At 39.9% G+C, this 144,179-nt stretch overlaps 1 protein-coding gene and 1 long non-coding RNA gene across 7 annotated transcripts; one reads left to right on the forward strand and one right to left on the reverse strand.

Moving 5' to 3' along the window:
* Positions 1–10,898: 10,898 nt before the first annotated feature.
* SMAD2 (SMAD family member 2) lies at positions 10,899–95,428 on the reverse strand. 6 transcript variants are annotated; one of them, XM_069568490.1, is made up of 11 exons: positions 95,033–95,428; positions 63,318–63,606; positions 36,193–36,282; positions 34,954–35,147; positions 33,825–33,959; positions 31,556–31,630; positions 18,762–18,815; positions 17,416–17,628; positions 15,011–15,148; positions 14,549–14,693; positions 10,899–11,470 (listed from the first exon to the last, which is right to left on the reverse strand). In XM_069568490.1, the coding sequence occupies exons 2-11, from the start codon at positions 63,551–63,553 to the stop codon at positions 11,347–11,349; spliced, it is 1,404 nt and encodes a 467-aa protein (XP_069424591.1). In that variant the 5' UTR covers positions 63,554–63,606; positions 95,033–95,428; the 3' UTR covers positions 10,899–11,346. The 6 variants fall into 6 exon arrangements, with proteins under 6 accessions (XP_069424591.1, XP_069424593.1, XP_069424592.1 ...); XM_069568492.1 differs by having other exon boundaries at positions 63,318–63,601; positions 95,033–95,398; XM_069568491.1 differs by lacking the exon at positions 95,033–95,428 and adding an exon at positions 94,597–94,957.
* On the forward strand, positions 22,371–42,840 carry LOC138428158 (uncharacterized). The gene is made up of 2 exons (XR_011252307.1): positions 22,371–22,524; positions 41,696–42,840. It is a non-coding gene; the product is annotated as an uncharacterized lncRNA (long non-coding RNA).
* Positions 95,429–144,179: the final 48,751 nt, after the last annotated feature.

Genomic DNA, 144,179 nt, shown 5'->3' on the forward strand with positions numbered 1-144,179 from the left:
AAAACAGCTGCTTAGTTAAAAAGTAGTTAAACTTTTAGAGGACATTTTGTCAGTGGTTGTTGCTTTAGAATTTAAAAATTGAATTTAACTTTGCATCATGCTTCCTTTATACATATAACTTGGAGCAGAAAATTCCCCCTTTAACAACTTCAGAACAAAGCAAGAAACCACAGTGGTTTGCAGGCCACTAATTCTGTTACAGATGAAAGCATTCAATTATCTCTATAAAATTCAATTCCTTAGAAAATGTGTTTGTGATTGACTAAGTACATTTTTAAAATGTGGTAATACCACATGCTATTATTCACGATCTTGATTTAAAAGTTGGAATGAAGTAGCTTGTGGTTCTTGCGTAAAACAGACTATTTTTTTCAATGTAAAAATATTTTCAATACATTATCTTACAGAAAAACCTGGAAGAACTTTTGGGCCAACCCAATAAAAAGGCAACCTAGAATACTTTTGATTCCAGATGTTAAGCTGGGCGTGTGAAAATTATTTTTTTCCACTGCAGCCCAAACATACTTCAAAAATGAAAAGTTTCAAAGTGAGTCATCGATTATATTAAAGTCTTATTTACATGGCATTTATATTTTAAACACTGTGATCAAATACTGCCAAGAAGAAATTAATATCACTTAAGAGTCAAGATCTCTCATGAAAAAAACCCTTAAACAAGATTTAAAATCAGAGTTAATTCTAAGCTCAAGATGGGTGGTCTCAATGGAATCGCTGTTGGGCAGTAGCTAAGGCCTCTCTGCTGAGTACCACTTCTCACCATGAAAGTCTGCATAAAATACATACACAAAATTCTGCATAAAATCTCAGAGGGCTCTCTATAATCCTCTCCAGCTGTGAGCAAAATGTTAAATTCCACTTAACACACACATGTATATGTACGTGTCTAAGTTCCCCCTGCCCCAAACAAGCACTCCACCCTGGGCTGGGGCTATGGCTGGTGTTCTCACGCCCTCCAGCCAGCCAGCTCAGTAGCACAATCGCTATACAGACTGAGACCCCAAGGTGTAGAGCTAGCTATGGCTTTTACCTCCTGGCTATCTAGGTTCTATTATTAGGTGTGGGCTTCGCAGTAGCACCTACCCAGCTTGTGGTTGTCAGCTTCCTGCTAACCACACACAGGAGCTCAGTAGTTGTCCAGCTTTCATGCACATTCAGATTCACAAGCTTGGTTCCAAGATCTCATTTTGACTGGCCCCAAAAGTCCTCTCCATCTCTTTGTGATACTATCTCTTTCCTAATGGCAACCCATTCCAGTACTCTTGCCTGGAAAATCCCAGGGACAGAGAAGCCTGGTAGACTACAGTCCATGGGATCTCAAAGAGTCGGATATGACTGAGCAACTTCTCTTTCAAACTACTTTTTAAGCAACCTTATTAGGTATTAATAGGTGCAAAGGCAGCCAACAAAACAATTGAAGATTGTAAAAATCTATGGCAGATATGTATCCCAAACTCCATTTATTCTGAAACAATAAGCTTGGACTGGGACACAGTAATTTACTCTGTATTCTCTTGCACCTTCCCAAAGATCCTGTGGTCTTATCACAAAGTTGCTACCCATAAGTCTGATTCAATGTTCTTGCCCTCAGTTAATGTGGTTGACTTTAAGAATGCAAACTAGCATCTCAGTATCTATTCACTGCAGCAGCAAACAGCTTTTGTGTATGCTGTTTTATTTTGGATTCCTACATTGGCAAACTTCTAATTTTTAGGTTGGGCTTATCTTGTATTTGGAGAAGGAAATGGCAGCCCACTCCAGTATTCTTGCCTGGAAAATCCCATGGATCACGGAGCCTGGTAAGCTGCCATCCATGGGGTCGCAAAGAGTCGGACACGACTAAGTGACTTCACTTCACTCACTTTCACTGTCTTGTTATTACTTTGATGAAAAGGATGAGAGTGTGTTAAAAAGAAGCTAGACAACTGCATGGTACAAATATATTCTTGAGCAGATGAATGTGGTCTTCACCCTAGTTCTTGGGCACACCTGATGCCGAACAGGAGTGCACCGAAATACATTTGTTCGATATTAGTAGGCATGCTTCCCACACTGGGACTTTCGATCTATTTTGAAGCAAGTAGGATAAAAGCATTTGCCAAATGCAGAGAAAGTATGCAAACAATACTTCTCTCCTACTCTTCGGCCCGCTGAATACATGCAATTATGGACACAGGGGTTTGTCCTAAAAATCTCATGGTGCAGATAACCAGTATCGCTATCAGTAGGTTAACACGCAGGGATGTTCCCAGGGTGAAGTGACGACGGGAAAAGGATCTGTTCTAGTCATCTGTCAACTGAAGTCATGCTGAAAATCAATGGCTCCTTTTAGATTAATAGAGCTGTATGGTGTAGCAATTTAGGCAGGATTTAAGTAGGTTTCCTACCAATACAGAACTGTTAACAAAATCAAGCTAGTCTCTGGGCTGTTCGGTACCAAGTAGCATAGTGCATTTTAGCTTTTGAAGTCCTTTTTGATGCATCCTTAAGTAAGTGTCTTAAATGGTCTGAAGTAAACAGCCTGCTAACGACGATTCAGAAGTATTGATTCATCCCAGGAAGGCAAGGCACAGAGAGTCTGGTTGATATAAAAAGTTTCTCAATTATTTCATAAGAATGATACAATTCTGAGTATGTATTATGTATTATTTTTCAATGAAGTCTTTTAAAAATACCAATTGCTTTTTTTGCTAAGAGTACATTTTGAGAGTTACTGTGAATTTCACCTTCTATTCTCTTTCTCACTGAACAATCATGTGTATCAGATCGTTAGTTTGCCACAGGAAAGCTCTGAAATAAACTAAAATGCCTAATCAGCTAGCTCTGTTAGGTATGTGCTGTGTGTGTGTATACCAAGCAGTGTGTATCTGTCTGCCAGGGGAGTGGGATAAACTTTTCATATAACACCAAACTTAAAAAGAGGCACTCAATAGCATAATTCCATTATGTGAAATACACACAACAAAACTTTCTGTTTCCATATAATTTAGAGTGTGGTCAGCAAAATATAATCCCCTCTTAAAAAAATGAGTTTAAATTAAGATCAATAAAAACAATAAAAAAAATTAGTCCCATAATAACATGGTTAACAACTCAAATGGCTTTTTTTTTTAATGCTAGGAAAAATGTTCACCTTTCAATGGTGACAGTACTGTTAACACAGGTAGAGAGCCAACAAGGTAAAAAGTGGAAGCACATACAGACACACACAAATATATAAAATTTGACCAGAAATCACAGGACATTTAAGCAATGTTTTCTTAAGTAGAACTATTTTTTTTTGTACTTTAAATAGACTAAAGTATTTGGTGTGGGTGGAGGGAAGGAAATCAGTATTTCACAACTTTAACTTGAAAACCAGCTGAAATAAAGCCTCAGCTCATTGTTTAATTTTTTAAAAACGGCACCACATCATACTTCTGACAATCATAGGATTAAAGCTTACAAAGAACACATCTACTGTCTACATCACAGTGCACAGAGAGGAAGCAGTCTGCGGACTACCACAGGGGAACAAGAACAGAGTCTGCACCCTTCATATTGCATCACAAAATCAACGCCGTCTTAGAGGAACCTTGCCTCCCATGGTCGGTGTCATAGCTGGTAAGCACCTGAGGGCTAGGAGGCTATCAGAACTGAAGGTGCTGCTCAGTGTGGATCAGGACATCGGTTCCTTGATCTGCCATTGGCTGATGCATTTAGTAACCACAATATGACATTCACTGAGAATAAACATAATAATGCCACATTCTGGCTTCTTGAGCAGGACAGTCTGCGGAATGCAGTAGAAGGCTGTATCCTTCCTCGAGAGAAAAAATCCACGCTCCTCAGTTTTATCATGAGAATTTAAATTTCAGATATAATAATTTAACCCCATAAAGACATGATCTGTACTTACATATACACACAGGTTCTGAAGAACTTCACTGTCTAGATGCCTCTTCTGTTTCATTCAACCACCGGGTATCTTCCCTGGATTACTGTTAGTCTCACTACCAAGAGCACATTGGTGCCATTAGCTATTATTTGCCATAAATCTCACATTCCATCTACAATAATAAGTGATCAAAGGACACGTGCCGTATGGCAGTGGAACTTAATTGAAACTAGTATAATGTTTAAGGTGAGGTTAAGTCACAAGAACAGCCAGGGCTATCAGCTCCTCCTTGCTGTGTGGGCCTGGGCTTTCCTGGGTTTAGCTCTCACAAGTTTTGCATCCAAGGGTCCCAGGCATAAACCACGGTCCCAGGCATGCCAGCGCAGGTTGCCACCCTAAAGAGCACTCCTCACTCCTCCCTTAGGATCAATAGAGGAAAGGTAAGAATCTTCAAGAGCATATAGGGCTACTTAAGAGGGAATCAGCTCAAAAATCTTTTTAGGACACCTGTTAATTGCTAGTTCCTAGAAGTCCACAAATATCTTACTTTAAGAACAGGTTGATCAAACTTAAGCAAACTGGTGAGCATGAAACAGTTCATCCTTGAAGCCTGTTTTCACATAAATCCTCTATAGGTTCTTCAGGTTTTGTCCAGTAATATAGTATTTTACTGTATCTTTTTGAGATTTTTCAGAGCTAAATGAATAATCCAGTTTTATATCTTTTCATATTTTTTTTTATGTGAAAATACTCTTTGCCAACTATTTCCCACATTCGGGCTTCATATGTTAACAAGAAGACTGCCAACTGGAGCCATTTCCCTCAGATTATAAAGGCCCAGAATTATGTTACTTTTAACTGTGCTCTACCAGAAGGTCTGGCCTTGGGGAGAGACGGCAAAAAAAATATTCTCAGATATGCACATTTTTATTTTGCCTACAACGCTGTGATCTAGCTCAACAACTGCACAACTACTTTCATCTTAATCTTTATAGTTTTTCTTGTTTTGCTGCCTTGTATTACAGAAATGGTTAGTGTCACAGTTTCACTATCAGTAATAAAAAGATATAAATATTTATGCCTTAAAGGCCCAGGGTCAAAACAGCAAAAATGAAGCCTGAGGTAAAGCTGGTCTAAGAAATGACCATTTTGGGTTCTACATTTTGCCAAAAAAATAGGGTATTTTTTAAAAATGTAAAATCCATGCATGTTACCTACATGCTATGTATGAGATAATTCTTTCTCCTGATTTAATCTGTGTACACACTAGTTACATAAAACCGACAAATGACTACATTCTTAATGCAGGTACATACATTCATCAGAAAAGGACCCTAATCTTTTTCACCAACAATTTTTTTTGTTTGAACAATCCAAGAATGTGAATAAAGAAAGTGACATACAAGTTATCATCTTAGGAATTACTGAGAAAGGAAAATCTCTTTGGAAGAAAAAGACTTTAGGAAGACTTCTATGCTGAGAACCAACTTTATGCCACAGCGCTGTAAACGGCAGGACTTAATACAGAACCAGAAACACAGCAAGTTACCTAGAGACTAACACCGAACGAAAAACAGCCAAAAGCTTTAAAGCCACAGGGAGAAAAAAAACAGTCAAGTGTGAAATGAAAAATATATAATAGTTAAGTATTTTTACAATTCTAAAACTTCACTTCTGTCCTTAAATCAATATATTATGAATTTCACGGTTCAATAAATAAGCATCTTTAATCAGAAGAGGAAGTAACACCTTTCCCAGCAGCCCCCCCCCCCCCCCTCCAACCTTGCAAAAGAGCAGACTGGATATTCTGGAGAGAGTAAGAGGGTTTTTTGTTTTGTTTTTTAAAAAGAGGGTAGAAGAATATAATCAGGGGTGGGGGGAGAAAAATCTAAAAGTCCTTTGTGTGGAGTTAATGAATACTCACTTCCTTCATCAGCGGCATTATTCTTTCAAAGGGCCCTTACATCTCAACCAACTGTGAAAATCTGGGTCTATTGTGGATCTCATGGCAGCAAACCAACAGACACTGAGGTTAACGCAGGCTAATAATACACGCTGGTCAGATCCTCTGCAAATCAGAAATGACCCAGAGAATCTTGGAAAATTCATTTCTGTTGAGCACAGCTAAGAAAGTCATCTTTAGGCTATCCTTAATTACAGGAAAACTTGCCTTGGTAGTGGTATTTCCCAGGTTATGTAAAGCAGCAGTCTTATGCCAGGGGGAAAGGGCAGGGGCAGGGGGCACACAACCTAACATTATTATTTTAAAAAAATTTTATGTTATCTGGTCAGCACCTTTCACAGAGACCACTCAAGAGCTTTTTCGTGATGTCAGTTTCAGTTCTGATTCTTAGTTGTCAAGCTGCCTAAAAAAGGCATACTAACAGAACCACCAAATTAGGACCCTGGCAGAATAAAAAATTTACCCTGATGGTCTATCCATGAAAGGAAGATGTCTGCAAGCCAACTTAGGAATCTTTTACTGAGATCTAACAAATAAAATCATTGAATATTGTTAAAATGTGTGCAAACAACCCCTACTGTTTTTTATATGAGTGTATATGTATATATAAATCCATACATACACATTATATAATTTATTTCCTACTAAAAAGACTTAAGGCAGTTATGCTATATATAAAGTTAGCTATAATATCCAAGAGAAAACAGTTCCTACCGAAAAAATTATGTGAACACATCAGACAACTTATCATAAAAGCAATCATGAGGCTATCTGTATCCAGTATAGCTCACATTTCCTGGTCGAGGCTCCCAACACAGGAATTCCACTCCCAAGATAAAATTTGCCCCTTGATCCCCACACACAAAAGGTAGTCTGAACAGACAAAATATTTATAAAAACCTTGAAATGGAAGATATTAAAAAGAACTCAACAGAATTCTGACAACCTCTGGACACCACACTCTATCGTTATTACTCTTGATTGTACTAAACACAACTCAATATGCTCCAAGATGGAAGCTGGGATGGTATTATGGGGAAATTACTGGCTGCAACTGCTGGAAAAGTTCATAATCCTAAACACGATTTAAACAAAATGCGATGATTCATGCTATCTGATCGTCACACACATACACACACACGTTTAACTGGGCAGAATTTCTGAACCACTTATAAGTGACGTAACTAATCTGAACATTAACCTTCTTGGTGAAAAAAGTTAGGACCCTGGGTATGAACAGCACCATCCTTTTTGGTCTTTAGTAAACTTCAAAGGAGAGAAACACTCTGATGTATGCAGATAAAACATGGTTGGAAAGGAAGGGGGCAACCAGCAAAACCACTAGGGATTCGTGCTGTCAAGAGAAGGAAGAAAGAAAGAAATTCAGCTGATGAATATAAAGGGCTCAGTAAAACAGAGTTCATGAAGGAAAGAAAATAGGCAGTTATTTGTTATGTCTAAACCTCAACGTGTTGCACCAGAGTGAGAGACAAGATCATGGGTTGCTAATGTTCACAGACTACTTAATTATCTAAAGAGATACTGGGGCAATGGTGGAGGGGCAGCAATCTGTGAATCAGAACCATTCAGCTATGAAAGTCAAGACTGTACATAAAGACAGATGTTAGGAACAGTGAGGATTGTCTTACGTTATATTACATCCCACCATCAACCAGATTAGGAAGGTGCTGATTATTGAACAAATGCTCAAAGTATTTAATTATTTTTTTAAAAAAGATGTTAAAGATATATCTGGACAGTGTTTGGAAGAGGTAGAGAAACCAACTGGGTACACATACTCTTTTATTTGATTTGAACTAGAAAGAGACTAGACTGATTGTTTTTCACCTTCAAAATCTTAGTCTTGATGAAACTGACAATAAAGGCACAAATAAAGTGAAATTGAAATAATTTTAACAAAGAAGAAAATCTGGCAATGTCTAAAGAACAGATGAAGTAAGCAAAAACCTTAAATATGATTTAAGGTTTAAAAAAAACCTTAAGATATTAACAACTTGCAAGTATATACTCAGAATACAGAATAAGAATACAGAACAAGAATATTTAGGTTTCAAGAAAAATTAGGCAGGTCTTCTTCTGACAAAGTGACAGGTCCTGTGGGAGAAAGTAATCCCACAAGACTAAGAGTCAGTACCAAATCCCAGTCATCTTACCACTCAACATCTATCACACTGGCTGGGTAAAGAACAGGCATCAGTAAGTGTTCATTGAATGAAGGTATATCATAACGTGCAATTACACTTAGTTAGTATGGTGTAGTTCAAACCCAGTCAGGAAAGTCAACCTTTTTTTAAGCAGTGAAACTTTTAAAAAAAGAAATCTATGTAGAACTCCAATACAGAATAAAAATGAAGCTGCCACTGGCCAGCCAGGCCGAAGCCAGTGGGAATAAACTAGCCTCCAATTCCCTAAACCAGCCCTAAGATGTATGTAATCCAGTGTGAAAACCACCATTTATTTCGAAAATGTGATAGAAGGCATGATCCTTCAGTTCTCATGTTGTTAAACTGAGGACATTACCAGCACTGTGTAGAAGAAATTCTAAATGATGCTAATTTAAATAAAGAAAAAATTCTACAAAGAGGAGATTGTATCAATTAGAAAAATGAAAACAAACCCTGTAAAGGAAAAAAAAAAAAATCAGCAAAAATTAGGCCACAGTGGACAAAACAAAAAGCAAAACCAGCATCTCATTAAAAAGCAAATTAAGACCACTGAACATATTCATACAAATGTAACCATCACTACCACCACCACCACCACCACCACCACCACTGAGTCAACTGCTTGACTGGCCTAACTACTGAATACAATAGGTGCTTCCAAAGAGCTGAGTCCCAGCTTCATACTGTGTGTAAGAATCCCACCATAACTGCAGAGATGTGACCCATTACTGAAACGCTATAGACGGTACTGCTTTGCTTAACCTATCAATGCAAGAGTACCAGCCAGGACTTTCTACCATTTTGAGTTGTTCTTTGACCCCAGATAAGGAGCAGTATTCCCTAACATCACACGACTTCTCAAGTACAAAGGACAGGGCCTCCACACTTTCAACAGGTCTGACGGTGGTGATACCTGGGACTTTTATACCATCCACAAGGAGGGCTGTACAAGTAGTAATCAGTGGGCAGCAGGACGCCTGGAAGCAGGCAGCCAGTTGCTACAGTCGTGAAAATCTGCCCAAGGCAGAATTAAAGAAAGGGTTGCTCCATTAAATGGCAGTGACCTGGCGCAAACTTTTTATAGTAAGGACTTGAGGAAGAGGAAATACTAACAAGAATGACACATGAAGCAGTCCATTATAAAATAAGGCCACCTTCAACTATTATAAATTGTAGAACCAATCTGATCCTCAAGTTTGGATCTGTGAAGAGGTTTTTGTATAAAGCATAAACACCTAATAAATGATGAGTTTCCTTTAAAATATGCCTTTGCATTTGATGCCATTTTCTTTGCCAAGAATGCCTATTTTTCCCGGGCTCTCCACATGGCTTGCTCCTTTCTCATGTGTTAGCTCAATCATCACTACTTTACAGAAGCTTTCCCTCTGCTTTGCTCTATCACAGTACCCTGTTTATCTCCTTCATAGACAAATATGCTAATTAAGTGTTAGAGTAACTGCTATCTCGGCAAAGGCAAGGGCCATAGCTGTCTTGTTCACCTTTACCCAAAGGCCAAGAAAGTTCCTGGCACACGTAACAGGTGAACAATAAATATCTGTAGAACGAAACTCACTCTACCACGATAACATGAACATATACATGCCTACACAGACACAGGAAAACGGGGAACATCCGACAGAAAACAATCGTGTGTGGAAAGTACTGAAAACATCCCCTGTACATACAGGTGAGTATGGTTATAAAACACAAGTACCAACCAAAGATAATCTGTCTTTAAAAATATGAAACCTTACTAGAAAGGGACCAGGAGTGGTTACTGGCTGTTTCTACTGAGATGCAAACAAGAAAAGTTTAAACTGGAATGAGTTAATAAACTAAATAAAATAAGGATTATCTGCTGTAGAATGACTTCCAACAGAGCTTTTGACACCTCTGGTCACGCCTGTCCCTGCAGAGCATGAAGTATGGAGGCTTCTAACCGTCACCACATATTCAGGATTAGTTAAGAACAGCTCAGACCACAGGTATCCATAAGATAAAAAACTTGCTAAACGGCTTCTCCCCCAAATTTTACAATTCAGAATTCACAATTATGTAAAATAACACAGATTCTATAAATTTAATACAACATACCTTAAAAGCAGATGGCCCCTATCTGCTGATCAGACCTCAGCACTGCTTTTCTAGGTATTCTGCAGAAGCAATTACATTTACAAAAGGTCCACTTCATAACACAATCGGGTAATTAAATCCAATGAAATTCAACTCAAAAGAGGTTTGCTACTGAAATATTTGAAAGTATCTTTTAAAAAGGGGGTTTATATTTTTAGACTGAATTTTCAGAAAGGATAAATATATTGAAATAATTGCAGTATATCCCTGAAAATAATTATACTGCCACCTGTGCACTTTTTATGAGGTGTAAAGATAAATCAAAAGACTGCCAGGTTATACAAGCCTCTTATTAACTGTTGAAACTGAAATTTGGTGTAAGACAAAAGGGACTTACTCCATATGAATTATCATTGTACCGAGAATTAACTGGTGCTGGCAGTATCAGTACAACCATTGATGGTGATGGATGTCATGCTACACTGTTTTGATGGAAAAGTAGAAATGGAGGAGAGGTTTAGAAAGATTTCCATAAAGTTTCCTTATAATGAGATTTAGCAGTAAGTAAACAAACACAGAAAGAATGAATATTTAAGACCCACTGAACACATTAAGGTCAAGGATTTCAAAAGTTAATCCACTTTTCTTCCCCCAAGAGTTTATTTTTGGTAAAAGGCAGAAAAATTAGTTTTTCTACAAGGGAAATCTGCTTCTAAATGATAATTTGAAAACCTTGATATATATTATATATTAAAAAAGACACACAAAAATAACAAAAAAGTGGGAATAACAGATTAGGTACTGTAACTTTATAAAGGCTTGCCTAAATCAAGAAGCAGCACACACACACCTAATTTATGCAAACTAAAAATGTATATAAACAGCACAATACTGTGATACTGGATCATGATACATTACCTGTACACATAACTACTACTGTTATTAATAAACCTTTGGGACACTCAGTTTTATGCCCAACAAGACATCAGAAAGTCTTTAAAATCTTCTCTTCCTCCTTTACGGGAGAGTATTTCTAGACATTAATTTTCCCATCTAATATTCGAACATAGGAAACCAATTCCACAAGGTGCTTTAATTGATGAGACCTCAAGTGCTGTTTTCTCTTGAATTTTTGGATAGTAAACAGTCCACGGGGACCACACACAAATACTATGACAGAAGAGTTGGTACATTAAGTCTTTTGATGGGACTTGATTGGTGATGAAGCTTTATGACATGCTTGAGCAACGCACTGAAGGGGATCCCATCTGAGTTAATACTTTGTCCAACCACTGTAGAGGTCCATTCAGATGAAGTTCAATCCAGCAAGGAGTGCTTGTTACCGTCTGCCTTCTGTTTAAAAGAATGAAAGAAAATAATTACGAAACCAAAAGAATAACAGGGATATGGAAGAACTAAGATAAATCAATAGGTTGTATATACGAAAACCTAGATTCCTTTTTGAACGAGTATTAAGTTTGGACATCTATTATTTTGAAAACTGTTTAATCCTTTAAGTCTAACAAAGTACTTATAATGCTATAAATAATCACTGCCAGGGCAAGAGACATAAACCAGCACTGTCCCAAGCAAATCAGAATATATATAGTCACCTTACTTATTAATCATCCAAAGAATAGAAAATACTCAAATAGAAAATGAAGTCCAAATGGAACAGAGTTCAGACTTAAAGTATATCAAAACAAAAATTCTGACCCAAGCTTACCACAGAATGTTCAAAGCTGGGGTTCAATGTCCCCTGACAAAACAACCAACCAACATCCCTTTTAGCAAAATCATGCAGGTTTTTAGTAAGAAATACCTCTAGTACTTCAACTAAACAAGCTATCCTATAAAAATCACAAACTGTTCAAGAACATCCTGTCACTTCCACATATAGATTTTAGTTATTTATTATATACAGTAAGTCAGTAAGTCTGTTTGCTTCAACATGACAACCCTGCAAACGTGAGGAAAGGCCACGATCAACTCTTCGCCTCCAAGCGACACATGCTCAGCATAACCTAGAACTACCACTGTATTTCAGAGGATGTGGTTTTCCGCAGCAGGTGGTAGTGGTGCCCTGCGACTCCCTTCAGATTCTCAGTGTTCTCCAGCCCACTTCCAACTGTAGGTATCTGCATTTCTGTGCCTGCGAACCTCTGCTCTGTCCATATATGGAACAGACCAGAGTGCCAGTGAATTAACATCTCCAGGAACAGACCTCAACTAATGACACAGGAATTGGCATTTAAATGCCCAGTTTCCTTTCCCTCCAAGTGGGGCAATTCTGAGTGTCCTTTACTCTTTCCCCAAAGTTTTCCTAAGAGAACAGCTCTAGGGGCCCACCCACTAGAGGAGGAGGCTTAAGAACGTGTGAGTCGTGTCCCCTCCCCCGCCTCTCTTCCTTACTCCCTCCTTCCTTGGCAGGGCTCCCTCCATTTCCTGGGTAAACTTCCAGCAGGCAGACCCTTGTCTCAGGGTCTGCTCTTATCTGTGCCCCTGCCTGATTATTCACTTCAGTTGTAACTCACTTCACTGAGACATGAATTCTTTACACATCTGTATTCCCCCTTACTATGTCTTCTGATTTTTATGCTGGGAATCAAGCTGGCACTTAAAGAAACTGAAAAATAGTTTAGAAATCCAAACATCAAATCTATCTCCTCAGCACCTCTGTCATTAAGGATGAAAGGTTCCACAGTTCACAGATATATGAGTATCTAAGTTTTTTGATCTGTAAATGTTAAAGGAAACTTTATTATCCAAAGTAGATATACCTGAACTCCACTATCCATGAATACATACTGTATATTACTGCTTCTTGTGTAGATTTTATATTATCTCTGGGTTAAAGAACAGCAGAGACCACAGTGAATGAAAGACAGTATCTCTTTCCACCAATCAACACTCGTCTTAACAGGAGACCCATAGATATACATGGAATTCTCCCTGACCTATGTAACTCATGTTTGATGCCACTCCATTTCTGCCATGCTTCACATTATAATCTTTCGAAGGAGAAAAAAAGAGTCTGACCTAATAAATTGGTATCAGACAGTACTATCTGAATCTAATTTTAATATCAACTCAATCCAAGTTCAAAGGGAAAAAGAAACTCAGCATTGTTTAAAGTTATCCAATCTCAAAGGGGAAATGATTAAAACAAAAGAGAGCTACAGCAAAGTCAAAAAATGAATTCTTGCACTAATATAACTTGGACAAAACAGTGACAAGTCTCACTTTAGATACAAATACATAACACATTGTGTATTTTTATAGAAGTAGTCAAACCAGTACAACTCAAATCTCATCATCACAAAAGTCATACACCTCAAAATTTAAGACAGGGGATCAAGTTCAAATGAAATAAAAATTCTAAGAAGAGCACAAACTGCTTAATGAAACAGGAGTATTATTACTATACCATATGAGTATCTTCTTAAGCAGACATTCAGACTGTAAGTAATGTGAACTGGAAAAAGGCTAAGATTTTGTTTATAGTTTTATTCATGATTATGCTGATGAACTATTCCCTTTCTTTGATGTGGAATCCAATCAACTGTTTAATCTAGCAACAGCCTAATTGATCTTACTCCCTGATGACACATTGGTTCTGGTAAAACTCACTTATGTAACTGCTACTACTATCCGTAGAGAAAAGTCAAGGAGAGCTTTCCTCAGGTCCCGTCTCTACCACTGAGAACGTGTCCTTGGGCAAACTATTAAATCTCACCTAAGCCTATTTCCAAATAAATATTGAGTTTGGACCTTTTTTTTTTTTTTAAACTTTACAAAGACTGCAACCTTATAAAGAAAGAATAAAAACAGCAACAGTAATTCTTAGCCATGCTGAGAGGCATGAGATACTGCATTTAAAACACAGCACAGTGCCTGGTACCTAAATACCCCCTTCTATTACTGAATAACATTCAACCTTTTAACCTTATATTGAAGTCATCTCAACTTCTTTGTCCAGTCCTATCCTTCTTTACTTTCTATACTCTAGTCAAACTGAACTGTATTCTACTGCCAGGATCATCACTTTCCACCCCTGTACACCTATGACTACTGAAATCCTAGACACCTTTTAGAACCCAGACTCTGGGCCATCTCTACCTCTCCCGGCCCCAGGAAAACAGCTCTCCTTCCATGAACTGATAACCCTTCCAATATGCCATTTATGGTATTTAACACTCTGCATTCTGTTACAATGCCTGTCCATAATGTTTTAATTCTATGTTCTATAGTGCCAGCACAGGAATTTGTACTAGTTTTGAATCTAGAGGCCTCCAATTTTCTTTTGTTATTTTACATAAAAATTTGCTCTCTGTAAACTTCAATGAAAATACGGATAAACTTCAGAAGATTCAAGGAGTGGAAGAAAAAGAATTACACTAGAAATTTTAGAGTTGAATGTGTATTTCATACCGGTATTCTGCTCCCCACCCTTTCACAAAACTCATTCTTATGGTGCACATTCTAGTTAGCTGATACACGGCTTCAAAACCCTGATTAACGGACTGAGCCAGCAGAGCAGCAAATTCCTGGTTGTTGAAGATCTTCAGATTACAGCCTATGATCGAAAAAAAAAAAATAAAAACATTATGTACAAAGAAGATAGTATCAGAGAATCATTTTGAAAGAGCTACAGATACTAGAATGGTGGTGGTGGTGCAGCTGCTAAGTCGTGAAACCCCTTGGACCCTAGCCAGCCAGGCTCTTCTGTCCATGGGATTTTGCAGGCCAGAATACTGGAGTGGGTTGCCATTTCCTTCTCCAACAGACATTTGAATATGAGCATGCAAATCATCTCCTGATTCTAAAAATTAATAGCAAAGAAAAACTCAGCAAGTTGACATGATAGGCTCATTCACATTGCTGCATCCATACCTGGTGGAATTTTACACACGGTTGCAGGGTGCCAGCCGTATCTCTGATTACAGTTGGGGCTCTGCACAAAGATTGCACTATCACTTAGGCACTCGGCAAAAACTTCCCCACCTATGTAATATAAGCGCACTCCTCTTCCTGAAACGAAACAGACATGGAATTAGTTTTACAATATTTACTACTTCAACATCATTTCTGAAGGATTCTTGGAGGAAAAAGTAAAATGGTATAAAGTATCTTGATGATCTCTCTCACAGCTATGCTTTTCTGAAATCTAACTTTGAAACATACTATTGTATATTTTTCCAAGTATTTTTTCAACAATGATTTTATTGATTCGTAAAGATAATACATGCTCATTAAAAGTGCTTAATGTAGAAAAGTGGGTAAGCAAAATAGAGAATTCCAAACAAATCATATTTTTGAATAAAGCAATTTAATTCATTTGAAGGAATTAACTAATGTTAGATTAATATGCCTTCATTATGATACACAGTTTTCCTTTTCAAAGAATTCACTATGCTTAAGAAAAAAAAAATAAAAATTATCACCTGCCCCTTTTAAAACTATTTATTATCCTGGTAACCAGATCTCTATTTACAAAAGCAGAATGAGGTAAGAAAAAATTATATCGGGAGATTTTAAAATACCTCTTTCAGAATTTGACAAATCAACATTCTCGTCCCTGGTATGTTTATCTTCTCAATTATTCGGTCAAACACTAAGTAGTGCTTAAAGGAATTTTTCAGATGTACAGTTCTTAAATCAGCTGACCCCAAGAAACAAAGACTGTCTTCGGTGGGCCTGACTTAATCAGGTGACAAACCTTACAAGGGGCTGGGCTGGTCCTGGCGAGAGTGCCTCAAAGTGTGAGGGAGCAGAACTGAACAGAGTCGTCACTGCTGACTGAAGATGGAGCAGGGCATGCAGGTGGCCTCTAGTTGCTGAGAGTAGCCTCTAGGGGACAGTCTGTAGGAAATGAGGATCTCAGTGCTACAACTTCAAGGAAGTGGACCCTGTAGTAATCACCTGTGAGCTTGGAAGGGGACCTCAAGCTTCAGATGAGGTAGGGTGAAAAGGCAGGGTAAACCTACTTATTTAGAAGTAAATATGGTAATGTTAACGTCCTGTTAAATTTCTATGCAGAGCCCTAATGAGAACATAGAAAAATCAGAACTATTTTAGTTAAAGAAGGGTGGATATTCAGAGGCCTTCGTCACCTACAAGACATCTGAGTACCTCAATGAGATTATATAAAATCTATACATCAAGCAATATTTGAGAAATTTCACACAGAGCCAACTAACATCTCCGAAATCACTAGCACTTTGTAATATCACACTGACTCTTTAGTGATCAGCATTACTTCTCATAGGAGATAATGGTTAATTAAATGAAAACAGAAGCACACTATTATTAAAAGAAGTTTCTTTAAGGTGATGAGAATTATGTTCGGTTATTTTAGTAGCACTCAAACTATTTTTTCCCTCATTGTCAAAAACCAAAACCAAACAAACAAAAAACCCCAATGACCCAAAATGTTGCTATTCATGTCTTAAATATATGCAAACTTACCATATTATGTGTTAAAACTAAAGATTCAAAAAAATTAATTCATTTGAAAATCAAAATAGTACACTTACTACATATTAACATAAACAAGTTTATAAAAAGTTATTTCCCAAGTAAGGAAAAAATTAGTGAGAAGAGTTTTATATCTTTGCAAACTTTAATGTCTGGCTTAAGACAGAAGAATTCTCATCAGAGTCTATGTTTAACTTCCTGCAAAATCGCAAGCCTTGTAAGCTCTGGAATACTTCACTGTCGAGTCACAAGAGAGTGAAAATGGCAAACGGCATCTTAGTACCATTACGAAAACAGCTTTCACCTCATAAACTCTCTGAGAGGGTACCTGGGACCACCACATTCTAAGATCCTCTGAATTATTTCTGAACAAGTTAATGGTGGTTTTTGTTTTAGATATCTTGCTTTAGATTAATAGTATGCAGATCTAATATATGAATTCACTGAAGCAGAGAAAAAACTAGGAGATGTAAACAAACTGAAAAAAATTCATGATTTGCTAAAATTACAACCCTAAAATCTGAACATGACAATTTTATGACTGGTAGAGGCTCAGCAAAGGCATTTTAACACATATTTACTGATGGACTTGCCAGTGTCGAGGGTGCCAAATAAAGAGGAACTGAAGATAAAAGTTCGCAGAGAGAGGAGGGATCACCAGGATCGCGACTGAAGGAGGTGAAGCTGTGCAGCGTGACTGCACTTAGGCTGACAGGGAGAAGGCGGCTTTCTTGCACACAATCTCTTGATGTGGTAAACCACACAGTGCTCACGTTATGAGTGAATGGCATTGGTTTTTCACACAAGGAAAATAAACATACCTATATGTCTTCTTGTCATTTCTACCGTAGCATTTCTGTTTACGTTGGAGAGTAAACCTAGGCAGAACCTCTCAGAATTTGATGGATCTGTGAAGCCGTCTACGGTGAGTGAGGGCTGTGAGGCATGGAAGGTCTCTCCAACCCTCTGGTTTAATTCATAATATGCTATTGAACACCAAAATGCAGGCTCTGAGTAAGTAACTGGCTGCAAGTCTGGCAGAGGAGAAAAACAAACCCATAAAAGAAATGTTGTGTGAACAATTCAAGCCATGTCAAGCCAAGAATAGATTGAATATCATTATCTTTACGTGTTCTATGCCAGCCTATACTGGCAATAGCCCAGGAAACAGACTTAACATCTACATCACGAACCCCAGATTCCAAAGATCACAGCAGATTTTCAATTTCTCAAATTTCCCCTATCTCCTTAAGTCATCCAAATCTTCAAACATCTTTTTTAGACTTTATGGTGCATTACTTGTTCTATTAGTAATTCTACCCCAATTGCACCACATGTAAAATAAGTCAATTTGCATTATACAATTAATTTTGGGTAGGATCAAGTAGAACACAGCTAAAGCAAGGATTAATGCATCAACAGCCAGGGATTAAAAAACAAAACCAAACCTGTCATGACAGGATACAAAACATGACATTTGTCAATTTTAACATGAGATTCTCACTGAGTTACCCTAATTACAAAAAGAGAAAGCCTGCATATACACAAGGAACAAAAAGTAATACGACACAAAGGATGCAAGTGGAAACACAGTATAAAGCAAAAGAATCTACATATTTCATGGGAAAACAAGGACCATATATATTTCAGTGCTGTAATTTTGATTAAAATGCATAAGGAATACCACAGAAAAAAACATGACAATTTTGCAGAATAAATTCCAATGTGTAGAAACTAAAGAGAAATTGTGAAACTGTATAAAATGAAGACCAAGGTGCATATACACACACAAACATACAGATGCACATGTATCAACAGGAATACACACACGTTAGCAATCACACGTATGTATCTCCTATATCACTATTACAAAATATAATAGGAACTAAATATACCCATAAAGTCTAGCCATATAGGACATAAAATTCCTCATGAATAATGGATATGATTTCCATGAATAAAAATTAACTTATGTTCATTATGTGCCAGGAGAAAGGTGTTTTCGTAATATTGAGGCACATTATCAATATCATTTTTAAAAAAGCACTAATTTGAACAATCATCTGTTACTCACTGAGCTCTCTTTCTCCTATATACGGAAAATAATTACCAGAAAGGACATTTAAATAAAAAGGTGGAAGAGTATTTGTAAGTATTTGCAACTTACCCAAACTATGATTAACAGGGGAAAGAGTAGTAGGAGATAATTCTGCTGGAGATCCTGAAACAAAAGGATTCAATTTTAAAATAGCTTATGAAAGTAAGTATTTTCAAAACCTGTGACCAGATAATAAAATTTATTGTGTCTAGCTGTATTAATAATCATAAATAATAACACAGATAATTCGCCAAGAATTCAAATGCTTAATGGGATGTTTAATTTCGGGAACTTCAATATATAAAAGAGAGAAAAAAGTCCTGGTTTCAAGTTACCCTCTTGAAAGGCATCCAATGTTGCCAGTTCTTGGTGTACCTTTCCAGAAATATTCTGCAAACCATACAAGCAAATATATTTCTGTGCCTCCTGCTTTTTATGTATAAATGGTAAACACAATTCTGAACCTTGCTTTTGTATTCAGTTCAGTTCAGTTCAGTCGCTCAGTCGTATCCGACTCTTTGCTACCCTATGAATCGCAGCATGCCAGGCCTCCCCTTACATTATGGTATATTATGATCCCGTGTTGACAGGTGTTCAGGTTATTCTCAATCTTTTGCTTTTAAAAACCAAGATTCCAGTGAGTTACTAATCTTGCACATTTTGCATAATCTGAATTGTATCTGAAGGATAGACTCTAAAAGGGAAATTGCCAAATCAAAGGACTCTCCATCTGTAACTTGGATAAATTTTGCCAAAATTGTCATCTTCAAAGGTTGTATCAGTTTACACTCCCAGTCACAAAATAGTGAGGGGAGGCTCATGTGTTATTGCTGATAAATGAGAACAAGGTCTCAACAAGTATAGTTTTAATTTGCACTTCCCTTATAAACGACACCCAGCAGCTTGATATTTGTTTATATTTTATTTCCTTCCTGTAAATAGTCTGTTCTTTTCTTTTGCTCAATTTTCTATGGTGGTGTTGATCACTTTTCTCACTGATTTACAGAAGGCTCTTTATGTTTTAGCAATATTAGTCCCTTCATGGTATGGGATGCAAATAGTTATTCATCTGTCTTATTTTTCAGCCCAATTCTGATTAAACAGAATTTAAAAACTTCTATGTGACATGATTAATCAATCATTTGGGGGTATGTGACAGTTTGATAAAAGTGGTGATAGGGGAAATTCTTTTCTTACTCTTAACTTTAAAGAAATACTTCTAGTATATGCCCATTAAGTATGATGCTGGCTTTGAGGATGAGAGATAAAATTCTTTATTTAGAAATTTTACATAAATAACCATTCTTAAGCAGTAAAGATCTGCAGATTTATGTTATAAGCACGAATGTTATGCTGCCTCATAAAGTCAAGCTAGAAGCTTTACGTCTTTTCTGTGTTCTGTAACAGTTTACGTAGTACTGGAATAACATATGCTTTAATAGTTTGGTAGAACTCCTGTGTGAGATCACTTACAGTTAATAATTTTCTAGGGTTTATTCTAAGACATTACTCTATTTCTTCTACAAAAGAGGACTGTTAAGACAGCTCTACTCTCTGGAGTCAGTTTTGGTAAACTATATTTTCTCACAAGAAGTATTTGTTTCTTCCAGTTTGAGGTAAACTGGTTAAATCTAATCAAGAAAATAAGGAAGGAAGGGGCACAAACACAAAAAGTTAACAAAAAGGAGCACCACAGACAGAAGAAAGAGTGAGACGTCACTTCACTCAATTTCAGGCAAATTTTGAACCATGTCTGCCGTAAACTGTTGTTAAATAATCATAACTGTAGGATACACTTTGTTTTCTCATCATTATCCTCTACATATGTTGAGAATGTTACCCGAAAAAGCAAGACCTGCAGCTCCCCAGTTTTAAAATTATAGCAATGGCATAGATGTAGAGTAAGGCCAGAAGCCCCCTGGTGTGCCCCTCCCACTCCACACCCCGACCATGAACGAAAACACCAGGCAACATGGGAAAAACGGCAGCCCCCACGTAAACAAACGACTCACAAAATAAAGAACAGGTGATAATTTTTGAGAAGCCAGAACAGCCTTCTATAACAAAGTTCTTGTGTTCTTTTTTTGTTCCTCAGTTTGAAAAATCTGTTGGCAAGTCATAACAGGTACAGTTATGAAAGGTCAAAATATATTTAGAACAATGAACTAAAACCCACTGCTGTTTCCTGAAGCTAAGATAAAATAAACAGAGCCACTATTAGAAATGGAGGAAACGGCCCAATTTTTCACATCTTTTAACTGCTTACTCTCTCTATTAAATACTTATTAGAAATGACCAGCAGAGTCATGATTTTTTAATTCTGACTGAGTCTAGTCGTATGTGATCAAAGTTAGAACTGAAGATTACAAAAAGTTGGTTATAATCACATACAAAATTTTTAGAAGTTAAATTAAGATAAAAATGTATTAGGTAGCAGAAGTTTTTAGAAACTAAAAAAAAAAAAAGAGGCAGCCAGGTTAAATTATGATTAATCTGTTAGTTGTTCATATATACATGCTACTACTTAAGTCTGGGACTCGCAGTTATGAGAAGCAATAACTTCACTATTTAAAGCTAGTTTCTATTACTTGAAGCTAAAACATCTAGAGAAATCCCTGTACACACAAGTTTGCATATATTTATAGGATACATTTTTCAACAAGGAAATGCTGAGCAAAAGGAATGTGAGGTTAAATTTTTATAAGTACCAAAGTACCCTCCCAGGATGTTTAGTCCCACCAACAGTTTATGAGCATTTCTTCACTCTATGTCACTACCTTTTGACATATGACAATTTGAAAGATTTAAATGGGGCAACTCCTACATTTAAAATTTTTATTTATTTTTATTTTGCTATAAATAGTGCACTCATGTCCTTTATGTCCATTTATCTATTAAGCACTGTCTTTAACCTCTTGATTTGTGGTTTTAAATCTAGAAATCAATTATGAGACTTCTTATACATATTTCCCCCAAGTTTTTTGGTTTTATCTTTCAAAATCAAAAAAATTTTAATAATATTATTTTTTAGACCAGTTTTAGCTTTACAGTAAAATTGAGCATTAATAATATACAAGGCTTCCCATTTACCCACAAATGTACAACCTCCCCTGTCATCAGTGTCTCGCATCACAATGTACATTTACTACAACTGAGGAACCTACATAGACATTATCACTCAAAGTCCATAATTTATATTAGGGTTCATCTTTGGCTGCTGTACATTCTATAAATTTTGACAAATGTACAATGACATGTATTCACCATTATAGTAGTAGCATACTGAATACTTATACTGCCCTAAAAATCTTTGTGTATTAATCCCTCCCTCCCCTTAAATCCCTAGCAATCACTGATCTTTTTACTGTTTCTATAGCTGTCTGTGTTTTTTCCCAGAAAGTCATACAGTTGGAATCATACAGGTATGTCCTTTAGTTCATTTGCAATATGCATTTAAGGTTCCATGTATTTTCATGCCTTTATTTGGCAGATTTCTTTTTAGCACTGAGTAACATTGTCTGGATGTGCCATAGTTCATTTACTCATTCACTTACTGAAGGACACCTTAGTTGCTTCTAAATTTTGGCAATTAATGAATAAAGCCACTATAAATATCCAAGTGCTAGTTTCTGGGTGTACGAAACAGAAACTTTCAACTTTAGGTGACTCCCGAGGGGCATGACTGCTGACTGCACGCTAAGGATGTGCAGCCCTGTCAGCAGCTGCCAACCTGTCTCCCAGAGTGGCCATGCCATTCACTCTGCGCTCCCATCAGCGACGAATCAGAGTTCCTACTGCTCCACTTCCCTGCCGGATTCTGGCCATTCTAAAGGTATGGAGCGGTAATGTTCTGAATGTCATTTACTTAAGTTTATCAATCCTTTCTTCTGTGGTTTTATATCTTGCATAATTCTTGCTCAGATTATTTTAAAACTTCAAGTTCTCTCCAAATGGGACTCATTTTGATATGACTTACATATTTCGTACCTATTTTGTTACTTTTTGAGAAATATTAAAATTAGTTTGAATTTCTTGAGCAAAATTAATGGCAAAGAAATGTATATTTTACTTTAAGTTTCAGTATACAAACTAACCATAAATTATTATCTTTCCAATAAAAAAATACTTATTCTTCCAAAAGGCATATATGGGAAGACAGAAAAGTTAAAGGCCTTAAAATAATTTCATTTTATCATCTTTAAATTCAAATTACAAAAAACAGTCCCAAAGAACTAAAATTATCTATGATTTTGTTTTTATACCAAAAAAGGCTTAAACATATGCTTTAAAAAAACTCATTTACTGAATACAGAGACCAATCACATTCACAAACCTTTCAAAAAACTGATCATCATGCTGGTTTACTCCTTCCACCATATCCCTACCTGATCACCAACCAAGTCCTACCTCAGCAAATACTGCAAAAGCAGGCATTTTTCTCCATCTCTTCTGAAACAAGCCAGAGGAAGCCTAGTGCAATAGTGTAGTAGTCAGGAACAGAATTTCTAGAATCTGAGATCCTAGGTGCAAATTCCTCTGTCTCTTTCTATCTATCCTTCTATGACATTCATTGTGGTACTGCTTTTTATGAATTAAAATACCTGCTTTTAATTTTTCATAATGAATATCCACTTGTTGAATAATTCAAAATGCTGCATCAGAAGTTTAATCTGTAAAACACTGTTGAACTTTTAACACAGAACGGTAAAAATTTGAGATTAAGCAAAAATAAGATATAGGAACTATGTAAATCCAGTTTAAAAAATACATACTTCCTTTATGTTTCTTTATTATGTTCTATGTATTTCCAAGTTTTCTATAAGCATGAACTGTGTTCAAAATGAGAATACAGTTGCTCTTCTTTTGTTTCTATTAGTAACTTGTACAGGGTTACCCTTATGGAAAAACCCTTACTCCTACAATAAGAATCAGAAACACTTAAAAATTGTATTTTTACTAAAAGTGACCCCAAAACTACAGATTCATTTAAATTGTAAGTCATTTACTGAAAGGGATGAGCTCTTCCTACATTAAGTAGGGAGTGGTAACCATTTTCATTGCTGGGAGTATCTGCCAAGTTAGCACACACAGGACTGTTTTTGCCAAAGGACAAACCAGCTAAAAATTTAATGGCCACACACAGGCAACTGGAATCTGAGAAGCTCAAGCACAGATACAGTCCTCTTCATTTGCCAATTCTAACTCCCATATCTGACTTGTTGAAGGCAGGTGAAAATTCCGAGTAAACCTCACCTTCTATCAGACTAGAAATGAGGGAAAGCGTTCATAGTCTATGAGGTTGGAATGTGGACGTCCCATCTGGGTCCCTGATACATGCAATAAAGATATGAAAACAAGCAAGATCTCTGAACCAATGAAAGCTTGGGTTCATCATTTATACACAACGTTGATGGATGCTTATGTTTATATGAGACACATTCTATAACAAGAGTCACTTCATCAGAAGGATGTAATTCGAAATGTGTACCATTTAATAAGAGACTCAAAATACATGAAGCAAAAACTCACAGGACTAAAACGAGAAAGAGATAAACCCAAAGTCACATTTAGAGACAAGTCAGAGTTAAGATTTAAGCAGTATCAGCAATGACCTCAACCAAAAATGACATCTAGAGTAACACTACAACTGCACAAAATTCTTTTCAGCTGTAAATGGAACTGTAAATCAAAGTATGCCACACTGCGGCATAAAATAATTCTTAGTCAATTTCGGAGGCCTGAGATCATACACAATATATATGAAACATAATGGAATTAAGTTAGAAATCAATAAACTGTCTAGAAAGCCCCTACACTTCTAAAAAATCATGGATCAAAGAAATAAAAAAGGAATTAGAAAATACTTAAATGATAACAACAAATGATAATGAAAAATAACATTAAAATTTGTGGTATGAAGCTAAAATAAGGGTTGGAAGGCAATTTTCAGTTTTAAAAGCTTACATTAGAAAAGAATCAATGGGAAAAAAATAGAAAAGAATCAACGATCTAAATTTAAACCACAATGCTCTAAAAAGACCAAATTTAATGCAAAGTTAAGTAGAAAAAAATAACGAAGAATAGAAACAAATCAAGTAGTAAAAAGAGAAACACAATAGAAAAATTTAAGAAGCCCCAAACTGGATACTTAAAAATATTAACTGATAAAGCCCCTGCAAGATTTATCAAGAAGAAAAAAAATAAATTATCAGTATTATAAGTAAAATATGGTACATCAAGATTTGCATGATCTTACAGACATCAAGGGGATAACAAAACATTAGAAATTACTTTATAGCAATAAAATTTACCACTCAGATGAAATGAACAATTATCTTTTAAGACACAAGCTACCAAACTTACATAAAAAACAGAAAATAGAGAATCTAAACAACTTTCAATGTAAAAAACCCTTCCCTTTAAGAGATGGTTTCTCTAGTAGGAGCTATCAGCAGTTAAGGAAGAAATAATAACAATCCTATGCAAAAATTTTTCAGAAAATAGTAGAAAATCTCATCCAATTTCGAGTCCATTACTGATACTGAAGCTACAGAAAAACATTATATGAAAACTAAAGACCAAAATCTCTTATAAATATAGACTTGAAAATCCTTTAAAAGAATTATCAAATCAAACCCATAAAAATTTTTATTAAAGTACAATTTATTATAACCAAATAAGGTCAAAATTGGTTTGTTATCAGAAAAATCACTTCATGAAACTCACTTCAAAAAGGAATAAAACTGCATGATCCTCTCAGGAGATGCAGAAAAAGTATGGACAAAATTTCACGGCCATTCATTACAAACATTCAAAGCACCAGGAACAGAAAGAAACATCCTCAATCTGATACTCCATTAAAAATCCATAATTAACATCTCACTTATTCGGGAATTATTAAATGTATTTGCCCTATGATCAAGAACAATGTAAAAATATCCATTCTTAGTATTTTTATTCAACAGTTTACTGTAGGTCTTAGCCAGGACAGAAAAAGAAAAAAGCATAAAAATGAGAAAGCAAGAAGTAAAACTGTTTTCAGAAAATCTTAGGAATCTACAGAATACTAGATACGAAAAGTGACTTTAGCAAAGTTCAGGGAAAAAAATCAACAGACAATAATCAAATTTTACTCTATATTCTAGGAATAAACAATTGAAAAATAAAATTGAAAAATAAATTTATAGTAACAGTAAAAGGTTAAAACAGTGAAGCATGCATCTCATAACAGCTATACATCTATGCTAAAAGCTATAAAACACTGCAGACATGGCACACCCAGTAAGACCATTACTCTAAAGTTCACAAACCTGACTCTCTTTTCCTGGCAAATTACTTTCCTATTTTGAGAAGATCCTAATCATGACAATGAACTGTTCCTGCTCTGAGATCTCACTTCCCTCAATTTACTTCTCATCTCCATGCAGTCAACTTTCTTCTCTTTCTTAATTGTTGATTCATCTTATTTATATTTTCTCTAAATACACTCATACAGTATTTACTATGAGTTAGGTACATCAGAATCCCAGGGACGGGGGAGCCTGGTGGGCTGCTGTCTATGGAGTCGCACAGAGTCGGACACGACTGAAGCCATTTAGCAGCAGCAGCAGCTACCGTTACAGCCCTATGTGAAATGAAGTGGCTCAGTTGTGCCCAGCTCTTTGCGACCCCATGGACAGTAGCCTGCACCTAGCTTCTCCATCCATGGGATTTTCTAGGCAAGAGTACTAGAGTGGGTTGCCATTTCCTTCTCCAGGGAAGGGATCGAACCCAGGTCTCCAGCATTGTAGACAGACGCTTTACCGTCTGAACCACCGGGGAAGTCCCACAGCCCTATGAGTTAGGTACTATACTACCCCTAGCTTACAGATAAGGAAACTGCATGCCATTATCAAGCTAGCATAGAGCAGAGGGACAATTCAAGTCCAGGTAGTCTAGCTCAGAGGCCAATCATGCTATCCAGCAGCCATGCATCTGGTTAGAGACCCTGTCTTCTGAGTAGAGCACGTGAACCTTATCTAGGGGTACACCAAATGACCAGGTTCCAAGAAGAGAAGGTTAGAACTAAACCAAACCTGTATTTCTTATGATGTTCATTCAGCCTGAGCCCTAATGTCCACAGGGTTTAAAGAATGAAGGCTTGACTTTGTCCACTGGCTTTTTTTTTTTAAATTTTATTTATTTTGGTCCGGAGGCTTGCAGGATCTTAGTTCTCCCAAGAGAGATTAAACCTGTGCCCTCTGAAGTGCAAGCACAGAGTCCTAACCACTGGACCACCAGGGAATGCCCCCTCTGGTTACCCTTTTAAAAACTATTAACTCCTTCTATCCCAGAAGGGTTTCAAAGATTAATTTAATCATGTCTTCCCTCAGGAAAAGTATGGACCAGAGTTTAAAGAGAGGTCAATTTTGTTCTAAATTGGGATCCTGCAGCAGTCAGAAAATTCTTGTCATTGCGCTAAGAGAATAGACAGCAGGTAGAAGACTAGTATTAAAGCTACTTTTTTTTTTTAGCATCTCAAATATTCACACTGTCACTGTCCTTACAGTAAATACTTTTAAATGTGTCATTTTGAAAAAGACAGTAACATTTCCCTCCACTGAAACAGAATTAGAAATATCAGGTTATGTTCAAAGCTAGCCCCAAAACAATGAATTCATTTTGATTCAGCTTATTCCGCACCCCCCCACCCCCGCTGGATTTTGATCCATTACCATAACTAGTGATTACTGTTGTTCAGTTGCTAAGTCATGTCCGACTCTTTGGGCTCCCATGGACTGCAGCATGCCAGGCTTCCCTGTCCTTCATTATCACCCAGAGTTTGCTCAAAGGCATGTCCATTGAGTCGGTGGTGACATCTAACCATCCCATCTGTCTGCCACCCCATTCTCCTTTTGCAGTCAATTTTTCTCAGCATTAGGGTCTTTTCCAATGAGTTGGCTCTTCCCATCAGGTGGCCAAAGTACTAGAGCTTCAGCAGCAGTCCTTCCAATGAATATTCAAGGTTGATAACATTTAGGACTGACTGGATTGATCTCCTTGCTGTTCAAGATACTCTCAAGCGTCTTCTCCAGCACCACAGTTTGAAAGTGTCAGTTCTTTGGCTCAACCTTCTTTATGGTCCAACTCTCACATCTGTACATGACTACTAGAAAAACCATAGCTTTGACTATACAGACCTTTGTCGTATAGTCACGTCTGTATGACATGACTACAGATGTCTCTGCTATCTCTGTATACTCTGTCTAGGTTTGTCACAGCTTTCCTTCCAAGGCAATCATCTTTTAATCGCATGGCTGCAGTCACTGTCCACAGTGATTTTGGAGCCCAAGAAAATAAAGTCTGTTTCCATTATTTCCCCATCTATATGCCATGAAGTGATGGGACCACATGCCATAATCTGAGTTTTCTGAAAGCTGAGTTTTAACTGAGCTTTTTCACTCCCCCCTTTCACCTTTATCAAGAGGCCCTTTAGTTCTTCCTCACTTTCTGTCATTAGTGGTTTCATCTGCATATCTGAGGCTGTTGATATTCCTCCCAGCAATCTTGATTCCGGCCTCTGATTCATCCAGTCCGGCTTTTCACATGATGTATGTAAGTTAAACAAAGAGTGACAATATACAGCCTTGACACAGTCCTTTCCCAATTTTGAACTGGTCTGTTTCCAACTGTTGCTTCTTGATCTGCATACAGGTTTCTCAGGAGACAGGTAAGGTGGTCTGATAAGAGATCAGTTTGTTGTGATCCACACAGTTCAAGGTTTTCTTACAGTCTTATAGTTAGGGACGTCCTTGGCATAGACCAGCTTGTTGGAGGGCAAGTCCTTGCCCAACTTGTGCTTGGATGTGGAGCAAAAGTTCATGAAGGCCTGGGCCACCACCAATAGGCAGTGGCTACCACCATCACAACGGCTATCCGTGAACCTGGTCTTGGTCAAACACAAAGTGTGTGTTCTTGATCACATTCATTGAGAAGCACAGGACAGCTGCGAGCAGGTGGGCGCATGGTCAGCCGGGCATCAGCAGCCCTTGGGACATGGGGAGAGGAGCTGGCCTGCAGCCTCCCCATCCTCCCAGCTCTGGCCTACACGGTGACCATGGATTTCCATGCAGCTGGGGAGACAGGTCCAGAGAGTCAGGCAGTGAGTGAGGCCTGTTCCTGCTGCACCCTTGCCCCACAGTCCTAAGATGAGGTGTGCATACTCAGAGGTGCTCTCTCGTGGGGTCACCCATGGGCATGGCCATGGTCCTCCAACCCTGAGCACTTGCTCAGGACTAGGTTGGCTCCAGGAGACGCAGCCCTGCAGACAGCTGATCTCTGACCCCAAACACCACCTGCACGATAGCCATCAGATGGGTTACAACCACCTCTAGCCACATGTCACTGTTTAAATCAAATAAAGATAAAAACACAGGTTCTTGGCTGCACCAATTACGTCAAGTACTCCTAGCAGCATGTGGCCACGTGGACAGCACACACCTAGAACCTTCCACCATTCCAGAGAGGTCCCTGGACTGTGGCCCACCAGGCTCCTCTGTCAATGAGATTTTCCAGACAAGAAAACTAGTATGGGGTGCCATTTCCTTCTCTAAGGGATCTTCCAGACCCAGGGATGGAACTCAGGTCTCCCACACTGCAGGTGGATTTATTACTGACTCAGCCACCAGGGATGTGCCTAACCAGTGATTATATTCATCTTATTGCTCCTCTCATGTTTCACCTACAGGATCCAACGGGCACAAACTGGAATCCTTATGGCCTTTTGTGCCTGGCTTCTTTCACCTAATATAATGCTTTCAAAGTTCACCCATGTTGTAGCATGCACCAGTATTTCATTCCTTTATGTGGTTGGATAATATTCCCAAGTATGGATATAACTCATTTAATTTATCCATTAACCATCTGATAGACAATCTGGGTCATTTCTACTTTCAGACTACTATGAATAATGCTTACATTTATGTGCAAGTTTAGTTTGGAAATGCTTTCAATTTTCTCGAGTGAAACTGCTGGGTCTTATTGTTATTCTATATTAAACTCTGAAGAACAGCAAATCTTTCCAAGGTAACTGAACCATTTTACATTCCCACTAGCAATGTATGAAGACTCTTAACCTCTCCAATCTTCATCAAGACTTCTTATTCTTCTGATTATGGCGCTTCCCTGGTGGCTCAGTGGTAAAGAATCTGCCTGCAATGCAGGAGACCTGGGTTTGATCCCTGGGTCAGGAAGATTCCTTGGAGAAGGAAATGGCAACCCACTCCAGGATTCTTGTCTGGGAAATCTCATGGACACAGGAGCCTGGCAGCTACAGTCCATGGGTTCACAAAGAGTTGGACTTTTTTTATTACAGCCATTCTAGAGGGTGTGAAGTGATATGCCATGATTTTATTTGCATTTTCCCTGATGACTAATGATGTCATCAGAGTATATTTTTATGGTATTCATGTCTAAGTGTCACAGAAGCAACTGTCCATCACAGGACAAAAAGGAACATGTCTGATTTAGGAATACAGTTCTGTGAGGTCCAGTGGCTAGGGCTCTGTGCTGAGGGTAGGGAATGAAGAACCCCATAAGTCATTCAGCCAAAATTAAAAAAGAAAAAGATTCACAACATGCTATACCAAATGACCATCATCTACTTTTCTTTGTTATTTACTATTCTGAAAAGCTATAAAGTATGATTAGCTATAGCAGAAGCTTCTTTACTTGGAAATCAAAATAATGAAAGAATTTAAGCAACAGAATTATTATAAAGCCAACCACCCAAGCCCCTGCCATTTAGAAAACCACTTGCTGCTGCTACTGTTGCTGCTAAGTCGCTTCAGTCGTGTCCAACTCTGTGCGACTCCATGGACGGCAGCCCACCAGGCTCCCCCGTCCCTGGGATTCTCCAGGCAAGAACACTGGAGTCGGTTGCCATTTCCTTCTCCAATGCATGAAAGTGAAAAGTGAAAGGGAAGTCGCTCAGTCGTGTCCGACTCTTAGCGACCCCATGGACTGGAGCCCACCAGGCTCCTCCATCCATGGGATTTTCCAGGCAAGAGTACTGGAGTGGGGTGCCATTGCCTTCTCCGAGAAAACCACTTAGATTATCATAAATACAGAATGCCTTAGTATACACTGTGTAGAAAAGCTATGCTGTAACTTGGCAGGTTGTGATATTAAGGTGTCCAATCCTTAAGATACAACCAGGATGGAATAGATCAAGATATACAATTACAGGTACATCACAGCTACTTCACTGGTAACCTACTAGTTATGATGGGTTATACACATTCTGTTATATAACAACTTCTCTATGTGTGTAACATTTATTACATGTCAAAATTTTTTCTTCATTGTGTTTAAAGTTGACAGCGAAGTATTAGAAACTGAAGTAGGTCGAGTACAATATACAAGGTACTTTATGTAAGCAATCTACTATAAATCAACACTATTAAGTTGGAAGAGCGCTAAAAAGCTGATCCCCATATCTTATTTCCAAGTTCCTCTGAAAACCTGTTATTCAGTTAGTTAGTCTTTCATTACAAAGACATTTATTTATAAAGTCCCTAGAACTTTCAACAGAACCACAAAACACTTGAAAAATATCTGAGTGTTCCCTGATTTTTATTTAACTCTAATAAGAGAAAATCTTAACAATTATTCTGCAGAGTAGTACGTGTTAATCTTTCACTGACAAAGAGGGTCACCCTCTCTCTGACTGCTCAAATATGATTAAATCAAAATAAAAGATTCCATTTTTTTTTGATAGGTGTCCCAACTTTTCTAAATATATGGGTTAGTAATAATTTCAGTGAATTTCAAACATGACAAAATTGTGTATTTAATTACTGAGTAACTTTGAAAGTTTTTTTTACCTGTGTCCATGCTTTGGTTCAGCTGCTGATCGCTTGTTTCTCCATCTTCACTGATATATCCAGGAGGTGGCGTTTCTACAAAAGTTTGGAACAAATCAAGTACAGCTTCAATTTAATCTCAATGCCTTTTCTCCCAGCTACCATAGATAACCAACAAATCACTCCAAATAACATATAGTGTTACATAACATCACTATAAAAATAGTATTGGATACTGAGGGCTTATGATTCAGGTTCTGACCCAAACCTTATAGGTGAATCCTTAAAACCCACTTGTAACACAACTGAGCTCTCTGTGCACATTGTCTTAGCTATTATTTACATAGCTGGCTCATTCTCATTTGTATATTTCTGGGGCAAGAGCCAAGAATATAACTTCAAAGATGCCTCAGTTCTTAATCAGTATGTTTAAAAGAAATTAGTAATCAAAGAGAATTTTTTTTAACTAATGGCCATCATAAATGGTACTTAGACACACAACACAGGCACACAGGTTTCAGGATTACAAAGTAATAACAGGCTGACATACTACACTAGGTTCTATAGGGCAAAATATGGTAATATAGTTCAGGAATGGTCTAGCCTGAATTCTACCTAAAAAGTAGATTGCTTGAGTGATTTCTAAACAGTAAATCCTGAATGCTTGAGGCAGAAAATTAAATTCAAATAAGACTGCTGCTACACAAAACTGAGGTCAATTACTTTCTGAAAATACGTAAGACTCTGTCATTTCCAAAATGGTTTATGAACAAAATATTTATATTCAGAAAGTACTTGAATATCTGAATACGCTTCATGTAAAATAAAAAATTTATACAATTTTACCAATCACAATTCCAAGCAGGAAACAGAAGTTTAGGTGATGCAGGGTAAAGGTCTCCTTCATGAACTCTTGACAATCTCTCTTCAATAAGTTAATTTTAAGTTTTAACTTAAGTATCAAACTTTTCATTTTAAATGTCAGTGCCCCCCAATTTTTAATATGAGAATAAAATAAATTCCTTCATAGTAATACTCGAACAACAAAGAATATAAAAATAAGAATATATTCAGTTATGTGCTATTTTAAAAGTTAAATAAAATTAAAAAGAGCTAAGCTTTGCCAGTTTAACCACCAGGTCTCAAAGGTGTAAACAGGGAAAAATACTGAACTGGTAAATATGCTATTCTTTTTCATTTTTCTCCATTATTATTTATATATAAAGTAGTAGACAACAAAGGTATAATACTAGTGTCTTGGAGGAAATGTTACAATTTCTTTCGCAGTGGAATAAAAAGTGAACACCAAGGCACTGTCCGGAAAAGCAGGTTAAGTATAATCTACACGTGATTTTCCACTTTGTAAAAGACCCAAATTTAAACAAAGATGATGGAAAATCAGCCCAAATATCTCCACAGGTAAAAGTCAAACATTTTGATTAACATCTTTCTACATAATCACTGGGTAGGTGTCTTACAAGAGCAAATGCTTACACCTCAGTTTCCTAAGGATTGCTGAATTATACTAACTTCTACATCAGATTTAAGGGCTCCCTCAATCCAACACACTACTCACAAATGTAACTACTTCCAATCAAATTCCTCTCCCTACAAAATGCCTTGTGTTCACCTTGCTTCCACTTGTCCTAGCCCCTATTTTCCACAACAAACTCTCTGCCCTGTACTATCTCCTCAAAATGTTTGTTTCCTAATAAAAGCAGCTTTAAATCTTATTTTGGAATAAATAGTAATAAAATAAAAAAGCATTAAGATAGTCAGAAAACACTTTTTAACCTTAAAATTAGCTGTTTTTAAAAAGTCTTTACCTCCAATGAACAAGCATTATTTCCACGATGAGACACATTAAGACAATTTTTTCACTATAGCTGAAACTTGAAGTTCCTTACACATTTTCAGTGGTATAAATAAAACATAAAAGTGGAATAGATAAATACTACACACGGAGAAAAAAATTAAAACACCAAAAAATCCAATGTACAGCTAAACACTCATGCTTATACCTTTAGTTTGTACTGGACATATAATGTAATAGAGCAGAATTTGAGAATTATGTAATTCATTTTATTTTTCAGCATTACTGAGTCCCAGATGAAACAGAACTAAAATAGAAGTTTCCTCATTTTTCAGTACAACATATATGTTGCTATGTCTGCAGAACTAAAATTTTTAAAAAGCCAAACCATAACTTATTAATTTATTAATAGATGAATGTTTATGAACAAAATTTGTATCTATCTCACAGTTTAGGAGACTCAGAAGGCAAAAATACCTGGGATATAATTACTCTGTGGCTCAATTCCTGCTGGGAAGTTAGTGTTTTCTGGAATGGAGTGGGTATAGTCATCCAGGGGGGGCAGTTCTGTTAGGATCTCAGTGTGCCGGGGCACCAACACCGGGGGCAAAACTGAAAGAGGGAGAAATCCAAGTTAATGGCAGAGCAGATGAGGGCGGACCCTTTTATTAAAAGCTTCCACACACAAAAGGATTAGCCCGATTAATTTCTGAAGTTTAGGATCAACTTATTTGGCTACTGAGAAACTGACAAACCTGATTATGATTTTAATTTACCACGAAGTCCACAATCTAAATCTCCAAGTTCTGACTTATCTCGTACTTCTGGGGAAAGTGTGATCCTGATCGTATTACATGACCACAGAAGTTCATAAATCCTCACTGGAAAGGTTGCAAAAAAATTTGTGAAATCAAGCTTTCCCCCCCCTAAATATAGCTGCATTCTAGTAAATTTCAAGTACTAAGTAAACTAAGTCCTGCTCTGAGTTTTACTAAACTGCTTAGTTACAAATGGTATCATTAAAACACATCAAAAAACCAAAGAGCGAAATGACTTAAAACAGTTAATGCAGCAGACAGGTAATGAGACTTATTCAGTTCTAAGCAGACTGTGTCTATAGGATTAGAATTTCCTAGATATGTACTTTGATGTGAAATGTTATTTCAAGAAACTAACATATCTTTCCCTCTAAGATACATTTTTCCATAATATATAATCAACATTTTTTTAGTATTTTTAATTACTGCCAAAAAATATACTGAATTCAAGGCAACTTTAATGAGAGTTTTATGCTCCCCTGGTAGCTCAGATGGTAAAGAATCCACCTGCAATGCGGGAGACCTGGGTCTGATCCCTGGGTCAGGAAGAAAAGGGAATGACAACCCACTCCAATATTCTTGCCTGGAGAATGCCACCAACAGAGAAGCTTGGTGAGCTACAGTCCATGGGGAAGCAAAGAGTCGGACACAGCTGAGCAACTAACACTTTCACTTTTCACTATTAGAGTTTTATAGTAAAGTTTCCTGGGTCAATTAGGTGTAAGAGTACCTAATATACTTAAATTCAAGCATTTAACTAAAACGAGGGGAAAAACTAATTTTCCTACCTGGTGTCTCAACTCTCTGGTAGTGGTAAGGGTTTACACATACTTCATCCTTTTTAAGATTAAAAGCATATTCGCAGTTTTCAATTGCTTTGAGTTCATGATGACTGTGAAGATCAGGCCAGCGCCATAATCGGCAATATATTACATGAGGCAGTCCTTTTCGATGGGACACCTGAAGACGACCATCTAGAGACCTGTTGGGAAGCAAGGGGAGAAGAAAGATGGGAACTTTAAAAAAAATAAACATACTCAATTGGGCTAAACTAGTACATTAAGAGCATAAAAAAAGGAATGACAGACATTTAGTTAGTTTTAGTGAGTACAAGGAAGGAAAACGTACTATCTAATGGATCTGATATAAAGGTAAGCAGCAGCACTAGGGTATTTTTCTTATAAACATGCTACACAAATGACTCAAACGTCAATCAATGAACAGGTAGCCGCTTGGAGGAAAAATGTTTTGTTTTTTTAAAGTCTCATACAGCTACACTTGAAAAATGTTATCAACTTCTATCTTTAGTGACTCAAACTCTTACTCAGGGAGGCTTAGGGCATTACTTCTATAGGTGACTGAACTATCAAAAAAAGGAACTAGTGTGAAGAATGACAAATACCAACAATGATGTAAAAGTAACTTACTAAAACTAACGTGACTCATTACCCAGTTGTGACTGTTTTGAGTACTGAGGTATATTTTCTATAGCTCACACATAAATACAGATGGTGATGAAAATGATGAGATGAAATGGACAAATACCAATATGCTCAAAAAGAGAATAAGGTGATTAAAAAAAAAATAACCAAAACGAGTCAGCCTACCATTAATTGTGACATAAGGGGTTCAGTAAATAACCATGTACTTATTAGTATAAAGATGAGATTTAGATGACAGCAAGAAATTTAGCAAAAACTGGTTATGTATCTACTGAAAAATTAGGCCAACAACAGATTATAATCTACCCTCACACTAAAATGAGAATATAGTTATTGAAGCTTCTATTCTTTAGGGGATGCAGTAATTTAAAGAAGATTCAAAACTAGAATTTCATTGATCAACACGTCAGCGGAAACATTTAATATATTTTTAGTAGTGGCAAGCAGTTATTTTAAATGCCATGCCTTATTTTACATTAAGGAAACATCCTAGGCAAAATTATACTAAGCAACCCACTTCAGGTCTTCCAAAACACCCTCCCTCCCACAAGATCTCTAGGATTCCATAGAGGGCAGAATATTCACCTGGTTTGTTCAGAGAAGCTGTAAAGGCCTGTTGTATCCCACTGATCTATCGTATTTGGTGTACTCAGTCCCCAAATTTCAGAGCAAGTGCTGTGCATAAATTGAAAAACAAAAAATTGATGTGAACATGGAAGCATGGTTATTCAAATTACCATGATGTAAAACATGGAAAATGTACAGAATACTTCCTTCACCCAGAAAATATACACTGCTTCACTTTTACACGGGCATTTAGTGCTGATTTCTATATTTTCTATATGAAGGAAGCCAATAAAATGGAACATGTGACTCCAGATAAGTCATGATTATGTTTTTAAAATGTGAACACCAATGCTCTCTAGCTTAATGAAATCATACCTGTGCCTTTTCCAATTTCCTCTGCTCACAACAGAGGCTCCTATGCCATTAAGTCTTACTAACAGTGCTTCATTTTATAATCCAGTTTAAAAAAAAATCTAAAAATGGATGTCAACTGGTATTTTTAACATAGATAAAATTTCAATTAAAACCAGTTAAAATTTCAAGCTTATTTAAGATACATATTCAGTTTCACTGAAAATTATTATTGCTCTTATTACTACAAAGGACAAGGAAATGGATTTTGAAGTCATCCTAGCATAGCACACTACCTGAAAATTTTTAAGAAATCGCTACAAGGATTAAAGATATGTGAAAGTACAAAACTTGTAAAAGACACTATGACTATGACAAAGTTGCTGTATCTAGTTTTTAACCTGAAAGACATACACCGGAAAGATTTTTTGAAAAATCTGATTTGAAATTTCAAAAATCAAAATTTTTCTTCCCCATTTCTTTGAAGAACAAGGACAGCCCAGATAAAAGTCTGCCTATTTTCCCTGCCACCACTTCATCTGTGTGAGAAGAGGGGAAAAGAAGAGCTTAATAAACAGTCTGGAATCGAACTACTGACTGCCAAAGGGATCTCAGGTAGCAAGTCGTATTTTTTTAAAAAACGAGAGTCAAAAAACAATTTCTGAAACTCCATTCCAACTTCTTACCTGTTACAAAATCATCAAAACTTAAAAGGAAGAGAAAGAAACAACTCAAAACAACTTTTGAGCATCCTTTGCTAAGAAGCTCACTCACTCAGCATTTCAAAGGTCAATGTGAAAAGCGCTGCCTTCCTGAGGCTGGGCAACTCGTCCAGTCTGGTGGGGCTGCTCAGGGCCTCCTGCAGGGTTACTGAGCTGCACTCGGGGTGGCTTTGCAAAATGCATTTTCAGACACTTTGGAGCAGCTTGTTGAGACATTTTTACAGATTATCTTGGATTTTTCAGGCTTCACAAGTCTAACTTCCACTTCTCAGACTACAAAAGTCAGAAAAGGCCAAACTGGAGGCTAATTCAGACCTTTTCTTTTCTCCCAAAGGTGTGCTGACTAAAAAACCATGACACAAATGGTTCTTTTATATAAGATACTTATCAAATATCTACTGGAAACATATAGCACCAAGTGGTTTAAAACACAATGAAACCAACCCAATTCTGGAGTTTCATGAATCTGAATTTAAACCTCTGAAGGAACAGTATACATCTTCCTCTTCTCTCTTTAAAAACAGTTGAAGGAAAATGACTGAGAAGAGTACATAATGTGGCTATTCTGCTCTTGAGGCTCAAATAAATATTTCATTCAAGAAACTCTGGAGCTGACATGAGAAGCAGAAATGTAACAGGGCATGAAGAGCTTAAGTTGTGCTTTATTCAAGCCCTGAAATTTATCAGAGAACAATGAACAGTAGCTGTTAAAAGCATGCAATCAATCTAGAGGCAGACAGAACTACATCCCAACTCTTAACTCAGCTACTTTTCCACTGCCATCACAGGGTATTTAAGCCTCAATTCTATTGACCATTGTAATCTCTCTCATGCAAATTGGAAGGTTTATTCAAAAATAAGGAATTTGCTTCTATCAAGTAAAATTTTTCCTCATTTATATATGAAAATTTTCTTAAAGAATCAATTTATATCAAAATATACAAAATACCTAGGATAAATATAATTATAAATGTGTCAAAACTATAAAAATAAATGTTTTAATTATTACTAAAGAACACAAAAATCAACCAAAGAGAAAAACATACCTCTTCCTAAATAGGAAGCTAACATGATAGCAATATCATTTCTGCCAAATTTCTATATTTGATGGACTCAACAAAAATTAAAAAAAAAACAATTTTAAGACTCAAAATTGCCCAAAATATAACATATCAAAAAAAATTACAAGAATGACCAAGAAAATGCCCATGAAGAAGCAACTGGCTCTACTAGTTCCTGAAACACATTATAATCTTCAACAGTGGAAACTGTATGAAATTAATAAAGGAATACACAAACACAACAGAACAGAGGTTCTGCCAGTAGAACAGCCTCAATCAGGCAAACCTTCCTGTGGATAAATGATAGCCTTTAAACAAAATATAATAAAACTGACTACTGGAAAACAAAACCAATTATTTGATAACAGTGGAGAGACACAAAAAACAGACACAAACTGAAGGGAAGTCAACCTCTATAGGGGCTACTACACCAGGTGAGAGATGCATCTGAGTGGCTCTGCATCTTAAGGCACCCCACAGTGGAAGTCACCCAGGGGAACTAGACCTGAAGCAAAAAACGGCGCTTTTAACGACCTGCAGGATCAGAGGGTGGATCTGGGGCTACCGGAAAGGCTGGAAAAAGAAGAGGGAAATCCCATAATGAAGGAAAGAAGCCACAAAGGGGGAAGGAAAAAAAAAAACAAAACACATCAAACCAGGAGTGTGAATTCTGGCCAGACCCTAAACTGTCCCTGTGGGAGAGGCTCTGGAGGCCTGTTCAAAACCAGCACTTGAAAGTCTGAAAGAACTAAGCTCAGATTTCAGCTACTCCTTTCCTCAGAAGCAGTTTGCACTTTAAGGTCACCCAAAACTATTTGTAAGAACAAAAATCAACACTTTTCAGAGAAAGATAAGAGAATTTAGTCTCTATGATATTTTGTCCCAAATATCCAATACAAAAATCACAAAATACTAAGCATGTGAAGAAATAAGAAACTGTTACCCTCTGGTTAAAAGAAAAAAGAGCCGTTAGAAACAGACCACTAAGATGAACTAACAGACAAGAATCTTGAAGTAACCGCTATGAGCACGTTCATGGACTTAATGAAACAATAGGGATCTCAGGGAAATTATAAAAACAAACGAAAACTCTAGAACTGAAAACTACAAAATCAGAAATTAAAAATTAACCTGATAGTGGGAGAAGACAGAAGAGTCAGTGAATTTAAAGATGAATCAACAGACGTTATCTAATTAAAATGAAACAAAAGACTGAATAACAAAATAAAAGTCTCAGTAGCATGTGCAGTCCCCAAAAGAGGACAATTAAGAACAGACAAAAATATTTGCAATAATAATAATAGCTGAAACTCTTCAACTTCAGTGAAAAACTAAACTTATACTTCCCAGAAACTCAGTGAATAATAAGCAGTTTAAAAATAACACCCATGAAACAACCAAAAACACACTAGGGCATATCACTGTCAAACTGCTAAAAACAAACGCTGAAAAGAAAATCTTTAAGCTGGTGAGAACTATGAAAACTTTCCACAAAGGACTCCATCCAAACCTCTGCAGCAGAAGACTTGACCAAACTCTAACATGGCTTCTAGAAACCTAAGGCCTCGTCGTGTGACACAGACCCTTTGGAGTTCCGGTCTGGAAATGCTCAAGACTGCCAAAAGAATTTACCATTTGTCCCAGCCAATACTGATAGATAGGTTTCTGACCTCCTTTTCCTGAGGAGCATCTACTTTAAAAAGCCTACAATTGTAAATCCTTCCTGTCTCTTTGAAATGTATATATGACTCCTACAACTCAGGAGGGGAGGACCTGAAAACCATTCCTTTGAAATGTAACTGATCATCAGGAAAAAAGGGCATCTGTCTGCCTCCCAGTCTGCCCTCTAAGGAAAGGCAGAACCCTAACTTCTGATAAATGCTTTTCGCCAAACACAGATGGCCTAAATCAGTGACATGGACCAAACCTCTAGCTCACTTGCTGTATATAATTGTTCACTTCTCTGACTATGTTGCAGACCCCACCCTTGACCCCCATGCTACTCGTTATTCCAGTCACCTCTGTGCAAATTGGAATTGGGCTCACATCTTGCCACTCTGATGGCAATAGTTACTGAATAAAATTTGCTTTTTATCACCTTTAACCAACGACACGTAGCTTTTAACTTTGACAGCTGCCTAACCACAACAATTCAGACGTGGAGAGGCATAATAACAATTTCTCATTAGAAACAATGGAAGCCTGCAGGTTAATGGAATAGCAGCTTTAAAGAGCACCAAGGGAAAAAAAACCCTCAACCTAAAATCCATAATCAACAAAATTCAGGATAAAGAGAAATGACAACAGATGTTAAGTTAAATCACAGGGGAAATTTTCAAAAAACTAGAAAGTATAGGTATGTAAGCAAATATAAAAAACAGTATTCATTTCAGCTCTTCATTTCTACAAAAAGATTATGACCAACAACAGAAAAAAAACCTGTAACTAAAGGTATGTGGGTGTAATTTAAATGACAAGGGCAGCAGAGGAAACAAGAGGCTTTTTAGAATCACTACACTATTGCAAAGCTAAAAATACATACTATCACTGGGAAAGGAACCCCCTCCTCAAACAGCCAAGAGATATAATTAAAGTGCATATAGAAAACTATTAATAAAACAAAATACTAAAAATTATGTCCAAAGGAAAGAAAAAACAAGTAACAGATAATAACTGAAAACAAAGTAAAGTGTAAAGAGTAAAACAAAGAGTAGGCCCAACCCTATCAGTGTTAACATTATACATAAATACACCATATATTCCAATTAAGAAAGACTTGTCAGAATGAATACAGTATGCAAAATGTCTACCAAAAAGGGTATACTTTAAATATAATATATAGATGGGCTGAAAATACACGAGTGGAAATATAGTTCATATAAGCAGTGAGTTTAATAAAGCATAGTACCAGAAATAGAAAGACTCATGTCTAAAAATATTACCAGAGATAAACAGACATATTTCATTGAGAGGGCCAATTCATCAGAAGACCTGTATGCATTTCAAAATACATGAAGTTAAAAACTGACATATCTAAAGAAAGAAATGAACAAATCAGTCATCAGAGTTATCTCACTAACTCTTAGGACAGTCAGACTATAAAAAAAAAAATCTATATACCATAATAAGAGCTGTACAATACTATCAACCACTATCTAACTGACATTTATAGAATCTGCTTCAAGTATACATAGAATATTTAACAAAGAGAGCAAAACAGTGCCTGACAATCAGCGGGTGGGTGGGTAAGTGCCTGGTTGTTTAGACAAGGTTAGAAAATTGCCTAAATTTTTCTAGAAATGCTAATTTCTTCCCAGAAATGGCTTTCAATTTACATCACTATAAAAAACCAGACCAAACTTAGGACAATTTTCTCTTTCCTTCTAGTCTTTATGTATGTGGACATGTAGTTCAAGACCTCCCAAGAGGACTCCCTCAGTTTCCATCATCATGTATTTTGAAAAGAATGGCATGTAATGACAAGTCATCCACAGACCCTATGGTATGTTGTTGTTGAGTCACTAAGTCGTGTCCGACTCTTTTGTGACCCCATGGACTGCAGCCTGCCAGGCTTCTCCGTCCATGGGATTTTCCAGGCAAGAATACTGGGGTGGATTGCCATGCCCTCCTCCAGGAAATCTTCCCAACCCAGGGGAACTCTTGTCTCTGAAGTCTCCTGCATTAGCAAGTGGGTTCTCTACCGCTGAAGCCACATGGGAAGCCCGAGGCAAAAGATCTTCAAAGGCAAAATATCTGGAAAAAGAAGAATTACTGATACAACATGGATCAATCTCAGAAATATCTCGCTCAGAGAAGCTGAACATGAAAGCCTATATTCTGAATGATTCGATAAATTCGACAAAAATCCCAACAGCAGTTGCCTCTGGAGGGAAAGAGAACGAAGAACTTCCTGAGTGACTGAATGAAACCTTCTTTATCTTGATATACTGTAGTGATGGACAGGGAGGCCTGACGTGCTGCAGTCCACGGGGTCGCAAAGAGTTGGACATGACTGAGCAAGCGAACTGACTGACTCTATGTGCATCTGTCAAATCAAAACCTACTGAGCATGGTGATTTGCGCACTTTATGATCTGAAAATTTTATGGAAAAATACAAGCGGGGGGGATTAAAACACTGAAATAATAAAAATGGAAAGTAGCAACAAAAAAATTATATATTAATCTAGTATATAATAAAGTTCCCTATTAATTGACAAAGAAAGAGCTAGCAAATAAAATATTAAGTTGAAAAAATGTACAGTATTTTTAAGCTACTCTGTGTAAAAAAAAAGGACAGTAAAAATATCTTCCAGTATCTGCGCAAGTGTACAGGAAAGACACACACACACACAGTGAACCAGACACACACACACACACACACACACACACACACACACACACAGAGTGAACCAGAGTTACTTGAGGTGGGGAGAGGGAGGGGAAGAGAAAAATTTTCAATGTTTGTTCATTCTGTTTTTACATATGCATACGTATATATGTGTACACATAAAATATATACAGATTTTAAAACTATGCCAATGTATTGCCTTTTACCAAAATTAAATCAAACAAAAGAATACTGCCACAGAATTAAACGTAAGTCAAGCTGTCTTGACATTTCTATTAAAAGATATGCTTCTAACCTTAGATAACTAAGAAGAAGAAGTACAGATTGTTATTTTCTATTCTGTGCCATTTCAGCTCACTTAGGGCATCAGTATAGGAGATAACAAATGCCAGTCTGAGGCCTGTTTATTCTAGCAAAATGTCCTCTCTATCTAACACGAGCCTTTGATACCCATTTTCTTCCACATGCATTTACGTCAATGGCCTGCACCTAGCCCTCTTTTAACTTGACTACTAATTCTTTAGGTATGCCTAGCAAAACAGGTCAATTTTTAAGACCTAGAAGTCTAGGGGATTTAAATCAGGCAGTTTTAATTACTTCCTCTTCTTTAAAGAGTCTTTCAACCCAAAGTTTTTATTTATGAACAAAATTAACCCCATAAGACCTTGAGCTTCCAAAGGTCTTTGTATACCTACCACACAGCAAGCAAGGTAGCTGGTGACTAAATTAGTATTTTTATAGCATAAAGACTGAATCAGAATGTTCCTGGGCACATTAAATCATAATACTTTAAACAACAGTGAGGAAAATGGCTCTCTCAGGTTTTCAGTTTGTTAACAAGGAGTGGCAAGTTATAACTGCAAATATGGACAGTTCCTAAAAGATATTAAAAGAAGTAAATGCAGGAAAAATGTCAGAAAAACAGCACTGATTACAACTACTTTATAAAACTTTTGTACGTTCTCTATTTCAATAAATCCAAAATGCACTATTATCTTATACTAAATAAGAAAACACTTCTAATTTTATTTATATGATGTGTCCCAAAGTGAAGAAATGTACATCTGGAAACCAGTGAAATAAGTAATAACAATTACTTTTATAAGTCAGCCAGGCCATATGCCAGGCATAATTGAGACTTTAAATATATTATGGACCTCATAAGAACCTGCAAGCTACTTACTATCTCACTTTAAATTTAAGGTAACTGAGCCTCAGAGGGACAGTAAAACAATCTCCTAACAAGCGGCAGGGCCAAGATTCCAGCCCACTCTTATCCAACACTTTCCACTTCACCAAGAGCTTTCTGAGTTTGTTTTCACAGCACCTCTGTCAGCATTTCATGACTGAAAACTGGGGATCCCTGGGCACCTCAAATATAGTACTGTCGGGAGTCTGCAATAATTTTTTAAGTTGTATTTTCATCCCGAGTAAACTGTAACAGAAGCCTTCTAGATGCATGTTCAGGATAACCTGGTAAACACACCTTCTAGAGGCGTGCTCGTGATAACCTGGTAAACACCAGTCTCACTCTGCGGCATCATCTCAGTGCCTCAGTTTGGATCAGGGTTTGACAATCACCTCAGCACCAAAGGTAAGCAGAGAGACTGACTTAACGTGTGAATGACGAGACCACACCAAAAAGGCCAAATGGTATTAGGATGTGCTAAATAAACTATGCTTCCTAGTACTCTTAGAGAAAAGAGGTACAGAATTTAGCAATACAGGGCAGATGATAATATGCTGACCTTAAAAGAACCTTAGTCATTCAGCGCCACAATCACAATGGAAACAAAAAATCAATATTAACGAATCATTAACTTGATGCTAGAATTTTCTCAGTTACAGACTTCAGTATAAATTAGCCTTCTGATAATCATAAACCTTCACTAAATTATGTTTCTACACATTTAAACAACATTAAGAAGTCCACAAGAAGTGTCTACATATCACTTGAAAGTGAAACATACATCAACGCTTCACTGCTACTGTCTGAAAACATTAAACGGATAAAAATACTTGATAGGAGAAATTCATATGTTCCAAAGAAGGTATTACACTTTATTAATTACAAAATAAACTGTAGTAATAGCACTGTCCCATATACATTAGCTCAACATTTCCTAAATTTGACTGACTTTCAGTTCAGTTCAGTTCGGTGACTTCAGGACAGTCTAAATACTCAAAAGTTTAAAAAATTTTGCATGCTAATTGGTTAAAAACAAAAACTGGTCTCAGATAAATTCAGCCTGGTCAAAATTTGACACAGTTCACCAGTGCAATTAGCATACAATAATATGCTGAAATAAGACATAACAGCCCAAGCCTAAGTCATTTACAAAGCTGTCCTCGCACAGATTCAATCAGATGAGCAAGCATGTCCATATCAGAATCTCATGCAAAGTCCTGCAGACCTTGTACTAGAGATTTCTTCACAACAAACTTCATTATGTTTGACTAATTCATTATTTTTCATGACTTTCTTGCCTAAAGAGTTTATTTCTTCTACAAATCAAAAGGAGTAAGGATCTAGACAGTCATGAGGAAACCCATATATACAATGCTGAACACTGAGTAAAATTAACAGAATGGCATCAACAAAAGAAACTTTTCTGGAGGTTCCAGTTCGATTACTGATGTACTCATGAGATACGAGGGGTTTCCCAGGTGGCACAGTGGTAAAGAATCCACCTCACAACACAGGAGACACAGCAGACGCTGGTTCGATCCCTGGCTTGGGAAGATTCCCCCAGAGCAGGAAATCGAAACCCACTCCAGTATTCTTGCTTGGAAAATTCCATGGACAGAGAAACTAGTGGGCTAGTCCACAGGGTCACAAAGGGTCTGACCTGACTCTCAGCATGCATGCAGATACATGAACTTGTATGAAATAATTTGCATCGACCCATCTAAAACTATTTCTACTTACAACAAAGGAGTCCTTCCATTCTGTATGTGACTAGCAAGGCTAAAAGTTGTTATCAGCTCTGGAATCAAGAGCTGATAACTGTAGTAAAAAAATAAATTCTGGTCTCTATAATTCTGCATACTGTATGTGTCTATATACTTTACTTTATCACCATTATACAGCTGAGGCGTGGGAATAGAAAACAGGAAAATGCCTACCTCCAGATAGTTTTTAACCTTCCCTCCATCACCAAGAAAGGAGCTTTAGGAACAACCTTGTTCTTAACAATTAGCAAAGGATATAAAGGAACAATTAAGAAATTTTCACTGGCTACAGAAAACTTAAGGAAAAACTGCCAACATTTATTTTAAACATTTGCTATGTACCTGGCACTATTCCTCATATGTATTACATAATTTATACTCATACCAACCCTATAAAGTGAATTAACATGAACATTGTTTTCATATAAAAAAATGAATGTGAGCAATTAAAATATCTCAAAAGGTCACAAAGCTACTGAGGTAACAGCCAGGATTTGTATCTACTTCTGGATGGCTTAAGACCTAAATTTTTCAAGGTGTACCTTTGCAGAATGATGGTTCAAAATCTGTAGTTTTAAGCTTTTATATGAATACGTATTAACCCTATTTTCTCGTTTTCTGTATCCTTGACATGCTGGCATCTGGAGCTTTGATTTCAGAGAGACTACCCCCCTCCCACGTCTAGAGACAGCAAGGGACTCCGTTGAGAGCTCATCTTTCAAACACAAACCAACAGATTCAGAGCTCACACCTCGATTATTAATCAAACTCTGACACACCAAGCTAACGTTCTTCCTGCCCTAAATCAACTTAGGGGTATGTACTAGACATCTAGGAACCACCTCTATAGCCCAGAGACTGACCAAAATTACTAAAACTACCTAACCCTAAATGTAACTCAGCATGTCCGTCCCTCACTGTCATTCCTTCCCTGGAAAACTGCAATGAAAGCTCGGAGCCACGCTGTCCTTGCCCCAGGATCTACTTAATCCATCTTATTTTTGATGCATTCAAAATTAAGTTGTAGGTACTTTAAATCTAGACACTGAAAGCATACGTATATAGTTAACTAGAGTTCACTGTTCACTTTCTCAAAGGTAACATTTACACAGAGCCAAACAGACCTTAATGGCACCATTTTGTTAAGTTTAAATTTATCAAATATATAAATTGGGTAACTCTGTATCCCGACAAGAAGTCCCCTCCCACCCCTTTCTCAGTCAATCCCTGTCATCCCCTCCCACCCCCAAAGGCAATCTTTTTCCCCCTGTGATGGTGGCTGTGCCGTGGTATTTCATAGTGGTTTCACAAAGTGCGTTTTCCCAATGACTAACAATACCACACACTTTCTATTTGCTCAGCGGGTCCTTTCCATATCTTCTTTTGTGATGCATCCAAATCCTTTGTCCATCTTTAAAATAGGCAATTTCCTTCTCACTGCCGAATTAAATACTTTATAAAGTGCGGATACAATCCTCGTTAGAAACACGTTCTGCAAATATTTTCTTCCACTCGACTTGTTTATTCATTTAATGGTTTTTGATGAAATGCTTTTTAATATTGATGGAAGTTTAACTGAATGTCCTCTTATTGCTTTCCATATCCTTTAAGAAAAAAAAAAAAACCACACACCTTGCCTACGTCCAGGTCACAAACAGCTTAGAAAAGGAGAGAAACGCAAAGGAGAAAGGGAAAGATACACCAACTGAATCAGAGCTCCAGAGAACAGCAAGGAGAGATAAGAAAGCCTTCTTATGTGAAAAATGCAAAGAAACAGAGGAAAACAATAGAATGGGAAGGACTATAGAGATCTCTTCAAGAAAATTGGAGGTATCAAGGAAACACTTCATGCAAGGATAGATACAATAAAGGACAGAAATGGGAAGCACATAACAAAAGGAGAAGGTAGTAAAAAGAGGTGCCAAGAATACACAGAACTATACAAAAAAGGTCTTAAGGACCTCGATAACCACGATGGCGTGGTCACTCACTAGAGCCAGACATCCTGGAGTATGAAGTCACTGGGTTTTAGGAAGCATTACTAGAAACAAAGCTAGTGGAGGTAAGAGAATTCCAGCTGAGCTATTTCAAATCCTAAAAGATGATGCTGTTAAAAAGCTGCATTCAGTACGTAAGCAAATTTGGAAAACTCAGCAGTGGCCACAGGACTGGAAAAGGTCAGCTTTCATTTCAATCCCAAAGAAGGGCAACGCTAAACATTGTTCAAACTACTATACGATTGTGCTCATTTCACATGCTAGCACAGTAATGCTCAAAATTCTTCAGGTTAGGCTTCAACAGTACGTTAACTGAGAACTTCCAAGATGCACAAGCTTAGAAAACGCAGAAGAACTAAACTGCCAATATCCACTGGATCACAGAAAAAGCAAGGGAATTCCAGAAAATTATCTACTTCTGCTTCACTGACTTAGCCAAAAACCTTTGTGTGGGTCACAAGAAAGTGGAAAATTCTTAAAGAGATGGGAATACCAGACCACCTTACCTGTCTCCTGAGAAACCTATATCCAAGTCAAGAAGCAACAGCTAGAACTGGACATGGAACAACTGGTTCAAAATTGAGAAAGGAGTTTGTCAGTGTTGTATATTGTCACTCTGCTTATTTAACTTATGCAGAGTACACCATGCAAAATGCTGGGCTGGATGAATCACAAGCTGGAATCAAGATTGTGGGGAGAGAAATATCAACAACCTCAGATACACAGATGATAACCATTCTATTGGCAGAAAGTGAAGAGGAACTAAAGAGCCTCTTGATGAAGGTGCAAGAACAGAGTGAAAAAGTGGGCTTAAAACTCAACATTCAAAATACTAAGATCATGGCATCCAGTCCCATCACTTCATGGCAAATAGATGGGAGAAAGTGGAATCAGTGACATTTTATTTTCTTGGGCTCCAAAATCACTGCTGATGGTGACTGCCTGCAGCAATTAAATTTAAAAGATGCTTGCTCCTTGGAAGGAAAGCTGTAACAAACCCTTGTGTGTTTAGTCGCTTCAGTCATGTCCAACTCTTTGTGACCCTACAGACTGCAGCCCACCAAGCTCCTCAGTCCATGGGATTCTCCAGGCAAGAATACCGGAGTGGGCTGCCATCTCCTCCTCCAGGGGATCTTCCTGACCCAGGAACTGAACCAACCTTTCTTATGTCTCTTGCACTGGCAGGTGGGTTCTTTACCACCAGAAAGGTTCTGAGAAGCCCTAGACAAACCTAGACAGTGTATTAAGAAGCAGAGACATCATTTTGCTGACAAAGGTCCAGACAGTCAAAGCTACGGTTTTTCCAGTAGTCATGCACAGATGTGAGAGTTAGATCATAAAGAAGGTTGACAGCCGAAAAATTGATGCTTTTGAACTGTGGTGCTGGAGAAGACTCTTCAGAGTTCGGTGGATGGCAAGGAGATCAAACCAGTCAATCCTAAAGGAAATCAACCCTGAATAATCATTGCAAGGACTGTTACTGAGGCTGACTTGGCCACTTGATGGAAGAGCCGACTCACTAGAAAAGACCCTGATGCTGGGAAAGACTGAAGGCAGGAGGAGAAGGGGGGGATGACAGAGGACGAGATGGTTGGATGGCATCACTGACACAATGGACATGAGTTTGAGCAAGCTCCAGGTGATAGTGAAGGACAGGGAAGGCTGTGTGCTGCACTCCAAGAGGTCACAAAGAGTCAGACATGACTTAACAACTGAACAAACATAATTCAATTTCTTCACAACAACAAGGTCACAAATGTATTTTCCCAACAAGCTTGATAGTTTTAGCTTTTAGATGAGAACTCTGATTCATTTACAATTAATTTTTTTGAATGGTGTAAGGTGGGACCAAGGTTCCTTCATCCACATGGACAGTCCAATTCTCCCAATATTATTTGCTGAAAAACTTTCCTGTCTCTATTGGATTGCTTTGGCAAACCTGTCAAAAATCAAATAACCATTTGTTGGTTGTTCAGTTGCTAAGCCCTGACTGACTCCTGGCAACCCCACTGACTGCAACACGCTAGGCCCCTCTGTCCTCCACTTTCTCCTGGAGTTTGCTCAAATTCATGTCCATTGAGTCAGTGATGCTCTAATCATCTCGTTCTCTGCTGCCCTCTTCTCCTTTTGCCTTCAATCTTCCCGAGCATCAGGGTCTGGCTCTTCCCATCAGGTGGCCCCAATAACCAAGAACCCACATTTCTTACAGTTTTACAGAACCATCTATTTTAACGTTCTCTATTTTATCCTATTTATCTGTTTTTATGACAGAATCACAATGTATTATTATTGTAGCTTCATACAAAGTCAGATAATTTAAGTCCTCAAACACTGTTGATCTTTTTCAAAATTGCTTTGAATATTCTAGGTCCTATGTATTTCCATGTAAATTTTAGGCTAAGTGTGTATATTCTATGAAAAACAAATACATATATTTTTAGGGTTTGATGGAGATTGATTTGATTCAAATTAAACTGAAAGAGAACTTAATACTACTGAGTGCTTCAATAGACAAATATATGTCAGTTTACTGCATGACAGTTAAACAGGAAGGTTGTCGCAGAGGTGTCTCCATCGGTTTCCTCCTGAGAAAAGGTCCCATTTTCTTTGTTTCTCAGAGGCTGAGTAACTTAAAAGACTGTATGTTGGACACTGAACATTACATGATGGAGATGCTAGATTCCTCCAAGTGTTAACTGGTTTTGTTTTGGCATGTAATTAACTTGTTTGTACTCAAACTGCAAACTCTTAAGGCTTCAAGCAATTTCAATCAGTTTTTACCTTCAGCCAGACTGCACTACTACCCTACATGAGTTTAAGGATGAGCCTAGTGATTTCGGCAGAGTTTTTTAAAGGAAAACTTGGGGCTTCCCTTCAGTGGCTCTCTCCATATTAGAATTCTCTTGTCATTCATCAGCAACTCTGGTTGTCCTCAATCCCGATCTCTGGTTTTTCAGGCCAGAAAAGGTGAAATTCATATTGAAATTTTAGCTACTCTATCCATTCTGCATGGATAAAAGCAATAAAAACAGAAAATTTGCCTGTCACTTCCATCCAAGGGTCAAATCTCCTTCAAAATGTCTATTCCGTTTACTCTGTAGTGCCTTATTTTTCTTTTTATTCTGAGGAGAGTTGATAAGGTTTATCTGAGGGAGTGCGAGTCTGATAAAAAGAATTATTTATGTGAGAAGAATTCTCTATTTAGTCCTTAATCTTTAAGATTTTGAAATTTTAATATACAGATCTTGTCTTTAAAAAATATTTTAGATATTTTAATTGTATGATGCTATTTATAGAATTGTTTTAATATTAATTCCACTTGTTTGCTGTTCATGTATTGAGTATTTAAAGAAAATACAACTCATCTGGTAAAATGCAGCCTTGCTAAATTTACTCATTTGCTTTAGTGACTGTTTTTGTAGATCCCTTGTTTCTTACATAATCACATCATCTACAAATATAAGCGATTTGACCCACTCTTTGAGCTCTTTATGCCTCTTACATCTCATTTCCCTGCCCCACTGCACTGCCTAGGTCCTCAACTATTGATAAAATAATGAACTGAAGAAGACATGAGAATGGATATCCTTGTGCTCTTAGAGAAAACATATTATTTTGTAAGTATAATCTTAAGCTGTCAGTTTTTCAAATGTGCTTTATCAGACTGAGGAAATGTCTTTACATTTCTCATTAGCTGGGAGTGTTTGTCATGAATGGATGATGAATTTTTATCAAATGCTTCTAACCAAGTACAGTGATCACACTGCTTTCCCCCTTTGTTATTGCTCTGAATTACACTGATTAATTTTTGAATATTATAAACTACCCTCTCACTGTTGAGCTAAATCTCACTCAGTTATGATGTGCTCTTTGTATATTGCTGGAAGATACGTGTTAATTTTTTATACCTTTGCTAATGACTAATATTAATCTGTAAATTTTCTCCTTTTTGTGCCATCTTTGTCAGGTTTTGCTATCGGGGTTACAATGACCTCATAAAATAACTGTTTTTCTGAGTTTCTGTGAAATTGATGTTATTTCTTGCACAAATGTTTTAAATTTACCAGTAAAACCATCTGGACCTGGACTTTTCTTTGTGAGACACATTTTGATTATGAGTTCAGTTTCTTTTTCATTGATATAGGCCTATCCAAATTTTCCACTTCTTCCTGCACCAGCCATAGTAACATGTTCTAAAATTCGACCATCACAAATTACTGGCATAAAGTTGTTGAAAATATATTCATAGTATGCTTCTAATGTCTGTAGGATCTAGCATAATATTATCTCTGTCATTTCATACATAGCTAGTTCACGGCTATGGGCTCTTTCACTCTTATGTCCATCAGTATCATAGCAGAATTTATCAGTTCTACTGATCTTCCTAAAGAATCAGCTTTCGGATTTATTATCTCTATTGTCTCTTTTCTAATCACTGATTTCCTGCTATTTTTATCTTCCTTCTACTTACTATTTTCTTTGAACTTTTCTCATTTCCTAGGTGACATCTTAGATAACTTTTCTAATATAATTATCTAAAGCTATAAATTTCCCTGTTCAGTTCAGTTCAGTTCAGTCGCTCAGTCATGTCCGACTCTTTGCAACCCCATGAATCACAGCACGCCAGGCCTCCCTGTCCATCACCAACTCCAGCAGTTTACTCAGACTCATGTCCATCAAGCCGGTGATGCCATCCAGCCATCTCATCCTTGGTCGTCCCCTTCTCCTCCTGCCCCCAATCCCTCCCAGCATCAGAGTCTTTTCCAATGAGTCAACTCTTCGCTTGAGGTGGCCAAAGTACTCCAGTTTCAGCTTTAGCATCATTCCTTCCAAAGACATCCCAGGGTTGATCTCCTTCAGAATGGACAGGTTGGATCTTCTTGCAGTCCAGGGGACTCTCAAGAGTCTTCTCCAACACCACAGTTCAAAAGCATCAGTTCTTCAACGCTCAGCCTTCTTCACAGTCCAACTTTCACATCCATACATGACCACTGGAAAAACCATAGCCTTGACTAGACGGACCTTAGTCGGCAAAGTAATGTCTCTGCTTTTGAATATACTATCTAGGTTAGTCATAACTTTTCTTCCAAGGAGTAAGCATCTTTTAATTTCATGGCTGCAGTCACCATCTGCAGTGATTTTGGAGCCCAAAAAAACCAAGTGTGACACTGTTTCTACGGTTTCCCCGTCTATTTCCCATGAAGTGATGGGACCAGATGCCATGATCTTCGTTTTCTGAATCTTGAGCTTTAAGCCAACTTTTTCACTCTCCTCTTTCACTTTCATCAAGAGGCTTTTTAGCTCCTCTTCACTTTCTGCCATAAGGGTGGTGTCATCTGCATATCTGAGGTGATTGAGATTTCTCCCGGCAATCTTGATTCCAGCTTGTGTTTCTTCCGGTCCAGCATTTCACATGACGTACTCTGCATATAAGTTAAATAAGCAGGGTGACAATATACAGCCTTGATGTACTCTTTTTCCTATTTGGAACCAGTCTGTTGTTCCATGTCCAGTTCTAACTGTTGCTTCCTTACCTGCATACAGATTTTTCAAGAGGCAGGTCAGGTGGTCTGGTATTCCCATCTCTTGAAGAATTGTCCACAGTTTATTGTGATCCACACAGTCAAAGGCTTTGGCATAGTCAATAGAGCAGAAATAGATGTTTTTCTGGAACTCTCTTGCTTTTTCCATGATCCAGCAGATGTTGGTAATTCGATCTCTGGTTCCTCCGCCTTTTCTAAAACCAGCTTGAACATCTGGAAGTTCATGGTTCACATATTGCTGAAGCCTGGCTTGGAGAATTTTGAGCATTACTTTACTAGCATGTGAGATGAGTGCAACTGTGCGGCAGTCTGAGCATTCTTTGGCATTGCCTTTCTTTGGGATTGGAATGAAAACTGACCTTTTCCAGTCCTGTGGCCACTGCTGAGTTTTCCAAATTTGCTGGCATATTGAGTGCAGCACTTCCACAGCATCATCTTTCGGGATTTGAAATAGCTCTACTGGAATTCCATCACCTCCACTAGCTTTGTTCACAGTGATGCTTTCTAAGGCCCACTTGACTTCACATTCCAAGATGTCTGACTCTAGATGAGTGATCACATCATGATGATTATCTGGGTCGTGAAGATCTTTTTTGTACAGTTCTTCTGGGTATTCTTGCCACCTCTTCTTAATATCTTCTGCTTCTGTTAGGTCCAGACCATTTCTGTCCTTTATCGAGCCCATCTTTGCATGAAATGTTCCCTTGGTATCTCTAATTTTCTTGAAGAGATCTCTAGTCTTTCCCATTCTGTTCTTTTCCTCTATTTCTTTGCAATGATCACTGAAGAAGGCTTTCTTATCTTCTTGCTATTCTTTGGAACTCTGCATTGTTTTATCTACATCCCACTTATTTTACATAGTGTAATCTGATTATCCTTTAGTTTTGATACATATTCTAATTTTGCTCACAGTTTTCTTCTAAATAACCCATGGGTCAAAGAATTATGATAATTTCCATTTTTTAATACATATCTTATTGATTTCTAATTTTGTTCTGTTCTTGGCAGAGAACATACTCTGTTGACTTTTAATCTTTTAAAATTTACTGAACCCTGCAAATAGTCTTTCCTGGTGAGGATACCATGAGTACTTGAAAAGACTTACTACACCGATTTAGATCTACTTTTCTATAAATATCAAAACAGTAACGTAATTTAGATCTTCCATGTCTTTCCTCACTTTTTTGGTCTTATTTAACTCTTTATAGCCGCAAATCTGTGATTCTGATACATTAATTCTATCAAGTTTTACTCATATATTTTTAAAGTTTTATTAACTAGATACATGTTTATTGCTATGGCTTCTCAGAGATGTCATTTTGTCATCTTCTGGCCCCACTGCTTCCACAGAAGGTCACATGTCCTTGTTTCCCGGTATGTAACACGTCTCACTGTTCACTGGCTGCTTCCACGATTTTCTCTTTCATGGGTTTGACTGTGATGCACTTGGTGTAGTTTACGTTCATTTACCCCTATTGAGTTTAATGAGGAATCTGACTCTATTTTGATGTGCAGAGTTTCAAGTTCCCCCATGTCTTCCACCCTCTGCCTCAAATGTGAGCAAACTGCTAAGGAAATCCTTGTGGCTGGTGGGAATTTTAAACCAAGAAAGTTTGGGTACACACAGGAACACAAGAATTATCAATCCAGCCCCACGACTCCCATTACTTCTTTCTCAAGTAATTTTTGGACCAGTCTGGAAGCCTGTCTTGCTTTTCCCGAAAGCTTTATCATATGAGCAATAATCTTTTTCATTCCCTTTTAATATACGTTTGGCTTCATCAGTCTCACATCAAAATCAAGTTTGGGGAGGGATTCATCCCATGTACAGTTCACACAGATCAAGCACTTACTATACATCGGGCACAGCACTAACTTGTTACATATACTAGATCACTTAATCTCCCAACAACCCACAAATAAGGCAGTTAACCCACTTGACAAATGAGATCATCAAAACACAGAGATAAAGTGACATGTCTAAGGCTGTACAGCTAGCATGGGGTGGGGACAGAGGCTGCATTCTTAATTACCAACTCTGTTCTGCCTCTTACATAGTTCAATAAAAATAAAAATATGGCAAGATAAAATTAAACCAATAACTTTGGTATAGCATTTTAGATAAGTAAAGCATTACAGACTGTACTTAACTATAGAACTAGAGCAGTCACTATAAGAGTTAATTTCTCAGGAAAAAAACATTCTTTGGACAATGAAATTAGTCGAGTCACTCCTAAATTAAAACAGGAGGAGACAACAGAATTTCCAGAGTCCAGTAAGATAAAAGGGATACTTTTATTCTTCTTGGTTTGAAACAGCTCTTCTTAGAAGCAGAAGAAAGGACCAAGAAATGACTGAAAAAGTTACTGACCTTTCTCTTTAAATGTTATGTTGAAAATACTACTTTGATATCTTGCTAGGTGCTTCTACTGCCTTTGAAAAATAGTAAAATATCCCCCACAAAAATAAAATAGTCCCTATCATTGAAAAGATTTAAATATCAATTCTAAAAATAGTTGCTCAAAATATTTCAAGTTCTTCCAAAAAAACAGAAAATTTTACTTTAAAAAAAAAAAAAGCCAGCACCAAAGTAGGCTCAAGGACATTTATTTTAGTAATAGAGCTGATGGATTTTTAAAATTTATTTTAATATATATTCTGTTTTTAACAATTTTAAAAAATAGTATCCTAAAAAACAAGAAATCCTAACAAAATATAACTACATGGTCATTTCAATCTATTAAATGCATACAAATTAAAACAAGAATTGCACAACAGAATAGAGTTCTGTAAAAAACTCAACTTATTAATCACACATTTTTATGATGCTGTATTTGGCTGTAAAGAAATGATTTTTTAATTTGACAATTTTAATATTAGCATCCTAGAAGATAAAAATTAACTCACATTTGTATACCACTTTGAAGCTGACAGTGGGACTTTACGTGTAGAGGTTAAAATGTTTTACATAATGCAAATTATATAAGCAATCACATAAAAATTATGGGAAAATTACTGTAAGTTAATTACTTTTCACTATAAATTTCTCTTCACTATCTAACTCTGAACTTTTATATCATCCTTAACAAAAATACAGCCTCCCTTAACTTCTTCTCCCCCACTAGCCTAGCAAACTTAGGGTAAACCAAGTTACAGAAAAATTATATCCTCTTAATACATAAAAAGCCATAAACATAAGCAAGGTTCATAAAAAAGTCTGGGATGAGGGAGATAATCAAGAATTTTACATATTTTAGTTCTAATTTAAGCATTATTCATGATAAGTTTCATACGAGTCTCAAGACAACCAATTCACATTGTTTATAATAACCAAAAGCAAAGCTAAAATAATACTGGATTTTGAGAACAGAGATTGAACAGTTCAAGGGGGGGAAAAATGTGATGGTAATAAAAGAAGGCTCTATTATAATAAAATAGTTCCTGGGGAAAAAGCATCATTGGATAATTTAACTGGTATACAGTCAGATTTTTCATTAAAAAAAAAAGTTAAAAAGCTATGCAATTCATGTAGACATATGTAACATTCCTCCATTCTCCCCATTCAGCTTGCTTGTCCCCAGTGTCACTAAATGTGGGTTCCCTAGTTTTCAAGAGGAGAATATAGACAGTTTTTTGAAAAGCTTTTCAGTATTCCCATATCATTACCCTCAAGCAAGCTCTTTTTCAAACTGTTTTCCTCATTTCTGCATAAAATCTCAAAAAGATCACATGGCTGTTCTAGTACACAATATATATAAATATATAAAGTATATATATATAGTATATAAATATATATATATAATTAACAAAAATCTCTTTGAAAAAATTTATTTTACTACTCTGATCTAAATCGAAACTTTTATTCTCTCATTCAATTTTGCTAACTTCAACTCTTCCAGAACGAGGAGGGAAGAGCCCTATAAGGTCAGAAGCCCAAATGCTACCTTTTTCCTGCAGTTAGTTCCTACTGCAAGAGTTTCTCTGGCTGTCCGGCTTGGGTCACTTTGACTCTCCAAGTTGAGCCTCTTGATCTTTTCAAGGTAAGTCAACTTCAACTATCTTAAAAAGTCCACCTGTCCCGTGGGAAACTTCCACTGATACAGAGCAGCTCAACTGCTGTCTTACTTTTATTTTTAGGCTTTTTCAGGTGACAGTCAAGTACCAGTCTATTTATCTCCCATACCTCAATTCAAACTGAGGAGGTCCCTGACACCCCTCAATCTGGATAAAAGGAGAAGGGAAATGCCAGAGCAAAAACCTACTCTCTCCAAGTTTTCATATGGGATCTCCCTCACGAACTCTTTATCATGGCAAGGAGGTCAGTGATAAGTTAAACCTAACAATACTTGTCTCAGCTAATCTTTCCTGCAATTCTGCATAAATGGTATAGCACCTCAATTCTGACTGTAGGTTACTTGTAACCAGGTCTCAGATTTGGGGGTCTCTGAATATATATAAGAAGTCTCACTTTAACTAGCTGTTACAATTTTACTTCCAGGTAAGATATAAGCAGGTCATACACAGCAAGCTAATGTTCCCTGTTGCAAAAACTCGAGGGAAAAAGCTAACAAAAAAAAATTTATTCAAAGACAACAGTGAGCACAGCGAGCAATTAAAGCAATGAGATCCAAATGAACAAAGACTGAGAGAAGAGAAGACATCTATTCTGGTGAATAGAACACTGTCTGTGCCATTTCCTCCCCTGGAGTCACTTGTACATTCCAGGTACAAGCTGAGCACCAGGTTCAGTCTGGGAAAAGAAACTCTAATGAAGAAAATAAACATGGTCAAACTTGTGACAATCACAAGATTCTCCTCCCTCAAAGATGTCTGCCTTATTTTAAAAATGCAACCATCAGGATCAAGCACCAAACTCAAATTATGGAAGAAGAGTTGATATGAATCTCCCACAATGCTAACGATGGAAATAAATAAATAAAAGGCATGTGCCAGCGCAGACTAAAACAAATTAAAATGGCAACCAAGCCTCAGCCCAGATCAGCCACTGAGATTAAAGTGATCAGCCTGTCTACCTAAGAAAAAGTTAATTACTCTTTGGGGAAGGCATCATTTGTAGCATCTAAAAACATGGCTACAATTTTTTAGATGTGTATTATTTTAGCTAGGTTGATTCTAGGCTGTTAAGTGAATTCTTCAAAGCAAAATACATTACGTGAATGGGACAAGAAAAGTGAGGATGATGTTTACTGTAATGAGTGTTAAATTTAAATAGATAATAATAAATCTGGGAATAGTTCTGTAATTTTATAAAGGAGCCTAGGTTCTAGGGCAGGTATGTTTTCTCTGATAAGGTAAATGATAAAAATGCCCCATGGAAGAATGTATTATATACACAAAAGGACTTTGAATACCAGGATCCTAACTACCTCAGAAAAAATCAAAATGTAAATGTAGGCATCAGATAAAGGTTAAGGGTCTTGGCAACATGTCTTTCAAACTGTGTTTCACAGGAGCCTAATGAAGTGTTCACCAAAAGTGCTTTCACAACTTATACACAGATCATACAGCAAATGACAAGTTGGATGCTGAGGCTGATAAGTCTCAAAGTTCTAGTTTGCATTTATACATTGTTTCACTGTTTTGACTAATTGATTTTATAAATAGTTATATTAAATCATGATAGTTATCTGGTAAAAGCGTTTACTAAGCAAAGATAGACAATTATAATTCAATATGAGTTCTAGGAGAAAACCTAGAAGGAAAATGAAGACATGGAATACCTGGGAACATTTCAAATAAATCATATTCATGACTATAGTGCTTTACAGCTTATAAACCAATGGTTATAATATTTCAAAAGACCCCAAAAGAGTACTGTGAAAGAACTCAAGATAGTACTGACCCCTTTCACAGATGAAGAAATAGTAAAAAATACAGTTACATGCCTCAGGATTCTCATTCATCAGTACTGAAGAAAGCTTATAAGTCATCAAACTTCAAATTCAGAGTTCTTTCTGTCATAGTACTCCATATATATTATCTCACACACACACTGATGTATGAGGGAGGAACAATCATTCTTAGTTTCTTCTGAAATAAAAAAGCACTAATTTAAGGAGAACCGAAGGATACTATACTTCAGTTTCTAAAGACTTTTCTTTAATTCTTTCTGGGTTATCCAGAGAAGCAAAAGAGTAGGAATATGAAAATAAAAATAAAAGCTGACAATCTGTATAAAGTTTACTTCAATTACTCTGATGTTTTAAAAATCTGGAAGATGGAAAACAAAATCCAAATGTCTGTGACGGTATTAATAAGATACTCAGTATCCTGGAAGGATATATAAGATAATAGTAATACAACTGGGTGAGGATACGGGTGATGACGGGAGGCAGAGGGAGGAATTTTCCCACTGTATAATCTATGTTTGAATTTGGAATCATGTACAATCATGTACAACTTTATCTTTTTAAGGAACATTCTTTTTAAAGGAAAAAATATAAACACATGTATTAGAATGTTAAGAAAATGAAAATATTGTTTCCCTGTAACAGGAAAGTTGACTTCAAGGGTTTTAAAAAATATATAAGAATAGTCTACGTATTGCCAAAGAGTTCTTTTTAAACATTTAATTGTGCTGACTCAAAAGTAAAACATACCTTCATAGATAAATATTAGGGAAATATTATAGGACATTTCTCTTTTTAGGTAATCCATAAGTAATCACTATTAACAATTTGGCATTACTTCTTCTAAAGTTTCAAGATTAAACATTAACATTTTTATGCTTTACCAACTTCAGAAAATTCCTATTCCTAATTTGTTAACATGAGCACTGGATTTTATAAAAAGCCCTTTCTAGATCCATTAAGATCAGAGCTTTCATAAATATGAATATGCAGTGCCTCATATTAATGGACCTCCAACAGGTCAATCATACTAGCATTCCTGCAGTAAACCTTACCTACTCATGATTTGGTGGTTTTGTTTTTATAATTTGAGCTTTTTTATTTATAATTTTTGCATCTATTTTTATGAGTAAAATTGGTATAAACTTTACTTTGCTATTCAATTTTACTTTACCATTCAATTCTGGTATAAAATGAGTTATGTAAGTTTCCTTTATAGTTAAGGAAACTATGGGTTATGATTGGATTTACCTAATTCTTTGCTATTAAAAACAATGCTGAAATGAACACCAGAAATCTTTGACCATATTCCTGACTGTTTCTTTAGGATGAACCATCAAAATGTCATAAATGGTCAAACACAAAGTATCACCTTAGGAAAGTCCTTATAATTTATGTTTACAAAAAAAAAATTCTGTATTCCTGCTTATTTACGTACAACAACCATTATCAAATTAGGATTCAGACCTCAGTCTCTTGTTTTTAACTTTACAAGCTCTCCATCTCCACTGCTGTTTGGATTTTGTTTTTCTGTAGATAATATCACTGAAAGCCGATTTTTCTTCTTTTGACTGATTCGTTACCTAAACATCAACTGCCATTCTGATTTCTGACTGAGTTGTCTCGAGATGGAAAAGCTTCATGAACCTTTATCCATACTATTCAGCTCACTGTAGCTTAGCAGGTTAAGTTTTACCCATGAATCACTTGGTCACCACATACAACAGTAGGAAGGAAGCAGGGACACATACGTGCAGCTACAGCTCTCCCTTTCTTCAGAGACAAAGCGACGAAGGCAGAGCTAATTATACGAGGTGGGTGGGAGGGACACAGCGTCAGGTCTATGTTCCTACCCACAGTTCACTCTAACAGCAGCAGACGGAGGTGGAGGGCAAGAAACGGTGGACAGTCAATGAGACACTGACCATTTAAGAATATTTGCCATTTTAAAAATTAAGTAATTTATGCTTCAAGTTCATCAATACATGATGAAAACATCCAGGCATCAATACCTAAAGGTATTTTATTAACAACTCACTTGCAATTTAAGCTAACAGATTTACAGTAAACCCATTTTGCATTACATCTTAAATAATTTTGCTTAAGCTGTGGTTTGGATCCCTCCACAATGGGCCCTTTCTGCACCCACTCTCCCTGTTTTACAGTTGACACCATGACGAGCTGACCAAATGTTTAAGGATATTTAGTAGTTAAGAAATGACTAATAATCTGATACAATTCTCAACTATTAACAAGAAAGCAAACTTCAAAAAATATATGGTTCCAAACAGTACAAGAAACAAATTTTTCGATAGATAACAGCCAATATTAAATCTACATTTCTTGCAATATAAAAAAAAAAACAAACCCACCAAATTAGACAAGCAAGTTTCTAAGCTTCATGGAACTTTTATTAAAGAGTGAAAAACAAGATACTGGAAATGCAACACTTCACTTTCATTGATCGGGTAAAAGTGTTAGGGAAAAAAAATCTTTAAAGAAAAAGAATGTAGAAAAAAAATCTCTAAAACTAGTGTGTAAAATGAAAAATGGACAAGAAGGAAAAGAAATCTGACTAAGGGGACTTCCATAGTTCAAATACAAAGTCTATACATTTCAATCAAGAGGCTGCTACCTACTGAATCTCCTTAAGAGGCAGGACTGCACAACTCTCCTTGCAGCTCCGCTCCATCAACACTTCACTGCACTGGCAGCAGCGCCTTAAATGAAGTGGTGCAGAACCACGGCCCCATGTCTTCCTGGACCGGACCACACTGCTCCCTTGGATGAGGAGGAAACATACTATCCAGTCTCCCACCTCCACTCTTGACAGTCTCACAGCCCTTTTCCTCACTTCTTTGCCTGAGACCCTCTGATGTCTCCGCCCTCACCCATGCAGTGCTTCTTCACTACCACGCAGCCTCTGAGGCGGGCCATCCCCCATCTCCTCCCCTACACTCGCAGGACCCCGGTCAGCGGCCCTTCCCACTGCCACACTACAGCACCACTCTGGGTGAATCAAGCTTCTCCTAACTAAATTCCTCCTTGACATCCATCCAACTCGGCCACCAATCTTTCTTCAGGAGGAAAATTTTCACAAGCTGCAGAATAGGGAAGGCTTCCCACTTTGGACACAACTCCCTGAGCATACATCTTTCAGAATGCCTACTGTATGTTATAAAACTATCTTTCCTATTTTTTCAAGTTTACCTCCCTTACTAGGAAGTAAGCAACTCAACAGCAAAGACTATATGTTGATATTAACAACTGTTTACTGAATTGAAATGCCAGGCATCTATAAACATTTCTAAAATGAAAGAATAAACCAGGAAAAGTGACTCTTACTTAAGAAATACATGAAACAAGCAAGGTAAAAGAAATGGATAATTAATCTACCAAACAAGGCAGGAAACATTCTGTTAGTATTTGCAAGTAGATAGGCTGGTGTTACTAGGCTCTATTATCAACAAGCATCCACAGTGTATTTCCCAAAACTCATTAGAAACATGTCAAGTAGAATGGTTTCACATGCCATATGCTAGCCTATGTGTATGACACTGCAAACAATCATTTTAGAAAATGCAATAAACTGACACTCCCTCAAACTCTATAATGTGCACAATTATAGCAGTACAAATTAAAACCACTTGCTACTTTATTTTAAAAAACACTGCTTCTGAGAGTGGCACTACTCTGAAAATGATTAAACGTACACTAATAAAACTTCAACCTCGTAGGTAACACATCCTTCTAATACAAGAGGCAGGTCTTCAAGACAGGTTCTGACCAACCATGACACACAGGAAGCTGTCTTACATATGGTTCTTTGTTAGAAGTAATGTTGTAACTCAAATAAAAACTATACAGAATTCATCACAATGTGAGCTGTCTCTGTTAACTCCTTACTTGAAGTTTTGACCAAAGGAGGAGAAAACGGTCAGCCACTACTGCGCTAATGATAGAAAATCTTTGACTCTTTATTCAAATTCGATCACAGAAACTACAAAAGTATACAATGAAGCATTTAGGCAATGAAGGTAAACGAAGGCAGTGAAGATAAAAATACAGTCTAAGTATTTTATTTTGCTTGATTAAACCTTCTCATTGTTCAAGAAAATGATTTATAAAATAAGTCTTAATGAGTCAAACAAAATTAATGTGATAGGTTAAGAACAGCTATCTTATTTTAATAATCACTACTGATTTGAAAGTAAAAAAATTTCAGTAATGTTCCCTTAGATTCCTTTAAGCAACTTTCAACAGTAAGGCCCTCAAATTTCTTATCTAACAACACTTACCTTGGTATGGTAACACATTTAGTATTACAATTCTGAGTGGTGATGGCTTTCTCAAGCTCATCTAATCGTCCTGTTTTCTTCAGCTTCTTCACCAAACTTTTAACTGCTTTCTCACACCACTTTTCTTCCTGTCCATTCTGCTCTCCTCCACCAGCTCCTCCAGATCCACCAGCTGACTTCTTCCATCCCAACAGTCTCTTCACAACTGGTGGAGTAAATGGCAAGATGGACGACATGTTCTTACCAAAAGCGGTGGTCCACTCTAAGAAAATATCCTCCTTAATCTAACCTAGAAGAGACACCAAAAGAATAGTTTAGAGGCTAACTTTACGATCAACCACTAGTTTCAGCACAATACCAAAAGGCAATTACAAGATGAAAGAGAAATTCAAAATATTATTTTCATAAGAGATGTTCAAAAGTTATCTTTTTCATCCTTGAAAATATCTTTACTAATTTAAATGAACTGTGAAAAAAAATTCTTCTAAAAACAAGACAATGTTACAAGCAGATAAATATAATACTTTTGCAAGTAAAATCTCGTATCTTTATCAACACTGGACAAGTTTCTCATTACCCATACTACTTTATTTTTAATTTTAATAGGATCAGTAAAATATTTCACCAAAAGTTTTCCTCACCTTTTGGCATTTCAATCTGTTCTCAAAACTCGTTAACAAAAGATACTTTTTAATTTACAAGCCCAACAACCCCAAAGTTTTAAACTTTCATAGCTAATTATCATAAAGGAAAATCTAAAGTTATAACAAAGGAAAAGGCATCAAGTGTGAAGTAAACAAGAAGGAAGAAATAAAAGTAAAAAGAGTCTGTGAAGAAAAGACTTGGTTCACTTTTACTATCCCCCGAGAAGACTTTTAATTAAGTTTCTTTTAAAAAAATGTTCATTTTTATCTAAGTAACAACACGTATAGGGAATAAAGTCAAATACAGCTCCTCTTCTTACACCAAGGTACAAAGTCCTTAAAATCTTTTAAATTTATTTTTGCTATTTATACCTCAGTAATGATAGCCCTTGAAATATCAAGTTTAGATATACTTATCGACTTTTCTACAAGAAAATCAGGATTTACACCACAACCACTTGCTTTCTTCCAGCTTTAAAAATAACTATGTCCCAACTGTAGTTTTGTACCTGATGACATCAGTAGTAAACTACTGTATCATCACGTGCTCCTCTCTGTACAACTCTCTTCCCTGCAGCCAACCCTGTTAGTGTTTCATTTACCCAGTTTTCTAAGCAGCTACTGCAAATTCTTCCCACACTCTCCACAAGCCTTTCAATTACAATTTAATGTCAATGGCTTTAATCTCAAAGTACGAGATAAGATAATTTGCCACTTGAGGACAGAACTGCAGAGTTCAGATTTGAGAAGAATGGAAAATATTTCAAAATCTAGCTCTGAGAATTCAGTAGAAAATCCAACTACAGCAAAGTGAAATAACAAACTTTATCAGGTATTTGCTAGATTATATACCAGAAAGTATTCCCTAAAGGAGTTCCACTTCTAATTAGGATGTAAAAGATCACAACAGATCATTACTTTCACCTTAACAATCAAAACAAGACAGGAAAGATATAAAATCATGGTTTTTCTGAACCCATCAGGAAGTTTAAGATGCAAAGTAACCTGAGTGGAACTAAATTCCAAAGAGTGTTGAGTCTTCATAGAAAAAGGAAACCAAAGATGGTCTCTTTCCTGGTAGAGCAGCTATGGAGCAATAATCCCACCACAGTGAGAATAAGCAGAAATCAACCTAAATTTTAACACATTTCAACACTAACATTTAAGCAGACAAGATATATTAGAATTCCAAGGATTCCACAGAACAAGTCTGCACTACTCAACCACTCAATCCCACAGACCTGCGCCAAGTGTTGGCCAAAATGTGCCAAAAGGTAGAGGACAAGGCTGGAAAGCTGAGATAACCCAAGAAGCTAAAGGTCTTCTTCAAATGCCTTGCAAAGGAGAGTTAAGAGAAAGTAATCCAAGAGATTCCAGACACTTGAGCTGCCTAGGCTGAGGTGGGACAGGAGCGCTGAGACAAGAACTTCTACAGAGATACTCTGTAAACTGAACTACCAAGGCGAGGGTAGGAAAGGATTGCTGAGAGAAAGCACTGGAAGATACAAGAGCCTGAGGGCAGCACTCCAGAATCACAAAAACCCAGAGAAAAACAGAGAAATCACCCGCAGTTCAGAAAGCTGATGGCTCAGATACAAAGTACAGGGAAAGAACTAAAATTACAATAAGACAACAAATCTTGTAGAATGTGAAGTCTTAACCCTACTCTTAAAACACTTGAGCTAATCAAGCTAAAGTTGCAAACAAGCCGAGAACTAGGTCAACTACACACACATCTTATCACTTAGCTTCGCAAGAAATGATGGGCCATTGCACTGATTTTACAAACATTCAGCATTCACTCAAAAATTACAAGACAGAGAGAGGAGCAAACCACAGTCAGAAGAGGATAGTATTCATATAATCAGATCAGAGGGTCTAGATTTGGAGATTACCAGACACACTTTTAACTATGATGAAAACTGATGGAAGAGATAGACAGCATGAATAACCAAACAGAGATTTTCATCACAGACACTGAAGCTATAAAAAAAGATCACAGGGAAATGTGAGAAATGAAAAATACAATATCAGAAATTAAAGATCTCTTTAGATGGATTTAGAAACAGACAAAAATAAGCAGTGAATTTGAAGACAGGCCAAATTAAAGTGCTCAGATTTAAACACGAAGAGAAAAAAAAAGTGTGGAAAAAAATCCCAGAACATCCAACATCAAATGTGAACTTGGGTTTGAGTGGAGTATAACTGGGGTCCCAGGAGATAAATGGGGCAGAAAAAGCATAAGAAGAGATAATGGTCAAGAACACTGCCAAATTGATATCAGACATCAACCCACAGATGCAAAGGAAACAGCTAACAGTCAATCTGCTGAATATTTCAACCTACTGAATATTAAAGATAAAAGTAAAGATAACGGAGAGCTCCTTCCCGTTAAGCGGCCATCTCACATGAAACAAAGCCTTCAGCCAGGACAGTAGATGCAGGAAAGCCTCCCACTTCCCAGGCCCAAGGGAAGAGCCCTGCCTCAGAGGGAGGAGCAGAACCCGACCTGGGAGGGTGGGGGTAGCAAAACCTACTTGAGCACCTGCCACATGACAAGCTGCTCACGTGTAGCATCCCTGCGGTCTACTCCTAGAGGAAGGCAGGAAATAGCTCCACCAGCAGCAGCAGACAAACGTGCCCTGATGCTGAAGAATGAGCACAAAGAAAAGCTATCTGAAAACGCTTCCTAAGACCTACCTGACTTCACACTCAACATGCCTGGCTCTAGATGAGTGACCACATCGTCATGGTTATCCAGGTCATTAAGACTTTTAAAATATAGTATTTCTGTGTATCCTTGCCACCTCTTCTGCTTCTGCTAGGTCCTTACAACTTCTATCCTTTACCATGCCCATCCTTGCATGAAATGTTCCCTTGATATCTCCAATTTTCTTTGAGAGATTTCTAGTGCTTCCCATTCTATTGCTTTCCTGTACTTCTTCGCACTGTTCACTTAAGAAGGCTTTCTTATCTCTCCTTACTATTCTCTGGAACTCTGCATTCAGTTAGTATCTTTCCCCTTCTCCCTTGCCTTTTGCTTCTCTTCTTTCCTAAGCTATTTAGAAAGCCTCCTCAGACATCACTTCATGGCAAATAGATGGGAAAACAATGGAAACAGTGACAGACTTCATTTTCTTGGGCTCCAAAATCACTGCAGATGGTGACTGTAGCCATGAAATTAAGACACTTGCTCCTTGGAAGAAAAGCTACGACAAACCTAGACAACGTATTAAAAAGCAGAAATCACTTTGCCGACAAAGGTCCGGATAGTCAAAGTTATGGTTTTTCCAGCAGTCATGTATGGGTGTGAGAGTAGGACCATAAAGGCCGCTGAATGCCAAAGAATGATGCTTTTGAACTGTGGTGTTGGAGAAGACTCCCGAGAGTTATTTGGACAGCAAGGAGATCAAACAAGTCAATCATAAAGGAAATCAACCCTGAATATTCACTGAAGGACTGATGTTGAAGATGAAGCTCCAATACTTTGGGCCAGCTGATGCGAACAGTCAACTCATTAGAAAAGACCCTGATGCTGGGAAAGACTGAAGGCAAGAAGAGAAGGGGACAACAGAGGATGAGATGGTTGGATGGCATCACCAACTCAATTGACACGAGTCTGAGCAAGCTCTGGGAGATGGTGAAGAACAGGGAAGGCAGGCGTGCTGCAGTCCACGGGGTTGTAGAGAGTCCGACACGACTGAACAACCAAACAACAACTTCAGACAACCGCTCTGCCTGCTTGCAGTTCTTTTCCTTTGAAATGGTTTTGGTCACCACTTCCTGTACAATGTTACCAATCTCCGTAACACTGTAGTTCTTCAGATCTAATCCCTTATATCTATTTGTCACCTCCACTGTATAACTGTAAGGGATTTGATGAAGCTCATACCTGAATGATGCTGTGGTCACCCACCTAGAGCCAGACATTCTGGAGGGTGAAATCATTGGGCCTTTAGGAAGCATTACTACAAATAAAGCTAGTGGAAGTGATGGAATTCCAGCTGAGCTATTTAAAATCTTAAAAGATGATATGCTGTTAGAGTGCTGCACTTGATATGTCAGCAAATTTGGAAAACTCAGCAGTGGCCACAGGACTGGAAAAGGTCAGTTTTCATTCCAATCCCAAAGAAGAGCAATACCAAACAGCGTTCAAACTACCATACAACTGTGCTCATTTCACATACTAGCACGGTTATGCTCAAAATCCTTCAAAGCTAGGCTTCAACAGTATGTGAACCAAGAAGTTCCAGATGTACAAGCTGGATTTAGAAAACACAGAGAAGCCAGAGATCAAATTGCCAACATACACTGGATCATAGAGAAATCAAGGAAATTTCAGGAAAACATCTACTTCTGCTTCACTGACACTAAAGCCTTTGATTGTGTGGATCACAACAAACTGTGGAAAATTCTTAAAGAGATGGGAATACCAAACCACCTTACCTGTCTCCTGAGAAACCTAAATACACGTCAAAAAGCAACGGTTAGAACTGGACAAGGAACAACAGACTGGTTCAAAATTCGAAAAGGAGTTTGACAAGGCTATCTATTGCCACCCTGCTTATTTAAGTTCTATATAGAGTTTATCACGTGAAATGCTGGGCTGGATGAATCACAAGCTGGAATCAAGACTGCTGGGAGAAATACCAACAACCTCAGAGAGTGGATGACACCACTCTAATGGCGTGAAGTGAGGAGGAACTAAAGAGCCTCTTGATGAAGGTGAAAGAAGGAGAGTGAAAAAGCTGGCTTAAAACTCAACATGCAGACAACTACGGTCATGGGAACCGGTCCAATCACTTCATGGCGAATAAATGGGGAAAAGTAGAAACAGTGGCAATTTTTCCAAGGGGCAAAACTGGTTTACTGCTGCTAAGTCGCCTCAGTCGTGTCTGACTTTGTGCGACCCCATGAACGGCAGCCCACCAGGCTCCCCCGTCCCTGGGATTCTCCTGGCAAGAACACTGGAGTGGGTTGCCATTTCCTTCTCCAATGCATGAAAGTGAAAAGTGAAAGTGAAGTCGCTCAGTCGTGTCTGACTCTTCGCGACCCCATGGACTGCAGCCCACCAGGCTCCTCCGTCCATGGGACTTTCCAGGCAAGAGTATTGGAGTGGGGTGCATGTTTACCAGTTTAAAAGAAAAAAAAAATCAAGCACCTCATTTACAGTATACAAGAAAAATCCTTATGATTCTCTTAACTGATGCAGGAAAAGAGAAGCACACAACAATGCTAATCTAACATCTATTGTTTAGTCACTACCCCGTGTGTGACCCTTTCGTGAACCCATGGACTATAGCCCACCAAGCTGCTCTATCCATGGGATTTCCCAGGACAGAATACTGGAGTGGGTTGCCATTTCCTTCCCAGCAATCTTCCTGATTCAGGGATCGAACCTGAATCTCCCGCATTGGCAGGCCAGTTCTTTACCACTGAGCCACCATGGAAGCAATTTAGTATCTATCCACGATCAAAAACTCTTAAAGAGAATTAGAAACAGAGATAAACAAGAAGTTCTTCATTCTGGAAAAGGATAACTGAAAAACTACAGTTGGCAACATATCTAATGATGAAACAACATTAAGTCTCTTTCCCTTATGACTGAGGATAAGACAAGGATGCCCACAGCCACCATTCTATTCAATAACGCACTGGACGTTCCAGCCACTGCAATAAGGCAAGAAAGAAGTAAAACACATAAAGACTGGAAAGAAAGAAGTATATTCTCTGGTGATATGGTGGTTTCTATTGGAAACTGCATAAAAATCTATAAGAACACAGGTAAAATTAGCAAGTGAGCCAGTAAGGTTTTATGATAGAAGGTCAACATATAAAACTAACTGTATCTCTACATACAAGCAAAGAACAAATGGAAAAGGAAATTTAAAGAAATACAATACATAACTGCAACAACAAAAAACCTGTAGGTCCATCTAAATAAAGATACTCAGGACCTTTCTACTAAGAAATGCAAAATATTTCTAAGGTAAATGAGAGAAGACTGAAATGAATCGAGACCATGTTTATAAACAGGAAGACTCAATATTATTTAAATGTCTATTCTCCCCAGTTTGACATAAATGCAGGCCCTGTTGAAATTTCAGCAGGATTTTTTTTTTTTAAGAAATCAATATGCTGATGCTAAAATTCCCATGGAAACAGGAGATCTAGAACAGTAAAACCAATCTTGAAAAATGAATGATTTTGGAGGACTTATAACACCTTATTTCAAGACTTAGTAATCAAGATCATAGAGTAGGCCTAAGAAAAATAAACAGAGTGAAATACACGAGTTCAGAAATAGACACACACATATACAGTCAACTCATCTGCTACCAAGTGAAGCGAAAGCCACTCAATTGTGTCTGACTCTTTGCAACCCCATGGACTATACTATACTGGAATTCTCCAGGCCAGAATACTGAAGTGGGTAGCCTTTCTCTCCTCCAGGAGATCTTCCCAACCCAGGGATTGAACCCAGGTCTTCAGCATTGCCGGCAGATTCTTCACCAGCTGAGCCACAAGGGAACCCCAGTAGTGGAGTGGACAGCCAATCCCTTCTCCAGGAGTTCTTTCTGACCCAGGAATCGAACCAGGGTGTCCTGATTGTAGGTGGATTCTTTACCAACTGAGCTATCAGGGAAGCCCTTGCTACCAAGATTTCCAAGGCACCAAGTCAATCTATTTTCAACATTTTTTCAACAACATGGAAAACAGTAAGCCTCAATCACGATCTTATACCATCCTCAATGGGAAAGGAAAATCTTATCTCCAGAGGGAAACAAAAAAATACTTTTATGTCCTTAAGATATAAAGAGCACTAACCATAAAAGAACTATAACACAAACCTCATCAAAACTTAAAATGTTTGCTTACCTAAAGACACCTTTAAAAAAATGAGTAAGTCACAGATTAGAGAAAAAATGTTATAAATATATATGGCAAAGGACTACTATTCAGAATATATAAAGAACTGAAAGTCAAAGAAAAACGTGAACTCTGTTTTTAAAAAAATAGGCAAAAGACAAATTACAGATATTTCATGAAGAGGATACAGGAGTGCAATAAGCACATTAGGAGATGCTTAATATCAACATTCTTCAGAAAAATACAAGTTAAAATCGCAATGCATTTCACATCTAAAATGGTTTTAAAATATTCTGACACCACCAAATGCTGGTGAAGACATAGAATCTACTAGTTTGCTATTGCTGCTGTAACACATTATCACAAACTCAGTGCCTTAGAACAATACAGAGTTACCGACATGAGTCTCAATAAATGAAAGAAAGTCAAAGCATCGTCAGGATCGGTTCCCTCCGAAGAGTCTAAGAGGAGACTTCGCTTCCCTCCCCTCAGCTCCTGCAGGCCTCCTGCACCCCTTGGCTTTGCCCCATTCCTCCATCTTCGAAGCACATCACTTCCATCTCTGCCTCCACTGTCACACCGCCTCCGCTTTCTGTAACCAAACGTCCTCCCACCCTCCTGTTAGGACACCTGTGATTACATTTAGGGTTCATCCAGGCATTTCCCCAAAACCTCCACAGCTCAAGATCCTGAACCACACCTGGCAAGTCCCTTTTGCCATATCAAGTAATATTCACTGGTTCTGGAGATTAGAACATGGGTGTCTTTGGGGACCATTACTCGGCCTCACATGTGTACCAGAATGCTCACACCCTATTGATATGAGTGTAAAATGGCTCTGCACCTTTGGAAGACTGGCAAGCTCCTACAAAGTTCAACATACATCTACCCTATATCAAAATAATTTCACTCCTAGACATATGTTCAAGAAAAATGAAAACTTAGGTTCACAAAAAGAAACTTGTACAAGAATGTTCACAGCAGCCATATTCACAATGGCCCAAAACTGGAAATGGCCCAAATACCAAGAAAACAGGGGGAAAAAAAATTTTAATTGCCGTATATTCGCACAATGGAATACTGCTCAGCAACAAAAATGAGTGAACTATGTATATACTTCACAACACAGATGAATCTCAAAATGATCATGTTAGGGAAAAATGATAAAAGTTATTACTTAAGAACAAAATATACAAAATATATACTGATTCCACTTATGACTTCTAACAAGCAGGGAAACTAATGTAGCGACAAAAGTCAAAATAACTGTCTCAGGAAAAGGTAGGAACACACAGAGGAATGCTTGGCCAGAGGCACAAACACCTTTCTGGCGTGATAAAATTGTTTTCTATCTTTTTTTGAGTAGTAATTCCATGTGAGTACACAATTACCAAAACTCACAGACTGAAAATTTAAGGTTTGGGCATTTGTCACGTGTAAATTACAACTCAAAAAAATTAAAAAGCACCTAAACAAATACACTAAGAAGTTCCAAATAAGCAAAATTTAAAAGGTTTCTTAACTAAAAAAGTTACCAAACCTTCAATATGCCAACTCATACTGAAGTTTCAGAAGGGAGGCGGTGGCAGCTGACCAACAATGTATGTAAGCCTGCACGTGTCTGCCCACAACCCGGAGGTGAGCCTCTACAAGCACTTCTAGGTGTACGTTGGGGAACAGGGACAGGTGTGGTGGGGGGCAGGGTTGTTATCTAAGAACAAAAACTGAGAGCCCAAATGACATCCAATCACAGACTTAACTGGGGCAGTGGTGGCAAGGCTGCTGTACAACGAGAATACGCTTACTATTCAATAAGCAAGTGTAACTCTCAAAAAAGGACTGAATTCTCGAAAGGTCATTCTCAAAAATGATCTTCCAGCTAAAGATACTGAGGCCTTGGTATAGTTTGCTAGAAAATAATGGTCACAACCTAATTATCAATAATTATAATCATATTCATTCCCCTCAAAAGGAAAAAACAACAGGTCCCCAACCTAATTCAGGAGCCTGTCCCAAGGGTCCCAAATATCATAGATTTACTTGGCCATAGTAACTTTTTTATAGGGACATCTCTGGAATTCCACATAGCAACACTGTCCTGACATCCTTGATAGCCCAACTGTGATTTAGATGCTAAAAATTTGAAAGGAGTCAAAAAATAAGATTATGTGACTTCCTTTAAAGTTTTCCCACTGTGAGGGAAGTAAAGAACAATGAGAATTGCACAGCAGATAGCACATTAAGCTGTCTAGAGTGACAGACGCTGTAAAAATGCACACAAATAAACATACATAAAAATGCTATATATTATAGTATACTAAATATTATAATCGAAAATACTATAGTATATAAAACTACAACCTGACAAAATAAAGCAGACACATAAAACTTCACCAAACACATGTAGACATTTACAAACCAAAGCAGACATTTGCAACTAACAGGCAGCAAAAAGCGTATCTGGCTACGTTTTAAACTCTGCTGAGCTCCTCCTGTGTGTCCCAAAGCATGCTCTAGTGGAGCCAGCTGCATGAGCCTCAATACCATGTGACAGTCCTATCCGAGCGCTGAGAACACGCTTATTAATTCAACCTCTGGAAGGGAGACGTATCACAAAAGCAACAACAAAGCAGAAGTGTGATGAGAGAGAGAGAAAACGAACAGCAGGCAGAAAGTTCAGTATGTTTGAGAGACAGGAAACGTTTTAGGAGTTATAAAAAAAGAAAAATAAATGCAGGTATTGCTGGAACACAGAGTACAAGGAAGCAACAAGGTAGGAGAGAGGGAAAAGCGAGGCCGGTCCAATTTAAAACACTGAAGACAGAAGTTACTGCTAATATTAAGAGCATTACTTCAGTGATTGCACAAACAATTCACATGTGTTACTGGCCAAGTGGCTATAGACAGTTTAGGGAAAAGGAGGATTTGAAGATAATGGTCACTAACCAGTGTAAACTAAGCAGCACGGAATGGTGCATTAATCACTATTCAGAACACAGAAACAGAAGCCAATCTGAAAACAGGTTACAGGGTCAGTACTAATACACGGCCTTACTCGTGTTCATCACATGACCAGGGGCAACAGAAAACACAGCAGAGGCCCAGCAGAGGGTAGTCAGCGGAGGAGAGTGCACACCCAGGCAAGGCCGAGCATGCAGCCCTGCGGAGAAGGCTCGCGTTCAGAGGACTCTCCAGGCGCCGGACAAGCGCCACACCCATTTTATCCTTAGAACAAAACTTACTCCTAAGTTAGAGGAAAGAGCCCTGTTCCTTGCGAAAAACTGCCAAAACAAGCAAATACAACAAGATGCTATCTAAAAGTGCCTATACCTTTAGTTCAATTAATTCAGCCCATGAGAATTGCAGCTAGGAAAATGAATAAAAATCAAACATTTATATTACCAGCAAAATGAAAGGGATTCCCAGTGTCAGGAAGAACCTGAGTAAAAACAGGGTCTCTTTCACTTTTGTTAGGAAACATGTTTATTGTGAGTTAAGATGTATTCTTAGGGATTTGAAAACTTTCTATAAAGTCTTTTTCTTCATGGAAATGAAACATGGAAAGTTTAAACCTATTCTGGGTCATCTGAGTGACCTCATGACCTAGTACGGCCATGATTTCAGTGTCCCATGTCTTAGAAAGAGCAGTTATGATCACTTCGGAACTACGTGATCACTTAAAGTTACCAGTCTTAACTTGTCATGTCTTAGTAATCATGGCTGGTTAACTCCTGGCTAATTATCTCTGGAGAATTTTTCAATTATGCAATAAAATAATTTTTGCAGTAATGCTAATTAGTTGGGCATTTTAAATAGCTAAGTTATCATATATTTGGCCAAAAGTTTTGAAATGTAAACAGATTGAGTTTAGGTTTTTATAAGGTATCGATTTCTGCATGTTCCAACTTGAGGACAAAATAGAGTAAGAAAACAAGAAAATTAATTTATGATTAAGTTATCAAAATATGAATGAATCTTTTACATCATACAGATTTTCTTCAATAGTGTTGTAGCAAGCTCTGTACTCAAGTCAGAAATGTTTTTCTCAACATCTGCAAAAATTGAAAAGTTCAGATACTAACCCTGCTCCTAATTCCAGCTGTGGTAAACACAGTGCAAATTTCAACAGAATAGGAAATCTTCACTTCACAGCCAAAGATGAAAGCTTATCAAATGATATTTTAGTAAAATTAGGATTTCAAGATTACTCACTGGAAAGTTTCAGTTAAGAGGTCTGATTATCCCGAACTAGCAAATAAAGCCCTCAAGTTATTAATAACTGTAAAACAGTTCTGCAAATGGCATTCCTTACATTTCCTCAATTTGCTATTCTTTGTATACTGTTTTTTATTCTGATAAAAACCCTATCAACTGAATGTGTATTACAAAAAAAAACCCCTCCAAATCCTAGAATGTTTTTTTTTCATTTCCTTACATTGTCTTTTAGCATATAAATTTATACTTAAATCAAAATACCTTATGATACAATTTTGTTAATTTCTAAAGAGATCTCTTTCTGCATTCAAATGTAGTAGCAAACATTTACTAACTGCTTACTCAATGACACAACACATTAGTCTTAACAGGTAAGCATTAACTCATTTAATTCTCTTAAGAATTCAGTGGGGTGGGTACTGTTATTTACAAATGAGGAATCTGAGACACAGGTACCTTGATTTTTTTAAAGATATTGCTCCTTCTAGATATTCATATAGTTTACATTTGTTTTTCACATTTAGGTTTTAACTTATCAGGAATTTCCATTTAAGGGGTGAGAGGGCAATCTCAGTATCTCCTTTAAGGATGCCTATCTTTCCAGCGTGTGTGTGCACGCTTAGTCTCTCAGTTGTGTCCAACTCTTCTCGACCCCATGGACTTAAGTTAGCCCGCCAGGCTCCTCTGTCCAAGCGATTTCCCAGGTAAGAATACTGGAGTGGGTTGTCATTTCCTCCTTCAGGGGATCTTACTGACCCAGGGATGGAAACTGGATCTCCTGTACTGCAGGCAGATTCACGACCACTGAGCCACCTAGGAAGCCCATTTTATTAGCACCACTTATTAGTTTATCTTTTCTTTACTAATTCAAAATGCCACTCCTGTCACATACCAAAGCCCTGTAAATAAATGTCTCACTGGGGACTTCATATTCCGCCCCCTGGCGTGCTTATTCATACCTACGCTACTGCTACTGCTTTCAGGCAAGTTGCGATATTTGAGAAGCGAGTCCTCCCTCACTCCTTTTTTAATTTGGATGTTACTTCTAATTTGATGGACTTCCCTGGTGGCTCAATGGTAAAGAACTGGCCTGCCAATGAAGGCGGCTCGGGTTCGATCCCTGGGTTGGGAAGATCTCCTGGAGAAGAAAAAGCTCCCGGCTGCAGTATTCCTCCTGGGAAATCCCCTGGACAGAGGAGGCCGGTGGGCTACACCCACGAGGCTGCAAGAATTGGATGCACCTTAGTGACTGCGCTTCTCCAGTGGCTCAGCTGGTAAAGAATCTGCTTGTAATGTGGGAAACCTGGGTTTGATCCCTGCGTTCGGAGGATCCCCTTGAGGAGGGAACAGATACCCACTCCAGTATTCTGGCCTGGGGAATTCCACGGATGGTATATAGTTCATGGGGTCGCAAAGAGCCGGACACGACTGAGCGACTTTTAATTTCACTTTAATGACTAACAATGACTTTTAATTTGATGTTGTCAAATTCCACCAAAACCCTATAGAACTTTGGAAGTGCAATGAATTTGTATTAATTTATGACACTATGTATTACTTATGAAAATGAGATATTTCCACTTATTTTGGACTTAATACCCATCAGTAAGTTGTCTAACTTTCTGCATAAAGGTGTTACACATCTCATTAAATTTATTTTTTCCTCCAGTTATCTTGAATTTTATTGTGGCTAGAGTTTTTTTTTAATAAGTATTTCAGTCATACAAAAATATACATTGAAATACCCTTGGATCTCCCATCCAGCTCTGTCAACTCTTAGCATTTTGTAGTATATGATTAGATATAAGACATGACAGATGGATTCAGCTAAAGTCCCCTATGAACACCTTTATTATCCCACTGTCCTTCCTCTTGCTTCTCAAGAGATAGCCATGATTTTGACTTTCCCCAATGGTCATTAAGAGGTTTTGATACACGTGGTATCCGTAACAATAAAGTTTTGCACACTTCTATAAATTTGTGTCAAACTCTGACACTGCTCATGTCGCTGCATTTCTTTCATGCCGATAGATACATAAATAATCTTCAACTCTAGGGCATTCATTTTAGCTGTCATATAGCATTCCACTGTATGACTCCAACACAGTTCCGTGTCTAGTCTCCTTCTAAAGAGGAGGTTGTTTCCAATTATCCATTCTTACAAGCTCCCATCAGTAGTCTGGCACATAACTTCTCATTCATAAGGAGAGCTCTTTAAGGACAGAAACTTCTGAACTTTCTGATCAAAAAAGAAACCCCACAGCGAGAAAAACGATTTTTCACTGCAGCGCCCCCCACACACACACACTTAAAACAGGCATTTTATTATGTTATCCTCTGCCATCTCTCTAAATTGAGGGTTGTGAACTACTGATAACTATGAAATCAACTTAGTTGATCCCGAGCAGTAGCTTTTTTAAAAAAACAGAAAAGAAAAAAATAAAAACAGAATACAGTAGAAAATAGATCACACTCAATTTCAAAAATTTTAATTCAGCCTGTGTCTCATATAATATCAATATATTTCCCACCATGGAAACATATGGAAAACAAGGCCTTAGGACATATACCAACAAGTAGAAATGCTGCCCGGCAGGACATGCACATATACATCTTTACCAAGTACTAACAACATGATTACACTAATTGTCATTCCCACCAGGGAAAAATGAGTTCCTATTTTATCCACTATCATCAACACATTATTTGGTCCCTCAAACTTTCATCAAAAGCATGACTGCAACAGAGAGGAGGGCTGTCAACACTTAGCATTTCCCCAATTACAAAAAAATTTGAGAATATTTTCATGTTTACTGATTTTTCAGGATCCTCCTCCTTTGAATCATTTGTTCACATTCACCATCTTTTACTTGTCCCCGTGCTTAGTCACTCAGTCGAGTCCAACCCTTTGCAACTCCATGGACTGTAGCTCACCAGGCTCCTCTGTTCATAGAATTCTCCAGGCAAGAATTCTGGAGTGGGTTGTCATTTCCTTCTCCAGGGGAACTTCCTAACCCAGGAATTGAATCAGGGTCTCCTGCATTGCAAGCTGATTCTTTACCAGCTGAGCTACCTGGGAACTCTTCATATAATCATCTTTTGTTAATTACACAAGCCACATATATCTTCACCTAGCAAGTGACTTTTAATGGCCTTTTTAAAATGAAGTATTTCACTTTAAAGTGCTCAAATTTATCAGTATTTTAAGTTATGTATACACTTATACCTTCTTGGATCTTTCCATATGCTGTCACCTTTTAAAAGTCAAATTGCAAAGTTTCGCTGCTCTATTTGGCTGCAATCTATTTTGGTGTGTGATGCAGGGCAGGTATCTTCTCCCCAACAGAAATAATCAAGTACACCAGTACCATATACTGAATCACTTCCCTAGTGATTACAAACGCTACTGTGTTTCTAGGCTTTTTTTTCCTTTCCTTCCATTAGTCTATATCTGAAACAAATACCATCATGTCTTATCCATTAAAGCTACAGAATTATGTCTTGGTATCGGACAAAATGAATTCTCTTTCACCTTTCTGCGATTTTACTTGGAATGACACAACTTATAAATAAGTAGAGGAAAATTGATATTTATGATACTGTATCTTCTATTCATAAACACAAGTATATTTTCTTATAATTGAATATTATATGGGTCTTTAAATTTTTTCCATTAAGGTCCCACATGTTTTTATTTTTTCCTAGGTATTTTGTAGTTTGTGTTGCCATTTTAAAGGGTGTCTTTTTTAAATTCAGATTTTGCTTGTTGCTGGCATTGGTTTTTGAGCCTTGAACGACAACATTAGAGATGCTGAGCCTCCACGCATTTGAAAATTCACATGTCACTTTACAGTTAGCCCTCTATATCACAGTTCTACATTTGAAGATTCAATCGTGAATGGGGTAGTTACATAGTTACTGGGGGGAAAAAAACCAAACACAGAAGTGGACAGGCACGGTTCAAGTGTCAACTGTATTAACTTAAAAAAAAAATCAACTTTATTGAGGCAATGCTTACATACAATAAAATGCACAAGATGTTAAATATATAATTCAGTGAGTCCTGATAAATACATACCTCCATATAACCACCATCCCTGTCAAGATACAGAATATTTTCAGTCTCAGAAAGTTTCCTTGGATCCCATCTGAGTCAATATACCCTTCATATTCCTGATTTATATCAAAGCAATTTTCATCTGTTACAGAAATTCACAAAGTTGTAATCATGCCACAGGTACACTTCTATTTTTTTTAACAAAGACCATTTACTCAAATTATCAAGTTCCCTTATATTCCTAATTTTCTAAGAAGTTTTGTTAAGAATAAGTACTGAATTTTATCATCTGCTTTCCTTCACCCATTGAGATTATCATAGAGCTTTTTCCTCTTTTGATGTGTTAATGTGATGAATTTCATTTACAGGTTTTCTAATGTTTAATCGTTTTTACGTTTTGAGACAAACCCTAGTTAATCACAGTGGCTTTTTTGTTATGAGCAAATACTAACATCTTATCTAAAATTTCATTGCTGTGCTTATTATTGAGGTATAGCCTGTATGTTTCCCTTCTGATACTACATCTGTCCTGACGGCTCGTGGTACTAAGATTATAGTAGCCCAGCAAAATGATTTTTTCTCATATATTCATTCACTGCATCTCTTCTCCTATCAGGACTCAGACCACGTAACATTTTACACGACACTGGAATTACTGGTTCTTCCTAAGTTTCGTAGAACTTGCCCATCTGGGATTTTCATTTGGGGTTTGGATTTTTTGAAATTTTTATTTAATTTCATTTCTTTGTATTTTCTAACTATGAATTAAGATTTTAAAATTATAATCAGGTTTCCTATCCTTAAGCCACTTTTGGTAATTTATTTTGCTAGAGATTTCCATTCAACCTGTTTTCCAATCTAAAGGCAAAAAGCTGTTCACATGTCTCAGTTTTGAAACCACAGTTTGTCTGCAGTCCTATCCCTGTTTCATTTCTAATGTATTTGTGCTCTTTTTCTCCTCTATCAATCTCAGCTAACTTAGTCTTTTCAATTTAGCACCTTAGGTTTCAGTTCAGTTCAGTCGCTCAGTCGTGTCCGACTCTTTGCAACCCCATGAATCGCAGCATGCCAGGCCTCCCTGTCCATCACCAACTCCTGCAGTTCACTCAGACTCACGTCCATCGAGTCAGTGATGCCATCCAGCCATCTCATCCTCGGTCGTCCCTTTCTCCTCCTGTCTCCAATCCCTCCCAGCATCAGTCTTTTCCAATGAGTCAACTCTTCGCATGAGGTGGCCAAAGTACTGGAGTTGCAGCTTTAGCATCATTCCTTCCAAAGAAATCCCAGGGTTGATCTCCTTCAGAATGGACTGGCTGGATCTCCTTGCAGTCCAAGGGACTCTCAAGACTCTTCTCCAACACCACAGTTCAAAAGCATCAATTCTTCGGCACTCAGGTTTCTTCGTAGTCCAACTCTCACATCCATACATGACCAGTGCAAAAACCATAGCCTTGACTAGACGGACCTTTGTTGACAAAGTAATAGCTCTGCTTTCCAATATGCTATCTAGGGTGGTCATAACTTTTCTTCCAAGGAGTAAGCATCTTTTAATTTCATGGCTGCAATCACCATCTACAGTGATTTTGGAGCCCCCAAAAATAAAGTCTGACACTGTTTACACTGTTTTCCCATCTATTTCCCATGAAGTGATGGGACCAGATGCCATGATCTTCGTTTTCTGAATGTTGAGCTTTAAGCCAACTTTTTCACCCTCCTCTTTCACTTTCATCAAGAGGCTTTTTAGTTCCTCTTCACTTTCTGCCATAAGGGTGGTGTCACCTGCATATCTGAGGTGATTGATATTTCTCCCAGCAATCGGATTTCAGCTTGTGTTTCTTCCAGTCCAGCGTTTCTCATCATGTACTCTGCACAGAAGTTAAATAAGCAGGGTGACAACAGACAGCCTTGACATACTCCTTTACCTATTTGGAACCAGTCTGTTGTTCCATGTCCAGTTCTAACTCTTGCTTCCTGACCTGTATATAGGTTTCTCAAGAGGCAGGTCAGGTGCTCTAGGATTCCCATCTCAGAATTTTCCACAGTTTATTGTGATCCACACATACAAAGGCTTTGGCACAGTCAAGAAAGCAGAAATAGATGTTTTTCTGGAACTCTCTTGCTTTTTCCATGATCCAGCGGATGTCGGCAATTTGATCTCCGGTTCCTCTGCCTTTTCTAAAACCAGCTTGAATATCTGGAAGTTCACAGTTCATGTATTACTGAAGCCTGGCTTGGAGAATTTTGAGCATTACTTTACTAGCATGTGAGATGAGTGCAATTGTGCGGCAGTTTGAGCATTCTTTGACATTGCCTTTCTTTGGGACTGGAATGAAAACTGACCTTTTCCAGTCCTGTGGCCACTGCTGAGTTTTCCAAATTTGCTGGCTTATTGAGTGCAGCACTTTCACAGCATCATCTTTCGGGATTTGAAATAGCTCAACTGGAATTCCATCACCTCCACTAGCTTTGTTCGTAGCGATGCTTTCTAAGGCCCACTTGACTTCACATTCCAGGATGTCTGGCTCTAGGTGAGTGATCACACCATCGTGATTATCTGGGTCGTGAAGGTCTTTTTTGTACAGTTCTTCTATGTATTCTTGCCACCTCTTCTTAATATCTTCTGCTTCTGTTAGGTCCAGACCATTTCTGTCCTTTATCGAGCCCATCTTTGCATGAAATGTTCCCTTGGTGTCTCTAATTTTCTTGAGATCTCTAGTCTTTCCCATTCTGTTCTTTGCCTCTATTTCTTTGCACTGATCGCTGAGGAAGGCTTTCTTATCTCTTCTTTCTATTCTTTGGAACTCTGCATTCAGATGCTTGTATCTTTCGTTCTCTCCTTTGCTTTTCGCCTCTCTTTTCTTCACAGCTATTTGTAAGGCCTCCTCAGACAGCCATTTTGCTTTTTTGCATTTCTTTTCCATGGAGATGGTCTTGATCCTTGTCTCCTGTACAATGTCACGAACCTCCGTCCATAATTCATCAGGCACTATCTATCAGATCTAGGCCCTTAAATCTATTTCTCACTTCCACTGTATAATCATAAAGGTTTAGTCATTTCAATTATATTTTTCCCCCATTAATATTCCTCAACTTTATTTCCTTCCTTTCTCTAACTCACTACATTGTATAGTTAATGCATTTATTTTTCTTTACTAAACATTCTTAATTCTTCAGTAAACATTTAAAGTTCTAAATTTCCCAGGTAGGCAAATGAGCTTTTGTTGTAACCCAGTTTTGATAAGCAGTATTTTCATCATCCTAAACATTTCTCAATTTTATGATTCATCCTTAAACTGAGAAATGTTTTCCAGCACACCACTATGGATTTGGGAGCTGGCGCTATCCTCCTGTGATGTTTCTAACTTGACCATACTAGGGTCCCAAATATGACTTGCAGGGTACAAATTCCTAGGAATTTGTCAACATTTGCTTTGAGGCTTGATACATAACCAAGTTTTATAAAATTCCACAGGTATCAGAAAAGAATATATTGTCTGTAACTACTGCATGCTTGCTAACTGCACATTTCCAATCCTGTATAACCTTATTTTTTATCTATCTTTTCTTAAATTATTGGGATGTATATTAGAATCTCCTAGTACGATTATTACACATTTGTTTATTTATCCTTGTAATTCTGCCAGTGTTACTGTATAGATCGCTACAGACTGTCCCTAGCATACCCACCTTGCCCTGCACCCAAATTCTTATATACTGTGAAGTTGCTCAGCCGTGTCCAACTCTTTGCGACCCCATGGACTGTAGCCTACCAGGCTCCTCCATTCATGGGATTTTCCAGGCAAGAATACTGGAATGGGTTGCCATTTCCTTCTCCAGGAGATCTTCCCAACCAAGGGATTGAACCTGGGTCTCCCACATTGTAAGCAGCCGCTTTTACCATCTAAGCCACCAGGGAAGCCATCAAATTCTAGGATGATGTAGTTTTAAAGTAAAGAAATGAAAAAAGTTGTGCTAGGCATAATCCCCATTCGGGCTGCTGTAATGGCATTCTGTAGACTGGGTGCCTTATTAAACAGTGGAAATCTATTTCTTACAATTCTGGAGGCTGGGAATTTCAAGTTCAAGGTGCCATCAGATTTGGTGTATGGTATGTGCTCACTTCCTACTTCATAGACAGCTGTCTTTTTGCGGTAACCTCATACAGCAGAAGGGGGCAAGGGATTCCCTGGGGTCTCTCTTAAAAGGGCATTAATCCCATTAAGGAGGGCTCCACTCTCATGATCTAATCACTTCCCAAAGGCCCCATCCCCAGATAACATCACACTGGGAATTAGATTTCCAGATAATGCCTAGCACAACTTTTTGCATTTCTTTACTTTAAAACTACGTCATCCTAGTTTTAAGTGTTTCTACTAATAAGAAGCATTTGATTAAACTTTTTTCTAAGTTTCCATTCTCCTTTAACTAGTAAGCTTAATGTGAACTTATGTACTGGTTTATGGAGATACTGAAGCTAACTTTCTATCATCTTGTTTTGTTTTCTAATTCCTAAGGAGTTTCTTCGATTCTTTTTTCCCCTTTCCTGGCTTCTGCTTGAATGATCACATATTCATCATTTCAACCCCTTCATCCCCACTGATTTGGAGTTACACATTCTATTTCAATTCTTTCAGGAGGCACTCCTTAAATTTTTCATGGAAAACTTTAATCAGTGGCTGTAGGTGAAGACAGCAAACAAAAACCAAAATAAAATACAAATGAAGGAATTTCAAAAGAAAAGACAATCTCATGAGGATAGGTGAAGAGTAAGAAGAAAAGCAAAATTTTGATAACTGGAAAATGGATGGATGAGTAATAACTGTGAACAGATTTCAGAAACTACTACTAACTCTAAGCTACCTGTAGAGAACCATTCTATTTACAGAGCAGAATTCTCCAAAGGTTAAGTTGTGGACACCACCAGGAATAGCAGGAGCTGAGGACTGGGAGGGGGGAAGGAGATAAAAGAGACAGGATTGAGTGAGAGCTATCTGAGAAGCAATCACCTACTCCCCCGCTTCCCCCGCTGGGTAACTGCCCCTTTCCCTCTGCAGAAGACTAAACCTTTATCCTTGGCAGAGAGGAAATAAGTCTACCTGGACTGGAGAACAGTCTGGTCCTGTTAGGAGAAGAGATGGAGTAAATGAACACAAGGCATGCTAAATGCAGACACTCCCCAGCCCTTTCCTTCATTGAGTTCTGGTTCCCAAAAATACTAGAAGCCAGACCTTTACCCATTTAGTCAGAACAAGACTCCTCTCTGGGGTACCTGACCAACCTAGGAGGAAAAACATACAGACACTGAAATCAAGACTTTACCAACAAACAGTCCACCCAGATTATTCTTCAATGAAACTGAAAGGAGACTACCCATATGCATAGTTTCCAATCAGCTTTTCAGACCCCTACTTTCTTAATTAAGGATTACTTAGATTATTTGAGGGAAAATGAAGCAAAAACAGAAAAATGCAGCTTTAAGTTTATATAGAGAAAGAAAACACTATCAAAATCACCACTGCACCCAGAGAAATGAGAGACTAAAGCAACCCTGACCAAGAGTAGCATGTTTTACAGAGGAAACAAGCTTCACAAAGGGAACCATTCAAACAGTAACAGAGAGCTCTTGGACTGCTCAATGTTCAAACATCAGAGATGACAATGGAAGGAGGGGGAATTATCAAAGCAATCAACAAGTATCCCCTGAACTGAAAGATGGGAGCTTCCTGATTGAAAAGGTCCATTAAGACCCCAGGCCAATGGATCAAACATGCCCACAGAAAAGCTGGTGGCTGTAAAACTTCTGAATGCTGAGGACACAAACGAAGAACCAAAAGTTCCCAGATATAAATTTTTTTAAAGGTCATATAGAAAAGAATCAGAATGGATTTCATTTTCGGAACAGTAAAACTAAGTGAGGCCAACAGAGCGATGCTCTTGTAATTCTGAAACACAATTATTTTCAACCAAGAATTCTATTGGCCAGGATTGAATAAGGGTATTTTCAGACATACAATATCTCCAAATATTTTCCATATACATTCTCTCTCAAGGAAAAGTCCTGAAGGAAAGGATATGTTTTGTAAAAAGAAGGGAAGGCAAAAGAATAAGAAATCTAGCAAAGGAGAAAGGCTAAGGAACCCCAGGAGCGCGGAGGGGGATCCCAGAACAACTGCTGCACACCAGTGTCAGCAACCAGTGCAGAGTGGAACGGGTTCAAACAGCATGCAGCAAGAATGATACCAGGCTTCTCTCCAAAGTGGACCAACATTGTAAAAGTTAATGGAAGCATTAACTGCCACTGATGAGACCCACTAAATGTTCAGAGTGAATGTGACAATAAATAACCACCGGGTCTGTTTTAACTAACATCCAGATTTCTGATCCCATAGATTAGAATGCAAAGGAAAAAAACCTGCCTGTTAAGAGGAACTCTCATACGTTCAGACGTTTACATACATATGGAATTTTAGACCCAGTGCCACTCAACAAAAACAGGATACAAACCACACATGTATTTGTAAACTTTCTATTAGCTACATTTTTTTAAAAAGTAAAAATAGTTGAAAGTAATCATAGTTAAAAGTAATCCGCCAACAGTCAGACTCGACTGAGCGACTGAACTGAACTGAATCATTTTAATAATGCAATCAGTTCAGTCCAGTCACTCAGTCGTGTCCGACTCTTTGCGACCCCATGGACTGCAGCATGTACTAATTCATCCTACCATATCCAAAAAGGGTTTTCGTAGGCGGTTCAGTGGTAAAGAACCCGCCTGCCAATGCCGGAAACAGAGAGACAAGGGTTCGATCCCTGGGTTGGGAAGATCCCTTGTAGTAGGAAATGGCAACCCACTGCAATAAGCTTGCCTGGAGAATTCCATGGACAGGGGGCCAGGTGGGCTGCAATCCACGGGGTCACAAACAGTTGGACACGACTCAGCATACACACAAACATCTAAAATATTATCTCAGTGTGTAATCAGTATTGAAGATGAAAATACTTTATTTACAGTATTTTTTTTTTTTACTTAAGTATTATAAATCCAGTGTGTTTTATACATGCAGTCCATCTCAGTCTGGACTAGCTACATTTCAGGTGTTCAAGGACCACATACAGCTCGTGGCTATCTACTGAACAGAGCAGCTCTAGAAGGATACAGAACTGGATAGTAGGAGGTAAGAGATCTGAGGGAGAGTTACTTTTCATCATTTACTATTTTGTTCCTTTTGAATCTGGCATCATGTGCTCTTATTATTCAAAAAATGAATAAAGTACATTTCCTAAAATATATTATAAATGTAGATATCCTCTGACCTACTTATAGAAATCTCTTCTATGGATGTATATAATGATGCAGAAACAGTTATTTGTTGCAGCACTATTTTTAACACAAGACTGGAAATAAACATCCATCAACAGAGGACTGATTAAATACATTATAGACACACATACAAAAAAATACTGTGCAACCAAAAGAAAGCTAAGAAGTATTTATTATATACTGACAAGGAATAACCTACAGGATGCATTATTAAGCAAAATACAGGACCACTTTTTGTACTAAAAGGTAACGAATGCACAAAGTTGCTCATATATGCAACTTTCAGAACAATGCGTAACACTTTCAGAACAATACAAGAAAACCTCATAATGCTACTTGCCTTTAGAAAGGCAACTGAGTAAGGCCTAGCAAGAGACTTTGCAGTGTGTATCTTTTGAATTTCAAGTTTGAATACAATAATGTATTACCTACTTAAAAAGCCCACTATTCAAAAAAACCCCCAAAACCCACTATTCTACATCTAACTAGTGTCTGCTTTTTATTTACCATGCTTGGCATTCATGGGATACAAAGACTAGTGTTTTTCTAGTTTTTCCATAGAGAAGTCTGAAGCTTGTTTTTCTCAGAGCCCACAGAAGTTTCAATGATACTGGAACAGATGTGTATATATATGTGTGCATTTTAGTGTACAGTTTCCAGAATTTTATCTCCTTTTCCCAAATGGCCACAGAAGCCCAGCCCCAGCTACTGGATTATTTATCTAATAAATTCCCCAAGGCTTTTCCTTGATACTAACTGATTTTTCTAAGCTTCTGATACCTGGAGACTTTTTTCTCCCTTGCTGCCCTCTCTAGATCAGCTATATATATATATACATAGCTGATAAAACAAAAAACGTTGTGCATTTTATTCCATATTTGAAGGAAAAGGAAAGGGCCTAATCTATGTCTCTTTGTATGGTTTTAAGAAATCTAGATAATACACAGTCAATGATGGCAAACACTGAAGCAGTATGATAATGGATAAAGACTGCTAACCTCGACAGTTCAGAATTCAGTGATGACTTGTTTACGGACAGCAGGAAGGCGATATGGAAATAGGTGACAAAACCCCACAAAATTCAAGTCTCAAACAAAGAAAGTCATTCAGTGCTGAAAGTGACTGTGGATGCCAAACATCTTCAAACGGCAAATATGAAATATTCCCCCAACACCTATACATTTATTTCAGAAGAAAATCAAGCTAGACATTTCAACATAAAATACGTGAAATGTGATGGTGCTGCCTCAAAAAGAACACCTAAGTTCCTGCTGAAATAATAAAAAATCACTATGAGTTTTCTGGCAATCCACATTCAAACATGTATCACACAAGATAGGGAAAAAAGCAAGATGTATTAATGACCTGGATTTTTACAACTGTTTTAGTCAAAGAAACCAGGACAACAGAAAGCATTAATGAACACACACACATAAAAGCCAGTTTAAAAAAAAACATTTCTCAATTCTCACTGTAACTGTCTTATTCCCAAAGTTGTACACTAGTAAGGAAAGGCACTGCCAACTGGAAACCCAAGTTGGCCCCATGGAAAGCAATGGGTAATATGCCTTTTAAACAAAAACAAAGAGAAACATCCATGTGTTCAATTTCATGGACTGTTAAAACCTAATGTCAGAGCTTGAATTTAACCCTAAAAAGCAGGTCATTAGTTGAGAGAAAGTCCACATTAAAGGAGGACTGCTGAGCAAAGAGTCTATCTGTTCCTCAGTTCAGCTACTTTCCTTTCACTTTTAACAAGTTGTGTGGAATCCATAGGCCTATATTCAGCTTATAAACATAAAATTACATACTCGTTTATCATCCCCGGATTGTAAAAAAGGATGCAATTATTGAGACTACACAAGCTCAGACTCAAATCAGCACAAATATTCAGTACTCCAACCTCTCAAATTCCCAGAGTCTGTACTGACCTTCTGCTGAAGCAACAACTTATGCTCACATCAACTGGGTGCAAGTCCTCAGAGTGTAAAAGTCCGACTAAAACAAAGACTAGAGAATGCCCAACAGAACTTTAAAGTTAACTAAAATTAAATTCAATATTCATTTCCTCAGTTACAGTAGCCATATTTCAAGTGCTAAATAGTCACATGTAGCTGGTGTCTACTATATTGAATGGTGTGGGTCTACGCCAAAGATCCTTCTCTACAATCTATTATTCCTCTAGAGCTTCAAAGGCTTCCGGGGGTGGGTTGGGGGGGCGCAGTAAAAGAATGACAGGAAAACTGCACAGGCAGGACTTCAGTAACTGCCACTTGGCTTACATTCTGAGATTCTGCATAATGTTGCTGTTGCTGGCAGGAGCCTTCCTTCTGGCTGCTGCTGGGTGCACATAGGTCCATGTGAGGTTTAAAAAGTGGTTTAGAGCAAAAACGACCAAGGCACAAACCTCAGGCCAAAGCAGGACCCTCCTGATACTTAAAACATTACACAAAAAGTTTAACTGGTCAGCTCACCTGAACTACAGCCTAACCACCTGTTTATAAAGTAAAAACATGGTCTAAACAAGGAAGATTTGCATTCACTGCCATAGATAGAGCAACTCTATAGTCAACAAAAAAGTTTCCATAGCTCATTCAAATCAAGGGAGAAAGCCCATGTGCCCAGCTTCCACTGCACAATTTATCAGGAGTTCATTCTGTGAACTTTGAACACCAGATTCACCACCTCACATTTTGTAATGAAGGGTGTGATTAAACTGGAGCATTTCTTTAATATTTACAAATCCTTAACCATTATCTCTTTACAGAATTTTTGGAAAAAGCTGAACTAACATATGCAAATGTACTTTATCTTAAACAGGCAAACTACAAGATCACAGACTTAGTACACTATGTCCTCAGATGGAGTTTTTGAATTGAAAGACTCAAGGTAATAAATGTGATGAACTTGCAGCGGCTCCTCCCAGTATTCTTCTTTACTAGCTGAATACTTTAAACCTGAAGCTAGACCTACCCCTCAGAGAGAAGGTGGGAAAGGGCACTAGATTGTTTAAGGAAATGCAGCTTTTCAGATGCAAACTGGACATGGGTACTGAACAGACCAAAACTAAAGTCTGCACTCACATTCCATTGTTCCAAAGTGATCCCAAGATTTTGAAAAAATTACAGAACTATCTGGAAGAGTTAGTGACAATTTCATAGTAAACTTTTAGTGAGAATGAATCACTTTAGGATTTGTTTTCTTAAAAGCACAAACCTAAAGACACATCTAAATGAGCAGGTATCTGTTCTCTATCAGTGTGGCTCACTTATAATCCAAAAGCAATCCGTACACTCTAGAATGTACGGCAAGTGTGTAAGCCACAATCATATTAACTACCTTAATACTTCTGGCTAACTAGCCAAACCAGAGGCAGGGTCCAAACCCATCTGACTTGGCAAAGTTACATTCTTCCTATATGAACCTACTGAAATTGAAACTCAGAGCTATCCTTGAGATATCTACCTGTAATCAGTATTGAAGTATGTCCTAATTGAACAGATCACAATTATACTCATCTGGAGAAATGATCAAAATTAAATCAGAGATAAGCAATAAGCCTCAAACTGCATTTTTAAACAAACAGGGCTGGATTACTTTTGTACTACTAGTTTTTTTTAAAGTCCTCCCCCCCCCCCCCCACCAAATAGCTAAGGCTATAATTACAAGGTCACCAATTAATATTAATATTTGATGGAGTAGATGGTTTAGAAAGTACAACCTGGAGATAGGAAGGAGGAAGATCCAAAAAAGTTATCAAGGCTAATATTGAACAGAAGTCGTAAGAGGCATGAAGCCCTCAACAGACAAACCAGCCAACTGTCCACACTAGTTCTAGAAATCACTAGCATAGTTACTTTATCTTAAAACCCAAGTGAACAACTGTACAGGACACCCCCGCAGACTGACAAACAGAACGACTTCCTCTGAAGAACAGGCGTGGGCGCTGTACCATTCAGATCACCTTTCTTTACTACTGGCCTTGCATGAAGGATTTTTCAGTCTGGAATCTAGGCCCCCAGAATGGCAAAACTAAAGAGCAGCTTGGTCACAGTAGGTACTGTGGATCTTTCACGAAATACATCGTTAGAATCACGTTCTACTCCTTTAAGAACATGTGTTAATCATCCTGAATGACGATCTAAAGTATATTATGTCGATTACCACGCTCTTTAAATAGATTTTCCCAAATATGATTTAAGCTAATTGATGAACATTCATTACTATGCTTTCAGGTCTGGTCCTGCACTGAATGGTTCCAGACCTGCTAGCTAGGCTCTGAGTATTTGCTTCTGTGTCTTGTAGATTATCTCCATTATCCTCACCAAGCTGCTATCTGTTTTATCTTACACTGGACAGTAGGCTAACAGATCCCCCTCCTCCTCCTAGTCCACTCCCCATTAGACTGGCCTCAACCTCCCACATTACCCACAATCTATTTGTCTCTAATCTTCTGTGGGTTAGAAGTATGAGAACTTTGCTTGCTAGAAACATACGAAATAAATGCCAACAGGATCTAACTAAGGGCAGCGATGACCCCCCCGTGACTAGGGCTATAACGTGTGGACTCGGGACAACCTGGCTGCCCTTGGCCTCCCTGCCTAGTGTCTGTTTCTCATGTGCATGTTAGCACAGGCCAAGGAGAAGAGGGCGGGAGAGTCGTCTGCACGAGAAAGAGAACGAGTGAGAACTACAACCAGAAGAGAACAAGATATCTGAGAAGACCCTTATATCTTCTCAGGCACTGTTTTAGATACCGTCATACCCTCATCACAGTCATTTACTCTTTCTGATAACCTTAAGAAGTAGGTACTATCAGCTCCATTTTCAGTCAGAAAACCAAGGCTCGGGAGTTAAAGTAATTTGTCCATAAAACCGAGAAACTGACTCTCTAAGCCTTGGTCTCTCTGACTCCGAAACCCAGGGCCTTTCCACTACACAAGATTGCAGCCCAATGCTTGGTCTTGGTTAGCTAAGTTTTTATACTTTATTTCTGGCTCTTTCATTGGAGCCTGACCAGTTCAGGGTTGCTTTCTTTCCCTAACCATCTTCTACAAAGTGAAGCAAAAGTCGCTCAATTGTGTCCAACTCTGTGACCCCACATGGAATTCTCCAGGTCAGAACGCTGGAGTGGGAAGCCTTTCCTTCTCCAGGAAATCTTCCCGACCCAGGAATCAAACTGAGGTCTCCAGCATTGTAGGTGGATTCTTTACCAACTGTGCTATCAGGGAAGATATAAATGGCAACGAATAATCAAACCAAGGCCAAATTAGGCTAGCTCTTCAAGTGTTCACCAGCTCAGCAACAAATATTAATTTCTGAAAGACTGGTCATACCTTCAATTTGTAGTGACTGTGTAAAACTGGTGACAAGTTCCCTCTTTCCAAAAAAACTACATGATCTGTTTCCAGAAACGATGAGCGTGAACATGTGACCCCTTCCCCAGTGCTGTGCTCTATGCTCAAAAGCAAGCGGTGCAAGCATACTTCAGGAAGTGGCTCAGTCTTGTATTACAATCTCCCTCAATTTGTATCAATACGTTAACATGATTTTCTAAACACTGGAGGACAGGGCAAGGAGAAATGAAGACTTCCCACTTCTCGAATTCCATTAAGGAACAGGGTATACTTGTTCCCTGTTACTTTATTGCCTAGTTCAGGGCTTGACACACAGCAAAACATCATTTTACTGTTTAATAAATGAGTAAATGTTACCTGTTCAATAAATACAAGTTACTTGTTGAATAAATGCATAACCTTGCCTGGACTGGTTTTGAAATCTTTTTAGTTCACATTTTCTTGACATACCTTTGTGATACTTAGTGGAAAACATCTACAGATAAAAATGGCTCCTCTACTCCCATCAAAAGACATGCCCCTCTCCAGCCTCTAAAAATGACTCTTGTCCCAAGAATATGAATAAGGCTCCATCTGCCAGACTGCACTAAATACAGATTTTATATGCATTACAGAAACACCTGTATAAAAAAGCTGCTACAAAAAACGAGGCCTCATAAGTCCTAAAGTACAAAACCAAACAAGAATAAGGAGAGCTTTCCGACCTTTAAAAAAGCCACGGTTGAAAATATCTGCAAAATAACTTCTTTGCAGGTCTTTGATCAGGTTATGCAGCTGAACTCTTCTGTCACTCAGATTTTCCCTCAATGTGAAGTAACAAGATTTCAGCAACACGTTTGAGGTATTTACAGTATGAAAATGAAAAGGGGACCTTTTGCCATCTTGGAAGTAGAAACAACCTTTGTTCTTACTAAAGAGAATTTCTGCTGAAATATACAAAACTATCCCCAAATTCCTACTTAAGAGTTAAAGCACATACCAAGCCTGACAAGCCACAAACAACAGGAAATTACTCTGCACAGTTTCTTGCAAACTATTATTTCATGAACCTTACAGATGTGTGTGTAGAGATTTGACCATTTATGACTAGATACAGGTAAGTTACAACTTTAAAAAGCCAAACTTTGCTGAACACTTAGAATGTGAAATCACTAGAAGGTATAGCTACAAAGTATAAAAACCAAGTTCTAACAGCACTTTCATACTAAGAAAAAAAAAAAAAGCCCAGAATGGATGTTTCCGAACACCTTACATTAATTAAAATAGACCAATGAACTACTTCAAACTCAACTTTAACATTAAGGGTTTAAGTGGGCACTCATCTTAGAAATGCCAATAGATTTGAACTGTTCTTATTTACTACAACTAATTTTACAGCAGAAAAAAAACTTAAGAAACTTTAAAAATAAAATTAGTGTTGGTCTCTGACTTTGATATAAATGTTTGCTAAATGAACTTCTGGTGGAGAAAATTCTATCAATATCTTGTATGGTACTTTTTTTTAAGGCAAATGAAAAAAACATCTTCAAACTATGACACATTTATGAAGCCCACTTTACATTATTTCTTTCATCTCTAGAATATTTGCTTCATTTACTTGTTCACAACTTCCCAAATTTAACTATTTACCTTACACACCCCCTAACCCTAACTTTTTTAAGGGATCAAAACTAGAACAGCTAATGTATTATCAAAATAATAGAGTGTATTATCTATTTGTCTCAAGGAAAGCACCCTTACAATCAGTGGTGAAGGTTCAATTCATATGAAACCAGAAGATGGAATTTTTGAAAAGATGCAATTACTCCAAGCAAGTTCGCGAGATCATTTATTAATTCACAACAAATTTAGCTGTGTCGTGCTAAAACACCACAATTTAGGATACCCCAAACTGTAACAAACATGACAAGACTGATGGAAAAATGCTACCTCATTTTCGTTTTACCTGGAAACGTCTCTTTTTAAATAAAGGGTTAGCTGACAACAAACCGGCAGTATTTAGCTTTTTCAAGGGTCAAGAGGAAGGAATAACAAAACCAACCTAACTACTGTTTTTTTCTTTTGTTCAGGATCAAAAGGAAACCATTAACCACGAAAGGATTAAGTAAGTAGAAAACAAAAGTACTCAATCCAAGGGCAGTATTCCCCAGGAGAGAAGAAAACAATTAAAGCTGCAGGATTTGAAAACCAAGTCTGAAATACGTTGAAATCAATTAGCTTGCTCTCTAAAGGCGTGTGATTAAAAAAAAAAAAAAAACTAATAGGCTCCGCTCACAAGAGCAACTTTCACAAGCTAGTGGAGAAGTTATGTGGACGGAGTACCAGCCGTGTGCGTGTTTGTGTGAGAGCACACGCTCGCGATTCTGAACCCCGAGACCAGAATGGTTAACAAAGGTTACAGCACCAGGGAAGTGGGGGGGGGGAGTGGAAGCAAAGTCTCGCATGCTCCTAACTCGGGCTTCCCAACAAGTCCCCGAAACCAGAGCCTCGTCCCTGCGGGATTTGAAAATCACCACCACAAACTACCGAGGGTGACCGCCACGGAGGAGGAGGGGACGGGCCGGGCCACACAGCCGGCCCCCGCCCCGGGCCGCGCGCGCGGGCGGGCGGGCGAGCGGGCGGGTGGCTCCCAGCGCCGACCCCCGTCCCCCCGGCCGCCCCGCCCCGCACTCCCGCACCCCGCGAGCCGCCAGGCGCCTCGCCACACCCCGGCCCCTCGGCCCGGCCAGGTGACGCGGCCGGCCCGCCTCACCGACCCCGAGCCCCACAGAGACACACCCCGGCCCCGAGGCCCCGCCGGGCGCCGCGGCGTTACCTGGACCGAGGCTCCGGGTCCCGCCCCGTCAAGAGTCCGGGGGGGTCCGGGACCTTTGTTCCTTCCTCTTCCGAAAGGGATGGAGGGGCCGGGAGGGGAGAGGGGAATGGGCCGACTGGAGGCGGAACTGAAAACACTCTGGCGGCCGCCCCGCCCCCCCAGCCGGAGCCCGGCCGGCGGCCCCGGCGCGCGGGGAGGGGACGGGAGAGGGGGCGGCGCGGGCCCGGCCGCCGCCCGCGGAGAGGAGGGGATGGGGACGCGCGTCCCGCCGCCGCCACCGCCGCCCCTCCTCCCCTCGGGCGCGCGCCCGCCCGCCTCGCCCCCACCCGGGCGGCCCCCGACGGCCGAGCCTTCCTCCCCCGCCGCGCCCGCCGGCCCCACCTCCGCTTCCGCCCTGCGCCCTTCGCCGCCGGCCGCAGCGGCGCGGCGCACCCACCTCCGGGCGGCTCGCTCGGCGCTCGCTGGCTGGTGGCTGGGAGCTGCTCCTCCGCCGCCGCCGCCGCCGCCGCCGCCGCCGCCGCGGCCGCGCGGTAGCCCCGCCTCCCACCCCGGGCCGCGAGCCCCGCCGATTCGCCGGCGCAGCCCCGAGGGGCTGGCACCCTGCCGCCCGCTGATTGGCGCCCCCGGACGCCCGTTAGGGGCGCGAGGTACGCTGGCCGAGCGCGCGGCCTTGGGGGCGCGCGCGGAAGACCCGGGCAGCGAAGAAAGAGAAGGGGTTAGGCCCGAGCGTCCGTGTTAGGGCCAGGGCGCGAGCTGTGGGCTCTGAGAGGCGCGGGCCGCTACCTCTCCCCACCTCCTTTCCCTCCGGCCTCCCCGCCCTCCCGGCCGGACCGGCGGCGCACGCAGCCAATCAGCGCGCTGGCTGCTCGGGGTGTGAGCCGCGCGTCGGGGGCCTCGAATCGGAAGGGAGACGTCGCTCTCTGATTGGTCCCGCCTCCCCCGTAGAGCGTGAGGCGAGGCGCGGCCGGGCGGGCGGCGGAGGACTTAGGCGGGGTGGGATGCCCGCGGTTTCGGTTGGCTTCTTCTCTGGCGCGCTCGCACGGGAAACTCTGGGAAAGGGAGTGGGGGGCGGGGAGGGGAGGCGCGTAACCTGCCGTGAGGGCGACCACCTTTCCGTCCTGATCGCGGCTGGTCCTCCGTCCCCGTCTCTGGCCGGCACCACTGGGTGGGGCCTGTCGGAAGCCGCCGCCCGGCCCACCTTCTCTGTAGTCAAGCCGGGAGTGGAGGCGTGCTTATCCTCGGGGTGGGAGGCCCCGACGGTGGGCGAGCTAAGGGGCCGAAGAGGGGTGTGCCAAAGCCTGCGTCCTGGACCCACGCGTGGGGCACCCTGTGCGAATGAGTGGGCGCGGCCCTCGTGGTGGTAAACGGGGGCGGGGTCCGAGATGTAAATAAGCCCGGGGCCGAGCTCTTTGCTTGGGCTGTAGGGTCTGGTGGGGAGGCGGGGGCGGGGTGGGGGGGGGGGTGGTCACAGGTATTTTTGTTGAACGGAAACTTGGTCCTGTCTTCGTGAAAAAATGGTGCTCGTTATGCGTGTTCTGAATGCTCCTTGTGAAGTCTAGAACACAAGTGCCTGGCACGATATCCCACAATTGCTGAGTTATTTGCCCCGTTCTTCATTTCTGCACTGCTCAGGCGCTGTTCTTAGACCCCATCCTCGCACGTCTGCACTGCAAAGCCTCTAAGCTGCTAGAAACTTTGGTCGCCTTTTCCTTGCAGACCCCGAGCCTCTGCCTGAAATCTTGAACCCAGCCAGTCATATTAAGCGATTATCAAGCATGTACGATGTTAGGCAGAGAACACCATAGAACTTCAAGTTGAGAAGAAATTCGGGTCTCATATAGGTCGTTGGTGGCAGAGATTAGACCTGTAACATGGTTTTCTTGGTTCTTGTCTGGCACTCACATGTACACTACTTCGTGAATTTAACAGAGGACTCGAGGCAGAGCAGCACTGGCAATACAAATCAGCAAGCAGGAAGTACCAGATGACCATTTCAAATAGTAAGGCTTTCTGAAATACATTCTTTTCAGAAATGAAGGCTTCTCTTAGGAGGATACCTAATGCTGAACCTGGAGAGAGATTTGGTCATCCTCTGAGTGTTACAGATTTTCCAAATATCCTTTTTTAAAAAAATCTCCATTTCTACTATCTCCTCGAACATGGAAGTGCTTTTCTCATCAAGTTCGTGATGAAGAGCATGAACCCTGGAGTTGGGCAAATTGTAGTTTTGAATGCAGCTGTGCTTCAAATCTGTGACCTTTGGCAAGTAAAATTCTCCTGCAATAATAGCTGCTTAACTATAGTTTTGTGAGGGAGGTGGGAGGGGGGTTCAGGATGGGGAACACCCATGGGGTACACCCATGGCTGATTCATGTCAATGTATGGCAAAAACCACTACAATATTGTAATTAGCCTCCAATTAAATAAATATAGTTGTGTGACGATTAAAGAAAGTAGTAAATATGAAAGTGAATAGCACATGGTTTTGAAGTTCGAAGAAAACCAATAATCGTTATCATTTCTTCCCTTCTGTTGCCTGCAGGCACATAGGTCAAGATGAACCCACTCAGCAGAAATCTTACCTTCAAAAGTTTACCTCCAGGATGGCGGCGTCTCCTCTTGTAAATTTAGAGGCAGTTATACTCACCTCTTTTCTAAAAACAGCTTGTGAAGGAGAGCTAGGAAGCCAATTGGTGGAGCTGTTCCACCTCTTAAGACTTCCCTTTCCACTTCCCAGAGCCACCAAGGAGGATGTTCTAGGGCAAAGGCTTATTTGATGTAGAAGCAGGAAGGCTGTTTAAGGTTTGTGGTCCTTCTTCCTACTAACAGACCACCAGTTTTTGTATGAAATAGCCTATAAAAATCTACCTGCGTCACACAAGTATTTTCTCCTATGTGACCAGGGTGTGCACTTGGGTGTCCATGTGAGTGAGGACAAGTGGGAGCAGATCTGACTGGAATTCCAGAAGAATCTGTTCCCAGTGTGAGAGGTAGGTACTTGGAGAGGCACATTAATTCAATGGATAATATACTTGAGGTCTAAGACCATCTCTCCAAAGTGTCAGACTTTGGATTGCTAACTCTTCCATTTAGGAAGCCTTCCAGGATTTGTATGATCAAGGAAAGGGGAGGAGGGGCAATCTGGCTACCAATGCAGTCCCAAAAGGCTTAGGAAAGGAGCATGCCTTCTGCCCCTCAGCTAGAAATGCATCTGAGCCGCAGTGGATCAAGATAGAAACTGAAGGCAGCTGGGAACAGGGATCGCCATGGCAGCAATCAACTTAGAAATTCATTAGGATACCTCAAGATCTATCAGTAGGCCCCAATTATATAAGTTATATTTAAAATCTTATGTTTATATGAATAGACACCTTGTTTAACACTTTATTAGGCATGATACTAAAAAATCAAAATAAAGAATCTATTTAAAAGTAGTAAAATGTTTCAGAAAGGCACATAAGGAAAATGGTAACAGCGTTTGCTTCTAGAAGGAGCACCTTGAAGTCGTGAGTGGAAAACTTTTATCATTAATTCTTTTGTAGCTTGAGTTTTAATAATATATATGTGTGTGTATAATCTCCACGTATTTATTTTTCAAAGGCTAGAACTCACATTCCTTCTCCTTTCTGCTAAATCTGTTAAACTCTTTCTTGTTACTCCAGCCCAAAAGATATCACTCACATATGAATTTTCTCTCATGGTTAGAAAGATTTACATACCATGACTTTGCTTTGATTAATGTCTTGATCTATTAGTTTAGTCTTGAGTAGTTTTTTAACTTCTCATGTGTGTGTTTTGTCTCGCCATTTAGATTGTGAATTCCTGAAGGACAAGGACAGTAAGCATCTTGTTCTCAGTTGTTTCCCCACAATCTGAGATAAAATACCACATAATTGAAGAAATATGAAATAACAGCATTTGTATAGCAGGAAAAGGCTGTATGTGTGTCAGAGGTCTCCATGCATTCTACACAGCTTTGCCCCTTCCAGTTTGTATTTGCCCTGAATAAAACCTTTGAGTATCTTGTGAACATCCAATCTCTATATGTGCTCATCCTCATGGAACGAAGTTGTGGTATTACATCTCAAAGATTCAGTTATTTGTAACTGAAAGGATACTGATTAATGAGATGACCTAAGCAAAAGTTGTAAAGAACAAATGTGTGGGGTTATTTTTGCTGTAAATGAAGAAACCCAATACCAACTGAATTTTTATCTCAACACAATGAAATTTCATGTTTTAAATAAAGTTATGTTGAAGATGTGTACACCTGCCTCTACAAACACACATTCACATGCTAATTTTTACTAAAAATAAAAAATATGTAATATCTGATAGGAAATGCTGGAGAATAAAGCATATACAAGAAAAAAGAATTTCAGCAAGTATTTATCAGATATCTCTTATATGCTTATCATAAAAGCATCGGTTCTTCATGGCAGAGAATTCTCATTCTATGGCAAAAATCACTCAAGAAAGTAAAACATACAAGTGGTTTTTTCACTTAAAGAAAATGAGACTGGAAGATAAATGGCTGTGGTTGAAAGAGATACATTTGGAGAAAAGTTATATTTATCATCATTATCCAGGCATCTGATAATATTTCTATCTGTACATTTGAAAGCATAAAGAATCACTGGATAATTTATCGTGAGATAGCTAATCCAATGATTGTTCAAATATTACTTGGAAAATTACAATTCCAGTGAAATGAGCATTCCCGTAAAGGACTTTAAATGTTATCTGAGATCTCTGTATTTGAAATAAACTGAACAGGGGCCACTGTCTAAATCCTAGAAGGACAATGGACAAATTATTTAAAGTTCTATTGTGAGAGGGATAATTTGGTAGTCAGATATCAACAATAGGGCCTTATGCCTTGATTATAATTGTCTGTGTGTGACAATATTGACTGAGCCAGGCTGCTTCTAGGCAGGATAAGTGTATGAAGGTATAATACACTTAGAAAATTTCAAGCTTATTAGCATAATTGTTCTGATGAAGACTGAAGAGCTTACTTAACTGACTGGAGTAGACAATAGATGCATAATCAGTGTCCTAATGATTGAATTAATGAGCCCCCATTGTTTGTCCTTCCTGTAAGCAGTCCTCGGCTATGAAAAAGACATTTTGCTAAAAGAGTCTGACAATTGTGTTAGCTGATGAGCGGCCAGAATGTAATTAATGATGGAAGAGAGCTGATTACTATTGGGTCCTAAGGACTTCAACGGTGGATTTCAAGGGGTGAATTACATAGCTACGGAGAAGTTTCCTATCAGCTCCCCCTTATGGAACCTGATCAAAGCTCTTATTTGCAGCTAAGGAAACTGAAGCCCGGGCTTTTCCAAAGTCCTGTGACCCGTTCAGGGGCTATACATAAAGTGCCTCTGCTGCTCGGGCACTGCCTGCCGACTTTGACCTACCCCTGGTCTACGCCCTCCCCTATGCCTTTGCTACCCTCTTCAGTCTCGCTTTTACTGTCTGTGCACATGTCCTAACCAAACTTCACAGTGAAAATAGGGCAGGTTTCTCCTCCACACCTGAACTCCAACACTAGGCAAATATGTCTGTCTCCAAATCTATTCTCCAGACATTTCCTATGGAAAACCTACTCTTCCATCCGTGGAAAAAGCTTCTAGTTATTCTCTGTTCTAGATTAGAATCAACCCTTCTACACATACACACACTCACACACACAAACCAGTGACACTGCCATTTCACCTTTAAACTTTTTTTTTTCAGAACTCTTATCATTATCTGGAATTATATCTATTTATTTCTTTACTGATTTATCATTTGTCACTTCTCCCTGCTGAATGTAAGCTCTGTAAGAGCAAGAAACTTTGCTTTATTCACCAGAGTATCCCCTACTCAAGCATGCCTATTTCGTTCACCATATTGTCCCTAATTCAAGCATACCTGGAGGTACTCAATACATATTTTTTGAATGGATGGATAATGTTCCCTCAAACTCAAAGCATGTGAACAGTGAACTCATTATCTTCTGTTTTCCTCTCTGGGTGTTTCTATCCCAGTTCCCTAGAAAGCAGAGCCTGAATCAAGGATGCTGACGCTTTCTTTAGGAGATATTATCCCAGGTCAGGGACAGGGAAAAGGCAAGAAATAATGGAGAGCAACGTATAGCAATGCATGACTGTGCTGAACACTGCTTCATAGCAAGCCTTGACAAGCGCAACCACTTGGCCAGACGAACAACATGGAGCACTCATGCCTTGGAACATCTGAGGAAGAAAGGAATTTTATCTTGTCTCTAGTCGCCCACTGGTTGCAGCTTGCGCCACAGGGGGCTAACTTTCCCATACATCCCAGGTGTGTGATCTATATCCTTTGATAGCCACTCAGAAAGCAGGTCCCTGCCCTGGAGGCCAGAAGTGGTAGGAAAAAACTTGGTATGTGGCTGGTCTGCCTTAGGCTGTCAAATCATGAGGGACTTAACTAAGTCACTCATGGAAGCAGCTAGGACAGAGCAAGAGGCCCAGAAAATCTGAGATGTCACATGAATGGGGCCTGCTGTAGAGCAGTTGTTACCACAACAGGCATAAGAGCAGGTCGGCTTCCTTCACTGCATTATAGCAGCAGCCACCCACAATAAGAGAGAAATATTTGTTGAAGGAATGCGTGTGTAAATGGCATTGCCATCTCTGACTAATGTAAGCCAGAACCTTGGAATTGTCTGTGATCTTTTTCTTCTTCCCTATATATCTAATTGACACAAATTCCTCTATCTCCTTAATACATCTCTGATCCAATACCTCTTGTCCAAGGTCACTGCCTTGATTCAGACCTTCAGCATCTTTCACTGAAATTCTTGCTATAGCTCCTTAACCGCTCTTCACATCTTTAGTCTTCCTCTCCAATTCAGTCTCCTTCCTGCTGCCAGAAATTTTTTTTATAGTGTATTTTCTGAATGCAAATCTGATCTACTATCCTGATTAAATTGATAGTTTTTTTTTTGTTTTTAAGATAGAATCAAGTCTCTTTCAGTTCAGTTCAGTTGCTCAGTCGTGTCCTACTCTTTGCGACCCCATGAATCGCAGCACGCCAGGTCTCCCTGTCCATCACCAACTCCCGGAGTTCACTCAGATTCACGTCCATCGAGTCAGTGATGCCATCCAGCCATCTCATCCTCTGTCGTCCCCTTCTCCTCCTGCCCTCAATCCTTCCCAGCATCAGAGTCTTTTCCAATGAGTCAACTCTTCGCATGAGGTGGCCAAAGTACTGGAGTTTCAGCTTTAACATCATTCCTTCCAAAGAAATCGCAGGGCTGATCTCCTTCAGAATGGACTGGTTGGATCTCCTTGCAGTCCAAGGGACTCTCAAGACTCTTCTCCAACACCACAGTTCAAAAGCATCAATTCTTCGGCGTTCAGCTTTCTTCACAGTCCAACTCTCACATCCATACATGACCACAGGAAAAACCATAGCCTTGACTAGACGGACCTTAGTCGGCAAAGTAATGTCTCTGCTTTTGAATATGTTATCTAGGTTGGTCATAACTTTTCTTCCAAGGAGTAAGCCTCTTTTAATTTCATGGCTGCAGTCACCATCTGCAGTGATTTTGGAGCCCAAAAAAATAAAGTCTGACACTGTTTCCCCATCTATTTCCCGTGAAGTGATGGGACCGGATGCCATGATCTTTAGCATAACCCAAAAGATCCTTCATGATCTGTCCTAGGCTACTCTCTTTAGCTTTACGCCTCAGCCCTCCCCACCCTGCCCTTGTAGCCCAGCCAGGCGGAATTCCTGGTGTTTTTCCCCACACCATACTCTTCCACGCCTCGGGGCCTACATTGTGCTCTTTGTTCTGCCTGCAATGCTTTTGTGCCTGATGAACCTCTTGTTTAGTCGCTAGTCACTAAGTTGTGTCTGACTCTTTGCAACCCCATGGACTGTGGCCCGCCAGGCTCCTTTCTCCATGGGATTTCCAGGCAAGAGTACTGGAGTGGGTTGTTATTTCCTTCTGCAGGGTGTCTACCCGACCCAGGAATCGAACCCACGTCTCCTGCACTGGCAGGTGGATTCTTGACCACTGAGTCACCTGGGAGCCCTGATGAACCTCTACTCGTACTTCAAAACACTGTTTCCATGTAACCCCAGTTCATCCATTGATGATCCCTCCAGCCACCCACTCATCCATCCAGGGTTCATTGTAAACAGGTTTCTTAGTTGCAAGCAGCAGAAGCTGGTATTTGCTGAATTAAGAGAAAGGGAGTTCATGGAAGGATACTGGGTGACTGACAATTGCTGGGAAGTCTCCAGAAACAGTCTCAGACAGTAAGCAAGAACAAGGAAGTCTGGGCAGCAGCTAGGATCACAACCAGTACTGTGGTACAATGCTTCAAAGGAGGTGACCACCACCATTCAAAATAGGATACTGCAGCTTATACTTGCAGTTCAACAGCACTGGACACAGGTACCATCCATCACTCGCACTATCAGCACTCTTGGTCCTGAAGGCAGATGTCACTGCAGTGCCTGCCTGTTATTGCCGCCAGAATGGATTCTCCACCAAACCTACTTTGTATTACTTGGGCTCTCTCTTTGAAGTCTGTGGCAGACCCATTAGGTTTACTAAGCTTAACGCATATTCCTTGCTCTAATTGAAGGCAGCTCTGGGAATGTAAAGAGGTGACGTTTTTGGACATCTGTGTTGTAAATGGGATCTGCTTCTCTCCAGTAATCTTTAGATTACCCCCCCAAAAAGGAAAGAGGATCAGATTTTGGGAAACCCCAAATGACAAATGTTCTCAAATTCTGTCAACATATAAATTGACATCTGCCTGTATTAGGTTCTCTTGGAGGGATACTGGGATACAAAATTGACTGAGGTGATTACAGCCACTGGACTGTATGGTCAAAACGAAAATAACAAGTGTTAGCAAGGATGTAAAGAAATCAATGGGAGGAATGTAAAATGGTGGGCTTTGGAAAACTCTGGCAATTCCTCAAAAGATCATACAGAGTAACCATGTGCTTAGTCTCTCAGTCGTGTCCAACTCTTTGAGACCCCATGGACTGTAGCCCACCAGGCTCCTCTGCCCATGGGGATTCTCCAGGGAAGAACACTTTAGTGGCTTGCCATGCCCTCCTCCAAGAATCTTCCCATCCCAGGGACTGGACTCAGGTCTCCTGCACTGCAGGTGGGCTCTTTACCATCTGAGCCACCCAACAATTCTACTCTTAGGTATATATCCAAGAGAAATGGCAACATATGCTCACTTAAAAACACACACACATGTTCGTAGCAGCATATTTCAGTTCATAGTTCAGTCGCTCAGTCGTGTCCGACTCTTTGCTACCCCATGAATCGCAGCACGCCAGGCCTCCCTGTCCATCACCAACTCCCATAGTTCACTCAGACTCACATCCATCGAGTCGGTGATGCCATCCAGCCATCTCATTCTCTGTCATCCCCTTCTCCTCCTACCCCGAATCCCTCCCAGCATCAGAGTCTTTTCCAATGAGTCAACTCTTCGCATGAGGTGGCCAAAGTAATGGAGGTTCAGCTTTAGCATCATTCCTTCCAAAGAAATCCCAGGGCTGATCTCCTTCAGAATGGACTGGTTGGATCTCCTTGCAGTCCAAGGGACCCTCAAGGGTCTTCTCCAACACCACAGTTCAAAAGCATCAATTCTTTGGTGCTCAGCTTTCTTTGCAGCATATTTATAAGTGCCAAAAAGTGGAAACAAACACTCATCAGCTGATGAGTGGATAAAGTGTGGAGTATCCACACAGTGTAATATTATTTGGTGGTGAAAAGGAATGAAGTCTGAAGCACGCTACCACATGGATGAACCTTGAAAACACTGTGCTAAGAGAAAGAAGCTAGTCACAGAGGACTACATACTGTATGATTCCACTTATATGAAACAGCCAGCATAGGCAATTCTATAAAGATAGAAAATAGATTTATGGTTGGCCAGGTCCAAGAGCAAAGAGGGATGAGATAAGGAGTAACTGCTAGAGTTAGATTTTTATCCCCAGCTAGAGTTTCTTGCTGGGGATAAACATGTTCTAAAATAGATTGTGGTATTAATTGTACAAATCTGTGAATATACTAAAAATTATGGAATTGTATACTCTTAACTGGGCTTCCCAGGTGGCACTAGTGGTAAAGAACCCGCCTGCCAATGCAGGAGATTTAACAGCCATGGATTTGATCCCTGGGTCGGGAAGATTCCCCTGCAGGAGGGCATGGCAGCCCACTCCAGTATTCTTGCCTGGAGAATCCCAAGGGCAGAGGAGCCTGGCGGGCTACAGTAAATCGGGTCGCAGAGTCAAATACAACTGAAAGGACTTAGCACGCATGCATACTTTAAGTTGGTGCAGGTGTGGTCTGTGGCTATTTTTTTTTTAATGAATAAGATAGAAAGCTCTCTCCTCAAGGAGCTGACATGCTTGTGGGACAGCAAACAAGCAGGTAACATACAACTTAAGCTAAATGGTCAGCCTCTTCCTCATTCCTACCTCTTCTTTCTTTATTCCTCAAAAGGGAATAGATCCCTCCCCCTCCCCTTCACAACACTTATACTTTTTAAAATCATCTTTCTCTGAAAAATAAGATCCTTGAGGTAGGGTGTGTGCCTTTGAACTATGAGTCAACAGAACTAGACGCAGTGCCTGGCATGCAGTAGGCTTATAATAATTGTCTGTTCACTGGCGAATAAATGACCGAGCCAGGACTAGAAGGTGGGTGTCCTGAGTCCCAGGTCAGCACTCCTTCCAGCCACACAGTGTCTGAAATGAAGACTCCTCAAATTGGACAGCTAGCCGAGAGAGGTCTACACAGAAGCAATGGTGCTTTTACAAGGTGTCAGTCTCCAGGTACATGTTTACATTTTACGCTCGAAGCGTAATTGTGCTGTTTCCTCCCTCATTCCGCATGTCCTTTGAATAATCTTTCTACTCACCTCATTTACAGCTTTCTCCCTAGAGTTCATCACACTATAGCAGCTTGGCTGGCATCTTTAGCATCTTGTAATCCTGAATACTCAACAGTGAGTGGGGCTCCCTGGACTATGCACGCAGGAGTTCAAAAGCCCAGATTTTGTTTTTTTAATTATTATTTACTTATTTCCAGCTGCAGTGGATCTTCGTTGCTGCCGGTGGGCTTTCTCAAGTTGCAGTGCACAGGCTTCTCATTGTGGTGGCTTCTCTCATTGTGGAGCACAGGCTCCGAAGTTGTGGCACACAGGCTTAATTGCCCCATGGCATGTGAGATCTTCCTGGACCAGGAATCGAACCCGTGTCCCCTGCATTGGCAGGCTGATTCCTAACCACTGGACCACCAGGGAAGCCCTGAGGCCCAGATTTTAGAGATTTGGTTTTTCACTTATCAAGAAGCACCAAGTAAAACTCTTACAGGTAAGGATTATCTTTAAAAATTATTTTTTTCACAGCCTAGTGAGATACGATTTTGCAATGAATGTTCTCTACTTCTTTTCAAAAACAGCTTTTTTTCGGAGATATAATTCACATACTATGCAACTTGCCCATTTAAACTATACAGTTCAATGGTTTTTAGTATGTTCACAGAGCTATGCAGTGATCATCACAACAAAAGTTTAGAACATTTTGTCACCCCCCAAAAATCAACCTCATACCATTGCGTTCACTTCCCTTTCTCTTTGCCTGCCCCAGCCCCAGCCAACCACTAATCTAGTTTTTTGCTTTTGTAAATTTGCCTATTATGGATGTCTCATGTAAACGGACTGGCTTCTTTCACTTAGTACAATGTTTTCAAAGTCCATCCATGTGGTAGCACGTCTCAGAACTTAATTCTTTTTCACAGCCAGATGATATTCCGTTGTATGTGTATGTCACACTTGTTTATTCATTCAGAAGTTGATGAGCATTTGAATTGTTTCTGCATCTGAGCTTTCATGAATAATGCTGCTTTGAGCATTCTCATACGATTTTTATACTACTGCATAGATCCTAACTTTATTCTCAAATTTCCTCTCCCTTTCTGATCAGCTCTAAATATGCTGCCCATCAGTTTACAAGATTCTGCCAGGCTTTTTATAAAGAATCATTCATGGATATTGAAAGCTTGGCAAACATACAGCCTTGCTGCTTTTGGAGTTGGCTGCCAATATATAAAGTATTTCATTGAAACAATTATCTCTCAAATGACATTTTGTGACTTCTGTTTGGAGATGCCAAGAAGCCAAGTTTTCCTTTCATTCAACAGAGCTGTGTGTTCCTGGAGAATCTCCCCTGTATTAAGGATTGTGCACTTTGCTGGGAAGAGAAGGGACAGGGCACAGTCCTTGCCCTACAAGATCCTTTATTCTGTTAGAGGAGGCAGCTTGCTGGGTTTGGTCAGGGTAGGCTCCCCAGAAGAAGAAGCAACTATAGCCAAGATGGTACCACCAGAAGTTAACCAGACAAAGAGTCAAGACAGCAAAGGAAAGCAGGTGTGCAGAGGTCCAGATGTGAGAGGAACATGTCTGGATGGGAAGGAGGAAGGAAAAGAGAGAGAGGAGAGGACATGAGGAGGTGGGGAAAGAGATGAAACTGGACAAGACTACCAAGTAAAGAGAAGATCACTGCCTGAAGGGTTAACAATTTAGCAGAAATGAGCAGCCACAGAATGGTTGACTCATAAAACAAACAAACAAACAGACATGAGAACTTGTTGGAAAACATACGCTATGAAAAAGAAATCACGATTTGTTATTTTTCAATCCTCTTATTAGGAGCAAACATATTTCCTTTTAATCAAAAGATCCAAATTTGGTATCAACTTGTAATACTAGTAATGTTTTAAACCACTGTATTTGATCATTTAATAAATATGAACTTAGACCCTCCTATATAGAATAGACGACTCACTTCTCTGAGGCTATAAAATGTTTCTTAATGCTTGGATTTTCACTTCCAGGGATTAAATGGTAAATCAAGTAAGACATGAAGAAAGTGAAAGGACTGCAAAAATATTTTATATATTATATGTATTGAATGAATTACTTAGAAAAACAGCACTATAAAATAATTCAGAGTCTGGGCACTAATCTTTCTCCTTAGCACAATTATAATTAATGCAATTTAAAAAAAAGAGCCTACACCAAGAGGCCTTCAACTAAGAGTCTTTTAAATATTTTTGCTTTGGAAATCTTTCTGTTCTCTATTTCAGTTCAGGGTAGAACAATGGGAGTGTAATAAATACACATTTATTAGACATTATGAGCAAAGCACCATTCTGTGGGCTGTGAGGATAGGAAGGGTACAAAGGATGAAAGGGTACAAAGCATGGCAGGTGTGGTTCCTCCTCCCTGTGAACTTCAACTGAGAACAAGGGAGCTCAGGACAGGGGAGACAGCAAGTGTTTATTGCTAGTCCTATCACTGCATGGCTCCTAAAGCTCACTTTATCTCCATTAATTTTCAAATGACCCCAGAAATACAAAATTTTTCTTCTAAACAGCAAAGTTTCCAAAGAGGTAAAATAGCTTGCCGAAGATCAATAAGCTACAGTGGACATTTCCAGTTGAGCTAAAACCCCGGAAGTGTGTACCAAGTGCAGACATCTGGGCAACCTCCTTGTTCTGCTGAGCCAGAACGAGGCTGGGTTCTCTCGTAATTGACCTTTAGGGGTCTTGTTTGCATATCTACTCTTTGTGGAAGGCAAGGAAAGGATGTTCTGAGACCTGGAGATTGGACCTGGGCAGCCACCAGGGAAATGTGAGTGTGTTTCTGCAAGGCGTTGATTCTACTTCCAGGTCTAGGAGGAAGAACAGGGGCAGGCATGTTGCTGCTCACGCCTGGATCACCCCAACACATTCTATCTAAATCTCCTTGGACTCCCAAGATGCGACTGTATCCTTGGGTGCAGGGAACTCAAGGAGTGGAGCCAGGGAGCCCAGAGAGGTCAAGAGTTGCAGCTGGGAGCAGGATGCTTTCACCTGGATACAGCAGGAATGTAGCCCAAAGGCACCAAAGCCACAAGGCTATGTGGTCAGTGGGCTGCATTTCAGAAGGACTAGAGATGGAAGTGTTCCCAGCAAGAAGACTGGGGTACAGTCAGGCTTACTGGTGCAGGGGGTTTCTGCTACAGTGTTTTAGCGTGGCCTTGCCTGGAATGGACTTCCCTTGTGGCTCAGTTGGTAAAGAATCTGCCTGCAATGCTGGAGACCTGGTTTCAGTCCCTGGTTTGGGAAGATCCCCTGGAGAATGCAAAAGCTACCCACTCCAGTATTCTGACCTAGAGAATTCCATGGACAGTATAGTCCATGAGGTCGCAAAGAGTCGGACATGACTGAGCAAATTTTACTTGCCTGGAATGGAGGAGTTCTTCCCTAGAATGGAGAGCATCTTGTCCTAACATATTTACTAAGCATATGCTGTGTGTCAGACACTGTTCTAGACACTGTGCTAAGTCGCTTCAGTCGTGTCTGACTCTGCAACCCTATGGACTGGAGCCTGTCAGGCTCCTCTGTCCATGGGATTCTCCAGGCAAGAAGACTGGAGTGGGTTTCCATGCCCTCCTCCAGGGGATCTCCCAACCTAGGGATTGAACCCACATCTCCTGTGGCTCCTACATTGGAGGTGGATTTTTTTTACCACTGAGCCACCAGAGAAGCCCATTCTAGACCCTAGAACACAGCAAACAGTATTAAAAAAAAAATCTCTATCCTCTTGGGGTGCTGTATTCGAATTGAGGGGGCAGGGGGTAGAACATAAGAAAAATGGGTAGTAAATATCTGGGCGTTAACTTTGGAGGAGAGAGATAAAGCAGGAAGGAGAATAGGACATGCTGGGGTAGGGGGAGAGGGCAGCTTGCAGTTCTCAGTAACACAGAAGCTGAGACCTGCTGGAGGTGAAGGAGCCAGCCGAGTAGACATGTGGGGAGGAGATCCTCAGGCAGCAGGGAGTGAGGGCAGTGGGCCCGGGGCAGGCGCAGGCCAGGCAGGCCAGTTAAGGCACAAGGAGGGGCAGAGTGAGCAAGGAGGAGAGTGGGGAAGGGACGGGGTGGGACTGTGGGTAGGGGCCATTTTAGGGACTGTGCCTCTAAATAAGGCACAGAAGAAGATGAAGATCCTCGGCATATTCACCTTTGAGGTTGCAGGGGTGGAATAAAGAGATAGGTGGATTGGCCAGAGTTGGGCTTTTGCCATCCCTAAATAAAGAATTGGGAGCAGACAAAGGAATGAGGGGGCTTCTCAGGTGGTGCTAGTGGTAAAGAACTCACCTGCCCAAGCAGGAGACATAAGAGATGTGAATTCAATCCCTGGGTCGGGAAGGTGCCCTGGAGGAGGGCATGGCAACTCACTCTAGTATTCTTACCTGGAGAATCCCATGGACAGAGGAGCCTGATGGGCTACAGTTCATAGGATGGCAAAGAGCCAGACACAACTGAAGCGACTCAGCACTCATGCAGGCAAAGGAATGAGGAGTAATTACAATGATGAATTATTCTACTTACCATTGTTGTGGAACCAGCTACCTTAAAATACAGAAGCAACCACAGATCTGTGTGTCAGGAATTGGGGTAGGACACAGTGGGGATGGCTTTTCTGCATTTGATGACGTCTGGGGTCTCACCTGGGAAACCCGAAGGTTGGAGGGCAGGCCGACACGGTTCATGCTGCCATGGGTGGACACGGCTCATGCTGGTGGCTGGCCAGCACCCCTGCACACGGTCTCTCCCTGCAGCCCAGCTTCCTCACAGCCCAGAGGCAGCCGAAATGGCCTAAATGGCCACTCAGGGCTCCTAAGGCGAGTGTCCTGAGAGAAAGTGGAAGCTGCCAGTGTCTTAATGGGCACAATGTCACCTCACCATGTCCTACTGGTCAAGTAGTCACAGAGCCCAGATTCAAGGAAAGGGGACATAGGTTCCATCCCTTGATGGGAGAAGTGGCAAAGAAGAATCATGTTTAAAGTACAGGACCAGCTGAACTTGTTTAAAGAGAGAGTGTGGTTAAAGGGCAAGAAAAGGCCATAGCAACATTCTTAGAGTGAACTCTGTCATTTGGAAGTAAGAAATATGAGGAGAATCCGGCCAAGGAGAATCTAATGGTAGTGGGAAAACCGAGAGAATGTGATGATTGTTTCAAGAAAAGGGAAATGATCCACTGTGTGTGGCATTGCTATTAATAACAGGTCAGAAAGATAAGCCTGAGAAATGCCCTTGGGCATGGCAAAGTGGAGGATGTTGATATCATGACAATGACAGGCTTAGTGAACCCATGGGGATGAAAGTCTGATTGGAATGGGTTAAAGATAGAATGGGGGAGAGAAAGTAAGGACAGCAAAGATAAGACATGTCTTTTGAGTTATTTTGTAAAAAGTAATAGAAAAATGGGATAGACTAGTAAGGGGGATTTAATGGTACAGGATAGGGAGGACAGTGGTGGGAATGACGTCCTTAAGTTGGCGAGAGTGGATGGGACCTGGTGTAGAGTGGACGGTTTCATGTACAGCATGGATAGTCCACCTGATGCATACTTTCTCCATGGGGATGAACACTGGTTCTTACTCTTTTTGTGTATAGACTTCAGATATACATATAGTATAGAAACAGACATACAGAGTATCTATAGGACTAATATTTCATGGGAGGGGGCACAGTTAGGGAAGACTACATCTAAAAAGACTCTTTAAGGAGTGTGGTAATGAAAAGAAGGGTTGAGAAATACTGCTGCTACTGCTGCTACTAGTCTATTATAACCGAAAAGAAGGCAAGACATATGTATAGATAGTAGGTATTTGGGTGCTGTGGTAGGGAAGGTGGAAGCTCACTTCTGATAACATCTATTTCCTTAATGAAATAGGAACAAGAAGAATCAAATGTTAGGAGATAAAAGGGAGTTCTGTAGGTTTGACAGGAGATGAAAAAGTTTGAAATTTATGTTTTGGTGGTTAGGATTGGGAATTAACTAAGGGCTCACTTAATGCCAGTGAACATTTTAAAATGAGACCCATTGGCACATTTGTATGCGTTTTTCCAACCACATTTAGCTGCTCAGTTTAATCAGAGGTTGGGGAGGGGCCTAGCCAAAAGAAGGACTCTACCTGTCATCATTGTCCCACCCACTCTCAGTGGTCCCCATCACCATGAATGTTGCTGGGTTTCACACCAAGCACCTGCAACTCTCCATCTGACAACTTCCTGTTGGCCTGTGATCCAGGCAGGCCAGGAGTGCTGGGAAGCCAGTGCCCTCAGGAGTAATCTTCAGCCAGTGATGGATGGGATGCTCCCATTTCCTTGCCCATGGGTATGGCAGGGAAGGAATAACCTGATAAGTGTTTGCATACCTGCTCAAAAAACACCCTTTATTCACTTCCTTCCCTTTCACGTCTGACTTTCATATATCCCTACCAATGCTTTCTGGGATCACTTCCCAAATATACTGCCTGCACTCAAATTCTTATCTGAGAGTCATCTTCTGAGGGAACCAAACAGGACAATGATGAATCATAGCTTTTAGGCCAGGAAATGAGATAATTAAGTACATGATGGAAGGCGTGGGGGATAAAAGGGTTGAAAGACAGTAAAAGGTGATAGGACCAGCAGGTCTGAGGAGCCAATGAGATTAAAGATTTGGAGTTAGGTTCCAGACATAGTGATGAGAGAGTAGGACACTTGAAACTGAGATTATGAAGTTATTGGTGAAGACAGAGTTTAAGGTATGACCTTGGGGATGTGTGACTTGGTGGGGTGGAGAGTGAGATCGTTGCAGGTAAAGGATCAAGGAACTGAGAGGCCAAAGACTAGGCAAAAACACGTAGGGAAGAATGATTATCTTTTATTTGACTTCTGCCTCTCCCATAGAGTTGTTCTGAAGAGTAAATAATATAATCTGCCTAAAGGTGTTAGTATAGGGTTTGGCACGTAGTTAGTGCTTAATAAATGTCTGTAGAGACCCACAGATGAGCACATGATGTAAACCACACCAGTCAGTCCTTCCCAAGGGTTGCTAAAACTCAGCCCATTGAGGAAGCACTGTCTTTCCTCTTTGGTTATGAGGCTGGAAGTTTGCAGCTATCTAAGATAGAGAATCTGCCTGCAGTGCAGGAGACCCAGGTTCAGTCCCTCAGTTGGGAAGATCCTTGGAGAAGGAAATGGCAACCCACTCCAGTATTCTTGTCTGGGAAATCCCATGGACAGAGTAGTCTGGTGGGCTACAGTCTGCTGCTGCTGTTGCTGCTAAGTCGCTTCAGTCGTGCCCAACTCTGTGTGACCCCATAGATGGCAGCCCACCAGGCTACCCCGTCCCTGGGAGTCTCCAGGCAAGGACACTGGAGTGAGGCTACAGTCTATGGGGCTGCAAAGAGTCGGACATGACTGAGTGCCTAACACAACAACCTTCAGACTTCCCAGGTGGCACGAGTAAAGAACCTGCCTGCCAATGGAAGAGACAAAAGAGATATGGGTTGGATCCCTGGGTTCGAACCCTGGGAAGATTCCCTGGAGGAGAGCACGGCAATCCATTCCAATATTCTTGCCTGGAAAATCCCATGGGCAGAGGAGCCTGGTGGGCTACAGCCCATAGGGTCACAAAGAGTCAGACACGACTGAAGTGACTCAGCATACATCCACACGTGCATGGCAACCTACACTGCCCCACAGAGAGAGAGAAAGATTTAGGGCAACACAAAGACAGAAGCAGAGAGAACATGGAGAGAGGATCCTAGCAGTGAGATTCTCAACAGTCAGTTCTCTCTGTAACCAGCTCTACCCTCCCTCATTTACAATGATTGCTTGATTTCAATAAAACTTTTGTAAAACTTTTCATTTTGTTTGGCTTGAGCTAGTTTGAGTGGAATTTCTATCATTTGCAACAATAATAAAAAGAATAAAAGAATAAATGAATTTGCCTCTTGCTTTATGTTAGCCTGAGTGATCAAACCCATGGTTCATACGTGGAGATCTTTCAGAGCCCCAGAGAGGAGGAAGTATGGTGAGATTCGAAGAGCATTTGACGAAGATTCATTCCTGAGTTTGTCTTAGCTCTGCCATTTGCTCACTAAGTGAACACTATACCTGGAGATTTCACTGGGAGACCAGCCTTCCTCACTTAGGTTCAGCAAAGTCTTTGTCTGCATCATCTACTTCAGCTCACATAGTAGATGAAGCACACAGGAGACATTTGTTTTAGAATTCGGTGCCAGAAAAAAGCTTTACTTCTCTCAAAGAATTGGCAAGGGTTTTCTTCATGGAAAGGGAGAACCACATAATCAATTGTATTTGTTCACTTTGGCTTTTCTGGAAGCTCAGAGTACAGCTCAACATGGAGGACCTTATACTCTGCATATGTGAATATGTGAATTTCATATTTTCCTCCTAGTCTTAGTATTCTATTCTTCACATGTGGCACTAGTGATTAAAAAAAAAAAAATCTCTTCTTCTAATGCAGGAGACATAAGAGATGTGAATTCAGTCCCTGGGTCAGGAAGATCCCCTGGAGGAGAGCATGGCAACTCACTCCAGTACTCTTGCCTGGAGAATCCCTCAGACAGAGGAGCCTAGTGGGCTGTGGTCCATTAGGTCACAAGACTTGGACACAACTGAAGCATCCCAAGATGGGCAGGTCATGGTGGAGAGGTCTGACAGAATGTAGTCCACTGGAGAAGGGAATGGCAAACCACTTCAGTATTTTTGCCTTGAGAACCCCACAAACAGTAGGAAAAGTCAAAATGATAGGATACTGAAAGAGGAACTCCCCAGGACAGTAGGTGCCCAATATGCTATGGGAGATCAGTGGAGAAATAACTCCAGAAAGAATGAAGGGATGGATCTAAAACAAAAACAATACCCAGCTGTGGATGTGACTGGTGATAGAAGCAAGGTCCGATGCTGTAAAGAGCAATATTGCATAGGAACCTGGAATGTCAGGTCTACGAATCAAGGCAAATTGGAAGTGGTCAAACAAGAGATGGCAAGAGTGAACGTCGACATTCTAGGAATCAGCGAACTAAAATGGACTGGAATGGGTGAATTTAACTCAGATGACCATTATATCTAACCATCATGTTCAACAAAAGAGTCCGAAATGCAGTACTTGGATGCAATCTCAAAAATGACAGAATGATCTCTGTTCATTTCCAAGGCAAACCATTCAATATCACAGTTATCCAAGTCTATGCCCCAACCAGTAATGCTGAAGAAACTGAAGTTGAACGGTTCTATGAAGACCTACAAGACCTTTTAGAACTAACATCCAAAAAAGATGTCCTTTTCATTATAGGAGACTGGAATGCAACAGTAGGAAGTCAAGAAACACCTGGAGTAACAGGCAAATTTGGCCTTGGAATGCGGAATGAAGCAGGGCAAAGATTAATAGAGTTTTGCCAAGAAAATGCACTGGTCATAGCAAACGCCCTCTTTCCAACAACAAAGAGAAGACTCTACACATGGACATCACCAGATGGTCAACACCGAAATCAGATTGATTATATTCTTTGCAGCCAAAGATGGAGAAGCTCTATACAGTCAACAAAAACGAGACCAGGAGCTGACTGTGCCTCAGATCATGAACTCTTTATTACCAAATTCAGACTCAAATTGAAGAAAGTAGGGAAAACTGCTAGACCATTCAGGTATGACCTAAACCAAATCCCTTATGATTATACAGTGGAAGTGAGAAATAGATTTAAGGGCCTAGATCTGATAGATAGAGAGCCTGATGAACTATGGAATGAGGTTCATGACATTGTACAGGAGACAGGGATCAAGACCATCCCCATGGAAAAGAAATGCAAAAAGGCAAAATGGCTGTCTGAGGAGGCCTTACAAATAGCTGTGAAAAGAAGTGAGGCGAAAAGCAAAGGAGAAAAGGAAAGATATAAGCATCTGAATGCAGATTTCCAGAAAATAGAAAGAAGAGATAAGAAAGCCTTCCTCAGCGATCAATGCAAAGAAATAGAGGAAAAGAACAGAATGGGAAAGACTAGAGATCTCTTTAAGAAAATTAGAGATACCAAGGGAACATTTCATGCAAAGATGGGCTCGATAAAGGACAGAAATGGTATGGACCTAACAGAAGCAGAAGATATTAAGAAGAGGTGGCAAGAATACACGGAAGAACTGTACAAAGAAGATCTTCATGACCCAGATAATCACGATGGTATGATCACTCACCTAGAGCCAGACATCCTGGAATGTGAAGTCAAGTGGGCCTTAGAAAGCATCACTATGAACAAAGCTAGTGGAGCTGATGGAATTCCAGTTGAGCTATTTCAAATCCTGAAAGATGATGGTGTCAAAGTGCTGCACTCAATATGCCAGCAAATTTGGAAAACTCAGCAGTGGCCACAGGACTGGAAAAGGTCAGTTTTCATTCCAATCCCAAAGAAAGGCAATGCCAAAGGATGCTCAGACTACCGCACAATTGCACTCATCTCACATGCTAGTAAAGTAATGCTCAAAATTCTCCAAGCCAGGCAATACGTGAACCGTGAACTTCCTGATGTTCAAGCTGGTTTTAGAAAAGGCAGAGGAACCAGAGATCAAATTGCCAACATCTGCTGGATCATGGAAAAAGCAAGAGAGTTCCAGAAAAACATCTATTTCTGCTTTATTGACTATGCCAAAGCCTTTGACTATATAGATCACAATAAACTGTGGACAATTCTTCAAGAGATGGGAATACCAGACCACCTGACCTGCCTCTTGAGAAATCCGTATGCAGGTCAGAAAGCAACAGTTAGAACTGGACATGGAAAAACAGACTGGTTCCAAATAGGAAAAGGAGTCTGTCAAGGCTGTCTGTTGTCACACTGCTTATTTAACTTCTATGCAGAGTACACCATGAGAAACGCTGGACTGGAAGAAACACAAGCTGGAATCAAGATTGCCGGGAGAAATCTCAATCACCTCAGATATGCAGATGACATCACCCTTATGGCAGAAAGTGAAGAGGAACTAAAAAGCCTCTTGATGAAAGTGAAAGTGGAAAGCGAAAAAGTTGGCTTAGAGCTCAACATTCAGAAAATGAAGATCATGGCATCCGGTCCATCACTTCATGGGAAATAGATGGGGAAACAGTGGAAACAGTGTCAGACTTTATTTTTTGGGGCTCCAAAATCACTGCAGATGGTGACTGCAGCCATGAAATTAAAAGCCACTTACTCCTTGGAAAAAAAGTTATGACCAACCTAGATAGCATATTCAAAAGCAGAGACATTACTTTGCCAACTAAGGTCCATCTAGTCAAGGCTATGGTTTTTCCAGTAGTCATGTATGGATGTGAGAGTTGGACTGTCAAGAAGGCTGAGCACCTCAGAATTGATGCTTTTGAACTGTGGTGTTGGAGAAGAGTCTTGAGAGTCCCTTGGACTGCAAGGAGATCCAACCAGTCCATTCTAAAGGAGATCAGCCCTGGGATTTCTTTGGAAGGAATGATGTTAAAGCTGAAACTCCAATACTTTGGCCACCTCAAGCGAAGAGTTGACTCAGTGGAAAAGACTCTGATGCTGGGAGGGATTGGGGGCAGGAGGAGAAGGGGACAACCAAGGATGAGATGGCTGGATGGCATCACCAGCTTGATGGACATGAGTCTGAGTAAACTCCTGGAGTTGGTGATGGACAGGGAGGCCTGGAGTGCTGTGATTCATGGGGTTGCAAAGAGTCGGACACGACTGAGCGACTGAACTGAAGTGACTTAGCATGCACACAATCTTAATATTCAATTCTAATCTATTTTTCTTAAAGCAAATTTATATTTTACTCTTTTATGTGTGTTATATAAAAATTCCTCAAATTATTTATGGAATAAAGCATAAATAAATAACTGCACACACTAGTGTTCAATCTGAGGAATGTTCCTTTCCCCTTTACTATAAAATGATTGAGTTAAAATTTTCAGTAGAGATGGCAAATTCTCAAGCCTCCATTTTACTCCAAATTATAGCAGTCATAGATGGCTGTAAAAATGAAATGAAAACAACACAACCAGGTTCAAAACAAGATAAAAATCTCCATTACCCAGAAACAAAATAGAAACATCAAGAAATTAAAAGGGCTGAAGCCACAGCTTGCTGGGCTTTGGGTCTAGAGGCAGCAGCCATGGCTAGAAATTCCACTTCTGCAGAATCAGTTCAGTTCAGTTCAGTTCAGTTGCTCAGTCATGTCCGACTCTTTGCAATCCCATGAATCACAGCATGCCAGGCCTCCCTGTCCATCACCAACTCCTGGAGTTCACTCAGACTCATGTCCATCAAGTCAGTGATGCCATCCAGCCATCTCATCCTCTGTCGTCCCTTTCTCCTCCTGCCCTCAATCCCTCCCAGCATCAGGGTCTTGTCCACTGAGTCAACTCTTCGCATGAGGTGGCCAAAGTACTGGAGTTGCAGCTTTAGCATCATTCCTTCCAAAGAAATCCCAGGGCTGATCTCCTTTAGAATGGACTGGTTGGATCTCCTTGAAGTCCAAGGGACTCTCAAGAGTCTTCTCCAACACCACCCTTCAAAAGCATCAATTCTTCGGCACTCAGCTTTCTTCACAGTCCAACTTTTACATCCATACATGACCACTGCAAAAACCATAGCCTTGACTAGACGGACCTTAGTCAGCAAAGTAATGTCTCTGCTTTTGAATATGCTATCTAGGTTAATCATAAAGGACCAAATGTGCTGCACATGCAAAGGAGTATTGCAGCCAGCAGCACTTACCTGACCAGGAAGGAAAGCTGAAGAAGAAAACTGTTGTTGATCAATGTGTGAGCTTACAGTTTTTATAGAGGCAGGAGGGAAGTCTAGGGAGGTAGGAAACAGACACACAGGCCCACAGCCAGGAACAAAAACAAGCAGCTCACTGGCCTGGTGACTGGATCTGAAGCATCCTCAGTAATGTTATAGGGCAGAATCCCCAACTGCATATATATATATGTATATATGTGTGTGTGTGTGTGTGTGTGTATATATATATACAGTCCCTCAGTCATGTCTGACTGTTTGCAACCCTGTAGACTGGAGCCCACAAGACTCTTCTGTCCATGAGGTTTGGGGATTTTACAGGCAAGAATCCCAGAGTGGATTTCCACTTCCCCTTCCAGGAGATCTTACCAACCCAGGGATCAAACCCATGCCTCCTGCATCTCCTGCATTGGTAGGTGGATTCTTTATCCTTGAGCCACCTCAGAAGCCCCTGTGTATATATATATATAAGACCAACATTTCTAAGACCTAGATTGAGACACTGGGTTGAAGGTGGGGGAAAACATAAGAACCAACCACAAACCTGCTAAATAGGAAAGAGAGAAAGAAAAACAAATATCCCTCTCAAAATGAATTTCCAAACTAAAATAACTGCAAAGCATTTGAAGACATTTAAGGCTAAGAAGACTATAATCATAATCAGTAATGAAAATACAAATTTGTTCCATTAGAAATGCATTTTAGAGGCTGTTCTGAAGAAGACTTAAACATAAGTATTTCAACATGCTAAAATCACATCCATAATAAAAAAAGATAGGAAAACAAACAAGCAAAAGTAAGAACAGTTATATGTGGCCAAAAAACTGATTCAAAATTTGAAATAAAAATACAGATTTTGAAATTAAAAACCTCATAAAAGCAACTGAGTACTTTTTAAGAACAAATTAGTAAATTTGATGACAGTATCACAAAATTTCTCAGAATGCAGCACAGAACACATAAAAAGTTTTAAAGAAGGGTTAAGAAATGTGGAGAATAAATTGAGAAACTACACAATACATCTAATAAAAGTTCCAGAAGAGAAGAATACAGGGAATGAAGGAGAAACAGTAAGAAGTGGTAACTGAGAAATTACCAAAATTAAGACATGATACAAGTTCTTGGTCTACAAGAATGGAATACCAAGGAAGAGAAAGAAAATTAAATCCACACTTAGATACTTTAAAGTAGAACGGCAACAGCAACCCACTCCAGTCCTCTTGCCTGGAAAATCCCATGGACAGAGGAGCCTGTTGGACTGCAGTCCATGGGGTCGCGAAGAGTCGGACATGACTGAGCGACTTGACTTTCCCTTTTCACTTTCATGCATTGGAGAAGGAAATGGCAACCTACTCCAGTGTTCTTGCCTGGAGAATCCCAGGGATGGCAGAGCCTGATGGGCTGCTGTCTATGGGGTCTCACAGAGTTGGACACGACTGAAGTGACTTAGCAGCAGCAGCAAACTATTAAATGAAAAAAATTTTAATTGTTTCAGATAAAAAGAGATCACCTAAAAACAAATGACTGCTAGAGGTTTCTGGCACCCCACTCCAGTACTCTTGCCTGGAAACGCCATGGACGGAGGAGCCTAGTGGGCTGCAGTCCATGGGGTTGCTGAGAGTTGGACATGACTCAGCAACTTCACTTTCAGTTTTCACTTTCATGCACTGGAGAAGGAAATGGCAACCCACTCCAGTGTTCTTGCCTGGAGAATCCCAGGGACGGCGGGACCTGGTGGGCTGCCGTCTATGGGGTCCCACAGAGTCGGACATGACTGAAGTGACTTAGCAGCAGAAGCAGCAGCAGAGATTTCTTATTGGCAACAATACAGGACAAAAAACAATGGAATAATATCTTCAAAATGCAAAAAACTATATTTGGTGAGCCTGAATTTTATACCTAGACAAACTGTCATTCAAGATGCAGCAAAATATAGACACATCCACGTAATCTAAGAGACTTTACTACCTATAAATCCTCACTAAAGGAGAATATATAAACTTTTAAATTTAAGAAAGTAAAAAGTTGAGGAAAAGAAAGAAAAAAGGAAGAAAATATTCAAAGAAAGTATAGCAAAGCCTTGAAATATCAGCATACCTCAAATGGTATGTGATGGATTCAGTTCCAAACCATTACAAAAAGAGGGAGATCACAATTGAGGCACACAAATTTTTTTGTTTCCCAGTGCATATAAAGTTCATGTTTGCGCTATACTGTAGTCTGTTATGTGTGCCATAGCATTATATATAAAAATAACAATATACATACCTTAGTTTAAACATCCATTACTGCTAAAAAAAAAAAAAGGCTAACCTTCATCTGAGCCTTTAATGAGTGTCAGTAGTAACATCAAAACCCCTGATCACAGATCACTGTAGCAAATATAATAATAACAAAAACGTTTGAAATACTGCGAGAATTCCTAAGATGCGGCACAGACACGAAGTGAGCAAATGTGGGTGGGAAAATGGCACTGAAAGACTTGCTAATAGAACTGCTCTATAAGGGCTGCCACAAACTTCACTTTGTGAAAAATGCAATATCTGCAAAGCATAATAAAATGACATGCCATAGAGTGAAGTATGCCTGTACAAGGAGAAATGGTGAGCACAGAATGAGAATGTATGTTCCCATAAATTTCACTAGCACTGACTGTAACAAGAATAAAAAATGATGATACATATACAAAGGGAGGCTAAATTAATTAGAAGATTGTGGACACAGTGTGCAATAGCGAAAGTGTATTCATGTTATCATTTTTAAAGAAGGGTATAAATATTTAAAAATTAGTTAAATATGTACAAATTAAATATTTAAAATGATCACTTTAAAGAATAAAAATAGTATCTCTAGCTTCTCAAAAAGGGGATTTAAGAATAGAAATATAGAAAATTTTATCTATATACAAAAGTGGAATGGAGATGAAGAAGCAAAGAAGAATATAGTAAATAGAAAACAAATTAAGATGGTAGAAACAAATATGTTAACAATTTTAATATATAGAAAAGAATCAAATTCACATAATAAAAAACAGATTATCAGATTGGATTTTAAGAATTCATCTATATGTCGCTCATAAGACACATCTACACGAAACCATATAAAAAATGTTAATAAAAGAATGGAAAAAATATATACCATGCTAATACTATCCAAAAGAAAATAAGGACAATAGCAATAACACCAAACAAAATTTACAGCATAAACCCCACATAGGGATAATGGGTATAAAGGTAAAGTTAGTTACTCAGTATTATTTAACTCTTTGTGACCCCATGGACTGTAGCCTGCCAAGCTTCTTTGTCCACGGAATTCTCTAGGCAAAGAATACCGAAGTGGGTATCCATTCCCTTCTCCAGGGGATCTTCCTGACCCAGGGATCGAACCTGGGTCTCTTACATTGCAGACAGATTCTTTACCATCTGAGCCATCAGCAAAGACATATAACAATAAAAGTAATGATCTTAAAAGGGTATACAATATTCATAAACATATGTTTACTAATCATGTAGCTTTTAACTACACAAAATAAAAAGGGATACATTTATAGGGAGAAATGGACAAATCTGGCACCCCAATGTAGAACATTAACCTGCCTCTTTTAGAAATTCCTATATCAAGTAGACAGAAATTACACAGTTTATGGAAAGTTTGAATAACAATAGTAAGAACTAAGACCCATGGATCATTTAGAAAACCCTGCTGGTTGGAGGAGGGTTAACAGGCTCATTGGGAGAAGATTAGAGCAAAAACTCACAGGCTTGAGCCCTGTATCAAGAGAGCATCTGCAACCAGCAAGCGCAGGCCTACATATCTTGAATTCAAGGGCAGGGTCCCAGAGGAGCACAGTGTAGGACAGGGACTTGGGGGAAGGGGGTAGAGGGAAAGGTCAAGACATGGCCTCTACCTTGACTGGGCCACTTTGAGCAAATCACTTTGATTTATCTGCTTCAGTTCTACAAAACAGAGATAATAATTAAGACATATATCTCTGGATTTTGTAATGAGAATCAAGTCAATGTGCTAAAAAGAAATTAAAGTGGCTGGCACATATTGAGTGCCTGCTATATGCAAAACATGATAATAGTTGTAAAAATTATAAAGGCAATGACATAGAACCTGCCTTTAAAACTGTTCAGTTCAGTTCAGTTCAGTCGCTCAGTCATGTCCGACTCTTTGTGACCCCATGAATCACAGCACGCCAGGCCTCCCTGTCCATCACCAACTCCTGGAGTTCACTCAAACTCATGTCCATCAAGCCGGTGATGCCATCCAGCCATCTCATCCTCGGTCGTCCCCCTCTCCTCCTACCCCCAATCCCTCCCAGTATCAGAGTCTTTTCCAATGAGTCAACTCGTTGCATGAGGTGGCCAAAGTACTGGAGTTTCAGCTTCAACATCAGTCCTTCTGGAGAACACCCAGGACTGATCTCCTTTAGAATGGACTGGTTGGATCTTCTTGCAGTCCAAGGGGCTCTCAAGAGTCTTCTCCAATACCACAGTTCAAAAGCATCATTTCTTCTGTAAGATGATGTTGTCCAGCAACAATTTACCAGGGATTTTGCTTCATCACTTAGCCAGACAAGATCATGCTTTGGTATCAGACACACTCAGCTCCACAACTTTCTGTCCATGTGCCTTTTTCCCTCCTCTGTCAAATGGAGATGATGATAATGCTTATCAGATTGGATTTGGGGGAGAATTAATTGGAATAACACAGTAAGCATATTTTTGGACACATCAAAATATTCAGTAAATAGCTATTAATATTACTTGTAGGATTCAGTAAATAATTATTGCCATTTATAATGTTAATAAGATTAAAATGTGAAAAATAAGGTAATTAGGATAAATGAAGTTGAAGAAACAAAAAGAATTTAGTTGGAAAATGTACTTCGTCAATGTACCCAAGTCCAGAATGACAAAAGAAACAATATGAGTTGGAACTAGAAAAGTATTTATCTCCCCTTAGTCTAACACTTTTTATGTGATATAGGATTATGAAATTTAACCAGTCATTGTTTTTAATTCCCCCATAACAATGGCCACATCACAGTTATTTTCTAAGAGCCAACTGATAGAAGTACAAAAGCCTATAATTAGGGATCTTACTAGGATTGCAAAATCAGTAAGAAGAACCTGTCATTTTCTGATGAGGGAAGTGATGTTACCGAATAATGCCTGAAGAGTAATCTTAATTTTCTAGCACATATTATTGCATTTCCTACGTTACTGACACTTTCACGTTGTTAATTTTGCTCCTGTGGCTTTACAACACCTTCTGAAAGAGGTCTGGGCACATAGCATTTTCCCTGTGTGAAGAAGAGATGGAGGTAGAGAGTCGAAGTACCATCCTAAGGTAACTACCTAGTTAGAATTTTATATGATAGTTTAAAACCAAAGAAAATAAGTCAATCAATCCAATGAAGATGTTGCCTGCTTACACTAACTATCTAAAAGATGAACTGATGTATATATTCTTTTAACAAATGATAGTTGCCTTGGGTCTGGGAACATATGAAGCCTCAGTCATTGTCCTATCAGAGAAAAAGACCTAGAAATACTTCCACAGGAGAGAGAAAAGGTACAATAGACTCACAACACTGCTCTCGTGGTATAGCGAACAATGAACATCAGTATTTGCCTGCCCATAACAGTCCTTTCCAAACGACTCCTCTTCCACTTAAGAAGATCCCGCAAAGGCTGCCATGTTCTTAGATTACCTCAATCCTGTGGCCACAGTTGATTGGCCTGGAGGTGAAGAATAACTGACTTCATCTGTGGCAATCAGAACCCTACCTAGGACCACTACCAGCCCATATGGCAACTTTGTGGGAATTAGAAAAGACGTCCCTTCCTCAGAACTCTTTTTATGGCCATCTGTGATGAAACTGAGAGAAGGAAATGGCAACCCACTCCGGGATTCTTGCCTAAAGAATCCCGTGGACAGAGGAGCCTGGTGGGCTGCTGTCCGTAGGGTTGCACAGAGTCAGACACGACTGAAGTGACTTAGCAAGCATGCATGTGAGGAAATTATTGAAATCTACAATGCTTACACTATGAACAGTGCCCCTGAGTTTGTGCAGTGACTTTCTCCAGCAGGATTTTTGAACTTCAAACTAAAAACAATATGACAGGCAATGTCTTTGATGATAACATTCAGGAGCCAAGGACAGTCATCCACTCTGACACATGGAGAAGGCTGGCCTGCAGTGAGACAGAATGAAGTCAGTTGGTGGAAAGAAGCCAAATACAGAAGAGAGGGAGGTGCTTCTAGTCATTTTGGGGCCACGATTCCAATTATTCCTGGAGGCTCCACTGCCTCCCTGCCTTTCCCATTGTTTGGATGTTCAGCTCTTTCTATTCTTCCACAACCAAAACATTCTTCTTTTCTGTTTACACAAGATCAAATGGAATTTTTTGTTACTTGCAACTAATGCAGCTGTGAGTTTAATTCCACTAATTTCCACATCCCTCAATTTTAAAAGCTAATGCGGGAGGACACATTCGCTTTAATCTCAACTTGATCAAGTACGATTTTTACACAAAGGGAAATGGCTCTGTCTCTATCTATTCCAACCCAGTAAGTAGTTTCTCATTCTATGTCCATGCCTAAAAAGAAAATTACATGTTGGCTGCCCACTTTAATTGTTTGTAATCACTGAAATTTGCAATCCTATCCTGTGGTGTGTTCTGAGACCTCTCCTCATGGGGCAGTCTTTCAGTGTGTTCTGTTGGCAGTCTCTGTAGCAATTAGAAAATTGGGAAATGTATAAAATCCAGAGGGATATCAATTTTGGCATTTCTTTTCTTCAAACAACGTTGTTGTTAGATATGTGTGGAGCCCTAAAAAAATTAAATGGAACCATGGGTTTTGCTACTGACGAATAGAGCTCATCTTGTTCCATGAATTCTTTGTTACCCCACTGGTGAATTCAAATCTCTTAGGCTGGTGCAAAAGTAATTGCGGTCTTGCATTGTTGAACTTTGCCATTTGATTAATATTGGAATACATTCTTAAATACAAGTGGTTGTGTTATACATCATTTTAATGCTCATTTCTTGCTTTGTGTTTTTTTTTTGCTAATGATTTATTACTTGCCGTGTATTTTATATTTATTTTAGACTATAGAAATGATGTTAGACAAAAAGCAAATTCAAGCGATTTTCTTATTTGAGTTCCAAATGGGTCATAAAGCAGCAGAGACAATTCACAACATCAATAATGCAGTTAGCCCAGGACCTGCTTACGAGTGTATGGGTGCAGTGGTCATTCAAGAATTTTTGCAAAAGAGACAAGAGCCTTGAAGATGAGGAGCAAAGTGGCCAGCCGTTGGAAATTGACAACGACCAGGTGAGAGGATCACCGAAGCTGATCTTACAACTGCGTGCTGAAGAATTCAGCATCGACCATTCGTTAGTCATTCAGCATTTGAACCAAACTGGAAACATGAAAAAGCACAGTAAGTGGGTGCCTCATGAGCTGACAGAAAAAAAAAAACAAACAAAAAACTATTGTTTTGAAGTGTCATCTTCTCTTATTCTATGCAACGACAACAAACCATTTCTCTATTGGATTGTGACGTGTGACAAAAAGTGGATTTTATACAACAACTGGTGTTGACCAGCTTAGTGATTGGTCTGAGAAGAAGCGCCAAAGCACTTCCTAAGCCAAAGTTGCACCAAAAAAAAAGTCATGGTCACTGTTGGTGGTTGCATAATCAACGCTTCAAAAGTTGAGTGCATTGGACTGTGAAGCTTTTCCTCAGCCACCATATTCACCCGTTATTGTTATTCAGTTGTGTCTGACTGTTGGACTGCAGAACTCTAGGCTTCCCTTTCCTTCACTATCTCCCGGAGTTTGCTCAAACTCATGTCCATTGAGTCAATGATGCCATCCAACTGTCTCATCCTCAACTTTGTTTAGAGGTCAGTATCTTTATTAGACCATCTTCGCCCCAAGGGTACATGACTCTTTCTTATGCTTCTCTTTGTCAGGTTGGATTTTAATTTATAGTTACAGTCAACAATGCAAGGCAGGAAGATTGAATCTTTCGCGTGCATGCGCAAACACATCTGGGCTTCCCTGGTGGCTCAGCAGTAGGAAATCTGCCTGCCAATGCAAGAGACCCAGGTTTGATCCCTGGGTTGGGAAGATCCCCTGGAGAAGAGAAAGGCTCCCCACTCCAGTTTTCTTGCCAGGGAAATCCCACGGGCAGAGGAGCCTGGCAGGCTATACAGTCCATGGGGTTGCAAAAGAGTCGGACACGATTTGGTGAATAAACAACAACAACAAATACACATATCTAATTAAATGAAACTATAAATCATAAGACTAATTTTAAAACAAACATAGAAATGAGGTCCGTCCTTCTGCCCATCTTCAATGTGCTTCAAATGTGTATTTTCTCTTTGGAATAGGAAGGAGTTATTTGGAACCATGTTATCTGGCAAATCAAGCCACACTATGCAATTTCAGGTTTGAGAAAAGCATTATTAAGTTATAAGACTGATTTTCTATGTGGCTCAAAAGCTGCTTCCCCAAAAAATTTCCAAATGAAATCAGCAAAAAACTTTCCGGCAGTGGAAGCATCCTTAAAATAGTTACGTAATCTTCTAAAGAGATTACTCAGAAGGGGAACCACTCATTTGGATAGAAAAGGATGTATATGCTTGCCATTTAAAAGAAGTTAAGAGATAAAAAAGCATAAACAAATGCATTTGCAGCAAATACAGCAACAAATATATTTATGTTTCTAGAATATTCACCAAAGGATTCTGGAAAAATTGGCTATCTATAGATAATCAAATTAGACCTTCACCTTACGCTATAGCCTAAAATAAATTCCCAATATATCAAAGTGAAAAAAGTAAAAGTCATATGAATTTTAGTGATTAAAAATGTGAATGAAATATAAGCGAATATTTTAAATGGTCTTGGGACAGATTTTCTAAGCATAAAATTATGAAAGAAATGTAAATGCAAGAATGATATATCTGTTTACATAAAACATAAGACCAAAAAACATTTTATAGGAACACTGTACCTTACAGAGTGAAGTAAGTCAGAAAGAAAGAAACAAATATCATATATTAACACATATATGTGGAATCTAGAAAAACGTACAGATGAACCTATTTGCAGAGCAGGAATAGACATGCAGGCATAGAAAATGGACACGTAGGCACAAGAGGGGGTCAAGAGGGATGAAATGGGGGATTGGGATTGACATATGGGCCCTGCCATGTGTAAAACAGACAGCTAGTGGGAACCTGCTGTACAGCACAGGAAACTCAGCTCTGTATTCTGCGGTGACCTAGATGAGTGAGATGGGGAGTGGGGTGGGAGAGAAGTCCAAGAGGGAGGGGACATTTGTGCACATATTGCTGATTCACTTGTACAACACTATGAAGCAACTATACTCTAAATTTTGAAAAAGAGAGAGAAACATTGTGCATTAGATAAAGCAAAGATTCAATACTCTTAATACAATATAGAGCAAAAAAAATTTTTTTTAATTTATATAAACATGAGATGTTTTTTAAAATGTTCAGTTTTACCAGGCACCAAAAACATTGCACATTAAAAGTTTTGTAACTGGAGTAATATTTCTAAGTATCTGACTGATGTGGGGCTTTGGATGGGTTTTTTGTTTGTTTTGCTTTGCTTGCTGCTGCTGCTGCTGCTAAGTCGCTTTGCTTAATAGTTCTTAATTTTGCTTAATGAACACTTGCTGTTCCCCAGCCTATGAAATCCATCTGTGTTGAGTTAAGGGAAAGGAGAAGAGCTGCGAGAGTGGGAGGCAGGTAGTGTTCTTACCATAAGAAAAAGGAAGAGTTAATAATTTGCTTTCAATACCAAAATAGGTTTGTACAGCATGGTAAAAGTCTTGAGAGACAGACTTTGTCAGGAGAAACAGGATTTGTAAATTCCTGTAGCTCCTATTTAACCAGACTAGGGACTAACCCAGGAGGACTCAGAGCATGCAGTCTACTCCCGTGTGGAAGGAAAAAACTTCCGTCTCTGCCCATGATGGCTAAACGCCAAGACAGGTTGACTTCGGGAGAAGGATATAATATTGAGGCAGCAGGGAGAACAAAGACAGATCTTTCCTGCTCAAATGAAGAGAACACCAGAGAAAGATTGATTTTTTTTCCTTACCACTTATGCCAGGCATATACTTAAGAACATCCAAATAAATTTTAGGGAGCCCAAGGCCACTGGGGCTAGCAGTTTCCTTGCCCAGATGTGACACAGAAAAACCTTACCTATGGCAAGCCCACAGAGAGGCTGAACAGGGGGTGCGCAGTTAGACAAACTGCACGTTCCTGGTTGTCCATGGCCAGCTTGCAGCAAGCAAAGGATTCATGCGAAGCCACGTGCCTTGGTAGAGAGTGCAACAAGGCTGACAGGGTCAGAGGACCACAGAAGCAAGCTCCAAAACCCCAGCAGTGGATGGATGCTAGAACATCATCCCAAGAGGCCAGGTGGGGACAGGTGTCCTTCAGCAGTACCAGGTTCAGGTAACGGATCATTCCAGTGTCCGAAAAGTTGTTGCCTTATGGGGAACTGGTTTCTGAAAAGTCTGAATTTGTACATCAAAAATACGTGTTTAACCAGAGGACCCGGGAATACTGTTCACAGGCAAGCGTAAGGGCTCCCACCGTCCAGAGGGGAGGCGCTCACAAGGAATACCAGAGTGTTTTCAAAGCACAATGAAACTACGCTTCTAACATGCACAAATGTAACTTGAGTAATTGACCCTCCTGTTAACATGATATCTTTTTTTTTTCTTTCTTGAATTTTATTTTTTTATGTTGTACATTTTGGTACTGTCTTTCTTTTTTCTTTTTTTTTTTTCTGAAAATTCCATGAGCAGAGGAGCCTGGCAGGCTACAGCCCATGGGGTCACAGAGTCAGATGTGACTGAGCGACTGAGTGCATGAACATTGTCCTTTTTTTAAAAAAAAAAAGAAAAAAAAACCATGCATTGCCTTTGAAATCAATGAATACAATAAACATTTTAAAGATATGCTTTTATTTTAAACAAAAGAGGAATCTAACAGAATGAAAGAGAAAGCAGAAGAAAATCTAAGCTGATGTTTTAGCTAAAATTAATTTCTCTGAAGTTATGTACAATTGGCTCTGCGCATCCCACATTCACAGGGCGTTGAATCCACCAATGTGGAACCCGAAGATACGGAAGTCCCACTGTCCCCACACCTTGTATTAATATATATGGGACTCGAACATCTGTGGATTTGGCTATCTGGAACCAGTCCCCCATGGATACCAAAGGGTGACTGTATACAATAAAAATTCAAAGGTTAACAAAATTGCTTTCCTTAATTTAGACACACCTTACTTCATATATATCTCTTTAAAAATTTTTTAAGATGAAAATGAGCCATCTCCTGCACTGACTTTCATCATCTGTATTGGGGAAGTCTGGTATATCCCTGCCTAATTAAGCGTATGCTTACTGGGATTAGCGCTGGAGAAGAGATTTACCACCTAGCGAGGTTCGCGAGGCTCCCGGTACCATCTGTGCAGTGACCGGTTCCTGGAGGAGAGCGGGACAGAGATCTGGTGACTCACTGGACCCGGTAAAGATGCTGTCGAGACTCACAGAAAACAGGATATGGTAATTCTCTCGAGGCTTAGCCCAGCTCTGCTGTGGTTTCCTTGATATGCTCTCTGATTTCCCGAGACCAGACTTCGGTTTTTATTGCTCTTGCGGTGGGTTTTCCACACACACCCTGGTTCAGAGCAAATGACGTAATGAACTCGTGAGCTCCTTGCTTTTCCAGGAGGCCGAGAGGAACACGTGCCCAAGGTCATATGTCAGCCAGTGGCAGAGTGAGGACCCCACCTGGTTGTCCTGACTGCTCATCCGGGAGTACCAGAGTTTGAGGAGAATGCTCACGATCAAGGCTAGACCACTTGTTTACTTATCGAGGTTCATGAAATCCTTTACATTTTTATGATCCACCTGAGGGCGGCTTAAATTCAGACTCATCTAGCTCTCACTTGGAATTTTCCACAGATGATTTCTAAACTTGGGCAGGGATGAATTACATTTAAATATGAACCATTCACCCCCCTGGGACCTTCAAAGATTCCCTTTTCAGAGCTTCCTGCACCTGCCGCTAACTGGGTTTTCTCAGTAAAGCAGCCAAAGTTCATCATTATTATTATCATTTTGATAGGTAATACCAGCATACTGTGCGTGCTGTCTCTTCAGTCATGTCCGACTCCTTGCACACCCATGGACTGTAGCCCACCTGGCTCCTCTGTCCATGGGATTCTCCAGGCAAGAATACTAGAGTGGGTTGCCAAGCCCGCCCCCAAGGGATCTTCTCAGCTCAGGGACTGAACTCACATCACCTTTGTCTCCTACATTGGCAAGCAGGTTCTTTACCACTAGAGCCACCTGGGAAGCCCAATACAAGCACACTGAACAGAAGTAACCTTCCCCCACCAAATTCCAGTGGAAAGTCATTCTCTTTCACACACTCAACCACTCAGTTTTCCTGAGACACAACTGCTGTTATAAGATTTTTTGATATCTTCACAGAGTTGTTCCATGAATATAGAGTTATTCCATGAATACACAAGTGTATGTATACATATATATATATATACTGTTGCCTCTTGCTTTCTTTTTTATACTTAATATTTCTTGACTGGTGTTCCATGTTAGCATATATGTAGCAAGGCAGCTCTTTATTTTCAATGCCAAATATACCTAGCGCTTAAAGATTTACCTCTAAAACTGTGATATTCTGTGTTCATTTACATTCAACCAAAACTTTTCTTTCTATTCCTTTCAAGACTAGAATTGAGAAGATTTTTAAACAATAAATGGTCAGAAGATATGAGGTAAATTTCTATAGTACCGAGCCATAGAATCTAATACCTCAGTGCTGGAAGGGACCTCAAAAGTCCTATGGTGTGATGTTTTGCCAGTAAAAGACTTCCTTCCCTGGTCCTCCTGATAGTGTCACACAACTTCTCCCTGGGGTAACCTCCACGGGCAGCCCATTTCCTCCCCAGATAAGCCGTTCTACCTCCAGAGAATCTAAGGGCGTCTTACATCAAGGTGAAACTTGACTTCCTAGTGGTCCTTTCAGGAATATGATGACTGCTGCCCTGGCACCTCCAAACTTACCTTCAGACTGCTCTTCTTTGGGATCTTCCACTCCTAAGGACCACCCTCCTCCTTGGCAGGCACCTTGCTCCCATTTGTCCGAAAAGGAGGCAATTAGACCAGGGCAGGGCTGCAAAGTGGAGGCCAACACAGACCAAAGGCACACAGTTGTGCCTAGGGACAAAAGGATATCACTTGTGATCTTGCTCACCTTTTCCGAATATTTCCCTTCTTTCCCTGTAAACATTCTGAACAAATGATATCCCATGGGTTGAGTAGCCATGTTTTCTAGTACATGCATCAGCCACCAGCCAAATGTTTGCCTGCTCTGCAGGGAAGACCATCCCATGAGCAGCAGGCTCAGAAAGGAGTGGGCGCAAGCATAGGCAGGCTGGTACTCTGCCCAAGGGCTCCCTCTGGTTCTTGGAAGTTTAGGGAGAAGTGTGGCCACCATTTGGAGTTGTGCTGTTCTTTGCAGACTATGAAGTGAACTTGGGAAGAGCTAAAGTGATGTTTATCCACATTCGTCTTTGAGTCATAGGAATATCAGTAACACAGTCCCTGATTTGGCTTCCCTGGTGGCTCAGAGGTTAAAGTTTCTGCCTGCAATGCGGGAGACCTGGGTTTGATCCCTGGGTCGGGAAGATCCTCTGGAGAAGAAAATGGCAACCCACTCCAGTATTCTTGCCTGGAGAATCCCATGGATGGAGGAGCTTGGTGGGCTATAGTCCATGGGGTCGCAAAGAATCGGACAAGACTGAGCGGCTTCACTTTCACTTCACTTCATCTAGTTAACAGTTATTGTTTGAAAGTGAAATGTACTAATCATGATAGATGAGAATAACCAACTACAGAAGTCTCTCCACCTAGCAATAGCTGTCTATATTTATGTCTATATGGTATTTCATATACATTATATAAATACATAAATATATAATTTTATGGGCTTCTCAGGTGGCTCGGTGGTAAAGAATCCACCTGCCAATGCAGGAGATGTGAGTTTGATCCCTCGGATGGGAAGATCCCCTGGAGTAGGAAATGGCAACCCACTCTAGTATTAGTGCCTGGGAAATTCCATGGACGGAGGAGCTTGGCACGCTACAGTCCACAAGCTCGCAAATGCGTGTTTGTACATGCTAAGTCATTTCAGTTGTGTCCAACTCTGTGCAACCCCATGGACTGTAGTCTGCCAGGATCCTCTGTCCATGGGATTCTCTAGGCAAAGAATAAATAATGTAATATATTCATTTATAGCTAAATAATTATTTAGATGACAAGGGATACACCTGCATCAGGCCTGCCCAGTAGATAGCCTTACACTCAGATCGTAGCGTGAGGAAGGCCATAGACCAGGCAGCCCCAAGGGGCTCTGCATGAACAAAGACTAGGGGACCAGAGTTAAGTGATATGCACACAGCCAGACAAAAAGGGGCACGAGGGGATTCATCTGAACCACCACTCTGGAAAAAGCACACTAATCTAAGCAAGAGTGCTCTCATTTTAGTGCTGGGCTCATTAAACTATCTTCTGTCTGTGGATTTGATTTCCCAGTTACCTGGATACGAGGTAAAGGGGGCCAAGAAGAACAGACATAATTCCGAGTGTGCTGATCCAAGAAAAGGCATATTTCCCACTAAGTCAATAAGCACATGGGTTTCTGGGTCTAACTTTATTAATCTGGAGAGCAGTGTGGTTCCTGAGCACCTGGCCAACTATAGATAAAATGGAAACAAACTGTGATACCACCAGGATAAGACTGTCTGGTGAGACCCTATCTGGGGGCCAGCTGTTACTCTCTTTCAAGGCAACATACGTCCTCCTCTAGGGGGCCCATTTCTCAGCTCCTAGATAACTCTCTGGCATCTGATTCTCATTCTTTCTTTCCACACAGCCATCATCCCAGTAGCTTTCAACATTCATGTCAACCACATGATGAATGTGTTGACTTCTGCCTCCTCGACTCCACACAGAGCTGCCCTGACACCCTCACCATCTCACTCAGGGCTTGGCTTTGCTGAACTTGTCCTTAGAAGGCCCTCTCTGCATGCGGCTCATTCTACAACCGCCAGCAAATGACCCTCTTTGGTGCAAACCCCTGGCCTCTGAGATGCTACACTTTTTTGATTCTTGGCTATCTGACTTTTCTTTACTTTCTCTGGTTTTCTTTCTTTCTTTTCCCTTTTGATTTAGGCTGCACTGCATCTTCACTGTGCTGTGCAGGCTTCTTTAGCTGCAGTGCAAGAGTTTAGTTGCCCTGCAGCATGGAGGGGTTCTTAGCTCCCTGACCAAGGATTAAGCCCATGTCCCCTGCATTGGAAGGTGGATTCTTAACCATTGTACCACCAGGGAAATCCATCTCCTTGGTTTTCTAATCTGCTATATCGGCTAGCGATGGCATGTAGCCTCACATGAGAGTAACCTTACTACAGTGACATTAAGGAAAGAAGGGTTGTTTTTCTTGTATCACGACAAAGGCAGAGGCAAATATTCCAGGATGGATGCAGCGGCCCTGCAGGGTCCCCACTCTCCCAAGCGACTTCTTTCTGTTCTCCCATCCTTAGCACGTAACTTCCGTCTTCTTGATTAGCCATGGGTACCTGATGGCTGCTGTCTCTTGCCTCTTGTCCTCTGTCCAGGCAGAATAGAGAGAACGGAAGCCTGGCTCACGCTGCAGCCGAGGCTGGAAGATGCCAGAACGACTGCAGCCCTGCTGGACCCAGAGCTCTCCTCCTTCTTCCTTAGCGGTCTCACCGATACACAGTCTGCAGGGTCCCGCTGTCCTCAGTCTCCTCCTCCAGATCTAGGGAGCCCTGGATGCCAGCAGCACAACCTCGTCGAGGGACTAGGAGGGTAAAACTGGGTACCACGTGTTTAAAGAGCTCGGTGCGGAGCCTGTCATGGTGAGCACCCTGTTCACGCTCGGCCAAGACTTCTGCCTCTGCCTTGCCATTCCCCCCTTAGCTCTGTCCACTCCACATCCTATTCTCTGGACCTTCGTCCTCCCTGGGTTCCTAGGAGGACTCGTGCAAGGCGATGGGTGTGGAGTGCAAGGACAGCAGCAATCAGGGGGGCAGATGGGGTGACTTGGGTCAGGAGGTCCCTGCAGTGGCCTCCGAGTGCCTCTCTGCTGCTGATCCCGGCCCGACTCACCCACGAAGTCCTCTCTCTCGAGGGCTCTACACCTTCCCAGTCCCCTGCCTTCTCTTCTGTCCTGAGGAAGAATTCTAAGACTCTCGAGAAGACAAGAGATTTCAGAGGTCATCTTATCCAACATCCTCCAGGGCAGGCTTGGATTTCCCAACAGCTCCTTGTGCACATAGGATGGGGTGCTTGCTACCTCTGGAGGCCCCTGTTTTGTTTGGGAGACAGTGCTGGGAATGTGAGGGTGTTGAGCTGAATCTGTAACTTCTGTCCTCTGGTTCTACCTGTGGGCTCTCCCTGGAGCCTCTTCGGGTCCCTGCAGAGAGATACACTAGTTCCTGTTACCACCCTCTCCCCATCGTGGGCCCTACAGCCTCCCTCCCTCCGGCCTTTGGTCCTCTTCTTGTAGTTCCCAGTCCGGGTTCCTGGGGGAACCGCAGTGGAGCGAGAGCTTTGCCATGGCCCCAGGTCCCAGGGTGACCCTTGAACGTCTCTTTTTTTTTTCACATAAAAGTTGTTACTGGCTTAGACTTGCAAGTTGAATAAAAGGCATCAAATACTGGACAAAAGAAAGAAAAAGGAAGCTGCGAAGAAGAAAGCCTGTCATATAGATGAGGGGGAAATAAAACCTTTCAGAAATCCCCAACACACTTCCACATAGGTCTCATAGCTAGAAACTGTCAACATGTTTGCCCCTGTGAGGGAGCAGGAAATGTATTTTGGGGGCAGACACAATGTTGCTCGGGGTCAGGCCTTAAAGAAAATCAGACGGACCCTGCGTAGGCAGCTATCACATTTTGTTTATCTGTTCATTAGCTGGTGGGCCTGTAAGCTGTTTCCACGTTGGGGCTCTTATGAATAATGTCCACTGCTGTGAACATTCACATGCAGGTTTTTATGTGAACGTATGTTTTCGTTTCTCTTGGGTCCTCCATGACTTTCTTCTAAAATAGAGATTAGCAAATTTTTCCAGCAAAGGATCAGATAGTAAATATTTTAGGCTTTGTGGGATAATCTCTATAGAAGTGACTCAAATTTGCCATTGTAGTGAAAACACACACACACACACACACACAGATAATATGCAAACAGATAGGAATGGCTATGTTCCAAAAAGACTTTATTTATGGACACTAAAATTTGAATTTCCCATAATTTTCACATCATGAAATAGTATTCATCATTTAATATTTTTCCCCCAACCACTTAAAGCATAAGAACCGTTCTCAACTCACAAACTATACAGAAAGAGAGGCAGGCTGGATTTGATCCATGGGTCATATTTTCCCAGCTCTTGCTATGAAACACCATCATGTTTATTTCCTTTGAAGCATTTATCCCAAACCTTGTATGGCTGTTTACTTGTTTGCTAATGTGGTTCTTCCCACAAGAATGCAAGCTTCATCAGATGGCAGAGGATCAACATTTTGTTGAATTAATAAATGTACTCTAATTTGCTTGATTGATCCCATATAAACAGATGTTTGAATTGTTTTCAATTTTGCGAAGCTGCAAATGATACTGCCAGGAATGATTCTGCCAATCGGTATAAATATTTTAAGTTTTACTAGACTTGACAAATTTTCCTCCTAAAAAGTTATATTAGCAGACATATGATTATACCCATTTTTCTCTACCCTAGCCAATGCCGGACAAACAAAGAAATCCCCATTCTTCTTTTATTTGCATTTGTGTAAAAGTTGTTCATGATGTGGTAAACTTCTTCCTAATATTGGGTCTTGATTTGTAAGAGCTTTCATCAATTTTTATGTAAAGGAAATTAGCCTCTTAGTTGTCAAATGTATTACAAATAAGTTTTAGCACTGTTTTTATGTTTTGATTTTTTTTTGACTTTTGACTTTATGAGAATGTCCTCTTTTTCCCATACAAGATATTCAAGTTTTCAAAATGGTCAAACTTATCAAATGTTTCCTTTACTGCTTGTGGTTTCCTTTCTCACTCCAAGATTATAAAAATAATTCATTGCTGTTTTCTTCTAGTAATCTTATGGTCTCTCTCTCTCTCTAATCTTTGAATTATTGTTAATGAACACTCGGCTATGCTGTGCTTAGTCACTCAGTTGTGTCTGACTCTTTGCGACCCCATGGACTGTAGCCCACCAGGCTCCTCTGTCCAAGGGATTCTCCAGGCAAGAATACTGGAGTGGGTTGCCATGCCCTCCTCCAGGGGATGTTCCCAAGCCAGGGGTCAAATCCAGGCCTTCTGCTGCATTGCAGGCAGATTCTTTACCATCTGAGCCACCAGGGAAGCCCCCAAAATGTGGAACACTTCATGAATGAGAACGAGCCTTTTCTTCTAAATAATGAAGTAGATATCTGTATAAGCCATATTTCCCCCTGTTGATTTGAAATATCCATTTTAGAGGATAATAAATTTCCAAAAATCTTTGATATATTCAAATGTTCTCAGATGCTCAGAAGTGTCCGACTCTTTGCAACCCCATGGACTGTAGCCCACTAGGCCTTTCTGTCTGTGGGACTCTCCAGGCAAGAACACTGGAGTCAGCTGCCATTTCCTCTTCCAGGGGATCTTCCTGACCCAGGGATCACACCCGTGTCTCTTACATCTCCTGCATTTGCAGACGGGTTCTTTATCGCTAGTGCCACCCTATTAGAAGGCGATATTCAAAATATTTAAAAACAGATACAACACAGATCCCCCATTTATTTAGAACAGGGCACCAACACATCGGCACCCGAGTGGGCAGAGTACAGAGTACGGTCTAGACCACACAGGTCACCCGAAGTTGGCTCTGGATCACTGACCCACCTTCGCCTGTCAAGCTCCACCTCTGAGGCCAGCACCTCTGGGGCTGTGGTCTCTAAAGGCCTCATTAAATGTCTGACCCCAAAACAAAAATAGGCACCCCTGGAATTTTGTTAGATTTCATAATAAATGCCTTGCTAATTAAGCTACTTTTACTCAAGGCTTCTATTACTTGTAGCTCAAAGCATCTCATTCGATACACAGGTTGTGTACAAAGGTAAGCGTGTGCACCCGCATCTATCAGCTTTTAACATCACTGTAATCCTGGATTTGTGGGGGGGGAGGAGGGGAAAGAAAATTTTCCTTAGTTGTTGATGCTCTGGAATCTTGGAATAGTGTTAAAATTAATCTGTTCCTTGAAGTGCTCACCCATGAAACTCTCCAGCCTGGCACTTTGACAGCTTCCTTCTTCAATGTATCCTCTTGTGTTTGTTCTTGCTGTTGCTCATTTGAATTTAACTGCTTTTTATGAATTCATTTTGAATCATTTATATTTCCTTAGGAAATTGTCCGTTTCGGTCAGATTTTAAAATTTATCACCATAGAGTAGTGAGAATGATTCTCTACGAATTACTGACTCACACTTTCATTACAGTCAGTCGGTGGAACCACCAGAGCTTCTTCCTTTTGGAATTTATGTGGGTTTTCATTGCGGTCTATTTGATTAAAAGATTTCAAATGTTTCAGGTAGTGTAACAAAGGGGCAAAGAGTAAGCTCTCTGAGCTGAAGCCCAGTTTGCCCACAAACCAGTGAACTTGGGATAGTTGTTTATGTTCTTGTATGTAATATGGGGATAATAGTAGTATTGTTGTGAGTTTTAAATGACTAATACATGTAAAACACTAAGAACACTGTCTGGCACATAATAAATATTCCATAGATGTTAGATTTTATTATTATCATCCTGTAGTGTTATCTCTTCTTGAGCACGTTTTCATAAACTTTTTGATTTTAATGCTACAGAGAAGTTTTATTTTAAAATGTGTTGTTTACTGGAGTGATTCTTCTCTTATTTTTTATCTGATTTGTACCTGATCTGTTCCTTACAATGTCTTCCTCTTTTCTCTTTGTAGTATTAATGAGAAGGGGGAGAAGACGGGAGGGGGGAAGACAGGTACGTTATTTTCCAGCTCATTATTTGCCCGAGAATCTTACTTATGGGTTATCCTTAATTTTCTCCCCTTTTTTCCGAAGTGGTGTTGTACGAGTACTTAGAATTTGAGTGGGAAGCTGGGTCACTGGCAGCTCTGAGGGGGAACCTCTGCCTGCGAGGAGGGTTGGGGAGTGAGCGGCAGTAGCAAGGAGCCCAGTGGACTGTGACTGACTCCCCTTCACTGGCAGGTAGCGCATCCCATGAAATAGGAGCTCTCTTTTGGTTTGGGGTGTTCCCTCACTTTGGGACCAGCCAGTCATCCTGAAGGGTGTTCTCAGTGAGGAAACTGGATGAGATGGCAGGACGGCAGCCTTGGAGTTCTTTAGCCCCATCTACCTGGCCTTTCTTGGTCATGGAAATGGGCCCCAAGCAACACATTCCCTTTTCCCTCTGGGTCCTGCTCACTTCCCCCTTATTCTGTATCCACAGTAACGGATTCTGTAGCATGATGGAGCAGGAGTCCATGGGACCACCCTCACTTCAACAATTGCAACACCAGCTTCCAGTTTGGGGGTCCTCCAGACCACTTCTGGGTTCAATAATTCATTAGAAGGCCTCTTGAAACTCACTGAGAGCTGTTAGAATGATAGTTTATTACTGCAAAAGAATACAGATGAAGGTCAGCAAGGGGAAGAGGTGCACAAGGCGGCGTCCAGGAGAGTTCCTAGCACGGAGCTTCCAGCCGTCCTCTTCCAGGGGCGGTGGGGACAGGGCTGCCCTTCCAAGTCATGTGTGACAAACAGAGAGCGCTGCCAACCAGGGCAGTACACCCCAGCCTCAGGGTCCAGAGTTTCAGTAGGATGCTGTCCCATGGGCATCATTGACTCGTGTGACTGATCTCAGCCTCCAGTCCCTCTGGAGGTTAAGCCTGTACCATGTGACCCAAATCCCCCACCTTCAATCACATCGTTTTAGACTATCTGAAGTGACCCAAGGCCCCCAGACAAACAAAAACATTCCAATCAGGCATGACATTCCAACAGCTTTAGAGATTACCTCCCAGGAGCTGAGGGCAAAGACTGGACTTCTCTTTAAGGGGCAAGATTAAATTTTTTACTTACATAGCCCCTATGAACACTCTTAATTACATTTCTTAATCTGTACATGTTTTGAATTAGAGGGAAAAGGTGTCAAGACCTTGGTATTTTCCTTCCGTTGGGATCAGTTTTCTTTATATCTGGCTCTTAGGGCTCTTGACATCTCAAACAGTGCTGGCATGTCAGAGGCACTCGTTAACAGTGTGTTGGATGGATGAAGAATGAATGAAGGACTGTGTTTTAAATCTGTGCTGTGAGATTGTAGTCGTTACCTAGTATTTATCACAGTTGAAGTTTTTTTTCTTTGTTTTGACCTTTGTTCATTCCGAGTTTCAGAAAGCATGGTGATGCAAATACGTGTTTTGCCATCTCTCTGGAAAGGAGCCCTCTCATTTTACAGAGGAGGAAGCTAATATCCAGAAAGGCTGAGTCACATGTCCCCTGATGAGGGACAGATATGGGCATCAGCACACAGGTTTCACAACTTTTTAAAAATTCTCTTAGCCAAGTGCTTTTGTTCCTCTTTTCCTTACAAAACTGACAACATAACTCCTTCTTTCTAGGGAGTTTGTTACTTCACAGTGAAATTCCCTCATTTGGGGTAAACTTCAGTTGTTCAGGCTGCCCTGGGGCTACTGCATTAATAAGTCAGAAATTCATCAGTTCCAGGGCTGGAATAGAATGAAACCACTAAGGACCTGGACACCAATTTCACTTTGAACTACTGGGAATTCACTATATTTACTTTGAGGATTGATTATCCAGTTGAATCCTTCCAATGTTCTACATGCATGCTGTGGGCTCAATCACTAAGTCGTGTCCTACTCTTTGCGACCCCATGGACTATAGTCCACTAGGCCTCTCTGTCCGTGTGATTTTCCAGGCAAGAATACTGGGGTAGGTTGCCATTTCCTCCTCCAGGGAATATGCCCACCCCAGGGTCGAACCCGTGTTTCCTGTGTCTCCTGCCTTGGCAGACTGATTCTTTGCCACTGAGCCCCATGGGAAGCCCCACAGGAAGCCCCACGTGTTCTATATCATAGTTTAAAAAGAAAAGTTCCCTCTCAGGGATGCTTGGGGCCTGGGCCAGTAGCCAAACTACTGGGGAGTTGTACACGCTTCAAAAATACTTTTTAAAGGTAATGTTTGATCTGACAGTTAAGACTAATGGAGAGAGAGTAACACCAAGGCCAGAAGCCCAGAAGAAAAGGCACTAAAATGATTTTCTTACCTGGAGTTGCTTCCTTGGAACCATCAGTATTATCCGAGCCTCCGGCCACATTTTTGATCCAAGTGTAATTGCAAGATGGTCATTTACTGAGCGCTGACTATGTGTCATGCATTCTTCACCATGAACTATGAGGTGCTGTTATTAACATCATCCCAGATGGGGAAACTGAGGCACCGAGGTGTTAAATAACTCACCCATTCTCACCCAGTTTGCAAGTGGTTCTAGGATTCAAATACCAGCAGTTTAGCTTGAGTTTGACATATAGCCTCTCTCTTCCCTACCATGCCCACACTCATGATCACCAGTTAACTTAAATAAAAGTGAGCTTTTAGGATATATTAGTTTTCTATTGGTGCATGACAAGTGACCACACATTCAGTAGCTTAACATCAGATTTATTATTTCTTAGCTTCCACTGAGCTGGGGTCTTGTTATGGTTTAACCAGGTCCTTTCCTCAAGGTGCCACCAGGTTCAAGTTGCCACCTGGGCTGTGATCTCAGCCGAAGCCTGGGATTCTCTTCCAAGCTCGCCAGTTGTTGGCAGGATCCAGTTCCTTGTGGCCGTTAGACTAAGACCCTACAGAGCCTAGAGACCAGCTGTCATTCTGTCCTGCGGGCCTCTCCAGAGCACGGCAGCTGCTTCTTCAGGACCGTCAGAAGAGCGTCTCTGCTGCTTTGAATCTCTCTGATACTTCAATACCCTCTTTTAAAGGGCTCATCTGATTAGGTCAGGCCCACCCAGAGTAGTCTCTCTTTTTTTTTTTTTTTTAAAGATGTCTTTTATTGAAGTCTAGTTGATTTATAATGTTGTTAATTTCTACTGTACAGCAAAGTGACTCAACTATAGACATATATGTATATCCATATCTATACATTCTGATAATCCCTTTTTGATTAACTTAAAGTCACCTGATTAGCAGACTTCATCACACTTAGCAAATGTCAATCCTAACAACCCATAAGCAAAGGGAAATGATGAGTCAGGGCATATAAACCAGGGGGCAGGAATCTGGAGGGCCAGCATAGAATTCTGCCTCCTACAAAGGATTATATTTAAGAGGAAAATGTCAGAAAAGGGTCAGAGTGGAGAGAGGGAGAGAGGCAGAGAAGGAATCCCTGCACATAGGTCTCTTTAAGATCAGCTGGTAGAGGCGGTTTTTTCCTCACCCTTGCCATTGCAAGGAGACTGCTAACCAGTTACCATCAGCGTGCCCAGATGTACCACATGCTTGCTTGTCTTAGAAAACCTTTGCCCTCCCCTGCCCCAGTTCCTTCTGTTCTGCCTCAGTTCCACCAGGAGCAGCTCCATCCTGAGTTGAATAGCCTCCCTCATTCACACCATCAGTGCTGCATGCCCCGTGGGGGACATACTACCCATGTCATCTCAGAGGTCCCTTCGAGGTATGATGTCATTGAGAGCTGGCTAAAAGCAGTAAGATTTCCGCTGTGATAGCATCAAGAGGAAGCTAAGAAGAAAGGAGGAAGAAGCCCCGTGCTTATGTTCTTCCTGCACACTCTGAGGCATTCTCGGGTCCCCAACAGGCGCCTGGGCCTCTCAGAATGATATTCTTAGATGGTCAAATTCCTATCATAGAAGCCCTTAAATCGAACTGTTCTCTTACTAATTCTTTCGACTCCTCCCCACTACTTCTTGCACGCCCTTTCCAGTGTTTGCCAGAAAGCATTCCTGCAGGTCTGGAGGCAGGGAATAGTGTTCTGGGGCCGAGGCTGTAAGACAGCCCTCCCACGTCGTGGGACCAAATCTCTGCTAAGTGCTCTTAGGAGATAAATCTTTGCAGTCATGGATGTTTGCTCAGAGATCGTGGAGTCAGGGTCTGTGGAAGAGCTGTTTGTTTGTTCTTTAAGAGACAGAGGGTCCCCTCTGTCATTTGATAAGGCCAGAGAGGTAAAAATAAAACCCGGGAGAGATACCATAAGAGTGGTCAGAGCTCTTCTTTGTTCAAAAATATCCACTGCCATTGAAGCATCCTGATTGAGAGTGGAGAGTTTGCAAATGACTCAGACTCAGGTGTCATTGACTCCTGTGTCTACACCTCAGATCCAGTCCAACATCATCCCTGTGGAACCTCCAAAAAGAGTTCATTTCCATCCAGAGCTTCTATGACGCTATGCTCTAGAGAGGAATTTTAGCCACTGGAGAGCAGGGGAGCTTACCAATGCTTTTATTCATTCATTCTTTTATTCACTTAACCAATATTTATTTATATTGGAAAAAGAATTATTTATGTTTTGGGACTCTAATAATTGACTAGTTTCTACCTTTATCATGGTGAATAAAACAGAAAGCAAACACATAATTATATAATGTCATGAAATGTAATATATGGAGCTTCCTTGGTGACTCAGTGGTAAAGAATCTACCTGCAATGCAGAAGACATGGGTTTGATCCTTGGGTCAGGAAAGTAATGGTAACCCACTTCAGTATTTTTGCCTGGACATCCCATGGACAGAGGAGCCTGGAAGAATACAGCCCATAGGGTCACAAAGAGTCAGACATGACTTAGCAACTAAACAAAACAGAAAGCAAACAACCAATTACATAATGTCATGAAATATAGTGTTATAATGCAGGGAAGCCAAAAGTTTCCTTGTGAAAATATGACAAAAGCTATGATTCTTCAAAAAACGTCAGATTTCATGTTTCCCATAATTTCCAGAAGTTCATGGGCCCTCTGAGCCCCTCTGTGGGGCTGCTCCCCAGCAGTGGTTCCCAGGCCCACAGCTAGTCTTGTTTTAGGAGGGCTCAGATGAGGTCTGAGAGTCTTTTTCAAAGTTCCCCTGGTGACTCTGCTGCACAGGGTTCAGAGTCACTCTTTTAGAGGAACTGACTTTAATCTACATTATATCAAGGAAGAAATACATTAGTGACAAAAGGCCTGCAAGAAAGATAAGCAAAGATCCATGACACCTGGCTGAGGCCTGCACTGTGAGGGGGAGAGCTCCAGTGTTTGTGTTCCCGTGGTCTATCCTGAAAAGTCTCCAGCCTGGGAAGCTACAGGTCAGAGTGCCGACATCTTTATTTGCACAGCGCTTAGGCCAACTCTTAATCTGGCACCTACCCCTGTCTTTTTTTTTTTCTTTTTTTTGGGACTTTAGTTCCCTGATCAGAGATCAAATCTTCTCTCTTTGCAGTGCAAGTCTTAATCACTGGACCACCAGGGAAAGCCTCTCCCACCAACTCTTTTTTTAAAACCCATATCCCTTTTGGATCCAAATGAAAATTTCATCGTTCACTGAAAATTCTAAAATAAAGTCCTAGTGGAGGATAAGCCTTAAGGAAGAATTGTATTTTCATAAACCAAGACATTGTTCAGCCTTGTATCCTAAAATGTCTATTATAAAAGCATCAAGATTAAGATGACATGTTTCTGCTCAATGTACTTTTCTAATACATACACATA

The sequence above is a fragment of the Ovis canadensis genome, chromosome 23 (genome assembly GCF_042477335.2).
Source record: "Ovis canadensis isolate MfBH-ARS-UI-01 breed Bighorn chromosome 23, ARS-UI_OviCan_v2, whole genome shotgun sequence".
Lineage (NCBI taxonomy): Eukaryota > Metazoa > Chordata > Mammalia > Artiodactyla > Bovidae > Ovis > Ovis canadensis.

Bases quoted from the DNA above. Each gene is read 5' to 3' on its own strand.
- SMAD2 (XM_069568490.1), bottom strand. From the start codon at position 63,553: ATGTCGTCCATCTTGCCATTTACTCCACCAGTTGTGAAGAGACTGTTG. The intron at 36,283-63,317 runs GTAAGTGTTGTT...ATTTATGCACAG, and splicing joins AAATGTGTTACCATACCAAG to CACTTGCTCTGAAATTTGGG. The intron at 15,149-17,415 runs GTATGTTTATTT...GTTTCGTTTCAG, and splicing joins AATGACAAGAAGACATATAG to GAAGAGGAGTGCGCTTATAT.